General features: G+C 40.0%; 4 protein-coding genes and 1 pseudogene across 5 annotated transcripts; 3 read left to right on the plus strand and 2 right to left on the minus strand.

Moving 5' to 3' along the window:
• Positions 1 to 7,949: 7,949 nt before the first annotated feature.
• On the plus strand, positions 7,950 to 8,782 carry LOC116256887 (60S ribosomal protein L26-2-like). The gene is made up of 4 exons (XM_031633466.1): positions 7,950 to 7,965; positions 8,043 to 8,155; positions 8,498 to 8,648; positions 8,742 to 8,782. The coding sequence occupies exons 1-4, from the start codon at positions 7,950 to 7,952 to the stop codon at positions 8,780 to 8,782; spliced, it is 321 nt and encodes a 106-aa protein (XP_031489326.1).
• Positions 8,783 to 9,723: 941 nt separating this feature from the next.
• Positions 9,724 to 11,934, plus strand: LOC126410147 (photosystem II D2 protein-like; annotated as a pseudogene).
• Positions 11,935 to 29,786: 17,852 nt separating this feature from the next.
• Positions 29,787 to 97,905, minus strand: LOC116260166 (DNA topoisomerase 6 subunit B). Of its 2 annotated transcripts, XM_031638293.2 has the most exons (21): positions 97,644 to 97,905; positions 97,438 to 97,563; positions 97,156 to 97,251; positions 96,920 to 96,972; positions 96,640 to 96,737; positions 78,282 to 78,387; positions 77,941 to 78,078; positions 74,422 to 74,473; positions 66,488 to 66,552; positions 50,799 to 50,905; positions 50,565 to 50,667; positions 50,181 to 50,266; positions 49,905 to 50,101; positions 49,457 to 49,572; positions 45,831 to 45,916; positions 39,903 to 39,975; positions 37,970 to 38,061; positions 37,739 to 37,877; positions 31,408 to 31,502; positions 30,151 to 30,412; positions 29,787 to 30,059 (listed from the first exon to the last, which is right to left on the minus strand). In XM_031638293.2, exons 3-21 carry the CDS (start codon positions 97,241 to 97,243, stop codon positions 29,913 to 29,915), a joined length of 2,103 nt encoding a protein of 700 aa, XP_031494153.1. In that variant the 5' UTR covers positions 97,244 to 97,251; positions 97,438 to 97,563; positions 97,644 to 97,905; the 3' UTR covers positions 29,787 to 29,912. The 2 variants fall into 2 exon arrangements, with proteins under 2 accessions (XP_031494153.1, XP_031494160.1); XM_031638300.2 differs by lacking the exons at positions 78,282 to 78,387; positions 97,156 to 97,251; positions 97,438 to 97,563; positions 97,644 to 97,905 and having other exon boundaries at positions 96,920 to 96,944.
• A 6,781-nt stretch (positions 97,906 to 104,686) lies between these two features.
• On the plus strand, positions 104,687 to 108,293 carry LOC116256194 (FT-interacting protein 3-like). Its single transcript, XM_031632479.2, is given in 3 exon segments — positions 104,687 to 104,980; positions 105,660 to 107,809; positions 107,812 to 108,293. Coding segments are annotated over 2 exon segments (2,328 nt in total). The 5' UTR covers positions 104,687 to 104,980; positions 105,660 to 105,726; the 3' UTR covers positions 108,057 to 108,293.
• A 29,257-nt stretch (positions 108,294 to 137,550) lies between these two features.
• Positions 137,551 to 142,934, minus strand: LOC116263725 (adenylosuccinate synthetase, chloroplastic). The gene is made up of 4 exons (XM_031643473.2): positions 142,471 to 142,934; positions 139,105 to 139,797; positions 138,702 to 139,013; positions 137,551 to 137,919 (listed from the first exon to the last, which is right to left on the minus strand). Exons 1-4 carry the CDS (start codon positions 142,828 to 142,830, stop codon positions 137,749 to 137,751), a joined length of 1,536 nt encoding a protein of 511 aa, XP_031499333.1. The 5' UTR covers positions 142,831 to 142,934; the 3' UTR covers positions 137,551 to 137,748.
• Between the last annotated feature and the right edge of the window lie 1,245 nt (positions 142,935 to 144,179).

Raw genomic sequence — 144,179 nt, forward strand, 5'->3', positions numbered from 1 at the left:
GGTTCAGAACTTAGCGGTTGGACCGTAATTTCTTGCAGGTTCGGTGTGATCATCCTTACAAATTTCAGCTGGGCATATGGTACAAAGCCAACTGGGGCACCCTCGAAGGGGGTCGTTTCATTTGATCTGTGAGGAGAGGGAGAGAGAGAGAAGTAACGTCTCTTGCTGCTATTTCATCTACTTGATTCTTGTGCTGCTGTTGCTTCTGTTAAAATTTTCTCCGATTTATTTGATTTCTTTTTGCGTCTTGATTTCCTGTTTGTTTCTTTATTATAAGGTCTGAGAGATTATATTTTGGAACGTATTTTTTCGGCTCCTTTTCCTTGATGTGTTTCGTTTTTATCGTTATTGCTTTTGGTTAATCAGATTGTTCCATAACACACTCTTATGAATCTTAATCCTTAACATTTGTGACCAGCGGAGGTGATTCCAGTCCATGAACTGGAGCGTAAACCTTAAAATTTGTGTCCACCAATTTATGCATAGGTGGATCAATCGTGTAGTCGAACTTCAACAATAAACCATTAGAGATGCTCTAAGACCATGGACATTCATATAATTGAGCTACCCATTTACGGAAAAATGCCCATGCACGGGGAATGTTTTCTGTTGCTGTCCGATTATACAAGATTAACAATCCTATTAACATAGTTTTCCTAAGTGTGCATATTGTCATTGGCCCTGTTTGTTGGTTGCTATGATGTTGGACTTTCATTCTCATTGCTATTGTTATGGTTATCTGTCTTCCACATTTTGCGCCGTTAGTTGATGTGGTAGGTCTTGTTAAAATTTTCTGTTGATCTGTCTCTTGCATATGATGCCTTTTCTTCATCAAATTGGCCTAGTCTAGACCAGGTAATTACCAAATCATTTTTGGTTTCTCTGATTTTGTTCTATTGATTCATCCCCATGTATGATTGTTTGGACATATTCTTTCACTTGCTGGTGATCATGCCGTTGTGTGTCTAGTCTATTTTCACGTGGTACTCCCCATTTTTCTATGCAGTATGAACTAATCAAATCTCCATCTTCTTTAGATGGGAAATAAAAGGGAAAGAAGCACACACAGAGATTTTTAACATGGTTCGACTCAGGAATGAGTCTACATCCACGAACAAAATATTTCTCTCACACGCCTCAATCCTTTGTGTGAAAGGTTCCATTGACATTTAAAGGGATACAAGGGTCATCCGTTTCCTGATTTTTAGGATATTGATTGGCATAAATATCTTGACGATATTGTTGATTATACACTTGATTTTCTTTCCTAATCTTCGTATCAACAAAAGCGGCAACCCTTTTGCCGTGAGCCTTATATTCAATAGGCCCCCTCAAGCTGAATGGCCTAGGAAGGACGTTAAGCTTGACATGAATAGATTCAAATGGTGAGCAAGCAAGGGGCTTGGTCAATGTATCAGCAAGCTGGTCAGTAGCAGGGACATGATGAATGGTAAGACGACAATTTTGCACATGATCTCGGATGAAATTAATATCAACTTCAATATGCTTAGTTAGTTGGTGAAAAACTGGATTGGCAGTCAATTGGACAACACCTATATTATGACATAAGAGCCACGGAATGGTAGAGAGAGGGTGATGAAGTTCTTGTAAAAAATAAGATATGGAGAGAACTTCTGCCGCAGTGGAGGCCAACGCCCGGTATTTTGCCTCAGTACTTGAGCGGGCAACAGTATTTTGCTTCTTTGCAGACCACGAAACCAAGGAATCTCCAAGAAATATGACAAAGCTGGTAGTAGATCGTCGATCATCAGGATTCCCAACACAATCGACATCATAATATGCTGTAAGGGAAAGGCGCGAGGATGGCAGAACAAGAAACCCAAGATGAAGAGTGTGCTTAATGTAACACAGTATGCGTTTGACGGCAGCCCAATGAACAGTGGTAGGAGCTTTGGATAAACTGACAGACCTTGTTGAGGAGTAACCCTTGAGGAGTAAACTGGGCTTCAACTCCAAGAAAATAATGTAGATGCCCAAGATCTTTTATAGAGAATTCACACCCCATTTGACATATAAGTTGATGAATGGCGGCAGGGCAGCTTTCAGTGATCAATATGTCATCAACATAAATAAGAATAAAAATAGAATAAGAGCCCATAAATTTGAGAAATAGCGAAGTGTCAATCTTAGAGGCAGAGAACCCATTTGAAATGAGAAATGAACTAAGATGTTGAAACCAAGCTCGAGGGGCTTGCTTAAGACCATAAAGAGCTTTCTGAAACTTGCATACATAATGTAGATATTGAGTGTTAACAAGGTCTTGAGGTTGTAACATATAAACATCTTCAGAAAAAGTATCATGTAAGAAAGCATTGTTGACATCTAACAAACCACCCAATGGTGCGAAACAACAAGAGTAAGAACAATTCGAATCGTGGTGGGTTTAATCACTGGGCTAAAAGTTTCAAAATAATCAATGCTAGATTCCTGTGTATACCCTTTCGCCACAAGACGAGCTTTGTATCTGTCAATACTGCTATCAACTTTTTTCTTGATATGATAGACTCATTTATTGCCAACAATATTGTGAGAGGGATATGGAGGAACAAGAATCCAAGTTTTATTTTTCATCAAAGCATTATATTCCTCAAGCATGGCATTGTGCCATTGGGAGAGTTTAGAGGCTTGGCCAAAAGTTTTGGGTTCAACTTCTAAAGGCAACTCGGTAAGGTGAGTGATGTAACAGGGGTTGGGCTTAAGGGATCCAGTTTGTAAGAGAGTGATCATGGAGTGAGTTTTGGGGGCTGGAGGAGGGGATTCTGTAGGTAAAGATAGTGTGAGGGGAGATGGTGATGAAGGGGAAGGTGGTGTATGTGCGGTAATGATGGGTTCATGTGAAGGAATTGATGGTGGTGATGGTGAAGGTGATATGGGTGACCAGGCTGTAATGGGGAGAGGAATCTCAATTGGTAGAGAGAATGAAGAATATGGTGACTGAGATTTGGAGGCAGATATGGATTTATAGGGGAAAACATTTTCATCAAAGATAAAGTGTGACTCTTCTCCATTTGACATGCTTCACACAAAGAGTCAAATTTATTGAAACTAGAAGGAAGCCCATATTTATGAAGAACATCTTGCACGATTTTCATGGAAGGATGTCAAGTTGCTCATGGCATTTTTGTTGCGTAGTCCATTCACCAAGTAAAGCTATTGGTTCACGCCCAATAGCTCTCAAGTGCAGCTTGTAGAGCCCGCGCTCATTGTTTTCCTTGAGAAGAACCTACCATGTCTTGGCATCCTTAACATAACAAAATTGCGAGTGAAATTCAAGCAACACATCATTATCTTTTGTAAACTTGTGTACTGAAAGAAGATTTTTGGTGATAGATGGCACATGCAAAATATCTTTCATTATGAGCTTGGAATCAATATATGAGAAAACAGAGGTACCAATATGAGTAATGTTCAAACCTTGGTCATTTCTGATGCGAACTTGATCTCCTCCATTGTAGTTGGATTGGATTGTCAAGTTGTTGAAATCAGACGTGACATGGTGGGTGGCTCCAGAGTCAGGGTACCATCCTCCATGATCAAATGACTCATATACATCAATGGTATGTGCTTCAATAGATGGAGCGTCATCAATTTTCTGAATTTTATATGTTTTGCATTTCAGCGCACCATAACCAGATTGACGACATGCTTGACAAACCATGCGACAATTTGCTGCAATATGACCATTATTTTCACGTGCAAAACAAGATCCAGCATGAGTTTTGGAAGAACGATCTTGAGTTTTATTGCAACCTCTGTTATGCTTAAAACGATTTCCACCAAAAATTTGGTTTTTCATAGTAAAATTTGCTGATGGAGTTCCAATAGGGAGTATCAACTTCATCCAATTGCGCCTCATGAATAAGCAACATTGCAAGCAAATCTTCCAGATTAATAGGATCAACCCTAGTGTTCAACGCAGTTCTAAGAGACCCATACTTTCCTGATGGCAAGCCAGTCATAATGCAGGTGATCAAATCATCATTATTCACTGGTTTGGATGCCAGTGCTAATTGGTGAGCAATACTTTTTGCTCTACAGAAATATTCCGAAATAATTTCAATGCCTTTTTTTAAATTCTGAAGTTGGTTTCTCAATTGCTGGATTCTAGCTCTAGAACGAGCAGCATACATACGCTTGAGGGCATTCCATAATTCATGAGAAGAAGAAATTCTCACAACATGACTACGAACAAGATTAGTTAAAGATGAAAGAATCCAACTTAATAACAATTGATCTAATCTATACCATTCATCAGATTTTGGATTGCGATGCTTTAGACCATTGTTATCATCAATCATTCAGATGGACATGGTTGTTTACCATCCATGAATCCCATGAGATTATAACTCTTAAAGAGATGTGTAAACTGAGATTCCCAAATCAAATAGTTATCCGATGCAAGCTTAATGGAAAGCAGATATTGTAAATTTGTAGGCGCAGGAAGTACTGAAAAAATTTGACCTGTAGTTTGAGATGTGTCTGGTGTAGCAAACTCTGATGCATGATTGGCATTGTTTTCAGTCATTTTGAATGAAAAATCAGGACAACCACAAAATAATATCCTGGTCTCCTACAGAGAGAAAAGTCCCACTCGACTACTCTGTTCTTGCAGCCGTAAAGACCCACTCGACTACTCTGTTCTTACAACCGTAAAGACCTGTGACACTTATAAATTCTGTATCTCTTCATAGGATTGTCCAAAAAATCTGCAAATTTGTTCAAAAATACTAAACACTTTTCCGAATCCAACGGCACCTAGCTCGACCTATGAGTCGCCTCCAGTCAAAAATGCGCCCTAGAGAAAGTAATGCTTGGAAGACCACTTGTAAAATGTCGGCTTCTGCCGATCAGAACCAACTTGCCGGTGAAAGCTTTTATGGCTCTGATACCATAAAAGGGAAAGAAGCAAACACAGAGATTTTTAACGTGGTTTGACTCAGGAATGAGTCTACTTCCATGAACAAAATATTTCTCTCACACGCCTCAATCCTTTGTGTGAGGTTCCATTGACATTTAAAGGGATACAATGGTCATCCGTTTCCTAATTTTTAGGATCTTGATTGGCGTCAATATCTTGACGATATTGTCGATTATACACTTGATTTTCTTTCCTAATCTTCGTATCAACAAAACGACAACAATTTTTCCTCGAGCCTTATCTTCAATAGGAAATATGATAATATTGCTCTCCTTTCGGTATCTTGAAAATGAAAATTCTTTCTTCTCTTGATGATTGTGTATCACTTGTTTCAGTGTTTTGGGCTTTAAATTCTAGGTTGTAGGAAGTTTCTAGCACGATGAATATCTCTCAGGCACTGCAACCTCTTAAAAAATATTGTCCTGCATAGACAAATTAACTCAGTTTCAGGAAAGAACCTAATGCCGTCATTTTGGAAATGAGTCATAAATAAGTTTCTATAGACTGTCACATGCTGGGAGAATTACTTTGTCTTGTGTTTAGGATGGGTTGATTAATCACAGTGGGGTATAGCTGGGGAAGACTAAAAGTGAATTCTAGCATCTTCATGTGGAGTGAGAAACTCTGAAGGTGTGGGTTTATGGTGAGGAACTTAGAAACTCTGAAGGTGTGGGTTTATGGTGAGGAACTTCTGAGCAACTGTTTAGGGAAGCCTAGAAGATGCTGATTTGTAGTATTGGTTCCAAAAAGAATTGCAGGATGGCATAATCGTTTACAACATCAACTTTCCTTGTTGCGCAGTAAAAACTAGGTCTGATTTTGAGATGTGTAGTTTTAGATGCCAACTTAATGTTTATGAAAAAGGAGAGAATGATGGATTTCTTGAAGCATATGGGGAATTCAGTAGGTGCGGTATGGCAGTTACCTGCAGCGTTGGATTTAAATCTCTAAAAGTTCCACTTGCAAGAAGTATTGCATGTTAAGCATTGGTACATGAGAATGAGCCCAAACCCCTTTTTGAGGGGCATAAAATTTTTATGAGAAAACTCTATTATAGGCGATTAGGGCCTGTGGGTAGATGGTGACATGAGCCATCCACACATTATGATGCAGTTTCTTTGTCATTCATGTATGATATTCATAGTTATAAGTTATAACATGTCACATTTATTTAATACAATATTGTAAAAAACATATCGTAAGCCGTATCGGTTGGGCTTTAAGATACGTCATATCGTAAAATATTGTAACGTATCGTAACCATATCGTATTTTTTAAAAAACACTAATAATAAATCAGAAAAAATTGAAAAATTCATAAAAAAAATCAGTAAAAATAAAAAATAACAAGTTCTTCATAAAAACATGTCTTAGATAATGATAGACTTATTATTGCTATAAAGTTACGCGTTCCTCATTCATAGACATCAAAATTCATAACAATATCATTCTAAAACGAAATTTCATAACAATGAAATTTTGAAAATGTTCAATGCCAATACATATAAAATGAAAGCACTATTTACTCTCATTCATAATCTTCATCATCTTCATTTTCGTCCTCATCTCCATCTTCTTCTTCATCTTCATCTTCATGAATTTGAAGATCCTCACCAACATATTCAGCACCAGCAGGTTCTCCTTCATCAACCAATTCTTCTGTTGCTTCAGCTTCAAGGTTGAAGCATTGAAGATATTCATAATCAAATATTGTAGTTGGTTCTTCCTCAATCCATGACTCTAGATCTTCAAAGTTTTCCAAGTTGATAGGATCAAACTGCGATGTGTGCTTCCTTGCTGATGCTTTTTGTAATTGTTTATGTTAAATAAGAGAAAACTTGTTAATATATAATTCAATATATATATATATATATATATATATATATATAATCAAATGTAAATATTAAGCTATATTACCTTGTTTCAACCTCATATTATATCGAACAAAGACAATGTCATTCAACCTTTTATGTTCGAGCATATTCCTTTTCTTGGGGTGAATATGTTGAAAAACACTCCAATTCCTTTCGCATCCACTAGCACTGCATGTCTGGCTGAGGATTTTAATTGTAAAACGAGCTAGGTTTGGACAATCAATCCCAAACCTATTCCACCACAAATCTAAACAAAAATAAAACAAAGTTCATGTAAAAGTTAAAACAACATAAAAGAATCAAATATAACAAATGCAAAGTAAATTAAAAATTTCTATGTATTTATCTAGACGCATGGTTGTCTTGGCTCGAACGGCACCAGGTTCTCCCATGTCCCCAAAACAGTTATCATATAGATCCAACTCATTGTGCACAACATCTTGTTGTCTAGCATCTGTCACTAACACTGAAATACAATTTAACAAACCATGCGTGACTTTTCTTTCATTCTTAAATGTAGTAGAAAATCTAATTGCAGGATTTAGATAGTAAGGTACTACATGGAGAGGTTGATGAAGCTGTCTAGTCCACCTTTTATCTATAATCTTCTATATGGGCATATATAATTTTTTCTTTCCTTTCAAATGAGCATAGTAGGTTGGTGCTCATTCTATTTATTAAGGCTGTTGGTATTTTATCCTTTATGTACTATTCGTTTTGTGATTTGAATTCTTTTCTGTAGATATGTATCTTGCTAATTACGGTGAATCTCAAGGGGTTTGTGAAAATGAAGCCTATAAACTAACATATAATTGAATGACTGACTGATTATTACCCACACCACAAATAATAGGTCTCAGTATTTGATAAAGGGTACAGTGTGTTTCTTAAAAGGTGTTGGATACTAAATGCCTGCTTTCCGAGTATTGTATCCTCATGCTTGCTCTCTCCTTTTGCTCATCTTATATTTCACAAAGTGCCAACTGAACATTGTCATTATGTAGTATCAAATCCCTTTTTTCTTTTCCTTTTAGGTTCACTCATAAACATGACAAATATTTCCTTTTTTTCAGATTTATTCCATGAAGCTGTAAGAACTTCTCTCTACAGGGCCTTAGTAGTCGTTGATCAAGCAAGATGAAATATAACCCAAGTAAGTTTTTGGTGTTGTCTATGCTACTTGGACCATAAGCTTTTTAATGCTCATGCTTTCTTTGTTTGCTTATCCAGGAGTCACAAGCCCAAGGCGGAAATGCCGAAGGGCACACTTCACTGCACCTTCAAGTGTTAGACGCATTCTCATGAGTGCACCTTTGTCACCTGAGCTGCGTAACAAGTACAATGTACCCTCTCTCTCTCTTTCTCCCCCCATATATGCTTGTCTCTGTGTGTGTATGTATGTTCATAAATATCTCTTCCTCTGTTGTATATAAGTTAATGTTGTCTTCCGCAGAAAAAGTGATCATTCTTTTGTAGGATCTGTTTAAAAGACCTGGGTTTTGGAAGTCAACGTTTTAATCAGGCCCTTTAATTGTGACAGCTGTGGGGACTTTCTATTTTGGAAAAAGAAAGCACATGCTATTTGTCCCATGTTATGTCTGGATTAGTCAGTATGATAGCATCTCCATGATATTCTCTGATATTGTTGATGATATTTGATATTCATGATTTATTTTCTCTTTCAGGTGCGATCTGTGCCAGTCAGGAAAGATGTTGAGGTGCAGGTGGTCAGGGGGACATTCAAGGGAAGAGAGGGGAAAATTGTACAAGTTTACAGAAGGAAGTGGGTCATTCACATTGAACACATTACAAGGGAAAAAGTTAATGGCAAGTCCTGTACTCTTATTTTCATGTTATTTCATAATTTGTTTAGTCACACATCAAATTCTCATAGATTACTTTAATGATATGTAACATTTTGCTTTTAAGGTATGAGTGTTTCAATTGTTCATTCTGTTGGAAAAGGTTAATGGCATATCCGAGCCCTGCATTCATGCCTTTTTATATTGGCTATTTTTTTTCTCATTTCATTTGATTACTATACTAGTTTCTGATAGACACATCTACCATTGTATGTGTTCAGTCAGTGACCACGGTGGCACATGCTGTTAATGACCACAAACAAAAGTTGGCTACTGCCACCTCTGCTTCTTGTATGCAACTAAATTTGTCTGATTTACTTCATGAATGTCATTCATCTGGATCTCGATGTCCAACTTGCTGGCCCCAGTTGCAGAGGTTAACCCTTATTCCAAGTCATGGTGCCTTACCAGCCAGAGGCTTAATATAAAAATATATGAAATCTGCATATCAATATCTGCTTTTGACCACCTTATTTCTCGGACTTGCTTTACCCCAAAATTCTGGGTTGCTACTTGGAAATTGGAACTAAGTCAGAACGTGTGGGTCTCAGCCTCTCTGAAATGTGTCCATCATAACCTTTTGGAATTTGACAGTTTGAAAGTAAATTTTCTATTTTATTGATAGAGACATACGAGGTTCCTTTCCCCTTGGGGGAAGTCCATAATGTTTTGTTTTCCATTCATTTTCTTCTTGATGCAACCACAACCATGATCTGTGTTACTCTGGTCCAAGTAAGCTATGTCTTCCTGGTTCAATCTTGTTCCTTTCTATCCTTTGTTCTCTTCATTTGTTTTCTTATTAATGGAACCACAACAACGATCTTTGCTGAAAATTTTATTCTGTTCCAAATAAGGTAAGTCTTCCTGGTACAAACTTGTCTTTGTATCTGGCAGCTAGCAGATAATCCTCGCTATGACATTACCAGATAATACGTGATGACTTCTTTAGCCATCTTCTTTTTCGGTTCTCCAAGATTTTTACGTTCACATGATTTTCATTTGGACGCCCTTTTTCGTGGAAGCTGTAAAAAAGGTCTGTCTGAAAAGAGATGGTTGGGCTTGTCACCCTATGTTTTGAGTATTTTGCAGGAGCTACGACATCATTCCTTGCGGCAACCATTGGGATCTTATGTTTGAGCAAAGAAGCCGAAAGCTCCAAAACTAGAAGTGTTAGGTCGACCATCATCTGCCGAGAAGGTGGGATCATTGCTCGAATGGTGAGAACAAAGAAGGGGCCTGACTCGTCTTGACCGAGAACTTTTCATCTGCTGCGAGAGAACCAATTCAATAAAGCCCTATAGGATGGCCTTGCTTAAACCTATTTGAATACCAGAAAGAGGAAGAGCTTAAAGCTAAAAATCTTGAGCCTTCCCTGAGAAATTCCCTATGGCTGGTTATTATTCAACGAGCCCTTAGCTACCAATGCCGCCCCCTTGGCAAAGAAAGTTATAGGGAAGAAAATTTCGGGTGAGAGGTCACGGTGAAATTTTCTTTGTGGAAACATCCGCCTGTTTTACCTTGTGGCACGTTTACCTGGTGCTCGTACGTGGTTCGATCAGATTGGGTGGGAGTAGTTTTGTTAGTGTCAAAATCAGAATACTTAATATAAGAAAATTGCCTATAACTTGTTTTTTGTTTTTCGCATTACACTAATTTAATTTAATCATGTTTTTTTGTGGCCTCAAATGATTCGCATTATCCATCGGAGCTCTGGTTACCTTGTGGCACGTTTACCTGGTGCTCGAACATTAGGAGCACCTTTGCCTATAACTTCCACTCATTCCGTCACCATCCTAACTAGCTAGGTTTGAATATATCGCTCATCAAAGAGTGTTATTCTATAATGTCTGCCCAGCAATCGCCTTTTAACGTTAGTAAGCATTCAAACATCTATCCCACATTCATTTGCAAAGGTGCTCCTAATGGATTGAATACCATATCAACAGGTGTTGGGGTGGTGGGGTTGGGTTGGAGGGTGTAAGGGCCACCATGGCTCGTCTCTTCTCAAGAATCCATACATTCCTTATTAGTGTATCAACAGCTATCTCTCGAGCACAGTGTTTATGATCAACCTCAATGGGAAAATGGAGCACTTAACAATACACCTTCACAGGTCAAGAAATAAATAATTCATATGATCTGATCAAATAATATTATATTACTATGGTTCAAGAGGAAGCACCAGTGTCCACTCGAACACTACAATGGAAGTGTGTTGAATCAAGAGCAGACTTATTGTGGTTGTTTCCTTCCCACTTTGAAGGGTCAAGTCGATACAATCAGTATCACAATGCGAAGGGCTCCCTCTAGGAATATCTAGTACTTTCAAATTCATGATTATATTTCAGGCTGAACATAACATCCTTACACATCCAATTCCATATGTTAGGATGAAAATGGTTGATGTAGTTAAATAGGAGGATCAATATGACTATAGCCTTTTGGTAGATTTATCAAAGAAGAAGACCATTTCATTTTGGTAGGCTGGTCCAGTCCATTGCTCTTCCCTTATACTAATTTCACTTTAGGAGGGTGGTTCACAGGTTCAAGCTTTATAACTTCATGGTATACCTATGCATTGGCAAGTTCTATTTGGAAGGCTGAAATTTCCTAACCACTACAATTTCTACCCCTATTAATAGTTCAACCCATTCTTTATTGCTGCTATGGAGCTTGGAAGCACAAGGAGATTTTACTCTTTGGTGCCAAGTAGGCAGTCCTATGGACTATTGTTGCTCTCCAAGGCGCTTTCGAACTAATAGGCTTCATATTACATCAATTTCAACTAGCTTGATCTGTTCAGATGAGATCTTATAACGTAATCACATTCTCTGGTCCAATTGTGGTTTTTGTTTCCGTATTCCTGATTTATCAACTAGGTCAGCATGGCTTGTTCATTGCACCTAGTGTTGGTGTAGCAGCTTATTTGAGTCCAGCCATTTAATCCAATGGTTTCATGGACTTTGAACCCATCTCATATGATGGGCTGGAATATGAGTGATGCTCTGCTATGGGCTTGTCGTGGTGCTACTATAAAAAATACTTATTCTAGGATGGTGATAGCGCAAATACATTCCATGCCTTTAACCCAGCTGAAGCTGGAGAGACCTAGTTTATAGTCACAAATTTTTGGACTTGCTTTCTCCAATAAATGTTGGTTACATTTCTTTATGTTATTTGTACTAGTCACTTGTTTACAGATGAGTGCTCTTGAGGTAGTTGGTCCATCTTTGAACCTATGTGAAATTGAATCCATTTAGGTTGAATGGCACAGTGCTGATACCTAAAGTGGTGAACCATATACCTACAACATGCCAAGCAGCTAGGAAGAAGGGACGAGAGACCATAGAACTCCTTGGATCATCTAGTACAGATCATCCAATTCACAATTTTTTTTCCTTCAGAATTGAATCCATTTAGGTTGCATGATAACATATAAGTACCTTATACGCCAATCTAGTTGATCCACATTTTTCGGTTTGGGCAATAGTTGTACATATGCCTCACTTCTTTCTTGGCATAAACCCTAGGCAAGCTCTGCGAATTAGTGGATTTTAAATATTTTACTCACAATTTTTCATTCCAGATTATCTACACTACATGCTAACGCATTAAAACTCACGATAACAAGCCTATAACCTAACTGAATATGCCGTGGAAACAATGAGGGCTTTTTGTACTACGTTCATACTTTTCATGAAATTTAGAGTTGAATCATTACTATGGCGACACCAATTTACGCATACACAATTGATTTATATGCATGCTTGATTGAATTACATATCAACAGGAAACAAACGTATCACACAAGGCTAATCAAAGATTACAAGTAACATGCATATTATATCTGGCAATTCTAAACCAACACATAATTATGCATGCCTACAGAAACTAACATGTACATTCTGAACAATGAGACATGGTGCACCCCTGAAAGGTGTGTAGGATACAGAGGACCATTGTGCAGTTTATGGCCACTACAAAACGAGTACCAAGAATATAAATAACTTGGAGTAACCCAGCCATGACTCTAGCAAGAGGTGTCAATTTCAGCATAGCTGTTGCAGTAGCAAAGTCCCAAATTCTAGCACCATTGGACAGGGAACAGGTTCTCGTTAGTAGCCTGGGGGACAACTCCTTTATATCTACAGAACTCTAGACCTGTGCACCACCCATCGAACTCTTTTATAGCAAGCTTGGCTAGCATCTAGTCGGTTATCGGTTTCATCAATACATCTCATATTTTATGATAGAAGGGCATTACCCACGTCATGCATTCTTCACTATGCTCTTTCATTTCCTGTTATCTTCCATGCCATGTAAGGATGATTGGGGTCGCCACCTCAAGTTCTTTTTTCAATCAAAGTCATTTTCCCCTCTCATGTTCAAACAGTAAATCAATACACAAATAAAGGATGGCCAGACTGGGTGATGAGACTATGCTTGTCAGGTCGACTCAATAGAAGATTCAAACTAAATGACAATGCTGACCTTGACAAACTGAAGAGTCCCTATAGGATAACACTGAAAATGAAAATTCTAGATGATTTTTGACACAGGAAAACAATGATTCTTTTAAAAAAATCATCCAGTTTTTTAATGAAAATTTTGCACATAGTATTGTTGAAATGTGATGCAAACATGTAATGAAACAAAGCACACAAAAAGCTTCAAACAGAACTGCATAATGACCCTGCTCTATCATGCGAATGTTTGAAAATGGCTTGGTCACCTAAAATAGATATATGGGGATTTAAAATCAAGTTAAACCAATGCAGGATCCAGAAAGTTGGGATCCATTCTGTTGATACGAAGCCTGATTGTTCTTAACACTTTTATCAGGAGTAATCAAACTAATGACAAAACTAGACATTTAAGCCATCTAAGCACTAAATGTCACCTATATCCTATATATAATAAACAAACATGCTCTAGATTTTGGAGAAAGTTTCAACATAAAATCTGTGTCGATCTTAGAAGATTAGGGTTTGTGAATTACATGGAGTTCATAAAGAGTGATTGTTCAACCCTAGCTGATTGCAAATCCATATAAATGTGGATCTAACCTAGAATACATGCAACTAGGAATATCCATGATCACGACTTGGTCTCTAGGGGTTTGGGTTTTGGGCATGGTCCTATTCAGATTCAATTTGAACCAGAATTTGATATCAGATTTGTAGTCATGTGCATGTTCAAAGTCAAAGTGTGCATTTATAAGTGGTAATTTATAAAGGGTGAACTTACAAATACTAAAGTAGCTTTATTAATCTTTTCAGTGCTTTCTTAGATCAGAATACAAATTATTCTCACGATTCACATAGTAATTACAGATAGGCTGATGTTGGATGCTTCTTAGGTTCACCATTCATCTATTTGCTTATATTTTTTTAAATGTTTGGGTATGAGGAAGGAGAGAATAGACATGTAACGTTTTGGAGAACATTGTACACTATATGATTCCTTGATTTTTAATTTGGCTTAATTTTCAGTTTAGGTTGCTTATAAATTTGTTAAATGCCACTTATTTTAGCTTCGGATTCATTTTTCTTAACTTTTTTGGATCTATTTGTCAAGTTGTAGTTGAAGAAGGGAAGTCAATTTTTTTTAATGACTGCATTTTTCTGTTTATTGCATAATGTGCACTATATTTGAAATTGGAGTAAAAGTATATAGAGTGCATTAAAATTCTGGTTTTTAGGAACTGTTTACTTCCAAATGTGAAGAACAAAGACCAGCTTTTATTTCAAAAAAATCTATTTCAACAAATTTGTTCTTTTACCTAGCTTCTTAAGTCTGTTAAAGACATCAGAATTTTTTGCAAAAGGTAGGAAAAGAGTTTTAGGTTGGTTCATGAGTCTTTAGAAAGTTAATTTCATATTTGGAGCGTGTCTGCATATTTTCTAGACTTTTACGTGTGTAAAACTAGAGATATTGTTTTTTTCCTGGTCCTGGTTTCTATCTAGCAAAAACAGAATCTTGAAATTCATGTTTTCTGAATCAGATTTCCTTAATTTTAATTTTCTAGAAAGAAAAGATATTTCCAAACTTTTTGTACCGGATTTTTCCTCAACAGTGTTAGTTTGTTTATTTATCTTTGATTTTAGGGAGCCTTCTTCTCTGTCATTTCTCAAAGGCTCCTGAATCTGTTTGCCTACTGGTTCTGGGAATTTTAGGAACTTGCAAGTAAAATTGCAGGGCGAGGAATAGTAAAACTTTTTTTTTCCCTTTGCTTGTATTTTCTTGTGTGCATTGTCAAAGAAATAACCTTTAACCATATATTGTGAGCTGATCTTTGAAATTAGTCAGTTGCTTGACTAACAACAAAGGTTAGATAGGCGAGAAGTCACCTAACCCATTGAAAATTGTCAAATAGGAATAAAAGAACCTAAACCCACTTTTCTCTGGGTTCTCTTCTGAATCTAGGCCTTCCTTAGTTTATGAAATTTTAGAGAGGCAATTTTTCTCCATCACTTTCATATTTTCCAGTGACAAATCAAACGGGAGAGTCCAAAAAGGTTAAGCATGCGGAAGGGAATCTTTAGAGTGGAGGGAGAGTCATCAAGCTTCCATGGAATGACATTCTAGAGTTGAATAGTGATGAGTTAACTAACATATTAGTGTATTAGACTGGATTACCTTTGTATCCTATTTAGTTAGCTTTTGCATGGTATTTCTTATTTTTATATTTTTTTTTGGTAGAATAGGCCACATGGCTTCACTACGCTTCAAAGCGTTAGTACCAGCTATAGGACACATGAAACTTCTTTGAAGACTCTCATGTAGAGAATTTAATTGAAGATTATATGGAGAATTCTTGAGGACTTCACATGTCAGGTTGTGTCATTCCTTGCCCCTGATTCTTCCGGTTTTCATGCCTCTTGTAATATAAAGGCATAAGCATGGTGCTAAGGACAACAACGTTCTAAAACACAAGGAAGGGGGTGGTGTCCATCAATTTCTTGTGTCCATGTTCTAGTTTGTTTAAAAACTTACGAAATTAAGGTGTAAAAATTCAATTCTTTTGCATGGAATGTTTTTATGAAAGTCTTTCTAATTTAAGAATTTTTAAGCCCACTTGATTTTTTTTTTCAAAATTGCTTTGGAATAAGTGGCTGTTTATATGGATTTTAAAGTGTTTGATTCTCATTGGAAAATTACCTCTAGTGTTTTCCACGTAAAAAAATATATATATATAAAAGGGAAACATATGGTCAGGTAGTTGCAGACTAGTGTAGCTGTTCTGTTTTCCAAACTGGACATGAATGTTTGTCTAAGTTATGTTGTGTCTCGGCAAGAGGCTTTATTTGTGAAATCAGGGACAATCTAGTTGTTTCACCTGGACGAATAGGAGGAAGGAGGGGTAGTTGGTGCAATGCAAACTGGATTGGGCTTTCGCTAATAGGGGATGGGAGAGCAATGGGGATTTGTCTATGGTGACAACGTACATAGCCAGAGCCTCGTCTGATCACAGAGCTGCTTTGGTTGACATTCGAACTTTGAATACTCTGGTGTAGAAGAAATCTGAGTTCTGTTTCTGCAGAATATGGACTAAATCTCGGGAGGTAGAAGACTTGATTAAGGCGGAGGGGGCAGCCAGGGGTACAGGCGATCCTATGAAGTCCCTTCTCCATAAGCTCAAAAATGGTGGGAGGAAACTTAAGCACTGGAATTGGAATCACTTGGGGTTTCTGTCGGAGAAAATCAAGCAACTTCAAGCAAGTTTGGAGATCTTGCAGCAACGGATAGAGATGGGGGAAGAAGATGCACAGGTTGATGACCAATCCGTCAAACAGCAACTACAGCACTGCTATGACATGCATGAAGTTTTTTGGCGAGATATGGCCAAGGTAAGATGGCTAAGAGAGGGAGACAGGAATACTCAATTTTTCCAAACAGTGCCACATGCTAAAGATAAGAAAAGCCAGATAAAAGCCATGGTGATTGCAGGCAAGCGTCATGACCCCATAGATGATATCCTCAAGGCTGAGGCTGATTACCTTCACAATTTTCTATACAACGATGAAACAGAATGAGCGCTTTTTGAAGATATGGAAGAGGGGCTTAAGATGTCAGTTGTACAAAACTAAACAGCTCAAGGCGTCACTATTGGGGGGAATCAAGAAGGCAGGTTTTGGCATGGATAGTGGTAGTGCAGCTGGTCTGGATGGTTAACCTAATTATTTCTTTCAGAAATAGTGAGATGTGTTAGGCAATGATCTTTCCAAATCTGTGGTCAAAATCTTCAAAACAAGCAAAATGTCCAGGGAGGTCAACCAAACGAACATGGTATGTAGAATGAGGGACATCTTACTCAGAATCATTGATGCTAGTCAAGGAGCTTTTCTTCATGGACGGCATGGCATATCCATGAAAAAATTGTTTTTGAGCAGCATTTGATTAACTGGATCATTAACAACGAGAAGAAGATAGCGTGCCTCAAGTTGGATCTCTCCAAAGCCTACGAAAGGGTATCGTGGCCTTTTTTTGAGAGCATCCTTAGAGTTATGGGGTTTGATGAGTGTTCCAGAAAATTATTGAGTGTGTGCAGTCTTTCGGATTAACAGAATGGAGCGTGTTTATTTTGTTCCTAAGAGGGGTTTGAGACAAGGGGACCCTCTGTCCTCATACCTATTTCTTATTTTCATGGAGGTTTTGATAGACATTTTAAGTCCTTGGCCAACAATGAGGGGATTGGGGTGCCGAGAGGTCCTCTCAGATTCTCCTTTAAGGGGATCATTATATATGTTGACAATGTACTATCTTCTCTTATGTTGAACTGTGCTATATGGATAGGTTTCAGGAATTCCTAGACGAAGTGAGAAGAAGCTCAGGCCTACTAATCAATAGAGAGAAATCCAAGTTGTTTGGCATTAACATAACTAATGATAGGAGTCTCCTACTGGTAGGGCGTTTGGAATGCAAGAGAGATAGTTTGCCTTCTCCTTATTTAGGCCTTCCCCTCACCAATGGGAGGGTGTCAGACGGGTTGTCCTGCCCCTTTATTGAGCGGGCTGGAAAACTAACCTCCTTTCATATGGGGGTAGGTATGCCTAATCAAATATAACATGGTGTCGATCATTAATTACTGGATGCAAACGTATAAACTATCCCAGTCCACTATATCCAAAGAGAAACTTATGAGCAACTTTCTATGGCCGACTGACGACAATGAAAGGAGGAAGCGCCATTTGATTGCTTGGTCGTAGCTTTGTGCTCCGACTGAGGAGGGAGGTGTTGGTATGAAACAGCTTCACGAGTGGAATAAGGCCCTGGTTGCTAGTCAAACATGCCATTTGATGAATACTAATGACGGTGGATGGAAGTGGTTTCAGGGCAGGTACTTCAATAGAGGTAAAGGGCTTCAGTTAGGAGGGAGTATCTGGAAAGATGGGTGCTACTGGTGTAATATGGGATGAGGTTGGACTCTCATCTAAAACATAGTCAAACGGAAGGTAGAAGATGGCTGCAAAGTCCTTTTTTGAACTGACAATTTTCTTGGCACTCCCATAATCGACAGATATGGAGAACGAGTGTTGGAAGTTACGTTGTGTCTCAAAGCCTTCTAGGTTTGAGCAAGTAAGTTTGAGGAGTGTACCTTAAGGATCTAGGAATTGCATGTCTAATGCTCATTACACCCACCCAGTAGAAAGCCTAATACAAACACCATTGCCCATATGTGGCCCCACCTTGGCCTGCACCCGTTTCACCGCCACTTGGCCCGGACACTATCGACCACAACTAGCAAGTGTTGGCCAATGCCTTGATGAAGGCTATCTGATCTGGACCTTGGCAAGGGTCCAAATCCTTCTTGTACCTTGCTCTGTATCCATCTTCAGTGGTACACTTCCAGCGTCAACAGGAGGCTAGCTCTGCCACAAGCCACTTAGCACCCGTCTACATTAGGTTTGACCGGGACCAACACCCGTACATGTGGACCTATAGCCATGGAAATGCTTTAAAGAAACAACAGGTCGCTGCTTCTATGACCGAGACCTCCCTTGGCAACTGTCCCAAATTGAGGCTTCATCTTTCCCAGCAGATCATCTTAGGCAGACATTCATATCCCTAAGTTCCTATACTGATTGGAAATTTTGTAAAATGATCTTTTCAACGAGCTATTATATGTCTTGATCGGAGCTCAAACGATGGAGATATCATTAATTTACTATGGCTGACTGTGCACCAGCTAGAACTTGTCACTGCAGACAGAACTGGCTGAAATATGTGGTCTTTCATTTTCTGAGGGCCATAACTCCGTGCACTGGTGTCGAAACACTATGAAATTCGGGGAGCGTATATATGATATCAATATCTTCTCGAATCCCTAGAAACATAGCCGAGAAAACTTGTGGGGATCTCAATCCTTGATCCCATTGTCCACCTAATCGTTCACTACAAAGTTTTCATTTCCCATATTCTTTTCCTTTAAATTTGACAAATGTGAAGTCACCCATACTGTTGAAGTTTTTTCTTTTTTTCTCTTGAAAGCAACTTCCATCTCAATAGAGCTAGAAGACAAAACTTACTACTTGAATAGAATGAAATAAAACCTATACACATAAACACATGAAAATAATTCAAATGCATGAATTATAAACGTTTGAATGTAGATGCATACAACTAAACTGAAAATCAATTTAACTAAAACATCAGGCATGTTCCCCTGTGTTTGGGAGTCTGTACAATCCTTTGCTTTATTTTGCATTGTGCTTCCTTTGCTTATGTTGAGTCATTTGCTTATGCATGTTTACTTGTAAGGAAGTACTTTTCCACTGGTCTAAGTGTCAAGTATTGAGATTTCTTGTTTTGGGTGGTCGGTATGGGAATCATGTAAGAGGCCTCGGCCATCCTATATAAGTAAAGTCAAGATCATTCTCCTTGCTTATCTTTCTCGTGATGTACTAATTTTTCAAGCAAATACATTGCGAGATTTCTTTATTCACAAGCATTCTTTATACACCTGTTTTCTCAAACTACTTTTGCGCCCCGTTCAGCGGTTTGAAGGCTTGCGGCAATCAGGTTCTGGCCGCGCAGCACGGGCCGAAGTTGTCAGCCCGTGACAACTAATATCAGAGCCCAGGTTCGACTCAATCTGAAGAAGCAGTTGGATAGTCGGTGTAGAACTACACACCGATGATCGTTGATCGAAAGAGACCTCCGACGATCGTTGATCGAAGAGGAATAAGCCCTGGCGACTTAATACAATCTGCGAAATGCCAAGGGCAAGGGGGTAGCCCATTCTGACTAGATGGGTACATCACAGGGTCAGGAAGACCTGACCGAGATGGTGAACAAGCTGGCTATCGACATAACTACTCATGAAGAAGCGTTGGGTAATGCAGCTGAGTCCTTCGGGGAAATGAAGGACGAGATGAAGGTACTGTGGGAACAAGTGGCCGACCTAGTGGCCATGAATCGGGCACTGACTGACACAGTGACCGCGTTCCAGGCTGAAGTCAAGGAACTTCAAGTAAAGAACCGCACACTACAGCGGCAGATCTTTGTAGGTGGAGGTGACGATCGGCCAGCGATGGTCGACGTTCAGAGACCAGCTAAATACAACGGAATTCGGGATAGTCGAGTGATCGACAACTTTTTATTCCAAGTAGAGTATTACCTGGACTTGCAAGGCGTTATGGGGGATGACCTTCAAGTCAAGACTGCGGCTATGTTGCTAGAGGGCAATGCTGTGGCATGGTGGAGAAGGAAAATACTCGACATTCAGAAGGGGATTTGCACAATAGACACTTTCGATGATTTTCAGCGAGAGTTAAGAACTTACTTCATGCCCCCGAATGCGACACGCCATGCCTATCAGATGGTTGGTGAACTGAAACATATCGGATCCTTGCGAGATTACGTGAGGGCCTATCAAAGGCTGATGTTAGATGTGCCAGATATGCAAGAACAAGATAAATTGAACTGGTTTATTTTGGGACTTCAAGTCGTTGGCACAATCCGAAGTGGAAAGGAGTAATCCAGAGACCTTGAAGGATGCTTATGTGGTAGCAGAGCGTTTGGCTTATACTCAGCGCAAGAGCTACACTAACGCCTTCAAGTTGTTGAAGAAGCCTGACCATGGAGGAAAGAAAGAGGATCGAAGGGAACGGAAAGATGAACCATCAACTCAGCGCCAAGTCGAAAGAATAACTTTCTTTCGCAGAAACGACAACTCTCAGAATAGAGTGTTGAAATGTTGGTTTTGCGATGGTAATCACTTAGGGAGGCAATGTCCAAAGCATGTAAACAGGGACAATCAAGGAAGCTCTTCAAGGCAATATACTAATACGGCACAAGCTGAAAAAGGGGAAGGACCAAAGATGGGTGCACTTCAACTTCTGAACACCATAAAAAGGGAGGAAAAAGTGAAGGTGACAACGACACCTTCTAACGAGGTCATGTACTTGGAAATCCTGGTAAATGGAAGGTCTACCCTGGCTATGGTAGACACGGGAGCCACACATAACTTTGTCTCAGTCGAAGAGGCGAGGAGACTAGGCCTAACCCTTGAAAGGGGAGAGTTACGCATGAAGGCGGTGAACTCAGAGGCCAAACCCATCCACGGAGTGGCCCGTGATGCGGTTGTGAAGATTAAGAGTTGGTCAGGAAGGGCCAACTTCTCGGTGGTCTCGATGGATGATTTCTGGATGATCCTAGGCATAGAGCTCCTCAGTACAGCGAAAATGGTTCTAATGCCGTACCTACGCAGTATCAGTATCATGGATGAGAAGTCCCCTTGTATGGTTCCAATAACATCGATAAAGAGGGATAAGGGCAAAGCCGCAATGATATCTGCCCTTCAGTTGAAGAAAAGCCTCAAGCACGGCGAAGAGACATACTTGGTGGCAATCAGGGAAGTGACTAATGACTCCCCTGGTTTGCTCCTAGAGGCGCTTACACATGTCTTAGCGAAATTCGCAGGAACAATGCCTACGGAGCTCCCTAGACTGCTGCCACCTCGACGCGAGGTGGATCATGCCATCAAACTCCTTCCTGGTGCCAAACCCCCGGCAATGGCACCATATCGAATGGCCCCTGCAGAATTAAAAGAACTTCGGCGATAGTTGGACGAGATGCTAGCTGGAGGTATAATCAGACCCTCCAAAGCTCCTTTTGGTGCACCAGTGTTATTCCAAGCGAAGCATGACGGCTCCAAAAGGCTATGTGTGGATTATCGGGTGTTGAACAAGGTAACGGTGAAGAACAAGTACCCCTTACCTTTGATTGCAGATCTGTTTGATCAACTGTGCGAAGCTCAAGTGTTTTCCAAGTTAGACCTCAGATCAGGATATTGGCAAGTTCGGATTGTTGACGGCGACGAGCCAAAGACTACTTGCGTCACTAGCCACAGATGCGCGACGACATTGAAGCCTATGTGAAAACATGCTTGATCTGTCAGCAGGACAAGGGAACAAACCAGAAGCCTGCCGGTCTCTTGGAGCCTCTTCCTATTCCAGAACGTCCATGGGAATGCCTCTCCATGGACTTCATCGTCAGCTTGCCCAAAGTTGATGGCTTCAGCTCCATCATTGTGGTTGTGGATAGATTTTCAAAGTATGCCACCTTCATCCCAGCCTCTAAAGAATGTCCCGCGAAGAAGACAACAGAGTTGTTCGTGAAGCATATAGTTAAGCATTGGGGCATACCGAAAAGCATTGTCAGTGATCGAGATGCTCGCTTCACAGGAAAATTTTGGCGCGAAGTATTTCGTTTGTTGGGTTCGGATTTATTATTCTCAACAAGTTTCCACCCTCAAACGGACGGCCAGACTGAACGAATCAACGGATTGTTGGAACAATACATTCGACACTATGTCAGCGCGAATCAAAAGGATTGGGTGAAATTGTTGGATGTAGCTCAATTTTGCTACAATTTGCAGAAGAGCGAGTCTTTTGGACATAGTCCATTCGAAATAGCCACTGGACAACAACCGTTGATGCCGCATACACTTGCAGCCCAAGAAAAAGGAAGACCCACTTTTGCCTACCAGTTCGTTCGTGATTGGCAGAAACAGACGGGAATGACTAAGGCGTTCTTACACAAGGCCGCCAAAAAGATGAAAAAGTTTACAGATCGGAATCGAAGGTCAATGGAATTCCGAGTGGGTGATCAAGACCTCGTGAAACTCTATCCTGATCGCACGGGCATTTTTCGTGGTCGACACAGGTCATTGATCCGCAAGTATGAGAGACCCTTCACAGTCCTGAAGAGAATCAGAAAGCTAGCCTACAAGCTAGACTTGCCGCCAGACTTTAAGGTGCATTTAGTGTTCATGTTTGTAACCTGAAGCCCTTCTATGTCGATGAGGAAGACCCCGAGAGAAGCGTTCCAGAACGAGACCCGATCCTGCAGCGAGCCCCGTCGACCAAGCAAGCGGCGGACCGTCAAATGGAAGAGATTCTTCGGCACAAGACAAACTATTTTGGGGAGCCGAAGAAGTACCAAGTGAAGTGGATAGGCGAACACAACCCCACCTGGGAGTATGCATTCTGCATGAAGCAGCGCTACCCGCTGGAAGTCAAGGCCTATCATGAAACTGTTGGCATTGAGGACGACGCATGACTTGAAGGGGGGAGCCTGTTCCCCTGTGTCTGGGAGTTTGTACAGTCTTTTGCTTTGTTTTGCATTGTGCTTCCTTTACTTATTTTGAATCATTTGCTTATGCATGTTTACTTGTAAGGGAGTACCCTCCCACCGGTCTAAGTGTCAAGTATTGGGATTTCTTGTTTTGGGTGGTCGGCATGGGAATCCTGTAAGAGACTTCGGCCATCCTATATAAGTAAAGTCGAGATCATTCTCCTTGCTTATCTTTCTCGTGATGTACTAATTTTCCAAGCGAATACATTGTGAGATTTCTTTATTCACAAGCATTCTTTATACACTCGTTTTCTCAAACTACTTTTGCGCCCCGTTCAACGGTTTGAAGGCTTGCAGCAATCAGGTTCTTGCCGCGCTGCACGGGCCGAAGTTGTCAGCCCGTGACAAGGCCAATCTCTAGAGAAATATGCCAAAATGTTGATGCATATAGCTAACCAAGTTTCTAAAATAAATATCAATTGAACTAAAAACAAAGAAATATGCCAAAAATCAATTTAACTAAAAATCAATGAAAAAAGAGATTAGCATTGGCGGATTGGTGGTCCAGTGGTGGTTTTCAGGCCAATTTCTAAAGAGAGGACCTTAATGCCTAGTGGTAACCAGAGGTGGTGGAGGTCATGCTGCTTGTGCAAGCCCTGCTAGGGAGGGTGAGTCAGTGTGCGGCTGTGGGTGGTCACAAGCGAGTCGGGACTCAACGAGAGACAGGCAGGGACTAAGGGAGTTCAGCGAGAGGGGTGAGTCGCCGCCTAGAGGGACTAAGAAGGGAGTCCAACGTTTGGCAAAGAGGCAGTTGCAAGAGGCAAGGGCCGTTGGCATCTGGTAGAGAATCCGGCAGGACAGTCGGCATTTGGCAAGGAGGCAGCCCGAGGGGTGAGGGCGGCAACTGCAGAACAACAAGCAGGATAGGAGTAGGACGGTCAGCATCCAACATGGAGTCTAGTAGGCCACTAGGTGTCCAACAGGGAGATAGCGGCAAGGGGCAACAATGATGGTGATAGTAGACAGGCGATGCCACAACGGTAGGCGACAGCCATAGCACCACGGCAGCTTAAGCCTTTAAGGAATCAGGTAGAGGAATCAGGGGAGCGTGGCAGGCATCACAGTCGATCAGTGGCTATGGTAGGCATATTGAGGCAGCGGAGTCAATGGCGGTGGTGCTTCCATAATTCCTTTTTCTGAAAGCTGAAGAGAGAAACGTGTTGCCAATGGCAACGTGGTGCGGTCGGTCCTGCTGAGGATTGTCGGGAGGCGGCCCAAGCGTTATCGCTACCCACGGATCATGCTCAGCTAGGGGCAAGATGGATGAGACTCTGAGTTCTGCTGAGAGCTCTTCTTTCAGGCGCAGAGAAACGCAGATACTCAATGCAGTGATAGTGGGTAGAAATGGTGCAGAACGACCGTGGGAGAATGAGGGAAGGCAGGGGAGATGAAGGCGATGCGTATGGGATGAGTGTTGGAGGGATTTTCGGCAGTGTTGGGCCCGCAACCCAATGGAACAATAACCAAAATGGTTGCTATGCGTAACAGGCACAAGAGAGGAGAAGGTCAGTCGGGACAACGTTTATCCGTCGCCAGCGATCGCTTAGAACCACAGAGCGACTCACCTAGTGTCGCAGGGAGTCAGAGACACTCGAGCTCACCGGAGGTGCGCTGCAACGCCGGTGAACCGTGTGGCTATGCTTCCATCGTGTGAAGAAGGGGAAGAACCACATCCTCCTTCTCAAACGATGGATTTGAAAGTTGTTTGAAGGATAGGCAGAAGAAGAAGAAGAAGAAGATCATCGGCTATTTGATTCAATTCGCCGGCCTTTTGGTTGTCAGAAAACCACACCGAAGAAACTTCAGAGACTAGTATTACAAGTAGAATCAAAAGCAAAAGAGCTCATGTCTGTTTCCAACCTTTATCGTTAGACGGAGATGAAGGCGGGAGAGACGATCGTCGCTCGCTCGTGCGAGCGCAGGCGGGCGGCTGAACATAGATGGGTCGGTACACACGCAGATCGCCTACGTCTCACACGAAACCAGGGTCAGCGACCGACTCAATAAAAGCGGATTTCCCAAAATATCCGTGATCTGGCCCGAGTTACTAAAGTTCGGATCGGAATTTACAAAATCAGTGGGTTCAACCCACCTGTACAAATTCAGACCCGTGTCCAAACGCCCAATGCCAAGTCGTGTCCCACTGTAGTGTCCTTCTCCCTCAGCATGTTCCGTCATACCGAGTCCCATCATACCGAGGCACGTGTCCCGCCTTGCTCATCAGTCATCACTAGCCACATCCCATGCGCATCCCCTTCTCGCGTTTGCCTCTAGCCGATGTGTCCCACATAAGTGTCCTGTTTCTCACCTTGAGTCCAGCCCTTCACGTGTCGCCTAGGTTGTGTCTCTTCATCTCCAACGTCTCCTGTACTGCATAAGGACATTGCAACGCGCTCGAAAACCTGGCCAGGTCCTCCTTTGGCTGTGCGCAAGGTTTAGCAGCCCTTGGCATCCTCGATCTGGGGCAGGAGTTAACCTCCCTAGGCAAATTTCTGCACCCTTAGCAGTCACCACGGCATGGCCCGCACCTTCGGTGCTTGACATCTCACGAATAGCCTCCCTTAGTGCAGGAATGCTTTTGTAGCTGATGGCCCTTGGCTGCGCCTGGCTGAGGTGTACAGCCTCCCTTGCATGTGGAAGGGCTCTGGAAGTAATAGGATGCAACAGGAAAACGATTCTGTGCGGCGCAAGGATGATTGTCCAAAACTCAGCCTGTTTCAGCAGCAACCCAGTAGTGGTCTCCCTTATTTCCAAACACATTGTGCGACACATTAGGGGTGTCGCCCTCCAGGTTCCCATCGCCACGCAAGGGTCCCAGCAAGGGCTTGCACGATTGCATTACCATAAGGATCCCTTGCTTTCCTCAGCAAGCCACATCGTCAGATGTTTCCACCTTCTATCCCCCTCCTCCTTTGTTTCAACTAGTGCGGGTTTTCTTCCTTCTGCTGTCATTGCAGCAATGATTTGTCTACTCGTCTGCTCCAAGGTGCCCCCTAAAATGGTTTTCAGAAATTGGGGGTACTCTGAAAAATTGCTCAGAGGGGTTATGCTCTCGGTGTGAGCGACCCAGATAGGTCGGTGGATGTGGGAACGTGAGAGGAACTCCATCCTCATGGGCAGCTTCTCCTGCCGAGTTCGATCCTCTATTTTGGCCTCACCTATTCCCGCAGCTAAATTTCTCTTGCAGGCTACAATCTCCAGACATGCTGCGCCAAGGTTCCACTTACGGCTGAAGCTGTCTGAGGGAGACGCCAGGGCTTGGTCTATAGTAGCTAAGGAACACGCTACCGGGGGTAAGTTTTCAAGTGGCAACGAATCTGGACAAGCCTTTACTTGAAGCAGGCTCTTCGGTTGACTGACACTGATCAAGAAGGGTCAACTTAGGTTACTCCGCTTGAGAAAAGCGTCAAAAACACAATCAAACTCTCTCAAGTTTTGGACATCTCATATGAGGATGCATTTAGAATTTTGCTAACTAACTGTTACATGGATTTTGATGGGATAGATCTATTTTTTATCCAAAGCACCAAAATGTCCCCAACTTGCACAATATTTTACTTTGATGCAAATAAAATTTCGAACTTTGTGTTCTGAACATTCAAAGTAACGTAAAAATGGGGTTTAAACCATAAAAAGTACAGCAAACGCATGAATTATGATGTCAAATATTACCATTTTCTGCATCATCACAGCCCTAATCGACAGAGGAGCCCTCATTGAGCCAATCCATCCGAGAGATACTTATTCAGAACTTCTGGGAGATACAAGCATGAGACACACTGTATTGAGAAGTACTACAAGCATGTGACACTCCCACAGCCAATCCGTATCGAGGTTGGAGCTGTAAATGAGAAAGATTGGAAAGATGTTGAGCAAAAGAAATGAGGGACTGCTTCCAAGTCAGCCTATTGTTCACCGTATGGGTTCAACCCTAAATTGCCTAGCCTCTCTCTCTCTCTCTCTCTCTCTCTCTCTCTCTCTCTTCTTCTTCTTCTTCTTCTTCTTCTTTTTCTTCTTATTCTTCTTCTTCAACCAGCTGGCCAATTTTGTATAGAACATATGCAACAAAGATTCGTCAGCTAGGTCTCAAACTTGCAAGAAAAGATGCCTAGGAATCACCAATCATCTTTAGGTAGTGTTCAGTAGCTTCTATCTTATCATGTCCCTTTTTCAGCATTAACATAGTTCCTCCTTTAGCTTGTCATTTATATTTGGATAAGTATGTGTATGATGATTAATCTGCATTTTGGTTGGAATAGGTTACTCAGTTTGTTTTCGTTAGGACTTAGAGGCTTGAATCTAGAATTATCCCCTTTGGTCCATTTGTTTGCCTTCATTCTACTATATTCTCTTGTTCTCCTTGTGCTTAATTGATTCGTTGCTAAGCCTAGAATTATTACATTAGCTTTGGTTACTAGAATTTAATTGTTGGAGTCAATTTGTTTAAGTAGGAGTAGGTATAGTTGTATACAAATAAGTTTTGCAATCTATTATAACTTTTCTCAGAAGTCTCACATCATCATTTTATTTAACTTGGGGAGCGGTCAAAAGGTGGGGTTAATATTTTGCATTTCAGTTTTTCACCAGTGGCTGTTTATTTTCTAATGATTTTTTGGATGACCTATTCTATATATTTGACAACAATCTACTGGGCGACATTTTTATTTTGATTTTTCATTTTAATTGTTTTAGTTCATTAAAAGTGAAGGAAATTTTTTTGTTGTTATTATGCAGTATTGTCCTAGCTCTCTGGGTTAGTTCCAAGTATGATTTGACTTTTCTTAATTGTTTTAGATGTTCAGTTAGTTAGGACTTATTCATGTGTAGTCTACATTCTTTTCCCTATAAAACTTAATATAGAATTGCATACCTTATTTTATATACTGATCTTTGTAGTTTTTACTTGACTTTTGGTTATATATTTTATATTTTTGGTTTCTGTATTATGTTTTGAAAATGATGATCAAGGGTACATAATCAAGAGTAGATATTAGGGCCTTGTGAAATTTTGAAGATAATTGGTTTTCTGTTTTGCAGGTGCTGGAAATATTTGGACTTCAGATTTAATATTTGATTTATTTAGTACAGTGGAAGTTGATTTTTTCAGTTTAATTGCATCTGCAGGTGCGTAGGAATGGTAGATTAGGTTTAAATTTTCGTTTTGGACGTGGTTCTTTGTTTTTTCTATTTTAAATATTTTTAAAATTTGTTTAGAAATCAATTTTTCTATATCCATAAAAGAAATATAATTTAAAGTAGCTAAACTCTGCTCATATTTTAAGAAATGCTTTAATTTATTAATGTTTTCCAATGAAGCTAAAGGAAAGCAGGAAGATTTAGGAAATGAAAATACTCAAATAAAGATGAGTTGTCCACCTCTAATAAAGTCAACATTTAAAAAACACAATTGGATAATTGCCTAAACACTTTGTTATGAACGTATTGGCATTTGCATTAAGGAGACCATTTGCTGTAACTTTTTCGGACATGTATACGGCAGTGATTTTTTATATTGTTGCTTACTTGTATATTTGTTGCATTATTTGGTTAATATTGTTATCTCAATCTTGCATTTGTAAATGTTAATATTGTTTAGCAATGAAAGGTTCACCTTATTGTAGAATTTTTAAACATAGGATATAAGTCAGGATTAACCCCCGTCCGTTTGAGTTGTTTTGAATATAATTGTGTGACTGTGTACATAATTTACGTTTTTTTGGAATGTAGACATAGTTTGTTAATAGTTCGCACGTTGGCATGTCTGTATGTTTTTGTAAAACTCGTCAGTAGTTATAGTTGACCCTAGACGGCTAGACACATTGTTTGCATGGAAGATACTGAACACAAGTTTATTACTTATTTTATTGAAGTGGTTAGATGCAACTTTGTTGTTTTTGTTATATACTTCTCATTTTAGTTGTTTATTTTCAACATTTTTATTATTTTTATTGATTATTGTAAATTCCAGTACTTTGATAGTGAATTTATGCTTTGATACCTCAAGATATATGGCTTGTCTCATGATGGACTCAACACCTCACTTCAAAATGTGTTTAATGGAATTGTAAGAAAAATAATCCAGAATCATTAAAGTGCATGAACCGAAGAGAGTTTTAAAAACGTCAAAAGGGAGATGTCCTCGCTTATTCTCACATCACCAGAATCAAGTTAATCACTTATTTAGTTTAAAGAACAAAGACCGATTTGCAGCCACTACCATTTGACAACCAAAGCTCGACTGAAAGGCCCAAACCAACAAATATTCGGAAGGGCATGTGTCGTGGTTAACTGCTAACCTTCTGTGGTTTTACTTTTCCAATTTGTTAACGTCTTGCTTCTTTGTTCTTATATTCTGTTGAAAAACTTTTCCGAGCTAGAATGGAACGAGATTGGTGAGCCAATATCTGGTTGCAATTCTTGCAGCTCTTTGCTATAAAAGGAAAAAGGAAATAAGAGAGGAAGACAGCTGCGCTAAGTGTCTCAACAAATTCCCAGATTTCGCAGTTAAAACAGCTGTTCTTGAAGTTGCATCGTTCAGTTTAAACTCTTGATACATCTTTATAGCACCTTGAAACATGAACAAATGCAGTAGAAATTCTTAAATCAACAGCCTAAAAACAAACAATGGGCTATGCAGTGTGGTAAATGGTCCTACATGGTCCAGTGCTGGAAGGTACATGGATTCATGTGCCTCCTCACTAACTCCACTCTGTGCAGCATACTCCAACACCATTTCGTAGTCCACCTGAACCATGAATTAAATGATAAATAACTGCATGTAAACTCCATGATATTATATGTCGAACAAGGAGAGATCTAATTGTTTGTATTTTTACCTTCTCAACATGTTCACTTAACTTCTCTCTTAATGTAGCTTGTGAGATCTCCTTCATCAAAACTTTCTGGAGAATCTCCGCATCTTCATAGTCATAATGCTGCCGCTTTCCATCCATATTTTGTGATTGTTCCTCCTTGCCCCGTAGCCTTTTCCTATCCTGCTTTGCCTTTTCTGTTTGGTCAAGTTTCTGATCCTCAACTCTGTCAGTTGCCATTCTCTCGAGCACCTCATATATTGCCCTAGACACATCAGGGATATACCTGCAGTATGGCAAGATCTCAGTACTGCTGTTAAGAAAGTCAGAAATACTGACTTAACTAGCAGACGAGAAAAAAAAAATGCACACACAAGAACAGGAAAGAAGCTATTGTCTGTGTTTCTGAAAGCATATACACAACATCAAATTTACAGAATTTTTTATTTTAAATTATGTATGATACCCAGAATGACTGCCCATCTGGAAGAGATACACATGAAAATCACAAGCAAGTTGATGAGACATCATGAGTATCAAATTTGCAGGTGCATGCTCCCAGTTGCTAGGGGTCCAGGGACGTTGCACTAAAGAAATTGATAAAAAAAAGGTGGTTTTCCATGAGCCCAAAAAAGAAGAAATATCATGAATAGCAGTATAGCACTCAAAGACAATCACCATTACTGGACAAACTGAAGGCCCTGGCTGGACAGGTTTAGTCAGCAGGCAAGTTTTGATATACGATAAAAAATTTCAGATTGCATGGGCTGGTCAGTTTGGTAACTATTGCTAGGCAGCTAAGCAGGTGCATGCTCCCAGTTGCTAGGGGTCCAGGGACATTGCAATAAAGAAATTGATAAAAAAGGTGGTTTTCCATGAGTCCAAAAAAGAAGAAATATCATGAATAGCACTCAAAGACAATCACCATTACTGGACAGATTGAAGGCCCTCGTTGGACAGGTTTAGTCAGCAGACAAGTTTTGATACACGATAAAAAATTTCAGATTGCTTGGGCTGGACAGTTTGGTAACTATTGCTAGGCAGTTAGCAGCTTTAACTGTACGCTGGTAAGAGAAAGCACCAGGTTAGCTTTATAGTCATGATTATTCTTATCAAATATACAAGAACAGGCTTTGCCAACACCAGCTTTATTGTCTCAAAAAACAAAGAAGAAAAAAATGCACAACCTATGCAGATCCAGATAACCCATAATACATGCTCCAAACCACAATTTTACCACAACCATCAGGTTATTGAAACGAAAATGCCAACAACACTTGCCTGAACAAATTTCTCTTCCTTTCTTGCCGTTCACGAGCTTGGATTTTCTTCACTATTTTGGATTTCAGCTGAAGGCAACATTGCTTGATGGAGGCCTACAAATTATAAAGTAGTGCCCAAGTTACATTGTGCAAAGCATAGTCAGTTATTTCAACTCAGGTTGGCATTTGACTAAAAGCCACCATTCTACATGCAACCTGTTCACAACCGGATCGCTGGCAAAGCAGCTGCGGATCGCCTGACTCAGCAAGTCAGCTCAAATCGAATGGTATGGCCTTGGTTCTAGACTTAACTGACCAAAACCAGTCCACCGGTTTATCAATGGGTAATATCAGTTCTTTTGATCAGGTTGATAGAAACAGGGTAATGTTCACATTAAAAGGAAAGCTTTCATGGTTTAGAACTTTAGGAAATAAAGTTTGCTTCTCCCATCACCATTTGAATAGTGCAGCTTTTTGCGATTGTAGAGATACGAACAAGAAGAAGAGGAAGAGAAGCAATGATCACGATGTAACGTGGAAAACCCTCAACACGAGGGAGAAAAACCACGAATGAGGAGGAGTTGGTGCCCACTAGCAGCCAGACTCTCTCTCTCTTAAGATTATCATTAACACTTAAGGATTAGGGTTACATGACTTAAGTAGAGCCCAAAACGGGCTACAAGGCGGGTCGGGTATGGATCCGACCCGAAACCCACAATCTATCAACACTCCCCCTCAAGTTGGGCGTACATATCAAACATGCCCAACTTGGATACATTCCTCTCAAATGAAGTTGAAGGAAGAGCTTTCGTCAGAACATCAGCAGTTTGGTCTTCAGACTTCATGTAAGGTAAGATCAACTCTTTCGCATCAATCCTTTCCCGAATGAAGTGACGATCAATTTCAACATGTTTTGTTCTGTCGTGAAGTACAGGATTGTTGGCTAAGTTGATTGCAGACTTATTATCACAATACATCTTCATAGGTCCTTCAATCTCTATTCCAATGTCAGTCAACAATATCTTCAACCATAATAACTCTAACACTCCCATAGCAACTGCCCTATATTCTGCCTCTGCACTGGATCTAGAGCAAACATCCTGTCTCTTGCTCCTCCATACAACAAGGTTTCCTCCCAAGTAGACACAGTACCCTGTAGTGGATCGTCTGGTATCACCACAACCTGCCCAATCCGCATCAGAATAGCCCTCGATTTCCACAGTCTCTTGTTTCACATACAGGAGTCCCTTACCAGGATTTTTCTTCAGGTAGCATAGCACTCTGTCCACAGCCTTCAGATGTGCATCGGTTGGCGCATGCATGAATTGGCTCAAAACATTCACCGCAAAGGTGATATCAGGTCTCGTGAGGGTAAGATAAATTAGCTTCCCAACCAAATGTTGATATCTTCCCTTGTCTTCTTCACAGAGAGGCTCTCCATCTCTAAGACTCAACTTGTGCCCAGTGTCAAAAGGGGTAGGAGTAGGTCTACATCCCAATTTACCAGTTTCTTCCAGTAGGTCTAATGTATATTTCCTTTGGTTTAATACAAGACCAGTACTAGACCTAGCAACCTCCATACCAAGAAAATACCTTAGTTTTCCAAGATCTTTGAGGTCGAATTCTGTAGCCAGTAACCCTTTTAGCTTGATAATCTCCTCCTCATCATCTCCAGTAACAATCATGTCATCTACATAGACGAGCAGGAGAGTAACCTTGCTCTCCTTCTTCTTCACAAACAGAGTGTGATCTCCATTTCCTTGTTTGTATCCATGACGTATCATCACTCTTCTCAGTCGTTCAAACCACGCTCTGGGCGATTGCTTAAGGCCATACAATGCCTTTTTCAGCTTACAACACATTTCTGGTTCTTCATATCCTGGAAGCATATGCATATATACTTCTTCTTCGAGGTCACCATTGAGGAATGCATTCTTAACATCCAGTTGATACATCTTCCACTCCTTCATCACAGCTAGGGATATAACCACCCTCACAGTCTTCATTTTCGCAACAGGAGCAAAGGTTTCCAAGTAATCAATTCCATATTTCTGGCTAAACCCCTTGGCCACAAGTCGAGCTTTATATCTTTCAACACTCCCATCTGGTTTGTACTTGATGGTATACACCCATTTGGATCCAACTAGGTGAGCGGCTTCAGGAATCTTCACCACTTCCCATGTCAAGTTTCTTCTTAGGGCATCTATTTCTTCTTTCATTGCATCGGCCCACTTGGAGTCACTTTGAGCTTCAGCAACAGTCCTGGGAATCACAGCCAAAGAAAGAGTAGAAACAAAGCACTTGTAATCTTTCCCAAGTCTGGAATAAGAAACAAAATTACCAATGGGGTGTTGAGTACATGACCTGACACCCTTTCTCAGGGCAATGGGAAGATCGTCATTCTTCTTTTCAACCTCGTCATGGGTCTCCACGGTCTCCTCGGTAGGACTTGGTTCATCCAGGGAAGGAGTGGCATTGGGATTGGAAGTAGATCTAGCATCACAAGTCATCACCTCTGTCCGAGTACCTCGTCTAGAGTAGAACTGTCCAAACAACTGAGGGCCTTCCTTCTCAATGCTATTGTCACCCCTTTCCTCCTTCTCAGGCACATCAACAGTATTAAGTGATTCTGTTTTCTTGTAGTCCAAAAAATCTATAAACTGAAGTTCCTGTCTCTGAGAATACTCTTCCCTGCCCACAGACTGCTCCCCCTGAAGAGGATTCGCACCAAAGTAAGAGGCATGTTCCAAGAAGGTAACATCCCTCGTAACATAAGCTCGACCAGTAATAGGATCAATACATTTGTATCCTTTTTGCGTAGGGGAGTATCCAACAAAGACACCTTTGATAGACCTAGGATCAAGTTTCTTGACATTTGGACTGTGATCATGGATAAAACATACACAACCAAAAACACGAGGAGGAAGAGGAAATGGTGGATGACTGCCAGGAAGCAACGAGTGGGGAGTCCTACCATTCAAAACACGACTGGGCATGCGGTTAATAAGATAGGCACTAGTAAGAACTGCATCACCCCAATAGTGTTTAGGAAGATTTCTCTGAAACAAAAGAGCCCTGGTGACATTAAGAAGTTGACGATTTTTCCTTTCAGCTACCCCATTTTGAGGGGGGGTGTAACTACAGGATGTCTCGTGAACAATCCCCCGTTGTCTAAGAAACTCCTCAACAGGCCGACACATGTACTCACGGGCATTATCGGACCTGAAAGTTTTAACATTCGCACCATACTGGGTATGCACAAGAAGAATAAATGTCTCGATGATTCGAGGAACCTCGCTGCGGTCTTTTAACAAGTATATAAATGTAGCACGAGAGAAATCATCAATGAAAGTGATAAAATACTGGAAACCTTGACGGGTATGAATGCCCGAAGGTCCCCATACATCAGAGTGAATCAGAGAAAAAGCTTCATTAGCACAACTAGAAGAAATAGGGTACGAAGCCCTCACATGTTTGGCAAACTGACAAACATCACAAGAAATGGAAGACACATCAAAGGAGGAACACAAGTCTGGAAACAAATGTTTCAAAATCCCAAAAGGTAAATGCCCAAAACGTTCATGCCAGTACATAAAAGACTGAAGACAATCTTCTCTTCTCTTATCTGTCTTGCGGATCGCTGTCAACAGAGCAGTAGCCACACGTATGGGAAGACGATATAATCCATCAGAAGCTAAACCAATCCCAATCCTCTTCCCTGTCACCAAGTCCTGCAAAACACAACGATCGGCAGAGAATATAAGTTCACAATTCAATTCTTTAGTAAGTCTACTGACTGATAAGAGATTTAAAGGAAACTGGGGAACATGTAAAGCGCCCTGCACATGAAATTTGTCCAACAAGGACAGAGTGCCTTCGCCTGCCACACAGGTAGAGGAACCATCTGCAAGAGAAACACGTTCCCTTCCCGAGGACAACTTATACTCATGAAACAATTTTGGATTACCTGTCATGTGATGAGTAGCACCACTATCGACAATCCATTCCCCCACAGAAGAGTTACCTTGATTGCCAATAGCTGCAAGAGCATGATTAGCTGTAGTTCCCTCTGAGGTCTCAGTCTTGTTGACATCGAGCCTGCCCAAATAAGCCCTTAGTTCACGAAGCTGGTCAGTAGAAATGGAGACTTTTTCTCCACTAGAGGCTTGCACCTCAGACACGGGCGGTCTCCCAGTCAAAGATCTCCCTCTGTTCCCCTTCTTTTCTGGATGAAGATCCCAGCAATAATCCACAGTGTGACCTGTCTTCTTGCAGTGAGTGCACCTGCGAAGAGACCTAGATGGGCCGCCAGGACCACGACTCACGAGAGCAGATCTCTCGTTATAGGGCACAAGTTCCCTCTTCCCTTCTTTTGTAACAAGCCTTCTCTGTTCTTCCGCTTCAACACAGGAGTACACATCTTCAATACTGGACACCTCCCCTGAATTCAAAATCTGACTTCGAACACCTTCAAACTCATCATTTAAACCTGCTAAAAATAGGAACACCCTGTTTTCCCATTCATGAGCAACATAGAGCGCCTGATCATGGGGACAATGCCAAGGAATATCAGAATGATAGTCAAGCTCTTCCCACTTGGCTTTCAAAGCCCCATAGTACTCTGCAACAGACGAGGTCCCTTGTCGAATGCCATAGACTGTCTTCATTACTTGGTAAGTACGAATTGCGGTCTTCTTTTGGCCATACATTTGCTCGAGGACCACCCACATGTCTCTAGCAGTCTTCTTCCGAAGGATAAGGGGCTGAATATCGGCGGAAACGGAATTGACAATCCAAGTTTTCACTTGATTATCCTCAAGAAACCAAGTATGCCACACATCACTTGTTCTTGCTGGTTCGGGGTTGCTCCCATCAATATAGGCCATGCGACCACGGCCAGCAATCCCCATGGTCATAGCAGGCGACCACGAGAAATAATTATCCTTGGTGAGGCGAAGAGTGATGACCTGCATGGGAACATTCTCAGTTCTAAAAGCCCCTATTTCAGTGGGATTGGTGTTGACGGTTGACGAGGAAGAGGCTGCCATAATCACAGACCAGTAGGCAGCAAGGGCAGCAAGAAGCAATCACACGATACAACACCAAAAAACGGACAGAGAGCAGGAAACGGAACCAGGCAAAGCGGCGCGGCGCTGGGCGGGAACAGACCAGGCAGTCGGCGCCAGGCAGTCGGCGCGGCGCTGGGCGGAAACAGACCAGGCAGAGCGGCACGGCGCCGGAAAAGGACACGGCGTTGGGCGGAAAAAGACCGCCGCTGGACAGGTCGTCGTTTGGGCAGGCCGACGCTGGGCGGAAGCGGCTGAACGGGAACGCCGCTGGGCAGGGCGTCGCTGAGCGGAAGTAGCAGATTCCTGAGCGGCGCTAATCAGGGCGTCGCTGGGCCGGTTGTCGCTAGGTGGAGACGGCGGAATCCTGAGCGGCGCTGATCAGGGCGGCGCTGGGCGGAGACGGCGGCGGGACGACAGACGACGCTCGGGCACGAGCGTCGGGCACGGGCGAGACGATGAACAGTGTCGGGCGATTCTCCTCTAACACGGGCAAAAGACAACCAGAAACGCCGGAACTTCACGGCTCTGATACCATGTAGAGATACGAACAAGAAGAAGAGGAAGAGAAGCAATGATCACGATGTAACGTGGAAAACCCTCAACACGAGGGAGAAAAACCACGAATGAGGAGGAGTTGGTGCCCACTAGCAGCCAGACTCTCTCTCTCTTAAGATTATCATTAACACTTAAGGATTAGGGTTACATGACTTAAGTAGAGCCCAAAACGGGCTACAAGGCGGGTCGGGTATGGATCCGACCCGAAACCCACAATCTATCAACAGCGATCACCATCTGTCACCATGATTACAGGCAGCAGTTACCCAGATCTCTCTCTCTCTCTCTCTCTCTCTATCTCTCTCTCGCTGTCATTGCCATCGCCAAAACTACTACTCATTCGGAAATAGAAAAGGTTATTGCAAATCCAGTCTCTTACACTTTGACCGTAGGAAAGCACAGATGGTCTCAGGCATACCTCCGGCATGATTCCATTTGTGCCATTATGCTTATCATATCATGCTCTTTTTTTTTTATTAACCAATGGATAAGAATAAACTGTTAGTCTACCATAATGTACAGTTACTTGATTGCAGTCACATTAGAATAGTTCAACTTGTTCAAGAACTTGTAGAAGAACACTAAAAAAACCTGTGATCTGACCTAAACAACTCATCAACCTACAAATCAAAGGTCAGCTAGACCAAGTGTGACAAACAATTTCCAAACCATGTGACAATGACAGTAACTCTTAAGTCTTAACTTATGAGAAGAAAGAGTACTCACCTTGACAGCTGACGCTATTTCATCAATATCGTCTCCAATATATTCCTTTCCAGTTCCCTTGAACGGGATTTTGGTGCTCACAATGCTGACAAATACACCAATTTTATCTTGTGCCTGATTAATCTTGTAAGTGTTCCAACTGTGCAATGAAAATATTTCTTTAGAATAACAGTATAAAGCAAATAACTGACTTATTTTTTAAAGCAGTCCTTGTGATATCAGATAACAGACTTGATCCTCTTTATAGCAGTCCTTGTAACAACATCAGCTCCTTGTTCAAATAGAAGAGGAATGCGGTTTGCAAAGCGGAATATGTTCAAACCCTGAGGAAAAAGTAAGGGAGAAAGAGAGGGGATGGGGGCGCTTAAGATAAAACTGCAATGCAATGGAAACCAAGGACAAATTGAAACAGATAAATAAATTTGTCTAATCACAAAGACAAGTGGCAACAGTGTCTCTGTTCATCCAATCAGAAATCATAAAGCCTGTCATCAGATTCAAGAAGTTTTCAACTACAAACAATGCTTGACAAAAATATATGTGAAATCACTCTCTCCCTCTCTATCTTTCTTGTCCACCTAAAACGATATATTTTCCCTTCCATTTCTCGTCCCAGTCCAGCCATGGACAAGCCCAAAATTCATATGGGTATAGGTCTACAGAGGTACAGACCAAATAAAAAAACACAGGTACAGGGATACGGCTGTACATGTACATAAACTATATATATATATATATATATATATATATATATATATATATATATATATATATATATAGTAAGAAAAATTGCATTCATTAAGATTAAAATGCTATCATTCACCATTGCAATCATGATTCATCAATCCAAGTTTGACATCATCCAAATTGGATACCTTGATCTAACATTTAACAAGTAACAAAATATGAAGATACAATGGATTGAAGATGAAAAACCAGAAGAAAATGCAATGGGAAAGGATGACATGCCACCCACTTGTCACTGTAACCACCACTGGAAATACTGTAGACTGCCAGAAAAAGTCATTGACTCTCCGTATGGTGGAGAGGTCCACTGCCACACAGGGACAGAGCAGCAGCCTTCGTCTAAACGAAGGTTGTTGTTTACTGTGTACAAACAGTAAACATGGTAAAACCAGAAAAGAAAAAAACTGAACCCAAAATTTTTGGACTGAAATGGACTCCACCAAAGCTGACCAAGTCCAGATTTGGTCAGCTATGGGCTTGAATGCATTGAACACACCGTACACGGCTCAAACCGTGTTCGGACAGTGCCCAACCACGTACAGGAACTCGTGTGGACATCGGTTTGTCATCTAAACTGGTGTACCCATGTTTCATAGCCTGTGATTAATACTTATTTGATTTAATAAATAAAACCCCAATTAGAGGCAAAAAAAAAAAAAAACAGCTGGACAAACAAGGACAAGGCATTTTCGAGCACATTTTAAACCACTAATAGTTACTGGGGCAGACCCCAGAAATTTTGGAAAAAAAAAATATTACCTATTATAATTTTCAAAAATCTTAATTTTTGCCCTGCAAAAATTTTAGAAAAAATAGTTGGCGCCCATAAAAAATTTTTGGAAAGCCTTTAAAGATTTTGAAAAAGATCCCTCTCTTCAGCCACCACCCAAAAAAAAAACTTGGGTCCACCCTGAATGGTTAGAAACGGTTTAGGATGAGTGAGCAACTGCCTTTAGTTTCTGGTCCATCCATGGTTAGGTGAGCAAAATATTTAAGGCCACAAATGTTGTGCAAGTCGGAAAAAGAATCAAGAGAGAGCACAGACAGAAATAAACAAAGAAAACAGTACAAAAGGCAACCCTAAGTAGGATTCTATTTTCTGCCTGTATAGATTTTCTAAAAACACCTCTTTCAGCCAAAGACAGTGACATCATATACTTTTTTTTTTTTTTTTGAGAAACCATAAACTGGTTTAGCAATGCATCCCTTGGATTAACCAAATCACCAGTCAGAAGCTTTTCGGTATGCTCCAGGTAACCACATTAAGGGACAATAAAGAAGTTACATTATAATATAATATCACACATATATATAACAGAATATGATATAGGATAAAACAATCATCTAAAATGGACAAAGGAAAACAGAATAAACAAGTTCTTAAGATAAAAAAAGAAGATGAATAGAAGAGTTTAACCTGCTTTACATCTTTTCCACCCAAACTGATTCCCGCTTCAACAATAAATGGATGGCCTTCAAACACCTGCGGGCTGCATTAATAGATGCTTAAGAACACTGTTCCATGTAAAAACTTCAAACTACTAATAATCTCATGACCCTTTCAAGATTGGAACCATGGCACACAGAGTAACATTATGCAGTCAGTCAAATCTGTTACAGAAATTTCCATTTTCAAGTGTAACTTTTCCCTGTAACTCTAAAAAGGGACCACCTTTCATGCTTTTTTCAAGTGAAGTAAACTTAACCTGAGGAACATAAAAGGTTACCTGCAATTTTTTTCAATATTACCCTCGATCACCAAATTATATTCCCATCGTTTAGTTAAACTTTTGCTGTTTCTCAGGTTAAAGGAACTTTATTTCAGGCCCTTATTTGACAGTTTTTGTGAAAGGTAGCCCTTTCTAAGAAAATTCTAAAAGGTAGTTCCATGTTTGGAAGGATAGGCCCAAAGTAGACCTAAAAAACAAGAAACTTCCCAAGTTTTTGTTACTTAAACTAAATCCAAGAAAACCAATATAAATGCTAGTTTTGGCAATCTTCTGTGGCCTCAGATACTACACAATTATTTTTCCGAATCATGATGTTGGTTTTCCATAGGCATTGTCTGGAACCACAACATTTTTTACAGTTTAATGTTCAACGGTTGTTTATGAACTCAAGATTGTTTGGTTCAAACTTCAAAGGAATCAAATTTTTATCATCTATGTTGGATCAGCCTGACCATCAGTTTGAGGCTGCTTATTGATGTTAAGCAAGATCTGTCAGAAAAGGGAAAGGAAAAAACATAACTTATTGTGTGTGTGTGTTGCATAATCTAGTGATTGTTACATATAAATTAAGTTAAATTTTTCTTTCTTGTTTTTGTCTCACCTACTAATCAGCTGAACATGAGCCAGCCATATCGAGTTTTCTAAGAATGAATTCAAAATGGCTACCTTAGCTTATCTGACTTATTTTCTTGGTATTAAAGTTGTCCACGGTAAAAGAAGATACTTGCTTTCACAGATCAAATTCGCTAGTAACATTATATTATAGTCACAAATAACATTTCAGAGTTTTAAACGACGAGCTTTTTCTCGGGTATAATACGGCGAACTTGAAAAAAATGAAAAAATACAGTAAATTTTAAAAAATTTAAAAAAACTAAAAATGACTGGAAAATAAAACAAGTGAGAAACTAATAACACAAACATCAAAAGATAAGTAGATTTGCAACAAATAAAAAATAGAAAATGAAAAAAAAAACTGTTTGGCATTTAAAAAATGAAAAAAATGAAATAAGAAAAAAAAACACGTTAAAAACGCGTTTTTTCTTAACGTTTTCTAAAAAAAATGTTTTTCTTTTAGTTTTAAACGGCAATTTAATTTATTGCGTTTTTTTCACCTTTTTTTCAAAAAAAACGTGTTTTTTGTGATTATTAGCAGGCCTGGAATTTTTATGACAAAGTCGTTGATACATGATGATGTAAAAAAATTTACCTGCCAACTTAATTTCAGTGCATTCATCCATCATTTAGAGATTAAATCTCATGATTATGTTGCTTTATGTATTAAGTTCTTATGTTCCAGATTCGATGTAGAACAAGGCTATTGTTGAAACTTGAAAGAAATATGTTAGTAGGTTGGAGTAGTTCTTTGAAATTTCTAATAAGTCGTCAGTCCTCGTTTATTATTACTTTTAGATATGTTGGACTAGTTTGTAATTTCTGACTATTCTTTCTCTAGGACAGATTATGGTTAATGGAAAAGTTATCATTTGTTGGTTTCTCCTCAACATTGTCTACAATTAAACCAAACAAGATATTGTGTTTTTGTGCGCTTTGGAGCAAGACATCAAGACAAATCGATCCAGATCCAAATTCAATAACCTAAATGGACCAGATCATGAATCTAAATCACAGATTTGATCCCAAATTCGTGATCCAGATGATGAGAAGTTGAAGGAATTTTCAAAAGCTGCTACTTTATTGGGTGGTGTATTGTTTTTGCTACTTTAAAGCCTTCTTGACAGTATTTGCAATTTCAAGTAAAACAGTGGATCATTATCGAAAATACTTACTTTGCTACAAACATGAGTAGGAGTCCTAGGGAGATCGTCAATGATTTCTTGCCCCAAGGACCTCCTTTTTCATTCTCCAAGGTCCAAACTCCAACGTGTGAGGGTGCTCCTAATGGATTGTTCTTCCCTCCGTTTGGCAAGAGGGTGCACTTGGCTGAGTGACTGTTCCACCTTCCCCCCCTCTCCATCACTATTTTCTTGTATTTTTCAAGATTTGTGTTTCGTTACTTTTTGCAAGAATACGTCAAATAATGGGAAGGAGATATGGGGTTCTCATGCCCTTTTCCACAACAACCCCCCCCCCCCCCCCCCAACCAAAGGTTGATTCAAGTTTCTGTGCCAACAGCCATCTTCATCTTCTCATAATCTTCCCATTTACGAAGGCAAGTTGAGCACTTTCAAGGGCAGCAATGCAAAGAGCGCTCATGTGGAGTAACTCTTCTTGGAAGCATCAACCCTATGTCACACGGACGCGGCTAAAGAGGCCGCTTCCGACACGGGACTCGGCAAAAAATAAAAAATAAAAATTTAATGTTTTTTTTTTTCATTTTATCAACTTTTTGTGATGCATCCAATTATTTCCATGAACAATCCTTTCAAATATTCAGTACTTTTGTAATAAAACATATTTTCTCACAAGATTGTAAGAGTGAACTATTAATTTAATGTTTTTTTTAATCTTATCATTTTTTAGAATATTTAATGTAGTTATGTCCACGTATCCGAAAATTTTAAAAATTACCGTATCCGCACCCGTATCGCATCCGCACCCGTGTGACATAGCATCAACCATAAGTCTTGTGTCAAACCTTTCTACATTCATTGGAGCATCAGATTGATACGAGCTCTTTTCCATCCTCTTCTTCTAGGGTCCATGTCATATTATTGTATTTCTTCACATTTGCATTTACTTCAATCTGATTTTTATGGCTGGAAATCAAGTATTTTGGACGATCTTGTGTAGAGATGAAGACCGAAGACTTGTGTCTAACCATTCTCCTATCTCGCAATTTTAGGATATATTTTTACAAATGAGAAGAGCTTTTGTTCTTTCAATAATATGTTGATGTCTTCTTTGAGTAACTCTATTTCATTGAGGAACTTCTAGAGTATGTAAATTTCCATTTCATTAAAAAAATCTTTAAAATCATTAAAGAGATATTCTCCTCGGGAATCACTTCAAACACACTTTTGATATTGGTATCAAATGGGGTATTAATCATGTTATCAAAAGTTTTAAACTGATAGAGAATTTTGTATTTACTTTTGAGAAGGCAAATCCAAACCTATCTCAAGTAATCATCAACAAAAATGACATAATATGAGAAACCACCTTTGGACATAATGGGAGTGGATCCCCAAACATCCGAGTGCACTAATTCAAGCAGGATTTTTGTAACAAAAGTTCTATTAACAAAAGGTAAAGCCTTCATTTTGGTTTCTATACAATCATCACAAGCAACTTTTCTTTACATTTTTCGCAAACTTGAATGCCATCTTTTATTCAAACATTGTATATCAGCCTTTTTCAGGACATTACATGAAGGTTTAAAAAGAACACAAGGTCATATGAAATGATGCTCCTTAATCAAGTATCTAAAAGACTAAAAGAACTTATTTGAAGAGGTTGACTGTTTGACACAATGGTTGCTCCCAAATTGGAGCGACTCCTCCTTTAAGTAGCAATTGGAGAGCATCCTTGAGTTTCGGTTGTAGTGCACTAACAAACTTGTCGATGTCAAAAAGAAATGTCTTATTCATGCATAACACTGGCCATCCCTCCCCTTTGTTAAATCTATTTAACTTGGCATGTTTAGGCTTTATATGCCCCTCTTCATGCCAATGAAAATAAACAACTAGGCTTTATATGCCCCTCTACATGCCAATGAAAATAAACAACTTCCTTGTTTCCTTCTTCATTAGACTAATTGAAATGATGAGGTCCACATGATTTTTATATGAGAGCCAGGCTTGAGGAGGCAAGAACACTTTCATTCGTTTATTTGGAAATTTTGATCTATTTTCTTCTATTTGTAACTCTGCAATGGCTTCAGTCATTGAAGGAACCATGTACCTAGAAGTAATAAAGTTTTGACTCCCTCAAACTCCGCTTTAAACCCATAATGAATTCACATAATGTCCCTTCTTGGATTCGCTTTTCCCTTAAGACAATGTTTCTAGCATCCACCTAACCAGGGTCAGACATAGCTAAGTTGGTCAACTTCAGCAAATATTTCTGGATAGTTCTATCTCCTTGTTGAAGATTAGAAATCTTGACTTGAATATGCACATATATGCAATATCTTTTCATAGTGTGATATCTCTTTAAAAAATCATAACCCTCGTTTGCATAATTGTGCTTAGCAATTTGACCCATTGCTGTGGTGTCAACACAAGTAAGGATCCAAGTAAAATGTTCTTGTGGCGACCAACTTTCTGATCATCCCATTTCTTCTCATACTTGGCTACAGCTTTTTCTCAGTTCTTTCTAGTTCATGTGCTTTTCCATACTAGTTGAGATTCTTCCTTTGAACCATCAACAAGTTCCCACACCCTTTACTTCTACTGAAATGTCCCATCATTTTAAACCATAGCACATAGCTGTAGAGACTCTAAAGAGTTTAGGAAGAGGAATTGAGAAAATTTTATCGTCCATGATAAAGACCTTCACATGACCACGAAACCAGTCCTTCAGATGAATACGTCCAAAATTAGGGCAGAAAGAGAAGCCTTATAGAAAAATACGAAATTGCCATCAGCTCAGCCACAGAAATTATATCAAACTGTTGGTGAACCAGCAGCCATCAAGCTATGCAGTGATCTTTTATATCAGTTCAAACACCAACACACATGCTGATTTGCTAAAGAATTGCAGCACCAACAGCTTCAAAAACATCATCTTACCCTCTTACTAATTTTGCCAAACAGTTGATGAGCATTTCTATTACAATCACAAAAAGAACCTTCCAAGATGTGAACAACTTGACGAAATACTAGCTATCAGATTAAGAGCCAAACCAAGGCTCTAATACCATGTAAACAGAGCTCAAACATAGTTTTGGGTAAATCCAAGATTTTCCAAGTCTAAGTTAGTTATCCATAGCTTCTCTCTGCTCACTAGCTCAGTGTTTCCTGAGACTTAGTTTTGGGCCAGGTTATTACAATGGTACCATACTAGTTTGCCCGACAAATTAGTTGTATCACTTCATGTGTGTAACAGAACTTGAGAATAAATTTATATTGAAGATTCTCCGAAATTTTCAAGGTTTCATATATCTTTCTAATACTATCAGTTCTCTTGGTTCGTAAGCACAGTGCTGCATAGTTCTGGGTCAAGTTATTGCAATGGTATCATAACCAAGTTCAACACTAGACCTAAAATGTCATGTATGTAGATGTGTGTACCTTAAGGATGATAAATTTTAACAACCCATATGTGTAATAAGACTTGGAAAAATCCTATATGAAAGATTTTTAAAAACCTTCAAGGGTTTATATACATGTTTATCATGCTAGCACTTGTCCTTACCCGATTCTTGTAGATTAGTATTTAGTAGCATGTTGGGTTATACTTCCTACCATCTAGTATGAAGTAAAAAAAAAAATATAGATCTAACAACTACGTAACTAATTGATTTTCGTAGATAAGCACAATATACTGTTTTTTAGCAAAAGGGAAAAAGTTTTCAATTATACTCCAAAAGGACAGGTAATAACCAAACAATACTAATACTAGGATTTCAAATACGGAGTCAGAACAGGTACAATAGCCAGAAATAAGTTAAACAAAAAGTTCAAAAATGGTTATGCTTGCCAAAATATAACCTGTTTGCATAGGTCGCAACCATGTCTGGATGCAATTCCTTTATAATCCCCAAGCGAAGGTTGTACTCTCCTGCAGGGCTAAGACACTGACAAAAGTTGTTAACAAAGATTGCCAAGCACTGCAGCAAAAGTAATGGAAGAGAGACGAAGAAAGAGAAATATTAACAATTGCAATAACAAGGTGCCAACACTTCTTAAACAACCGGTGAAATCCTCATATTCTTGCCACCAAATATCCAACGGTACCAGAAGTTACTTTTCCAGAAAATTATTGGAATACTAAAAAAAAGACAAAACAAAACAAATACGACAAAAGTATTATTTCATAGCTCACTCCTGTTGAACAGTTCATCTTCAAACCAGTGTTATTAAAATTGGTTTCTTAATTGCACCGGCAAGGCTGCCAACTCAGTGAATCAACTGATTCACTGATTCAGGTGAATCAGCCAAAAATATTTAAAAGGTCTCTTAAAAAAATAATGAAAAAAATGTTTAAAAAGAAGAATGGCCAGGCTGTGTGATGTCCTCAACAAAGCTTGCCCCAAAGACAAGTTCCCATTACCTTTACATAGACATGGATATGCTAATTCCGTTCTCGCTCATGGATAGACGAGGGCCTTGCGCATACAAAGCACTCGAGGAAGAAATAATCCAACCAAACATCCATGAAATCCCTGTGCATGGCTCATGGAGGACAAGGAAGGATGCGTATAAAAAAATTAAAGAGTAAGGAACTCTAATCACTGCACTGAATATGCACAATAATTAGTCTGTTGCAGTTCATTATGGTTGGAACATGTACCAACTCGATGTTAAAAATGCATTTCTGTATGGGGATTTAACTGAAGTGGTTTATATGCAGCAACCACCCGGCTTTGAGAAACAGGGGGAGTGTACCAACCGGCTTTGAGAAACAGGGGGAGTGTACCAAGGTATGTTTGTTAAAGAAGGCTATATATTGTTTGAAACAGAGTCCTAGAACATGGTTTCAGAAGTTGTGTGACGTTGTGTTTAAGTTTGAGTTTCAGAGATCGCCTTTAGATCATTCATTGTTCATAAAAAGGACTTCAAGAGGTATAGTTGTTATGGTGATATATGTGGATGATATTATTTTGACTGGTGACAATGAACAAGAAATACAACACACAAAGAAGTATTTACAACAGCATTTTGTTACTATAGATCTTGGCTCTCTACGTTACTTCTTGGGGATAGAAGCGGCAAGAAGTAAAGAAGGTCTAGTCATTTCTCAAAGAAAATATGTTCTTGATTTGCTACATGAAACAGGTATGACTGGAACTAAACCAGCTTCTATTCCTATGAATTCTCGCACTCATTTATATGATGACAAATCTGAACCTGTTGATAGCAAATCATATTGGTCTCTCATTGGAAAGCTACTATATGTAACAATTACTAGACCTGATATATCCTTTGTTGTGGGAAAACTAAGCCAATTTATGGGTAAGCCAAGGAAAGCCCATTGGGATGCAGCTATGTTATTATTGAAATTTCTAAAAGGCTCCCCTGGAAAGGGTCTATTATTTAGAAGAAGCACCTCACTTCAGATAGAAGCTTATTCTGATGCAGATTATGCAGGCTCAATTGATGACAAAAAATCCACTACGGGATTTTGTATCTTTGTTGGTGGCAACTTAGTTTCTTGGAGAAGTAAAAAGCAAGCTGTTGTAACTCGATCGAGTGCAGAGTCAGAATATCGAGCCATGGCCCAAACAGCCACTGAAATCACATGGGTGAGAGGCATGCTAGAAGGTCTTGGAACTCAAGTAGAATTGCCTATAAAAATGCAATGTGATAATAAAGCGGCTACTTACATAGCAAATAATCCGGTCTTCCACGAATGGACCAAGCATATTGAAGTTGATTGTCATTACATTAGAGACTTGGTCCAAGCAGGGATTATCTCTACTGAGTATGTTGCTTCCGAAGACCAACCTGTAGATATATTTACCAAAGCTCTTCCAATATCCAATTTCATGAAGTGTTGTAGCAAGCTGAGCATGAAAGACATCTATGCTCCAGCTTGAGGGGGAGTGTTGAGGAAACGTGCTTCTTTGGTATTTAAAGTGTTATGTATTTTGGTATTTATTATTAGGTAGCTTTCTGAATTTTTAAAATTTGGTAGCACTCTTTATGTAAAGGGTTAAACATAACCCTAATCCTTATTTAGTCTAATGGAAAAGGAGTAGCCGACAGATTGATGACTGCTACCTATTCTCTCCTCCTTCCTCACGTTGTTCTCTTCTCCCTCCTCTCTACCTCTCTACGCAATACTACACATGACATTAGAGATCCGAATTTTTAGATATATTAAAAATACTCATTCTAAAGGGCTATTCTTCATCTTTATTGTTAGATCTCACAAGTTATACCAATGCAGATGAAGGAAAACCTAACAAAAAATGTTCTACATCATAATTCTGTGTTTTACCAGGTGACTCAATGGTAAGAAACAACTAAAAGTACCTTTCTCATCCACAAGAATAATATGAAGTTATGGAATCACCAAAGATGGATTGCTTGGGCGAAGATTATGTTTGAAGATACGAAGCACATCTAAAGCCTCCAACAAAATTGCGTTGTGAAAACAAAAATGCCATATGCATTACAAGTGATGACACCTTCTATGAGCAAGCAAAACTCATAGAGATGAATTTTTTGAAGAAAACAATTGAAATGCCCTATGCCATCTCAGAGTGTTCATTAGTCAAGTTTTTCACCAAACCTTCCACACACACACACACACATTATTAGGTCAGGGACAAAAAGCCAAACTACTTGAATTCATGTCAAAAATATCTTAAAGAAAATATAAAACAAGAACATCTTTTTTAATATTAATTTAATACAAAATATGGTTTGATTGAAGTTGTCTACAAGAAAAAACATTTAATTTTCTACTATCAAAATTTTGATGCCATAAGAACCATTAATTTTTTTATGAATAAGAGAACACATTTAAAGTCAAAGATTAAGTTCATAATGTTTCCTGTCAAATTAACTCTAGAGTGGTCAGAGATATAACCATTCCCCTGCTGCACTGTTTTTGCTATTTATGTTCTATTGTTCTTATTTTATTTATTTGAACATTTTGTCAATTGATAAACCAGCGCTTTAGGCTCAGCAGTTGGCTTATCCACTAGCTAAGTTGCTGGCAAGCCATTCCTCCCTTTCTAATCCCTTTTTCCCTTTTCTTGTATATACAGGAGGTATGCTCCTCTTGTAATATATAACTTTTTCTGCTCTTTATGACTTTTTTAAGATATATAATTTTGTTACATTGATATTTATGTGTTTTGTGTGCACCTTGTGTTTTTTGTGAATGCCTTAATTGTTTGATCCTGAAGTTATCACAAGATCATTTGGAGATCTCTTCAACCATTTGGAGTTTGGCTCCAATTTTAGTCCTTTGAGTTTGACATTGATATTTTTCATTTTTGTGTTTTGTCCCATATTGCACCTGCAGCCATATCAATACAGGTGTACCATCCAAATAGGAGCTTCCATGGGACATCAGGAAATAAGAAAGATAGCTTCAAGCAACAACCAAAGGTTTCTATAGAAAAAAGAGAAATAACAGGCACAGTTGCTGATTCGATACTTACATCACCACTTGGATCATCAAATTTAGCCTGACGAAACAGCTGACGCATACGTACAATTTGCTGAGATGTCAAAGATTTCACGGACATCTTGGGACTGAAATCTGGACCCATTTCCCCTACAAAGGATTGATAGAACATACTGCTTGTTAAACACATGAGGATGCCGGAGATGCATGTGGATAAGGAAAACTAACACAAGCAGAAACTAGCACCAGGGTTTCATAAAATATTCTCTGAAAATACAAGAAAGGGTCTATCATAAACATAAACAATGCTATCCCTAAACTGAGCCAGTGTAAGGTTCATTCTTCAAACATCAGATGAGACAACATAGAATATTTAGGATATATTTGATCATCATTATATGTGGTAAAGAGTCAAATTTCTATTATAACCATCAATAGATATGACCAGAAAGGAAACCATTTACAAAAGAAAGAAGTTACACCTATTAACCGATCAGCATGAGACTTGCTAATATTTACAAATTCATGCTGAAGAAACTGCAGAAGATTCTGCTTTGAAGTTTCTGCAATCAGCCGTTTGATGAGCAACAAATCTACAGCAGAAGGGTGGTGCTTTGTTTCACTAGGAACTGGAGGCATCACATCAGTTCTTCTTGCAAAACGTACTGTGATATTTTTACTGCAACAAGCATATAAATTAAATTTTCAGGAAATAAATCATTTGAATGTTTGTTAATATGGTGCCCAGATTAACTTACTCTGCTATGTCTGAGATAAATCTGAAGAGAAACTGAGCATAAGGGGTAATGACAGCCATCTGACGCATATAGTGTAGTATCTTTGACTGTAAAAACTCATTCGATGTTAATTTTAAGAAATTTTAAGCTAATCATGACATAAAAATTTATGAGTTACAAACTAAAAGAACTTGATTGCAATTCCTAGATGCTTCAAGAATTTTTAGAAAAATTGACATCTAAGCAGAATTTATTGATCCAGAATCTAGGTCTTATGAAGAGCATAAATTAAAGTTTACTAATGCAGAGCAATGAAACTAGGCTATGTAACACTAAAAGAACCATAAGATGCAAATTGTAACATGGAAAAGATTGCTCAGATTAAATAGAAATGGTTTAAATTACACGATAAGTTGTCCAGTTCCCTTCAATGATAACTTGAATTTCTGCCCCATGCCATTTTTCCCTGTTATCCAGCTTTTCATGTGCATGAACATGAGGAACATTCCTGAAGAAATTAGTAAAAGCATGGTCTTTCAACTTCTAGTTTGCAGGTAATAATGAAAAAGCCAAAATATTGAAAGCATTCAAGCCAGAAGAGAGTGAAAACATAAAGTAGCTGAAAAGGTTGATACACACCGATGAATATCTATATCCAGCCTGCAAAAAGAAACATAATTTTGACCCTTCAATGATGAGCGAATCTCAATTGGAAGCCCCGTACTCATTTTGGACCAAATTAATGCCTGCATAAGTAACCATATTACCCAACCATTTCAAGCCGCAGCTTGCAGTTTTCAAGCACATGGAAATTTTAGATATCTAAACCATGTATAGGAGAAATTGGAAAAGATAATAATGTAGCAAACTGGGACCCTGAATAGCTATTAGATACTCATGTGACCACAGAGGTATGTCTGCAAGAACAGAGAAACACATACACACAGACATAGACAAATATAAACATGTAATGGAACCAAATTGCAAATAACTTATCTGGGTGAGAACAAAATTCATTAGGAAACTAAAAAAGCTTAAATGTGTGAAATTGCAAAGAAGCATTTTACCAGTTTGGCTCTTTGACATCATGATAAACTGTCAACAAATAATTGCAAAGAAAATATTTTTCACCAACATCTACTCAACCGAAGCCCATAAACCAAAATGTTTATCAAGGAGCTTCAAAGGTCAGTTACTTGAGGACACCAACATGGAAGCATGAGAAGTACTCTAAAGAATTTAAAATCAACGTGGAAGAAGATCTTTCCTTAGATGTTAAGGGACCAGTCGAATGGCAAGTTTTCAGTGATCTCCACTGCTTCATTTGGAGTGACTGTCAATATGATGTTTGAGCTTTCAGAGTGTCGATGCCTTTTAGGGCTTCAGAAACCCTTGAGATGTCTTGGACCCATGTCCATGTTTTAAGAAGCATTTAACTTCTAGTGTTCATTTTCAAAAATGTGTCAAAAATAGACAAACGTCCCATTTTGTACTCAGAGCCCAACCCATTCAAAATCTGTCGAACAAGTTCACCATCACTGACAGCGGACCCAACATTTGCAAGTTGGTCTCTAACGGTCTTCATATTATTTAGATACTATATGATAAACATAAAATCCTTCCTCAACATCTGAAATTCTCTTTTGAAGAAGAGAATCCTGGCCTATGAAATCTATGAATATGTTTACGGTAATTTCTCCCAAAGTTCTACAGAAGAGCAGCCATCAGGAATGTCTATAAGTACCATCTACCACAAGGTGGGTGTGAACGCCGTGACGTAGGAAACCATTGATTGGTCCTTCTTCCAAGCAAGATACTCTAGATTCTTGGCCTATAGCCACTTGGAGCCCCTTCTTCTCTAGCAATTCAAGCTGGGCTAGATGCACCAAAAGTCACCCTTTGTCATCAAAGAACAAACTCTAATGGAGCCAGTGTGCTTCTGTCTAGGCGCTGAGGAGACCCTAACTCTCTATAAAAGGAATAATCTATTTTTTCCATGTCAAGAAATTCATCCTATTCAGTTTTTCATATATAAGTAAACTGAGAAAATTGGAGATTCCAAAATGAAGTGTTGGAAAATCCATTTCAGAATGCAAGAGGAACTAGAATATGACAAGGAAAAGAAAAGAAACCAAAGAACCTTGAATGCAAATAAATATGAATTCAAACAATACTCAAGCAGAGATGAAGAATTGCTCAATTAGTTAATACTCTAGGCAGTCAATAAAAAGACAGCAACAATAGGTTAATCTTCCCCTTCCTTTCTTTTGCCCTTTCTTTTGGAAGAGTCGATATGATGACAAACTTGGCTGAGATTAAGTTGAAGCAGTCAATCAGGCCAAACTCCAGATATTATGCTATAGAACACTAGATTTGATTTGATTTTCTTGAAAAAATTAATCAATTACTAATGACTTTCATCAGTAGACAGACAAAAAAAAAGTACAAATGCTTTTTCAGGTCATAACCACGAGGTATTCTAGCCTAAACAACCAAGGTTTTATAGAGTTTGCAAACTGTGCCAAACTTATAATTTCCTTCGAGCTCGACTGAAATCAGATTTGCACGTAAGGAAAGAAGAAGCAAGATGAGTGGTGACAGACAAAGCCAATGGCAGAAGATGAGGAAAGAAGGTGGAATGATGGAAATAAAGGACGCCTTTCAGATTTCCATTTTTTGGCAGATTGGAGATTTCAGGAATACAATAAGGACGTTCAGATTTCACTTTTCAGAGAGCAGAATAATAATCAAGGCTTCAGATTTCAGACTTCTGAAATTTTTAGGGTTTCACAACTGACATCTTTCAAGATTGGAAAGATTTACTCAATGAAATAAGAAGCAGAGAAAAACAGCACGATAGGCAGAAATAAGAAAATCAGAAAGAAGGAAGAGATATTAATAAAACTGGAGAAGAGAGAAAGGATACCAGAAAATCCGGACTTGCAGCAGACAAGAGGTCTCCAAGGTCATTCCTTCGAGCAAGTTGTCCCAGATCTAACACCTCTTTAATACCATGTTAGAAATTCAAATCGAAATTCATCCATGTCAAAAAGAGAAGATGACAAAGATGATGGAGGATTCTTTGAACAGTATGATGGTAGCCTCAATCAGTTTAGCCTGTTTAGGTGTGTCCTAATCTTTATTATGTCCTTAACTTGTACATGACATAAGACTAAATAGATAAGCAACAAAATAACAAGTCTGCACCTTGTTACATGCACAATAAATGTAATGATCCGACCCTATCCAACACACTCGGGCTCCTGGTTTGGCAGATCCCAGCCTGCCCCCTAACAGCTTCAGTTCAAACCCCAAAAAGGCTAAGAAAGCCAACCCTTTTATAACTCATATGTCCCTAGATTTCTCATAACCTTGGACATGGAACAAAACTTTTCAATGGGGTGTTACAATAATACAACATAAGTAAATCCAGTCCAATGCACAGACATGACCCAACCTTTTTCTCTTTACAAATAACATCTTTTCAGCTATGTCACCTGAGTGCGGGGTGCCAGTGCGGGTGCGGCTGCGGGTGCCGGCGCGGCACATCTCATAAAATTTAGGTGCGGCGGTGCGGGAAGAGTATTTTATATTAATTTATTATTATTATTATTGTTAGAATATGTTGTTGTGGGAACCGGGTCCATATCTGGACCCGGTTCTATGGGGTGCGGGTACCGAGGCGGGCTCGGTACCCTAGGCGGCTTCTCCTCTCTCCCTCTATATATTGTCACTTATGTGTAAGTGTTGAATTAAGTGGAATAACATTTTCTCTCTCCTAGGGTTGCGGTTGTGCACCTAGGTTAGGCTTCTCCGTGGTTTTTCACCTCTCCTTGAGGTTTTCTACGTATATTGTGTGTTCCTTCTCTTTCTCTCCATCTTGGTGTGTGTTTCTACATGGTATCAGAGCCAACGCGTGAGAGATCGTTGGTGTGATAGTTGTGTTTCTGCCGTTTTTTTGCCGCTGCTGTTTCTGCCGGTTTTTTTTTCTCTGCCTCTGCTGCGCCGCCGCCGTACAGCGCTGCCAGCTGCGCCGCCATCGTCCGGCGTGGGTGTTCTCTGCTGCGTTGCCGCTGTCCATCACTGCCGTCGCCCACTTCAGCGCCGCCGCCGTCCCGCGTCACCGCTGCCCATCGCCGTCGCCGTCCATCGTTTTCCCGCAGCCCAGGAACGTCGCCGCCTGCCTTCCGTAGCCGCTGCCTCATTCCCGTCGCCTCTGCCTAGTTCTCGCCGTTGTGCCTCTTGTTGCTGTGTGCGTGTTTGTGATGGCAGACGCGATGGGGACTCAAAAAGATGCCGTTCTTGACGCGGGCAGCGCTTCCAAGACTGAGAACGTGCCGATCCAGGTCACCTCCATCCGTCTGACCAAGGACAATTACCTATCTTGGTCTGCCGCTCTCGAGATTGGGATTACTAGCCGTGGGCGTCTCTCTTACATCACTGGCGACAAACCTGCGCCCATCAAATCTGATCCTCATTGGGCAACGTGGGCGTTGGAGGACAGCCAAGTGAAGGTATGGATTATCAGCTCCGTGTCCTCCGATATCCAGCCCCTCATTCTGCGGAAGCCGACCTCTTTTGATATGTGGACTGTGCTTGCGAAGATGTATGGTCGCAAGAAGAGACATCTGCGCACCTATCAGATTAAACGCAGTATTTACTCCCTGACACAGGGTGATTTGTCTGTTGTTGCCTTCTATGCTGCCCTGAAGACCAAATGGGAGGAGCTAGATTATCATGTGACTGATGAGTGGAAGTGCGGTTCAGATCATTCCCTCTACTGGGAAAAAGGAATGGATGGACCGTACGTTTTTGTTTCTGGGAGGCCTGCGGGATGAATTTGAGTCTATTCGTAGCCAGATTCTTAATGGTGATGAGATTCCGGGGATAGAGGAAGTATATGCCCGAGTTGAGTCTAAAGAACAACGTCGCCAGGTGATGCATCTTGACACCGGTCATGGCCCTTCTGCCTTTGTCAGCCGTGCCTCTGGGACTGGGCAGCGTCCTGCCCGGCATTGCACTCATTGCAACAAGTTGGGGCATTCGGTGGATTTCTGTTGGGATCTTCATCCCGAGAAGAGATTGGTCAGAGGTCGTCCTCCCTCTGGCAAGCGTAGCCCTTCTGTGTCTGATTCCAGTCAGAGCAATTCTTCTAGTGGTGCAAAGTCCAAGCTATCCCCTGCTCAACTCAAGGAGCTACAGGCGTACATCAACCGCCTATCTACTACCCCTGAGGAGTCCTCCACGTCTGAAGGGGCTCAGCTAGCCCAAGCCCTCGTTGCCTCGACTGATCAAGGTAACCCTTCTCTTGGTGATTGGATTGTTGATAGTGGAGCCACTCACCACATGACAGGGGACTCTAAACTCTTTCAAGAATACCAACTTTCCTCTGGCAAGCAACGCGTGTCTATGGCAGATGGGTCTTCTATCTCTGTGGCTGGGAAAGGGAGCTTGTCCCTGTTGAACAAATACCGTCTCCACAATGCCCTGCATGTTCCAAATATTCCTGTGAACTTACTCTCTGTCAGCAGTATTACTAAAGAATTAAACTGTAATCTGATTTTCTCTGCTGATCACTGTTCCCTGCAGGACTTGGTGACGGGGAAGAAGATTGGGATTGGTTGGGTTACTGATGGGCTCTACAGATTGCCGGTGCAAGTTGCTTCAGCATTGATTTCTGCCACGAGTGGTCACTTGTCTGGTGTGAATGATAGATCTACTGTTCTGCGATGGCACGAGCGTCTTGGACATCTCCCATTTCAGTTAATAAAGAAGTTGTTTCCTCATTTGTTTGCTTCTGTCTCCATTGACTCCTTCGCTTGTGAAGTGTGTCAATTGGCTAAACATGTCAGGGCTTCGTACCCTATCTCATTGAATAAAACCACTCATCTGTTTGCCTTAGTTCATTCCGATGTTTGTGGTCCTTCTGGAGTACCCACGTGTGGTGGTTGTCACTATTTTTTGACGCTTATTGATGATTACTCTAGATGTACGTTCGTGTACTTGTTGCGAGAACGTAGTCAGGTTCCAGCAGTTGTGAAAAACTTTGTTGCCTTTGTTGAGACTCAATTCCATACAACTGTTCAAGCTTTCCGTACGGATAATGCTAGGGAATATGTCTCTCAATCCCTTGATGATTTCTTGAAAGGCAAGGGTATTGTTCATGAAACCTCTTGTAGTTATACCCCTCCTCAAAATGGTATAGCTGAACGTAAAAATCGTCATCTTTTGAATGTTACCCGGGCCATTATGTTCCAACGCCATGTCCCGAAGCGGTATTGGGGTGATGCACTTCTCACTAGTGCACACCTCATTAACCGCATGCCTACTAGGGTGTTGGATGGTCAGTCTCCTTATTCTACCCTGTGGCCCACTCAGAATCCGTGGCCTCTTACTCCTCGTGTCTTTGGGTGCAGTTGTTTTGTGCATAATCATAGCCCTACTCTCAAAAAACTTGATCCCCGGTCTATTAAAGGAGTTTTCTTGGGGTACTCTTCCACTCAGAAGGGGTACAAATGTGTGGATCCCACTACTTCCAAAGTGTATGTTTCGAGGGATGTCACATTTCATGAACATGAGTCGTATTTTCCGGTGAATCCTCTTCAGGGGGAGTGTCTTGGGAACAAAGGGGAAGAGTATTCCTCTAATCAGCTGATTCAGTTTATGGAGTTTTTGGACTACAAGGTTAGTCCCAGTGTGATTGACACGGTCACTGTCAGTAATGAGAAGGGCAGTTATATGGAAGGGGTCACGGTGGATGCTCAGCCCACTGTTGCCAGGGATCACTTGTTTGGCCAGGTTTATGTCAGAAAGGAGAAAGCTACAGTGGAAGATGTTGGTGATGAGGATAGAACCAATCCTAATCCTGTGATCTCCCTGGATGACCCAAGTCCATCGAATGAAGAGCTCCCCATTGCTTTGCGCAAAGGCACCAGGTCATGTACTTCTCACCCTATTCAGAGATTTGTTTCTTATGCTAAGCTCAGTACAAATTACAAATGTTTTATCACAACCTTATCCAAAGTTGTTATTCCCAGGTCGGTGGATGATGCTAAGGATGATCCCAAGTGGTTACATGCTATGACGGAGGAGATGGGTGCGTTAGCTAAGAACAAAACATGGGAAGTGGTTGATATCCCTAAAGGGACACACTTAGTTGGCTCTAAGTGGGTGTACAACGTGAAGTATAAACCTGATGGCACTGTAGATCGATATAAAGCTCGTCTGGTTGCAAAGGGGTTCAGCCAGAAGTATGGGATTGACTACTTTGAGACCTTTGCCCCTGTTGCAAAGTTGAAGACCGTGAGGGTTATTCTTGCTCTTGCTGTGCACAGGAAGTGGCGCATGGACCAGCTTGATGTTAAAAATGCATTCTTGAACGGCCATCTGGAGGAAGAAGTCTATATGAGCATGCCTCCCGGGTATGTTCAAGAGGGAAAATGTTGTCACCTCAAGAAAGCTTTGTATGGCTTGAAGCAGTCGCCTAGAGCTTGGTTTGAGAGACTAAGGATCGTTATGAAGTCTACTGGGTACAAGCAAGGAAATGGAGATCATACCCTATTCATAAAGCAGAGAGATGGTCTGGTGAGTCTTCTCCTTGTCTACGTTGATGATATGATTGTCACTGGCAGTGATGAAGAAGAAAACAGAAAGATGAAGGAGAGATTAGCTAAAGAATTCGACCTCAAGGATCTGGGTAAGCTGAGATACTTTCTGGGGATAGAGATTGCTCGATCAGAGACAGGGCTGGTTATGAATCAAAGGAAGTACACTCTTGACTTACTAAAGGAGACAGGTAAACTTGGTTGTAGGCCCTATCTTACTCCTATGGAGTCGGGGACTAAGATAAGTATCAAGACGGGCACTATTCTGGATGAGGAAGGAAAAGGGCGATATCATAGGCTAGTCGGCAAGCTTATCTATCTTACTCTAACTCGCCCTGATATCACGTATGCGGTAAATGTGCTAAGTCAATTTATGCATGCTCCCACGGATTGTCACTGGAAGAGTGCAGAAAGAGTGTTGGGATATCTAAAGAATGACCCAGGAAAAGGACTGTTGTATACTCGACAAGACAAACTTACTATTGAGGGCTACTCAGATGCAGATTGGGCAGGTTGCACTGACACAAGGAGGTCCACTACAGGGTATTGTATCTTTCTTGGAGGTAACCTAGTTGTTTGGAGCAGCAAGAGACAAGAAGTGTGTTCGAGGTCTAGTGCTGAGGCTGAGTACAGGGCTGTTGCAATGGGAGTTATAGAGATGCTGTGGCTGAAGATCCTTTTGACTGATATTGGTGTGGAACTGGAAGATAAAATGAAGATGTACTGTGACAACAAGTCTGCGATTAATCTTGCCAATAATCCAGTTCTACATGACAGGACCAAACATGTGGAGATTGACCGTCACTTTATCCGGGAACGCATTGACTCAAAGGAGCTGATTCTGCCATATATGAAGTCTGAAGATCAAGTTGCAAACGTCCTAACTAAAGGGCTTTGTACTTCTTCATTCGAAAAGAATGTTAGCAAGCTTGGCATGTTTGACATGTATGCCAAGCTTGAGGGGGAGTGTTAGAATATGTTGTTGTGGGAACCGGATCCATATCTGGACCCGGTTCTATGGGGCGCGGGTACCGAGGCGGGCTCGGTACCCTAGGCGGCTTCTCCTCTCTCCCTCTATATATTGTCACTTATGTGTAAGTGTTGAATTAAGTGGAATAACATTTTCTCTCTCCTAGGGTTGCGGTTGTGCACCTAGGTTAGAGCTTCTCCGTGGTTTTTCACCTCTCCTTGAGGTTTTCCACGTATATTGTGTGTTCCTTCTCTTTCTCTCCATCTTGGTGTGTGTTTCTACAATTATTATTATTATTATCTTCTTTTATGGTTTTACCTTCAAAGTTCAAAATAAAAAATTTCAAACAAATTTAAAATTAGATAGTCTGCATAACACTTTCAGTCATAAATGGACAAATGTACATGCACTTGAATAACACAAGTACACCTTAATTTACACAACCTGATTCATATACAAAAATCAAAATTAATTCAGTTAGTCTCCACCCAGTAGTTTTGAAAGTTTGAAGACCAAGAAAAAAAACATTCCAATAAAATCAAGCTGATGTTAAGTAGCTAAAATCAGTTTCATTATTAGGGAAAACTAAAAAAACATACAAGTTCGCCATTTATTTTATATTGTATAACAAATGACAACTAAAAGTAGTTTAATTCAGTAACAGGACATCGACAAAATTGTCTAACATATATTGCAAAGCACATCTAGGAGGAGCGAGGAAGACGCATGCGAGAGACAAGGGGAGAGGTCGACGCGGGTGGTTGATTTTGTTAAAAATTTAAAAAAAACCCAAAAAATTGGACGAAAATAGACTGACTCGCATTTGACCACACCCGACTCGGGTCAAACGCGAGTCGGGTGCGAGTCGGAAAAGGACAATTTTAGCCGGGTGCGGTCAGCTGCACCCGACTCTTGTTTGACTGTTTTGGGTGCGCACCATAGGCGCACCCGCACAGCGTCGACGCGGGTGCAAGGCCGAACAAGGCGCACCCTGGTGACTTAGCTTTTCAGGTACCTCTCAAGGAAAGTGCCCTTGCTTCTTGATTCTAGTGCTTCATTTCATTGATCCCCAATATATCTCTTTTCACAAAATATGAACAAATTCAAATGGCATCTAATGTTTTTGTTGACGGATCTTGGTGTATGGGTCCGAGTCTGGACCCGATCCAATATGTCCTAGTTAGGGCATACTTATATCATTGTAAACCCTAATCAAAAAAGGTTAATGAAGTTTTAAGAGAGAGAGAGTGTGTCTGGCGGCTAGTGGGCACTGACCTCCTCACCCATGGTTTTTTCTCCTTCTTGTTGAGGGTTTTCCACGTTACATCAGTTGTTCTTCTCGTTTTTACTATTTCAACATGGTATCAAAGCCAACCAGTTTCTGAGATCACTGTTCAGATTTGACGAATAACCCTCGACTCTGTTTGGTGAGAGTTTTTCTGTCCCCATGGAGTTCTGGTGGACCCCGACGAAACTTACTGTGCCCGACGGCGCATCTTCCGCGAGCTTTGCCCGAGATTGCTGCTCGCTGTCTCTGCCGGCATCAACACTTGGTGGAGTCTACGGTGGTGTCTCCTTCGCCCGACGTTGTCGCCTCTGCTAGTTCCTTCGCCGTTGACCAGCGACCACCATCGCCCGCCACTCCATGCTCCATTGCTGTCGCCCGAGGCTCTCTTGCTGTTTGCCTTCGTCTGGAGGTACTCATCTGTCACGGAGGTTTCTGTTACTGTTCGACTCTGTTCACCGCCCGACGCACCCGACGCTCTGTCCGATATCAACGCCCAAGCCCAGCATCGCCCGACAGGTCCTCTCTGCACCGTGAAGCTCCGGCATCACCCTCTGCATCGTCTGGCAACCTGGTTCTGCCTTGTTCTTTGTTGTCGTGTATCCGTTGCATCGCCCGCTGCCTTCATCACCCGCTGCCTTCATCGCCAGATCGCCTGCTGCTTTCATCGCCAGACCATGGCGACGCTTGCAGTAGCTCTTTGCCGCTGCCTTCTCTGTCTATCTGCCCGGTGCTCCTGCCACTCACCTGCTGCTGCTCTGGTGTCGCCTGGGTCCAGCCTGCCGTCGGTACTTCTTGCTGCCGCCGGTGCCCGTGCTGCTGTCGTGCCCTTTGTTGACGTCAGTGCTATTTTTTTTTTTTTGTTGTTTTGTTGCTGCAGCCTGGTTGTGATCATGGCAGTGTCTTCCTCTTCAACCGTCAACACTGACCAATCTGAAATTGGGGTTTATAGAACTGAGAATGTTCCCGTTCAAGTCACTACTATTCGCCTTACCAAGGAGAACTATCTCCCATGGTCGGCTGCTATGACTATGGGGATTGCAGGCCGCGGTCGGATTGCCTATATCAATGGGAGGAAACCTGAACCGACAGAGACAAGTGGTGTGTGGGACACTTGGTTTCTTGAGGATAATCAAGTAAAAACTTAGATTGTCAACTCTGTTTCCGCTGATATCCAACCCCTTATTCTTTGAAAGAAGACTGCTAGAGATATGTGGGTGATTTTGGAGCAAATGTATGGCCAGAAGAAAACAGCTATCCAAACTTACCAACTGATGAAGACTGTCTATGGAATTCGGCAAGGGAACTTATCTGTTGCAGATTATTATGGGGCTTTGAAAGCCAAGTGGGAGGATCTTGACAATTATTCTGACATTAATTGGCATTGTCCTCAAGATCAGGCACTTTATGTTGCTAAAGAGTGGGAAAATAGGGTATTCCTCTTTTTAGCTGGTTTAAATGATGAGTTTGAAGGTGTTAGAAGCTAGATTCTGAATTTAGAAGAAGTGTCCAGTATTGAAGCTGTGTATTCTTGTGTTGAAGCTGAAGAACAGAGGAGGCTGGTTACTTCTGGGGGAAAGAGAGATCTCATGTCATATAATGAGAGATCTGATCTTGTTAGTCGGGGTCCTGGAGGCACTACTAGATCTCTTCGTAGATGTACTCATTGCAAGAAGAATGGTCATACTGTGAATTTTTGTTGGGATTTTCATCCAGAGAAAAAGGGTAACAAAGGAAAGTTGTCTAATGGGAATCCACTGTGCCTGAGGAGACAAAATCTAGTGGAGGAAAGGTCTCCATTTCTGCTGAACAGCTTAGGGAACTCAGGGCCTATTTGGGTCGGATCGATGTCAATCAGGTTGAGGCATCAGATGAGATACAGGCTAATCATGCTCTTGCCATTGTAGGGGATAAAGGTAACTCTTGTGTAGGGGAATGGATTGTGGACAGTGGTGCTACTCACCACATGACGGGTAACCCTAAATTGTTTCATGAGTATAAGTTGTCTTCTGGAAGGGAACGAGTATCTCTTGCAGATGGTTCCTCTACCTCTGTGGCCGGAGAAGGAAGTTTGTCCTTGTTGGACAAATTTCATGTGCGAGGAGCATTACATGTCCCTCAGTTTCCCTTAAATCTCTTGTCAGTTAGTAAACTTACTAAAGAGTTGAATTGTGAACTCGTCTTTTCTGCAACTCGTTGTATTTTGCAGGACTTGGCGACAGGGAAGAGGATTGGGATTGGTTTGGCGTCTGATGGCTTATATCGTCTTCCCATACGCGTGGCCACGGCTCTTATGACAGCGATCAGCAAGACAGAAAAGCGAAGAGAAGATTGTCTTCAGTCCTTCTTGTATTGGCATGAACGCCTTGGGCATTTACCTTTTGGGATTTTGAAACAGTTGTTTCCCGATTTGTGTTCCACTCTGAATTTGTCGTTGATTTCTTGTGATGCATGTCAGTTTGCTAAACATGTGAGGGCTTTGTACCCTATTTCTACTAGTTGTGTAATGAAGCTTTTTCCTTGGTTCACTCGAATGTGTGGGAGCCTTCGGGAATTCATACCCGTCAAGATTTTCAATATTTTATAACTTTTATTGATGACTTCTCTCGGACCACCTTTGTGTACTTGTTAAAGGATCGCAGTGAGGTACCTCATATCATAGAGACTTTCATTCTACTTGTGCAAACTCAATATGGTGGAACTGTTAAAACCTTTTGATCGGATAATGCCCGTGAGTATATGTGTCAGTCAATTGAGGAGTTCCTTCGAAAAAGGGGGATTGTTCACGAGACGTCCTGTAGTTATACTCCCCCACAAAATGGGGTGGTTGAGAGGAAGAATCGCCAGCTCCTTAATGTCACCAGAGCCCTTTTGTTTCAGAGGAATCTTCTCAAGCACTATTGGGGTGATGCAGTTCTTACTAGTGCGTATCTCATCAACCGCATGCCCAGTCGTGTGCTGAATGGACGGACTCCCCATTCTTTACTTCCGGGAAGTCGGATGTAGTCAACCTTTTCTCCTCCCCCCTCGTGTTTTTGGCTGTGTGTGTTTTATTCATGATCACAATCCCAATGTTAAGAAACTTGATCCCCGGTCTATTAAGGGTGTGTTTGTTGGGTATTCTTCTACTCAAAAAGGATATTAGTGTTTTGATCCTACCACTGGTCGAGTTTATGTTACAAGGGATGTTACCTTCTTGGAACATGCCTCTTACTTTTGTGAGAATCCTCTTCAGGGGGAGAAGTCTGTGGTTAGGGAAGAGTATTCTCAGAGTCAGGAGATTCAATTTACAGATTTTTTGGACAATAAGAAAGGAGAACCTCTCACAACTCTTGATGTGCCTGAGAAGGAGGAAGGGTGTGACACTGGAACTGAGAAGGAAGGTCATCGTTTGTTTGGACAGGTCTACTCTAGACGAGGTGCTCGGACAGAGGAGGTGACTTGTGGTGCGAGATCTACTTCCAATCCCAATGTCATTCCTTCCCTGGATGAACCAAGTCCTACCTTGAAGACTCAAGATGGGGTTGAAAAGGAAAATGAAGATCTTCCCATTGCCTTGAGAAAGGGTGTCAAGTCATGTACTCAACACCCGATTGGTAATTTTGTATCTTATTCCAGACTTAGCAAGGATTACAAGTGTTTTGTATCCTCTCTTTCTTTGGCTGTGATTCCCAGGACCGTTGCTGAAGCTCAAAGTGATTCCAAGTGGGCTGATGCTATGAAAGAAGAAATGGAAGTCTTGAGAAGAAACATGACATGAGAAGTTGTGGAGATTCCTGAGGCGGCTCACTTGGTTGGATCCAAGTGGGTGTATACCATTAAGTACAAACCCGATGGAAGTGTTCAAAGATACAAAGCTCGTTTTGTGGCCAAGGGGTTTAGTAAAAAATATGGGATTGATTATTTAGAGACTTTTGCTTCAGTTGCGAAAATGAAGACAGTTAGAGTTGTTATGTCCCTAGCTGTGATGAAGGAGTGGAGGATGTACCAACTCGATGTTAAGAATGCTTTTCTCAATGGTGATCTCGAAGAAGAAGTGTATATGTGTATGCCCCCAGGATATGAAGAACCAGAGAAATGTTGTAAGCTGAAAAAGGCTTTATATGGCCTCAAGCAGTCGCCTAGAGCATGGTTCGAACGACTCAAACGAGTGATGCAACATCATGGGTACAATCAAAGGAATGGAGACCACACTCCATTTGTGAAGAAAAGAAAGGGCAGAGTCACTCTTTTACTTGTATATGTGGATGACATGATTGTCACGGGTGATGATGAGCAGGAGATCTTCAAGTTAAAAGTGTTACTGGCTGCTGAATTTGATCTCAAGGATCTTGGCAAACTGAAGTATTTTCTTGGTATTGAGATTGCTAGATCCAGTACTGGCCTTGTGCTAAACCAAAGGAAATATACATTAGATCTGTTGGAGGAGACTGGTAAACTGGGATGTAGACCCGCTTCTACCCCACTTGATACTGGACACAAGCTAAGCCTTAGAGATGGAGAGCTGCTCTGTGAAGAAGCTAAGGGAAGATATCAACGTCTGGTCAGAAAGTTGATTTATCTTACCCTTACAAGACCAGATATCACGTTTGCGGTGAATGTACTGAGTCAATTCATGCATGCACCTACTGATACACACCTGAAGGCTGTGGACAGAATATTTGAAGAGAAATCCTGGCAAGGGACTCTTGTATGGGAAACAAGAGACTGTAGAGATTGAGAGGTACTCCGATGCAGACTGAGCAGGTTGTGTTGATACTAGACGGTCTACCACAGGGTATTGTGTCTACTTAGGAGGAAATCTTGTTGTCTGGAGGAGCAAGAGGCAGGATGTGTGTTCTCGATCTAGTGCAGAGGCAGAGTATAGAGCTATTGCTATGGGAGTGTCAGAGTTACTATGGCTGAAAATATTGTTGACTGATATCGGAATAGAGGTTGAAGGACCAATGAAGATGTACTGTGACAACAAATCTGCAATCAACTTAGCCAACAACCTTGTTCTACAAGACAGAACAAAGCATGTTGAGATTGATCGTCACTTTATTCGTGAAAGGATTGATGCTAAAGAGTTAAACTTACCTTACATGAAGGCTGAAGACCAAACCGCTGATGTTCTGACGAAAGCTCTATCTTCAACGTCATTCGAGAGAAACGTATCCAAGTTGGCCATGTTTGATATGTATGCCCAACTTGAGGGGGAGTGTTGACGGATCTTGGTGTATGGGTCCGGGTCTGGACCCGATCCAGTATGTCCTAGTTAGGGCATACTTATATCATTGTAAACCCTAATCAAAAAGGTTAATGAAGTTTTAAGAGAGAGAGTGTCTGACGGCTAGTGGGCACCGACCTCCTCACCCATGGTTTTTTCTCCCTCTTGTTGAGGGTTTTCCACGTTACATCAGTTGTTCTTCTCGTTTTTACTATTTCAACAGTTTTGACACCTTGATGGAACCTCTTTGGAAGTCAAGGGTATTGGTGATTACAAATAAGCTACGTACCAGAACTATAGCACCCCAAAAATTTAGTCTGTATTGAAGATTGTGAGGGATCTCTAAGGGTTTATAAAGAGGGTTATTACATAAATGGTTGTTATAGTTCCTAGCCTTTTGGGGGTTGGAGCCGAAACTGTTAGGAGGCGAGTTGGAATCCACCAAACCAGGGGTCCGAGCCCAAGAGCGGGTCTGGTTGTTACAAGAACTTTGTTAAAATAGCAAAATGTAAATAGTAAGTATATTTTGATCTTATACATATGCATGTCTATATACATCAATCGATATATATTGGATTAGTGTGAATGTTTTCTGAGGCTCTCTTCATATTGATCATCAGTTACTGCAATAAAGATTGTTAGATTTTTGAAGAATCAAATCGGTGCAAATCAGACTGGTCACCAACTGTTCGACATTTCTTCAATCAATCTTCATTCTTCTCCCTGAAAGACTGTTCGACATTTCTTCAATCAATTTTCATTCTTCTCCCTGAAAGAACCAGACTGCTGCAAGTTTGCGGGGGATGTGCTGGTCATTCAAGTAGATTTTCAGGGAAGTTTTTGGATTGCTGCCTTGTGATATGTATCACAAAATTTTCTATATTTCTTGCAAGTTTTCACGATAGCTGAACAACATGATGGATCCTTTACTATCAGGGTCAAAACTTAATGGCGCTAATTGTATTGTCTGAACTAGTATTCTCCAAGCTCAAATTAAAGAGAAAGTGTTATGGGGCTATCTTGGTGGCACCATACCCAAACATGAAACAAAACTCACTAAACTAGAAAAAGGAGAATTCAGGATTCTTGAAGGTATTGAAAGAGAAAATGCATTGGACAAATACAACAAAAAAATGTGAGGAATGAGAAATGAAAACTTTAAGATTCTTTATTGGGTTTATGTGAAGGAACAGTTGCAGAGAACATAATGGCAATAAAATGAAAAAGGGGAACAATAAACAGACCAAAAATAAAGATTACCATCTTTGCACCAAGTCCAAATTTTCCTCTAGTTTGTCTTAGGCCATATTTTGTCCCAGATAGAACTGTGAGAGGAAAAAATTGTTGATGCAACATTTAAGTACCAACGAACAATAATAATAATAATAACAACAAGAACAAAAAATATAGTATTAGTTGAGAGGAAAAAATTGTTGATGAAAATGTTAAAGAACATATTGTGATGAAATCCTACTAAGTTGGAAAGAAACTGGGTATAATGTCATGGGAAATGAATGGATACACTGTCAAAAACATTAATAAATTCTTTTGTATATTGTCGTAAAAAAATATTATATTTTTTAAATCTAGATTTGTTAGATACTCCAAAAATTATAGATGTTTTGTTTCATAATTTTAATGATGTTATGCAGGACCAGAGACAGTTACAGCAAATATAGAGCTGCAGATAAGAATGTTGACTTCAGAGAATTCACCATTCCTTTCAATTCCATGTGCTACTCATGGCTTTCATCTCATGCTTGGAAATCTTGCAAAGATGAATGAGATACAATCAAGTGTTGAACAATGTCAAGAAATTACAAAATACATTTATAATCATACTTATTTGTTGAGCTTAACGGAAAAGTATACACATCGAGGTGAACTGATCTGGCCCACACAAGGTAGATCTACTGCAAATGATTGGACAATACAGAGTATAGTGAAACAACAAAATGGTTTGAGGCAGATGTTTTTTGATGATGATTGAGTTGTATATCGACATGCTCGAAAGACAAAGTCAAGGGAAGCTGTAGATATTGTGTTCAACAGACATTTTGGGAATCCTGTGCCAAAGTATTGAAAATTAACAGACCTTTGTTAATGTTTTAAGATTAATCGATAGTGATAGACTTGTCATAAGGTAGTTCTATAAAGCTACGAATGAAGCAAAAGAGGCTATTAGAGAAAACCTCAAGGAAAAGAAGAAGTTCTATTATGGAATACTATAGATGAAAGGTCTGTCTAGGCAACTTCATCTGCCCTTCATGCCACAACAGATTAGCTATATACTCGTTGAGATATCTGCAACATTTAAAACGGAAAGAGAAGTAAACAAGGGCTTATTAGACTGCTTCGAGACATTAATTACCGAGCCTAACATACACGATGTCATTCATCGTAAGATGGAAATATATGATAACTGTCAATGTGACATTAAAAAGAAGTGCATCCATTCAAATACACTGACCCAAGGCGGATTCCAATGGCACCCCAATTTCATTTTGAGTCAGGCCAAGACCAGGACTCACATGCTATGGACCACAACTCGGGCTCCCACCTTGACCCCCCATTCCCCACAGGGCTCAATTCAAAGTCCCACCTATCCATATAAGGATCTGACAAATAGTTTAGGAGACCTGAGGTTCAGCCTTTCGAGCTATCAGTACTTGCATCATCCCCAATTATTGTCATGGGCCCTACCAAACCCCACCTACCCATAACTTGAACACTCTCCCCAAACCTCAGACTACACCCTATCAGGTACCCCCAGCAATACTACAGCACCGCTTGGGCTCCCTAGATTGGTCCCGCTCTTACAGCAGGACTGACAAGGGCAGCCTCAAGGCTACCAGTTGCAGCATGAACAGGCTCATCAGGAACACCTGCATGTGAGGACAAAGGGTCAGCCACCCCCACAACATGTTGTCTGTGATGACGATGTGTTAGAGATCACAAACTCTAGAGATAAGGCTTTCTGGAACGAGCACCCTTCAGGAATAGTGGCTCATGACAGACAACAGGAGCACAGATAGGAGAGTCCCTCCACATACGACCTCAAGCTGGAGTTGTCTAAGTTCACAGGCAAATTTGATGCAAAATCATTCTTTGACTGGACCTATGCAATGAGGTTCACGCTTGATTACCATGACATACTAGAACACCAACAGATTCCTTTAGCCTCCACCAGATTACAGGGTCTCCCGCAGATGTAGTGGGTACAGGAATAGCACATGATTTCTACATGTGCCGAGCTGAGTTGATGCAGATGAAGTTTGTCCCTTCAAACTTAAACGAAAGGGTGTGCCAAGAGTACCATGAGCTTCTTCAAGGGTTGAGGACTGCGATGGAGTACATTGCGGAATTTCACCACCTGTCACTATGTGTTCAGGTTGCAGAGACTGAGTGTCAGCAGGTCACTAGGTATTTTGCATGTCTTCGCTCCTCTATTAAGGATGCCTTCAATTGCTTTATAGTAGAGACAGTAGATAAGGCCAGTAGCCATGCCATGAAAGTAAAAGAGTCCTAAAGCATAAACATGAGTATCGCATGTTGAAGTCTTGGTTTCAGTCATCCTAAGCCGAGTACTTCAACCTGGGGAACAAGTTCCTCAAAGTTGGAAGTCTCTAGTTCAAAAACCAAGTCTAAACCTATGTCTGCTAATAGTGGAAAGGGCTAGCATTCAATATTCGGTCCAAGTCTAGCACTGTTGATACTTTTGTCCATTGTTTTAAGTGTCAAGAGCTAGGTCATGTGCAAGCAAAATGTCCTAATGTAGTCAAGAGAACTGTCATTGCAAAACCTGGAGACAGTTGTTAAGTCTGATCATGAGGTTGTCAAGAGTGAGTCGGACTGACGCCCACATGAACAAAGAGGTTGTCATGTATAATGTAGATGATATATACAATCTCTTATCCATATTTCATATCTTAACAACGCCGAAGAGCCTGTCACACCATAAGTGGTTGCAAAATAGCCTTTTTTAGGATAAAGTGTCATTGTGAAGGGCATGCTTGAAGTATCATAATAGATAGTGGATCGTGTAAGAATATGGTTTCTCATATATTGTTGATAAGTTGAACTTAAAGAATGAGAACCTACCTCATCCTTACAAAGTATTATGGTTTAAGAGAAGCAATACAGCCACTATCGCCCATAGATGCTTAGTGAAAATTTCCATGGGACAATACTACAACGAAGTGGTTAGGTGTGACATAGCTCCTATGACTGCTAGTCATATTTTGTTGGCATTTGTGGCAGTATGACCGTAAGGCTATTAACGATAGCCCTAAGTCACCTGGGTGCGCCATTTTTGGCCTTGCACCCGCGTCGACACGATGCAGGTGCTGGTGCGGGTGAAGGTGTGCTCCCGATGCGCAACCAAAATGGTGAAACAAGAATCGGGTGCGGCTGACCGAACCCGACTAAAATCGTCCTTTTCTAACTCGCAACCAACTCGCGTTTGACCCGAATCGGGTGGGGTCAAATCTGAGTCAGTTTATTTTCATCCAATTTTTAGGGTTTTTTTTTTAATTTTAACAAAGATAGCCCGCTTCGACCTCACCCCTTGTCTCTCGCCCACGTCTTCCTCGCCCCTTCTCTCTCGCTTGTGTCAACCTCGCCCCTTTACCGCTGCTTCGTCTCTTCCACCGGCAGCTTCATCTCCATCCGGCGACCGGCGACCAGCGTCCCGGGCATCATCTCCGTCCGGCAGGTTTCCTTCTTTCCCTGTTTCATCTTTCCCTATTTCCTCTTCTTTGTCCCTCTTCCTCCCTTCTTCTTTGTCCCTCTTCGTCACTCTTCCCTGTGATTCTTGCTCTGCACTTGCAGCTTCACAAAATAAATTGTTTTTATTACTGATATTATAATTTTCTACTGAATTTTTTTCCTGCATTGCAATTTATTGTAGAATATCTATTTCATTGCTAGATGTGAACTTGCATTTCACGTTTGAAATCTGAAGACCATGGGCTTCTTTTGCCGTAACCTAGGTTTGAGTGTGAGATTTAGTGTCTTCAGCTGATTCATTTTTGTGTGGCTCAACAGACATTCTTCATATTTTTTTTTTCATGTCACTGTATATCCTCTGCCGTGGATTGCTGCTTTTGTTTTATATTCTGATTTTTGTGAAATCTGGATAGCTGCAGTTACGCAGTATATAGTCTCTGCTGGTTTATTTGAACTTTGCTGGTTTCTTTATATTCTGATTCTTCGTCCCTATTGCTGGTTTCTGAGTTGCAACTTGCGAATTTGAAATATGATGTAGCAGCATGACCATCCTAGATATGTTTCGCAATATATGCTAGAAAATTTTCTCGACGTCCTGTTACTGAATTTTAGACTGCTGTTACAGCTTTTAGCTATCATTTGCTATGCAATCTAAAATAAATGGTGAACTTGTATGTTATTTTAGTTTTCCCTAATAATGAAACTGATTCAGCTACTTAACATCAGTTTGATTTTATTGGAATGCTTATTTTCTTGGTCTTCAAACTTTCAAAACTACTGGGTGCAAATTAACTGAGTTAATTCTGATTATTGTATATGAATCAGGTTGTGTAATGTGTACTTGTGTAATTGTGTTATTCAAGTGCATGTGCATTTGTCCATTTATGACTGAAAGTGAACTATGCAGACTATCTATTCTTAAATTTGTTATATTTGAAATTTTTTATTTTGAACTTTAAAGGTAAAACCATAAAAATGGCAAACAGAACGAAAGGAAAATAAGTTGTTTCAGATTCTCCTCCAATAGGTTCTTCATGTACTGTGAATGTGGATAAAAGTGATGTTTCAAAGTCTTCTACACTATCTGGTGAAGCATTTGCATATGAAGAACAGCCACTATGGAAAGAAATGAAAGCGGTCACTAATGATGTAGGCAGTGGCGGTGGAAATGTGCATTTTGTATGCAAATACTATCAAGGTACATTTGTAGGATCTTACACAAGAATTAAGGCACATTTGTTAAAGTTGTCAGGTCATAGAATTCGAGGATGTAAAAGCATTTCTACGGGAAAAGCTCGAGAGTTCAAGAGGTTGCAAGATCGTGCTGATGCAATCCACAGCAAGAAGAAAACAAGTATTATTGTGACAAATCCTAAGAGTTCTGATAGAAAAAGAAAGACTATAAAGACATGTTTTGATTATTGCTGAAGAGCAGAAATAGATAAAGTGATTGCTAAGTTTTTCTATTCTAGCTACATTCCTTTCAATGTAGCTAGAAATCCATATTGGAAGAAGGCTTGTACTATGCTTGCAAATAGCAAATGATCAAGATATAGACCTCCTGGTTCAGAGAGGTTGTGCACATCACTTCTTCATAATGAAAAAAACGAGGTTGAGCAAAGTTTAGAAAGAAAAAAGTCTAAATGGACCACGACTGAGGTATCAATTGTTTCTGATGGGTGAACAAATATTCAAAGACGTCCACTAATTATTTTCATTGCCATTGCACGTGATGAACCAATATTTTGGAAGTGATGAACCAATATTTTTGAAGGCAGTTGATGCATCTGGAGAATATAAAGATGCTAGATATTTGAAGCAATTATTTGTAGAAGCCATCAAGGAGGTTAGTCTTGATAAAGTGGTGCAGTTCATTACAGACAATGTTGTTGTATGCAAAAGTGTTGGACTTAGTTTGAGGTATGGTTTTCCACATATTTTTTGGACTCCATGTGTTGCACATACTTTGAATTTAGCACTGAATGACATATGCAATCCTCCAAGACAAGATACAGATCCTAAGGGACATGAGCTATTGTCATGAATTCAAGAGATTGAAAAATATGCAAGAAATATTAGAAATTTCATCGTTAATTACCAACATGCATTGTCTCTTTTTAGTAGTTATTCTGATTTGAGATTGTTAAAGGTTGTAGAGACACGATTTGCTTCAATAATTGTCATGTTGAAAAGAATTCAAAGAGTGTGAGATGCACTTATTCAAATGGTGTTTAGTAGAGAGTGGAGCTTTTATCAGGTTGAAGATGAGGCTAAAGCTCACAGTATTAAAAACCTTATTGTTGAAGACAAATGGTGGGATAAAATTGCATATTTTTTGGATTTTACAGAGCTACTTTGGTGCATGTTGAGAGCTGTTGATAAGGATGAGCGTATGCTTCATAAAGTTTACGAAATGTGGGACAATATGATCGAACAAATTCAGTGTATAGTTTTTAAGAAAGAAAAAAAAGACATTGTACTTGATAATTCAGAGTTCTTTGATCGCATACATAGAATATTAGTTGAAAGATGAGATAAGAGCAATACTCCCTTGCATTGCATGGCTCATTCTTTAAATCCCAAATATTACACTAAAAAATGGATTGAAGGAGCTCCTGGACGTGTTACTCCAAATCTAGATAATGAATTAAACGCTCAAAGAATGTCATGTATGGACAGACTTTTTATAGATTCTTATACCAGAACACAAGCTATTTGTGAATGTAACAAAGTTTTCTTTAGGAGATTTTAGTTTAGAAGGCGCAGCAGAAGCAAGAGAAGATGATGACTTGAGTCCTTTCGATTGGTGGGCATCCTATGGATCAGAAATGCCCGTGCTTCATAAACTTGCTTTGAGGTTACTATCACAACATGTTGCATCATCGTGTTGTGAAAGAAATTGGAGCATATATGATCATATACACAACATTAAAAGGAACAAGCTCACTAGCCAACGTACAGAAGTCTTGGTTTATGTGCATTCTAATTTGCGTATTCTTTCAAGGAAAGAAAAGGAATACAGGTATTTCTTTATTAGGTTGTTTTGCTTTGCTCAATTTCTTATGTTGTATTAGATTTTTAAAATTTTTGTGGTACATATTTTTTATTGTTTAACTTTCGTCTTTAATAAAATGCAGTTGTGGATCATCTCAATATTGGGATGTAAATCCAGATGAATTTGATTTCGATGGAGAACGCAATTTATATACTACTAACATGGATTTTTCTGATCCTGTTATTCCTTCCGAGGCGTTTGATGATGATGATATCATTGAAAGCATTGAAAAAAATCAAGATAAGTGGAACGCAACTCTAATTGATGATGTAATATGTATTGATGTATGCACTATGAAGTACGACTATATGAACTTTGAATCTATGATCTGTGAACTCAAAAGTCAAAACAAGAGTATATTTCTTGTTGAATGTTGAACTGATGATTGATAATGATATCATGATTAGCAAATTGCAATTTTGATCTTGTTATTTAATAATTTTGTGGTTTATAGACAATTTTTGTCATATATATCATATACATATTATTATTATTATTATAAATTAATAATAATAATAATAATAATAAAATACCCAGTCACTTAGGTTCCTTCTTTCCCTCCTTATCTCTTCAGAAAAATGAAAGGAGAGAAGGAGAACAAAGGAGAGAAACCTCCTTCCTCCTATCACATTCATATCAAAAATGCTAAAGATGGAACAGAATGGGCGGACTCAGGAACTTGTACCCTTTTGCCCTCTCTCTCGGACTTTGCATCAGAAGGATCAGCTGAAAGGCCCTCTTGCATCTCGTTTACAAAACATATCTTCTCCTTACAAAAATAAACTGTATGTTTCTAATAACCAAAAATTGTTTTTGAAGAGAGGACCATATCCTTGCCATGTTTGTATCTGGATCCGTGCTGAACCTGTTCAGTAGGGAGACGGGCTAAGAACCCACATTCCTATTAAACAGGTAGTCCATACTCCATATATCAGAATTTCCAATCGTTATCAAACTATAATTTCTTTCCAGGAATTAGGTCTGGCCCTCCATCAATTGATTTACTAATAAATATCCCCTGAGAAACACATGAAGGATTGGTGATAAGTTCTATATTTCATTTCAGATGTAACTGATGCAAAGAGGAAAGATTTTCTCGCTAAATTAGGGAGAGATATGCTGACATATCAAAATCCTGAGCAAAAGTTTCAGCAGAAGCTAGTTTTGAACCTGCTAGTTAATTAGCATAATGTTAATTGAGGTTGCTATAGGTGAAGCAGGTAATCCAATTAGCATATGCTATTACACAGAATCAAGGAACTTAGATTGAACATTTGGTCATACTGCAGATTAAGTATAGATTATAAATCAGGTCCATAATTCACTACATTGCACACCAACACATGCTTTCACAGTGGCTTTGTGGTACGGGTTTTAAGGTAACTTCTGCTACATTTCTATTGCAACAAACCTCGTCCAAACATATTAGGAATGTCCTGATGAGGCATGCCTTTTCCATTGTCCTGCAAAAAAAATTTGAGGCAATAAGAACCAGAAATTTCTCCTTTTCCTTCAGGGAAATGTGACTGTCCAAAAGGAAACAATTTAAATAATTCAAGTAAATACCAATAGCAAACTTGCAACAGTTTTCTTAGATAAACTTCAAAACGTTTCAGCAAGATATAAACAAATAAGAAGCATTAAACGAAATGCAACAGGAAAGAGTTTGACATCTACGGACGGTATAATAGTGTAAAACATTAGATAGCAAATCATACAAACAATCACAAGCATGCGAAAAATGACAGAGATAAATGAGGAAGCATCTACTCCAGGTATGATGATTATACAGCCATCTCTGACTACTATTGACAAGGAATTATAATTGTTGCAACTGCTTCGATGCTCAATATCTTCAGTCAGTTCAATTAATCCTTCTCACAATTAAACAGTCTACATTTAATTAAATAGGTGATACTCATAGAAATATATAAGGCTATAATTTCCACTGGCTTCAAGTTGCAAAAGTTAAAGAGCAAGCATGGTAAATCACACTCATCAAATTTTTAGAGGCAGTACAGAAATCGTAAGCATGACCAGCTTCAAGACATACTGCTTGAGAACTCCATCCGTTGAGATACTGAAAAAGGTTAATTCTACATATGCTTTATTTGTTAAAATACAGTTATGTTTTTCTATGTATGATATATGCCAAATCAAACTGTCAGATTCAACAAGTCTTATCAGATTCATCCAGAAGTTCTCTCGCATTGCCACACCCAATGATGAAATTGTTTTGCAATATTTGCAAGTGGGATCCAAAGAGGGAAGAATGCTCTCAAAAATTGAAGAGGTCAACCTCAGATCCAGTGTTGGCACTTTCCAACAGGTATGGAGTGATTTAAAGATTTGAAGTATAAATCAATGCCTCTAGGTTGGCCTACCCTAGGTGTGGTATGCACATAGCGTGTTCAAGTTCAAGTAATTATTTGTGCTTCGTGTCAGTCGAAAGGGCATGAAAGAAACCTTGCCATGCATTAGATAGAGCTTGCAGCAGTGATGTTTGCCTTGATGAGTTGGAGATGTCACCTATACTAAAGGCTTCACATTTTTCACTTACCATAAGAGCCTCAACTATTTCTACTCACGAAAATGAGCTTAATATGAGAGAATATTGTTGGACTGAAGTTCCTCTCAAGGATTATAATCTTGTCTCATCTAAGCAAAGCAAATTTATAGCACATGCACAGACAGTCAGCGATCAGGGTAGCTAGCTTAAGCAACGATCATTGCAAATTGGTCGACAGCTTCATGCAATGCCACCTATTCGTAGAGAAGACAAGGGAGATTACTTGTGCCAAATTGTCATTACAACAGAGATCATACATATGATAGGCCAAATGCAAAATGAGTTCCTGAATTTTATTAGATGCTGGAGCCCAAAAGGAGGCGTAGGTCGCTTATAGAGCTCTAAGATGGCAAAAAATCATGAAGTCCATGAGTGGGTGTCTAATGATGTAGAGTCGAGGAACAAGTTATTTAGGAAGCCCATAGAACAAAGTATGCAATGCATCCAAGTACAATTAAAATGATTAAAAATTTACTAAGGTTGAACACAAAAAGCCAAGTGGAACCTTGCAAGTATTAAAGATTATGCAGTACTGAAAGTAGGAATGACATGACAATGAATTTTAGTCATGTGTTTGCCTATGACTCATTGGAAATATGACGATATACACTTGACCGTAGATGAAATTACAATGTAAGTGCATTTCTAGCCTATTTGGATAGACCAATCAAACAAGACTTTGGTTGATTTGTATATTTGACATTGTTAGATTGCATGGCTTACCATTATTGACCCTTGTAAAATTTTTCTCAGAAACTGCTACACACACACACACACACATATATATATATAGTTACAGAACTAAGCAGGACTAGACGATTTCCCTCCCAAAAAAGCCTAGTTGGCACCTAGGGTGTCCTATTTGACAAAAAGATATAGGGAAAAAGATAAAGAAGGAAGTAGAAAAAAAATTGGAAATATGGAGAAAATGAGGTTTTTTCGAAATTCCTCCTCCTCAAACAACATACTAGAAGATATATAGAACAAAAAACTAGACTTTCTACATTAAAATTTCAAAAATATTTTTTTTTTCATTTGTCGCACCTTGGTGCCTCAGCGTAGGCATTTAGGCAGCCACCCATGCCTAGACAAGCACCTATATTTTATGGTGTGCAAAAACTTGCTTTCTGAGAAAGTGTTTACACATACAGATATAACATAGTTTACATCCCACAAAGAAAGAGTTGCATATTCATACGTGTGTGTGTGAGAGTGTGTGTGTGAGAGAGAGAGAGAGAGAGAGATCATAGCCCCAATGCTTCTCAAAATTGCTCTCTGGCTGAATCCCCACCCATATAACACTTTGATGGCCAAAAAGAGAAATTCATTGAACATAAACTGCAAAGAAGTACCATGAGGCTGGTTACAAGCAACCACATGCACACACTCATGCATGCGTACCCATGCACTTAACAACCCCCCCCCCCCATACACCCATCTAAAAAAAAAAAAAAAAAAAAGCCCTCAACACAAACACATATACATCCGAGCACATAACTAAGAACAGCTGCCCAGATATGTACTAAAATGTCATGTTGTTGAAAACAAGATATCTCTCAGTCGATAAGTGAGGCACTCTGATTAAAGTCCCTCATTAACATTTCACAATCTCCATTCAGTATGAAATAATTTCAAGAGCATTGAACATAGGAAGCACAATTGACTACTTGATGCTGAAGAAAAATGTAATGAGCAAAGATAACTAAATTTTGATGTAGAAGGTGATCAGTGGAAGATCCATTAGGTTAATAAAATTTGTGATGGTTTCTTCCATATTATCATGAAAGTGTTAGATAATTACATCCTAGAATCAAATGGATTCCTCCAACAAATTCTTCCAGATATGTACCCGTTAGGCTCTGGTCAAAGGCATTCTAGAATTCCATATTGTCATACTAGATTCACAGTAGATTTAGCTTCCTGAGCTCACTAGCGAGAATTTGCATATGCATTTTCTGGAAGGTATTGCAATTAAATTGATTGGTGAAATAAAAAGGTTATTGTATGGCAAATCATTAATTGACCTCACAAAGGAAATCAAGGCTTATGGATTTAGACCAAACAATTTATGTGTGGATTTTCATCAACAGTTTCTTTAGACAGTCTTCAGACTCTTCACAAAAGGGACTTTCCTTTTGGTTGCTAGAGTGTCATCCTGTGCATATGCAAAACACAAATCTCTATGATACACCCATAGTATGTTATATTCCCTGGGTAGCAAAAAGCTCTCTTTAGTTGATAGTTTGCGCCATAAAATATCAAGAAAAAAAGACTAAGGAGAATGACAGAAATTTAAGGCTTCAGGGTTCCTTTCTATTTTTAATTAAAAAGCTAGAAGGTTTAGAATCAAGAAATATATACCTTGCAAGTAACCCTGAAGAATGAAGCTTCGCCCCTTCCTTTAGTTATCTTTAAAGCTGATGCCTCTTTCATCTTCTTCCCAAGGGCAATATTTTTTGCTTGAACTTCTTGCTCATGAGCTTCTTTAGCAAGGCGTTTCTACAATAAGATAGATGTAAATAATGCTGACTAAAACTAAGCAGCATCAACATGCAAGCAAATTAAGTCTACACCTAAACTTGATGCACCCAAATGCTGTGCAGGTTATACCCTACTCTAATTGAACAAATGGCATTCTCATATTCATCGAATCAAATCACATGATATTATGAGAAACCTGCATCAAGTATCTCGAGGGATACCTCTCGAGCCTTAGCAGATTCAAAATCATCATACAGCTCCTCATCAACACGTTCATGATCAACAAGCCCTATCATACTATTAAATTTCCTTTTGCTGATCTCTTCACTGCACACCCAACACAAGTAGTAACATGAGTTCTGATTTTTGAGCTTTAAAACGATTATATTATAGGGAAAAAAAGATATAATCAACGCCCACCAAGATCTATTGAAGAACTAGAAAGTATGAAATAAGAACAAGATAAGCAAGTCCCTACAAGAAGGGTAAATAATACACACAATGAGCATATTTTTTTCAACGTACAGGTTGCAGTGATACCATGGAAATAATACTATTCTCTTTTATGAACAGAAGCATCATCTGACTGTAAATCAGAGTGTAAACAGAGCAAGAAAAACAGACTTGCAATCTTCAAACAGTCTCAGTCTTCACAGTGAATCACATCAAAGAGAATCCTACGGTTGTTGAACGACTGAATATATTGCTGAAAATGGATAATAACAAACTTGGCACACAGGCCATGCATACAGAGGACCACACCTCCCATTAATGTTTATATGAGAAAGAAAATAAAGAAAGCAACAACTAGCTGTTGGACTAGTTCAAAAGGCTAGAATATAGCCGTTCGAACTAGCCAACGTCTACTTTGGCTAAAACAAGGAAAATAACATAAAAGATCTATGTTGTCAAGGCACCCAGGCAGGCGGGCCTAGGTGAGGCTAGGCGAAAAAAGCAACCAATTTTTTTTAATTTTTTTTTTAGTTATGTTAATATGTCAAGTTATTTTGATTAACTTTTATTAATATTTGAAATGTGGAGAGTGGTAATATAACAAGCATAATCAACTTAAACAATGAAAAAGTAATTGTCGACTTCATTGAATATGCAAAATCAATAACTAAATGTAATCTAATACAATAAACAAAACAAAAAACTAAATCTAATCTCTAGAAGAAGGAATGTAAATCTGCAAGAAGGCTTTAATCCATCTGTACTTAAAGAAAGACATAATATAATAAAAAAGACTTAACAGTGCATAATAGTGTACATATAAGTACACAACAGTAACAATACATATAACTATATAAGTACATAACCATACTAACGTACACACATAACAGGTATCACAATACTACACATTATATAACAGGCTACCTGTATATACATAAAATAGGTTGATGCAATACTATATAACAGGTATAAAGGACTGTATATAACAGTATATACATGTAACACGTATTACAATACATAATAACAGGAATAACAAATTGTATTACAATACAATTAACATAAGAGTATATACACATAAGTTTATAACAGGTATAACAAATTAACAATACATATAACTATATGATATAAGTATGTAACATAACCATACTAATGTATACGTATAACCATAGCCATTTTTCTCAAATACTTATCGGCAAGGTTGTTTTTTTGGGGAAAATCTCGGAACTGTTTAAAAAAATAAAAACTCAAATGTTAGGTAAAAATACAAGAAATGAAAAACTAATAAGTATTGCATTTAGGAGGTTATGTCAAATACCTAAAACAAGAGGAAATAAAATAATGAAACAAAAGTTGAAAAAAATAGAAAATGAAATTAAAAAATTCGATGAAAAGATCGCGATAAAATGGCATCCAAATCGTGATAAATTCATTTTTAATTTTTTTTCAATATATCGGGATATTTTCCCATTTTTATCATTTTTTTTATTTTTCTCGTTATATCACAATATTTTTGAAAATATCGCGATATTTGTGTCTATGCATATAACAAGCATGAGGTATCACAATACTATATAACAGACTAAGTGACTAACAGTTCATACATATAACAGCAAAATCAACATAACAATACATAAAAATACGTAATCAATACAAAATAAAGTACTCAACAATAAATACTTAATTAAGAAACTTTAATTGAAAGGGAAGGCAACTTTTCACTTTCCCATGGACATTACGTGTTGGCACGTAGGCCAACCTAGGCGCCAACACATATTCTGTCGCCTAAGTAGTGGACTTAGGCGGCTGTGGACTCACACTTAGTCCATGCCTAGGCAAGGCCTTAACAATATAGTAAAAGATACAAGATAACAGAAATTTACAAAAGATAAAAAGATACTACAAAGTTGTTAAACAACAAGATTTTTGGATCCTCCATTTGGATCCAAGATCCAGCACGTTGAACAATGTCTCACGTTATTCAATGCCCTTGTAACATGTGAAGTCTCTTAGGATTCTACGTTCTTGTAACTGTGTTGAGGTATTCAATGTTCTTGTAATATGTGAAGTCTCTTAGGATTCTACGTTCATGTAAACTGTGTTGAGGTATTCAATGTCCTTGTAATATGTGAAGTTTCCTAGGATTCTACGATGAAGAGTCTCTTAGGATTCTGCAATTGTAACTGTTCTCTCTTATAAATATGGGCCATGTAGACCATCCTGGTCACGGCTTCTTCTTCTCAACTTTTTCTTGTTTCATTCTTTCTCTCTACCTTCCTGCGTGAATACAGATTTCTAGTTGCAGATATTGGTGCCAGATTTCTATCATGGTATCAGAGCAGGGTTACGTTATCTCTATCTAACGGAATGCCCAAACAGGTCTGATCTCGACATATCTTGTTATATCGTGTCTTCCTTCCCTTTCATCTTCTACTTATATACCCTTCTTTTCTGTCGTCATCGAAAACCTTCCGCATTCTGGTATGTCCTCAAATTTTCTTCATCTTATTACCGAAAAACTCAACCATGAGAATTATCTAACCTGGAAAAGACAGATCATGCCTTTTATAAAAAGTCAAGGCCTCTTTGGACATCTCGATGGTTCAACAAAGGCTCCACCAATACCTATTCTGCAGGAGATAAAGAATGAGGCAGGAGAGGTCATTGCTGTTCAAGAAAACAGCAACCCTGAACATGTTGTGTGGATGAGACATGACCAATGTCTGGTTGCATATATTTTGTCTACTTTATCTCAACAAGTGTTACTTTTTGTTTCTGATGACTGTACTGCGGAAGAATTATGGGAAACTCTTACATATACTTTTTCCCAAATATCAAAAGCTCGGATTATGTACTTAAAGAAAGAATTTCAGAATTTGAACAAAGGTTCAACCTCTATCATGGATTATTTAGGAAGTATTAAGGTTGTCGCAAACCAACTCGCTGCCTCAGGGAATAACAATTTCTGATAAGGAGAAGGTGCAGCAAACTTTAAGTGGACTTGGGCATGATTATCATGCCCTTATTACAACTCATGAAGTCCTTCCTGTTCTGCCCTCCTTCAACGAATTACAAGGTAAACTCCTCCAACACGAAATGAATATGAAGAGTCATTGAAAGAACTGATCAAAGGAACTCCCAAAATGTGTTGGCCATGAATGTAAAATTTGGTCAGAACCATGGGAACTCTGATCATGGTGGTTGGGGCATTCTACCAACACCAAATAACCAAGGTATGCCTCATTTGAATACTCCAAGAAGAATACCAATTTGTTTTCAATGTGACAAGAAAGGGCACTTGAAGGCACAATGCTGGTTTAATCCTCAAAATAAAAACAAAAGGGTAAGACATGATTACAAACAAGGAGGACAAAATTCTAAAACCACCGCCGAAGATATCCAGCAGCTATTGATGGCCGCATTCTCCAAGATGACTATAAAGCAAAATGAGCAGGGAGAATGGTTCTTGGATTCAGGTGCAGCCACCCATGTGAAAGGGCATGCAGGTAAATTGACTAACTTATCCCCTCATTATGGTAGAAATTGCATTATAACAAGTGATGGAAAATCTCATCCCATTACACATATTGGAAATGCAAATATTCCTTTGTCATCTTCCTCTCTATCATTGTCCAATGTTGTTTTTGCTCCCAATATCAAAAAGAATATCATATCCATTTCTAAGCTCATTGATGATACTGTTGACGGATCTTGGTGTATGGGTCCGGGTCTGAACCCGATCCATTGTGTCCTGGTTTGGGCATACTTATACCATTGTAAACCCTAATCTTGCAAGTTAATGAAGTTTCTAAGAGAGAGAGAATTTGGCGGCTAGTGGGCACCAGACCTCCTCACCTGTGGTTTTTTCCCTCTAGTTGAGGGTTTTCCACGTTACATTTGTGTTCGATCTTCGGTTCTTGTGTGTCTATTATTTCTACATAATATCAGAGCCAACGAGATTGGAAAATTTTTTTTACGGTTGTGAAGTTCCAACCCTAAACCCGTGTCTGCCGCTGCCTTCTGCTCCTACGTCGCTGCCCTCTGCCGCCCGTGCCCTAGTTGTGTCGTCGTTCTACTCCAGCGCCGCTGATCGCTCCAATGTCGCCCGACCAGACTCCAGCGTCATCCGACCAGATCCCAGCGTCTCTGCATCATCTACTGCCCGACGTGATCGCTGCCTCTCTGTTGTTGCCCTCTGCGTCGCCCGACCTGATCCTTGCTATCAGTGACTCTCAGGTGTGCTGTCCTCAGGGGTTGCCGCTGCTGTGTACCTCTGTTGGTCAGTCGTTTGTAGTTGGTGATCATGGCCGACTCGTCTTCCTCCTCCACAGTCAATACCGATCAGCCTGATGTTGGGACCGTGAGAACTGATAATGTACCGGTTCAAGTTACCACCATTCGGCTTACCAAGGAGAATTATCTACGATGGTCCGCTGCAGTTACTATGGGGATCGCTAGTCGCAGACGAATTGCCTATGTGAATGGGAGAAAGGTCGAACATGCTATGGATAGTATGGCTTGGGATACATGGTTTCTTGAGGACAACCAGGTAAAAACTTGGATTGTTAATTCGGTGTCTTCGGTTATTCAACCCCTCGTTCTTCGTAAGAAGACTGCGAGGGATATGTGGATTATTTTGGAACAGATGTATGGTCAAAAGAAAAGAAAAGTTCGTGTGTATCAACTAATGAAGGACGTGTATGCTCTGTGACAAGGGGATCTCTCGGTCGCAGATTTCTACGCAGCATTAAAATCTAAGTGGGAGGATCTAGACTACCATTCTGATGTTACATGGAGTTGTCCTCAAGACCAGATGCAGTATATGGCCAAGGAGTGGGAGAATAGGGTATTCCTTTTCTTAGCTGGACTGAACGATGAATTCGAGAATATAAGGAGTCAGATTCTTAACTCTGACGAATCATTTAGTATTGAAGATGTTTATTCCCGTGTTGAAGCTGAAGAGCAAAGGAGGCTAGTCATAAGTGGGAGAAAGGGGGATCCCATGTCTCACAATGAACGGTCCGCCTTTGTTAGCTGTGCCTCTGTGGGAACTACCTGTTCTTCCCGTAAATGTACACACTGCAAAAAAACTTGGTCATACTATGGACTTTTGTTGGGACCTACATCCAGAGAAGAAGAATAGTAGGGGGAGGTATTCTGGTGGGAAGAAGCCTGTTTCGAATGCAACGAATCCTAGTGATGGTAAAGTTTCTATTTCTGCAGAACAGATTCGTGAGATGCGAGCATATTTGAGCCAGATTGATGTTGGTCAGGCAGACACGTCAGATGAGATGAAGGTCAATCAGGCACTGGCTGTTTCAGGGGAACAAGGTACTTATTGCATGGGAGAGTGGATTGTCGATAGCGGTGCCACTCATCACAGGCAACCCCAAACTCTTTCATGACTATAAGCTATCCTCGGGAAAGGAACGTGTGTCCCTTGCCGATGGCTCCTTTACCTCTGTGGCAGGGAAAGGGAGTCTTTCTTTGTTGAACAATTTTTTATTGCATGGTACCCTGCATGTTCCCCATCTTCCCTTAAATCTTTTATCTGTTAGCAAGATTACCAAGGAACTGAACTGTGAACTTATATTTTCTGAAAACCGTTGTGTTTTGCAGGACTTGGTGACAGGGAAGAAGAATGGGATTGGTTTGGTGTCTGATGGTTTATATCAGCTTCTTATTCGTGTTGCCACAGCCCTTATGTCAGCAGTCAGCAGGACAAAGAAGAAGAAGGAAGAGTGTCGTCAGTTATTTTTGTACTGGCATAAACGCCTTGGTCATCTCCCTTTTGGGATTTTGAAACAATTGTTTCCTGAATTATGTTCCTGTTTAAACAATCCAATGTTATCTTGTGATGTGTGTCAGTTTGCGAAGCCTGTTAGAGCTTCGTATCCAATTTCAAATAGTCGTGCTAATAAAGCTTTCTCCTTGATTCATTCTGATGTGTGGGGGCCTTCAAGCATTCATTCTCGTGGTGGTTTTCAGTACTTTATGACTTTCATAGATGACTATTCAAGGTGTACTTTTGTTTATCTGTTGAAAGACCGTAGCGAAGTACCTCATATTATAGAAACCTTCATCCTCCTAGTGGAAAACCAGTATGGTGAGTCTGTCAAGACATTCCGGTCTGATAATGCTCGTGAGTATATGTGTCTCACTGTCGAGGAATTCTTTCGAAAGAGAGGGATTGTTCATGAGACATCATGTAGTTATACACCCCCTCAAAATGGAGTTGCTGAGAGAAGAAACCGTCAGTTACTAAATGTCACCAAAGCTTTATTGTTCCAAAGGAATCTTCCAAAATATTATTGGGGAGACGCGGTCATTACTAGTGTTTATTTGATTAATCGCATGCCTAGTCGAGTGCTAAATGGTCGTACACCCTACTCCATGCTTCCAAGGAGTAGCCAACCTTTTCACCTCCCTCATCTGGTCTTTGGATGTGTGTGTTTCATTCATAATCACAGCCCAAATGTGAAAAAACTTGACCCCAAATCAATTAAGGGAATATTTCTTAGGTATTCTCCTACTCAAAAGGGGTATAAATGTCTAGAACCCACCACTGGTCGAGTTCACATTACCAAGGATGTCACATTTTTAGAACATGTCCCTTATTTTGGTGAGAATTCTCTTCAGGGGGAGAAGTCAATGTTTAAGGAAGAGTATTCTCCAAGTCAGTAAATTAAGTTTACAGATTTTCTGGATTACAGGCGCAAAGAGAATCCATCTGTCTAGGTGCTTGGAAAAGAAGAAGATGGGACGTCTATTGAGATACATGAACAGGGAAAGGAGGGAGAGTGTCCTATGGAGACAAAAAAAGAATGCAATCGTCTGTTTGGGCAGGTGTATTCCAGGAGAAGAGTTTGTACTGACAAGGTGATTGATGGTGAGAAGTCCACTCTGAATCCCAATCCTACTTCTTCCTTGGATGACCCAAGTCATGCTGAGAAGCAACCTGTTAAGAGAGAAAGTCAGATAGAAAATGAAAAAGATGATCTTCTCATTGCCTTGAGAAAGGGTGTCAAGTAATGTACCCAACACCCTATTGGTAATTTTGTATCTTACTCTAGATTGAGCACTGACTACAAATGTTTTGTATCCTCCTTGTCTGTGGCTGTGATTCCCACGAATATTACAGAGGCTCAGAGTGCCCCAAGTGGACTCATGCTATGCAAGAAGAGATTAAGGCCTTAGACAGAAATCAAACATGGGAGGTGGTAGAGATTCCTGAAGCAGCTCATTTGGTTGGGTCAAAGTGGGTTTACACCATTAAGTACAAACTAGATGGGAACATTGAGAGGTAGAAAGCACGTCTGGTGGCCAAGGGATTCAGTCAGAAATATGAGTTCGACTACTTAGAGACGTTTGCCCCAGTTGCGAAGATGAAGGCTGTTAGAGTTATTATTTCTTTGGCGGTGCTGAAGGGTTGGGAGATGTGCCAACTCGATGTTAAAAATGTCTTTCTCAACGGAGATCTCGAAGAAGAAGTATATATGTGTATGCCCCCGGGTTTTGAGAGACCTGGAAAATGCTGTAAACTGAAGAAGGCTTTGTATGGGTCAAACAGTCTCCCCGGGCATGGTTTGGACGTCTCAGACTTGTTATGAAGAAACATGGCTACAAACAAGGAAATGGAGATCATACCCTGTTTGTAAAGAGGATAGAGGGTAAAGTTACTCCACTGTTGGTTTATGTTGATGATATGATTGTTACAGATGATGATGAAGAAGAGATAGCAAGAGGGTTTACTATCGGCTGAATTTGATCTCAAGGACCTTGGCAAGCTGAAGTATTTCCTTGGTATTGAAATTGCCAGATCAGGTACAACTCTTGTGCTTAATCAAAGGAAGTATACCTTGAATTTACTGAAGGAGACAGGAAAACTGGGATGCAGACCAGCTTCTACTCCTCTGGATGCTAGGCACAAACTCGGTAGCAAGGATGGAGAACTTTTGTGTGAAGAAGCTAAAGGGAGATATCAACGTCTAGTTGGTAGATTGATATACCTCACTCTGACTAGACCGGATATCACCTTTGCTGTAAATGTGATGAGCCAGTTTATGCATGCACCTACAGATGTGCACTTAAAGACTGTAGATAGAATCCTGTGTTACTTGAAGAAGAATCCTGACAAGGGACTTCTATATGTGAAACAAAGGTCTATAGAAATTGAAGGGTATTTTGATGCAGACTGGGCAGGCTGTATTGACACCAGAAGATCTACTTCAAGGTACTGCGTTTAATTGGGAGAAAATCTAGTTGTTTGGAGAAGCAATAGACAAGATGTCTGTTCCCGCTCAAGTGCAGAGGCTGAATATAGGGCAGTTGCTATTGGAGTATCAGAGTTGTTGTGGCTAAAGATCTTGCTGACTGATATTGGGATAGAGATTGAAGGGCCTATGAGGATGTATTGTGATAACAAGTCTGCGATTAACTTGGTTAACAATCCAGTGCTTCATGATCGAACAAAGCATGTTGAGATTGACTGTCACTTCATCAGAGAAAGAATTGATGTCAGGGAGTCAACATTACCATACATGAAGTCTGAAGACCAAACTGCTGATATTGTAACTAAAGCTTTACATGTAACTCCATTTGAGAGAAATGTATCCAAGTTGGGCATGTTTGATATGTATGCCCAACTTGAGGGGGAGTGTTGACGGATCTTGGTGTATGGGTCTGGGTCTGGACCCGATCCATTGTGTCCTGGTTTGGGCATACTTATACCATTGTAAACCCTAATCTTGCAAGTTAATGAAGTTTCTAAGAGAGAGAGAGTCTGGCAGCTAGTGGGCACCAGACCTCCTCACCCGTGGTTTTTTTCCTCTAGTTGAGGGTTTTCCACGTTACATCTTCGGTTCTTGTGCATCTATTATTTCTACAGATACAAACTCTTACGCTGAATTCACACCTTCTTTTGTCTATGTCAAGGACCTCCAAACAAAGAAAATGTTCGCTAAAGGGGAGCGTCAAGGGAATATTTATGTCCTCAAGGAATGTCTACCCAAAGATTCGTCCACTTTTGGTATAGGATTGAAGACATTTTCTCTTTCTCATAATGCGTCACCAGTTCCAAGTCCTTGCCATTTCTAATCAAAAGTAAGAGGCTCTAACCAATTTTTGGAATCTGATCTGTGGCATAATTGGTTGGGAGACTGTGGTCGACATTTTATTGAAAAACTTGTCACAGATGGTCTCATTCCAAGATCAAGCTTACCTCTTACTTCAAATGTAAAAAAATGTTCAAGTTGTGAACTTTGTAAGAGTCTTGTTTTACCCTTCCATAATATAAATCAAAGGGCTTCCAAACCCTTTGAAATTATTTTTTCTGATGTTTGGGGGCCAGCCCTTATTGATTTCATGTCTCGTTCACGATAGTATGTCTCATTCATTGACTCTTACTCACGATTCACTTGGATTTACTTCATGAAACACAAATCAGAAATACTCCACACATTTCGAAACTTCTATGCCATGATTCAAACCAAATTTTCACACAATGTGATGGTGAGGGAGAATATCCCTCACTTGATTTTATTGAATTTCTACGTGAAAAAGGGATAACTAGACAAATCTCCTACCCTTACACACTACGACAAAATGGTGTAGTTGAGTGCAAACACCGACATATAGTTGAAAGCGCCACGAGCATGATGCATGATACTAATGTGCCTATTTCCTTATGGATTGAAGCCTTCCATACAGCTGTATACATAATAAATTGTTTGCCTATGACACTCTTGATGTCTAAATCGCCATATTTCACACTCTTAGGCAAACAACCTTATTATAAGAAATTGAAGGTTTTTGGCGGTGTATGCTATGTTCATGTTGATGCTGCCTTGAGGAACAAGTTTCAAGACAAAGCTATTCAGGTGTAGATTCGTTGGATTTGGATAGCTGATGAAAATAAAGGTTTTCGATGCTATGATCCAACAACTAAACGTATCAAGACTTCAAGAAATGTTACTTTTGATGAGCATAATTTTTATGATACTAATAAAATGCCTATGACCATTGAATCTTATGATCCTTGGACCAGTACACAGTTATTCAATGCAGATCCTATTTGAGAAAATGATGTGCCTCAGAGTGAAGATCGAGAGAGATCAATACAGTCGTCTAATGTGCCCCAAAGTGAAAATCAAGAGGGTCCAATACAGTCATCAAGTGATCACGAAAGTAATAATGAAGAACAGAGCAACAATTCACATCGGTATTCAGGTCTTATCTACAATCGACGACTAAGGGACAAAAATGGTCACAGTGAAGAAGACAACATGCCCCACCTTAGAAGATCCCAACGCATTCGCCATCCTATTCAGAGGTGGGTTAGCTATGATTCTTTATCACTTGATTTTCAATTATTCATGGCAAAAGTTGGCATGGAGGAAAAACCTACTTCATTTGATCAAGCATCAAAATCACATCATTGGAGAAAGGCTATGAGAGAAGAAATGGATGCCTTGCGTGAATGTGGAACATGGGAGATCATTCCAAGGCCACATGGAAAGAACATAGTGGGCTCCAAGTGGGTATACAAAATCAAATACAAACCTGACGGCAGCATAGAAAGACACAAAGCAAGGTTGGTAGCAAAAGGATTTACTCAACAATTAGGGCATGATTATGACGAGACATTCAGTCCCGTAATCAAAATGGGAACATTCGCGTGATTATATCTCTTGTTGTTAAATATGGGTGGAAGCTAAATCAATTAGACGTTAAAAATGCATTCATTCATGGTGACTTGAAGGAAGAAGTTTTCATGGAGCAACCTCTTGGTTTTGTTAAAAAAGACTCTAGCGAATGGGTTTACAAACTGAAAAAATTCCTGTATGGACTTAAGCAAGCGTCATGGTTTGATAGTTTTTCAAACAAAATAAAGGAATACGGATTTCGAACATTTGGAAGTTGTACTTCATGAACCATTAAAGTTAAGCTGATGACGGGGAAACATATGAAGACCCCACCAAATATCGCAGCATCGTTGGTGCTTTGCAATATTTAACATTTACCAGACCTGATATTACCTATGCGGTAAATCAAGTGTCTCAATTTATGCATGCACCGAGGGACACACATATGAATGCAGTTAAAAGGATACTAAGGTATCTCAAGGGAACTGTTGGAGATGGATTAGTGTATTGTAAAAGTGTAAAAGTGAAAATGAAGTTGTTGGTCATGAATTAATCACATATACTGACGCTGATTGGGCTGCAGATCCAGACGAAAGAAGATCTATCTCTGGTTTTTGCATCTTTATATAGGGGTGCAAAGCGAGTTCGAGCTGCTTCATTAGTTAAACGAGTCGAGCTCGAGTTCACGAGTCAACTCGTTTAACTAATCGAGTTGAGTTCGAGTTCACTCAACTGGACTCGTTAAAGCTCGACTCGGCTCGATTAAAATACCGGTTTTGAAAAGACCGGTTCAGAAGCTACTCACTTCTTCTCAGGCGAGAAAAAAGTTTAGGGTTTCCTTTTTTTCGTTCTCCCTCTCTCGGTCTCTCCGACTTCTCCTTCTCTTCTCTGCCTGTGCTCTGCGCTCCTGTCGCCCTACGTGTGCTCTCTGCCTCTCCGCTTCTCCAGTGACATCCAACTCAAAGGCCGCGCATCCTACTCCGGCGGTGTCCCATTTCTCTGGCGTCAACCTGCTTCTGCGACGTCCTTCTCCTCCTTCGACCAGCTTCTCCGTTGTGGTTGTTCCAGGTTTGGCTCTGTCGTCCATCTCTCCCTCTCTCTCTCTGTCTCCGTCTCTCTCTCTTTCTTGGTTGCTCTATCTATGTCTAAACCCACGTTTGATGGGGGATTTTGGTTTCTCTAGTGTCCTGTAGCTGTTCCGGAGACATGTCGCCGTTCTGGTGACCTGCTGCTTTGATCAACGTTGAGCGTCTTTCAGGTACCTTCCTTCATGCCCCTACCTCTCTCTCTCTTTCTCACATACGCAAGTGCATATTACGCTGGTTTTTCTTTTACTATGCTCTTACTGTCTTTTTTTCTTCTTCTGTTTGTGCTTCTCTCTGTTTCTTTACATTTGTTTCCTATTTAATTTCCCTAACAGATGCCCTTTTCCCTCTATTATGTTCATTTCCCCCTTTTTATTTATTTCTGTAATATGCGCTAGTATCTGGTACTCTCTCTCTCACAGAGTCACAGTGGCTTGCCTTAGCCATTTTATCTTTCGTCTTTGTTAGAAGCAGCAGTACAAAAAATATTCCTGTCGTTTCAATTCTTTTTTGTCTTGTGTCTCTTGCTGGTAAAGATGTGAACTATGCATTCTACTTGTTCAATTGCCTTGGTTTTGTATCTTGTCAACCTAAGATAATGCTATTAAACATAATATTATGATTCTCTTGATTGGATTTTTTGGTGCTTGATACCAGATTAATTTTGGTAGTGCACATACCATCAAAAAGATGTACAGGTTTCGGTAACTAAAAAAACTGATTATATAGCACCTGAGCGAGGATCCCATTTAACTACCTTCTCACTTTTCTTTCTCCATTTGCTTGCCCACATTTTTTCTCAATCATGTCATGCATGGTTGGCCATAAGGTTCACTATGGATCATGTTTATCTTGCTTCTTGTTGCCATGATCTTCCTTCATCTTTCTGTATATGAAATTGACCATATGATATTGTATGACAAAATGTTGTTCTTCAACAATGAAGCTCTGGCATTAGAATTTGGAACCCTGCCAAGAACCAAGTCAGTGCTAATTAGTACTCACTAATCGGAGTTTCATGTTCTTCACTCAGGAAGATTTTAGACTCTTGCTAGAAAGATTACAATAACTGGTTGCTTAAATTATAATCACGACAAGTTTTGAGAAGTTCATGTTTTTGTTATTTTTCTGCAACTGCCATCAGAAGACATGGTTCTCATGCTGTTATCAAAATGAAGGTAGTATTAATCCCATGTCTATTTTTCACAATCATTGTAAAAGTTCTCACTTTCATTGGTTTTGTATGTATTTCTTTTGATTTCTTTTTTCTATGTTAGAAGAATTTTATTTTTGTTCCATGACATAGAATTTAATATTCATTTATTGTTTTCTGTTGCTCCGTAGCTCATCTCTTTGTTTTCTAACCCATTCAGATTTTGCTGAGAAAATATATTGTCAAGAAGCTTGCACCAATGAGCACTACACCTTAAAAGGGTCAAACTTAACATGTTGGAGTTCCTTATGCTTCTATTGTCATGATCTTATGTCATACTTGGAAATATGCTGTTATCCATGAAAATCATATATGTATGGGCATTTGTTGTCTTTTCAAATTTAAACCCTGGTGAGATGAACTTACTTTCTCAAATCTGATGCCCATATTCAGGTGGGACTGGGTTGTCTTTTGCTATTTGGGTAGGCTTTTTTTCTTAGCTGTTTGTTGGCTAATATATCTGATATGTTGCAGCTGCCTTCTCGTATTGCTCTAACTGGTGACATTGTATCAATTGGCGATGATAAGGTATTCCTCCAGTCTTGTTCTAGGATTATCCGCTACTCAAAAATTGTTCAATCTATACCTGTGTCTGATGCTGACAATAGGTCCAGCTTATGAGGGATTCTCTTCAGGAGGCTATACGTTTGGAGCAGAAAGTCCTTAACCAATGCAACTATGCGGTGTTTGGCATTTTCAGTTCTTCTAGAATTAAATGTAAAACAAGAAGTAGCAATCTTCAGGAAATTTTAGATGGAAGTGATAATTACACAATCTGCATATTCAATTTGAGGTATGGTTGTGACCAATGTACTTGTAGGTGGTGCGTATAAGCATAGTTTTGAGCTTAAGCACAGTTTTGAGCTCCATTGAATTTTCAATGGTTGATTATTTTTATTTGACCAACCACACATGGTATGAAAATAATTAAGTTAACTTTTTTCCATAGTTTTAGTATGGGAGATTCTGCAATACGCTTACTGTATGTTGTACTTGAAATTTTCAGTATTTCAGGCTTGCCTTTTGATTGTGTTGTCAGTTGAAGCTTGAGGAGTGTCTGCTTCTTAACCCTCTTGAAGTGAAAATTATAGAATCAATAGCAAACTACGTATTCGAGCCTTAATCGAGCTCGAGCTCGAGCTCAACAAGTATGGATGACTGTAAACGAGTTTATCGAGCTTAATCAAGTCGAGCTCGAGCTCGACAACCACTATCAAGTCGAGTTCGAGCCAGCATAGTCAAGCTATATTCGAGCTCGAGCTCGAGCCGAGTCGAGCTCGTGGTCTTAGTTAGTCGAGCCGAGTTCGAGCTGACCGAGCTCGGGCTCGACTCAGCTCGTGTTCAGCCCTATTTTTATAGGCAAAAATTTGGTATCTTGGAGTAGTAGAAAACAAAGAGCAGTTGCAAGATCATGTATAGAAGCTGAATACAGATGTATGGCTGCAGGGACGGAAGAAGTGACTTGGATTCGACACTTGCTAGAAGATATAGAAGAAAAAAATTAAAAGGTCAGTACTAATGTGTGACAACCAAAGCGCCATCAACATTGTTTTCAATCATATACAACATGGCCGAACAAAACACATTGAGATTGACCAGCATTTTATCAGGCAGAAGGTGGAGAATAAAGAGATAGAACCAGTCTTCGTTGGAACCAATGAACAAGCTGCTGACATATTTACTAAAGGATTGACAAAGTATCGGTTTTGGTTTTTGAAGAGCAAGCTGTTCATGATTCAAAACCATGCACAGCTTGAGAGAAGGTGTTAAACAACAAGATTTTCGGATCCTCCATTTTGATCCAAAATCCAGCACGTTGAACGATGTCTCACGTTATTCAATGCCCTTGTAACATGTGAAGTCTCTTAGGATTCTACATTCTTGTAAACTATGTTGAGGTATTCAATGTCCTTGTAATATGTGAAGTCTCTTAGGATTCTACGTTCTTGTAAATTGTGTTGAGGTATTCAATGTCCTTGTAATATGTGAAGTTTCCTAGGATTCTACGATGAAGAGTCTCTTACGATTTTGCAATTGTAACTGTTCTCTCTTATAAATATGGGCCATGTAGACCATCCTGGTAACGGCTTCTTCTTCTCAGCTGCTTCTTGTTGCATTCTTTCTCACTACCTTCCTGCATGAATACAGATTTCTAGCTGCAGATATTGGTGCCAGATTTCTATCAAAAGTCACCTATGTACCTGATATATATATACATACATACATATATATATATATATACATACATATATATATATATCATAAATATTAAACTCAAACATATATGCTGACAGGAATAAAATATGCCTAGACATAACAAATGGAATGACATATATACATATATATAGAGACCTATATATAGTCTAACACTGGCATGTTGATGTTGCTCTCTCATACTAAAATCACATGCAATTAGGTGCATTCTGCATCTAAACACAATTTCCAAGGAGAAAAAAGAAGTAAAGAACTATAATTTACCACCGTGAGTAATTGTCGGGTGTAATCTAGTAATTTCCAGGTGTAATCCCCATTACATATATATATATATATATATATATATATATATATATATATATATATATATATATATCGTATAGTCACAAACATCATTTTCGAATTTTAAATGACGACGTTTTTTTCAAGTATAATATGGTGAGCTTGAAAAAGCGGGAAAACAAGTTTTTTTTTAATTTAAAAAAAAATAAAAATTAGAGAAAAATAAAATAAATGATAAACTAATAAGACAACATAAAAAACTAAGTAGATAAGCAACAATGAAAAAAAGGAAAAAACGTGTTTTTCGCGTTTTTTTGTTTTGACATTATTTCAAAAAAAGCATCTTACTGTTTTTTAGATTTGGCTTATTTTTCGCGTTTTTAACACATTGATTAAAAAAAATGTGTTTTTTATGACTGTGATATATATATATATATATATATATAACGAAAACAAGTGCACAAAAAATAATGTAAATAATATGATGTTTTGAGACACAGCACCAAAACAAAAAAAAAAAAAAAAAAAAAAACACACCTTTGAGCTTTTTAAGAGAAAAGGTTAACTGTTTTCAATTTTTATCAATGTTATTGTAAGAAAAATAGTACAAAACTCAATTTTTCATATTTGTTTTTACTATTTTCTGTATTTTCACTTTTTCGATTCCCAAAGTTTACATAGGAAAAAAACCTTCAAATTAAAACTCCAAACTTCCAAAGAAATGTCATAAAAACTCAAGGATGATATCAATAATAATGACATATACATTGTGTTTGTGTTTGTTTTTGTGTGTGTGTGTGTGACTGCCTCTGTGTGCATGTGTGTGTGTGTGTGTGTGTGTGGGGGGGGGGGGGGGGGGGGGGGGGGGGTAACGCACCTAGGTAGTCATATTCACACCACCCAAAAAATGAAATGTTGTCACGTAGACGAGGCACTCAATTCATAAGCATTTTTTAGCATGTTGTAGTGCATGGTCTCTTCGAAGTCACAGCCAAAGTTGCACAAGTTTATATTTGTCAGCCCTGCCTCACTAACTTGCTTCACTAAGATTAAAGATGTAGAATAGCTTTGAGAATACAACTACATGTATCTGTGTGGGGGCATTTGATTGCATAGGATTCCACTATAGAAGTGGAATATAAATTGAAAATTTTTGAAAAACTGCATGATCCATCAAATGCTGGGAAAAAATGAATGATGACATTTTAGACGAAGAACTAGGATTCTTTTCCCATAATGAATGTCACACACTAAGGAGTGGGACTTCTTTTCCAGGTAAAAAACGCAGAGATCTTGACCTAGAGAGTCACCTCGCTCAGCAGCTCGGCAACACAAACAAACTCACCTGGAACTCCTCAGTGAATGTAGATGCGTTTGGCAACCACCTCACCCTCTTTGGCAAGCACCAACTCGACCCTTTCATCAACCTCCACCACTCCATGTGGATGGTTGATATCTTAACCACCCTGATGTCAAAGATATCTGGCCGAGGCCGGTCAGATATCTGCAAAAGGTTGCAAAAGCTCTTGGTGACACAGAGGATGATCCTCTTGCCCTTCTTCTTCAAATGGATGTTCGTCATAATGGTGTTACCCATCCAAGTCCAACGAATCCTCTTGGTGGGGATCTTCACCGACTGTAGGGTTGGCTCCTAGAAAACTCAAGTATACAATGGATGCCCCCTACAAGGGCATTCTCGTAGTTCATTGGGTCGATGGAGAGGAGCTTCATCACTGTCATATCCGCCTTGTAGGGAACTTCGACGTAGATGTCTGTGAAGGTTCCTTCCCTATCTATGCATAACCTAAACTTCCCATACTTTGCAACCTCCATCTCTTCAATTCCAAACTTCAACTCTTAATGTTCACTCGATCAATTGTCAAGCAAACAACATACTTTGCTATTTAGCAAATGATCAATGCCCAAACAAACAACTTCTTGTCCACACTTTCTCAACCTTTCAAAGCCCATTGCAACAAGCAGGGACTCTTCCTTCTCTAATAAAGCCTTTTCAACAGTTCTACTTCTACCATCAAATGATGCACAAGAGAGGAAGAGGGAGCACATAAATGGCAGAAAATTAAATGGGCTTTTTTTTTTCTTTTTTTTTTCTTCCCTTTTTCCCCAAAGGTTGGAAGTAGAAGGTGCAAATAGAAGTTGTCAATATCCAAGTTCAAGTTTATGAATCACTCAAGTTATAACCATCCAATTTCTTGCATGTCAAAGATTCTTAATGCATTGTACAAGCTTGCAAAACTCAAAGAGACATAGGAGCATGCTAGGCAATGTTCTTTCTTTTTTCCACCATTCGACTGTCTTATGATCGAACACCAGAATAAGGTCTGTGGTGTTATTATTCCAAACATTCAAACAAGGGGTGAATTTGGAAAGAGAAAAAAAAATATTCATCCACCTTAATCCAAGAAAACAATCATAGAATTCAATTCCCATATTAATTTTTGGAGTCATCAAACACTACCTATGTTTCCCTTTTTTACTAACGTCCCAAGTTGGATCCCAATCAGTTTTCTTTGGAACTCAAAAGTCAGGAAATTCATGTGATTCTCCTACATGTTCTTCAATTTAATTTACCAATCAGCAATTATACGCATACAAGTACACACCACTTAACGTGTAAATAACAATCCAGTTTCCCATATACAAATAAAAGTGACAGATGAAACAAACTTACATGGTTATTTCAATATCTGGCAGCTCAGAAATAGACTCTGCTGAATCAAGTGCATTTTCGACCAGCTCACGTACCGTTGTATACAGAGACTTCCCTGGCTGCAATTGATCATTCAACAACCTGAATAAAACTCATTTCTCCATCTTGCATCAAAAGGTGTTGGCATTCGTCCATAACTTATCCAGAAAAAGGACAGAACTTTACTCTAAGATGAACCAGAATACAACATTCCCAACTTAATCCTCATTTCTAAGTAACTTTGTTGATCCAAGGAGCTTACGTTATCGAAACCTGCGATGTTTTTGTTCTCCGCAAAGAACTCCGCCGGTGACTCTAAACCAAAAACATCGAAAGCAAGAAATTAAGTTGGAACAACCAAAAGCCCGGAAGTTATTTCTACGGGTAATAAAGAACTAATGCAGCATAGGGGTAAAACTGCAGAAGAGTACCAGACAACTGGGGAAAAGCAAGACAAAAGCAAAAACAGGGAAATGGAGAGGACGGAAAGGTACATACTCTGCTTGAGAGTGGTTTCTTTGAGCCTGCCTTGCTTGGAGCCTTTTCGCTCCATCGGACTCACGCTGTGGCTTTCATCTAAGTCCATTAGAGCTCCTAGACAAAACGCAGTCCAACTGTGAGAGCGCTGTCAATGTTCAAACCAACCAAGGAGTATAATATTTGGGTGTGGACATGGATGGATATCTTTCTTAATTTCCGCATGAACGCAATGACCTTCATCAACTCAACCCGGAAATAAGGAGCTAAAAGCAGCCACGACAAAGGAAAGAGGACCCGCACCTGGAGATGACCTAGCTCGAGAGTCTCCCAGCAGGCTCCTTTCTTCGTCCCCTCCTTCTCTTCTTCTTCTTCTTCTTCTTCTTCTTCTTCTTCTTCTGTTATTTCTACTTTTCTTCCTCTCCTTACCTAGACGTCGGATTTCGGAGATGCTTTAGAGGGGGCGGCAACTTTTGAAAAAGCGACTCCAAAACACCCGTAAAACTTACACCCAAAATTGAAATTGGCGAGGGTAAAAAGTTTTCTCCTGCCCGTTAGTATCTCGACTCTGCTGAACTGTGCAGCCCGCACTTGACTTTGCTTCCACCCACCAAGTGCTGCTCCTCTGACGCGTTTCCGCTGGTGGTGTTCTGCTCGCTGCCTGGTTCTTCTCGCTGCCTAGTCCCTCTCACTGGGATCACACGGGTCAGCCACTTCTCCTCTTCTTCCTTCTCGAGGAGAGATTATATTAGAAGATCCTCCATCCGTCTCTTCTTCCTGTTTTAGTGTTTTTTTTTCTTCCTTTTTTAACATGGGAAGAGTATCGTTGCATCTTGTGGTTGTCTCTCTATTCTTCCCATTCTTCATCGGAACAATGTCTCTACTCACATGTTGTGAATGCTGATCATGGGGTTGTCAATTTGTGAATGCTGATCATGGGGTTGTCAATCTATGAATGCTCATCAATGGTTGTTCTAATTTTTTATCTTATTAATATGTGACAGGTTTATTTTTCCTGCAACAGGGTTAAGCAAATGCTGATCACAAGGTTTTGTAATGCATGTATTGTTATCTGAGATCATGATTGACCCAAAGGCAGATAATAGATTGTATATTCTATATGCATATTTGGATTGAAAAATTGGTTTTGAATGAAGGGGGTGGCCTCTTCTAAGTCCCTCTAGGTTCAATGGGCTTGGACTAGGGTCAGTCAGGTTGAGCTGGGCTTCAATCAGGTCCACTGAGTCGGGCTGGAGATGGGTTTTAGTAAGCTTGAGTCTGCTGAGCTAGGTTCAAGCCTAGATGGACCTAGATTCAATTGACATTGGAACAAGGTTTGTCTATGTTTGGCCAGTCTATGCCGACTTGGGTTTGATTGGGTGAGTCTGGGCTAAGTAAATTGGGCTTAATAGACCTGACCAGGTTTGCTTTAACTGAATCAAGTTAGATCAGGGTCAGGCTTTAGGGTTTGGCAACTAAGCTAATTCAACGCAACCTGATGTGGACCCACCGAATTCACCAACATGCCCCACAAGCCATTCCAAACTATGAAAATGTAGTGATATGGAGATTAAACCACATTCCAAACTATCATTGGACATGGCATTAAACTTATAAAAATGTTAAAATATAGAGATTAAACCGCATTTCAAACTGTCATTGGTCATTCATATATATATATATATATATATATATATATATATATATATATATAGGTTGAGAGTGAGTAGATCTAATTGTGATTAACCTATTCCCAACTTGATCGAGCTAAGTATGCATGATTGAGCCAAATTGAGTTTAGATATTAAAAATAGAGTGTGGCACACTAGTGATCTCCAAACATATGGAAACTAAATTAAACTGAATCTAGGGCAAATGAACTAGAGCTTAGCTAGAATTTAAGTGGTTATGGGTGTGATGAATCTTCCTTACGCTCAATATGAGTTAATTGCTTTTGGTCGAAAACGGGAGTGAGAGTGACCTAGTGCCTAGGTCGTAACTCTATGGAACTAACATTTGGAAGTTGTACTTCATGAACCATTAAAGTTAAGCTGAACGCAGTATGTAGAACTTCTTGCATGATAAGTTTAAGAAGTATATAAAAAATTGAGCTGAAAATTGTTATTTATAGGGAAGTGGATGATGGATCCCACAAGGCTAAATGAAGTTGAATCGAGCAAAAATGAGCTTACTTGAGCATATGTTAACCAAAAACGATACCCCTATGATTTAAATAGTCTAAAATAGACATGATTGTAGTTGCTATAGTCTTGGTTGATCAACTCTTAGGATTTCCATATGGTTCAGGGTTAAATGGCAAAGTTGACATAGTGTCGACTGGTAAACTAAGGTGTTTTTAAATTTTAGGTTAATGAAGCTCTAATTAGAGTGAAATGAGATAGTTTGACATTGTTCCTATGTGATGACACCAACACACATATACACTTGTTAAATGGTGTATAGTGGAGCTGTAATACAAAGTGAATTTTTTTGCACCTACATAATGGCATAGGGCTTAACATGTCCTATGAAATTAGTAAATAAGATACCAACATAATTTTCACAACTTGGCTACCTCCCACATTGGGTGTAGGCTTCTAACTTATGCTCTAGTGTCAAAAAGACTAGAAATCAAGACAATCAATCACTTAACAACCCCTTAGGGAACATAAGTTTTTCACGTGTGGGAACCCAAGGCCAAATGTTAAATTGACTCTAATACCAAATGTTACAACCCAAAAATGACTCAATCCCACACTGGGCTCAAGTACTGTCCGATGGATTCCAACCCACCCACTATTAGTTTTAGTTTTAGACCCAATAAAGTTAGGAACCGAACAACTAATCACTTAAAAGCCTCATTTATAAATTCTCAAAGTTCCTCACAATCATAGATACAAGACTAAGTTTTTCAATGAAGTATTACAATTTACCCTCTTTTAAGGCACACATGTCAACGTGTGTGGGACCTCAAGTCTGAATGTTGAATTGACTTTGATATCAAATGTCACAACCCACCTCACTCCTAGATTGGACTTGGTCTCCTACTCCGGCATATCCCAACTTGGCCCCTAGCAACTTCTACTTTAGACCCAAAAAAGTTAGAAATTATGACAAATAATCACTTAACATCCTCTTTTATAAGTTATTCAAGATTCTTCACAATCTTAGATATAAGACTTATCTTTTCAATGGTAAGCTACAACAATTAGTGCATGGCACTCCCTATCCTCAACAAATAAGTTGTTGTAGACTAAGAAGCATCACATGTCTATGAGTGCATAACAATGTGGTGCATTTTACAAAAACAACATCTTATCATAGAGTTAAAATGTTTTGCATTACTGCATATACTTATGTATATACATAATGATTACACCCGGAGCCTAAAATTATAGGCTCCAAGAAATGGTGTCAACCTCTATTTCTTTCATAATTTGTTTCGCAACTCTTGGACTTGCTGCATGATCAATGTGCAAATTTTCCTACCTGGTGAGGACATGGAAAGCAAATAATAGCAAATCGTCAAACAAACTATGAGTATCGCCTAAATTTTGAAGGCTTGTCGTTCATGTAATCCAAGATTATCATGACATATAACCAAATTATGAGCATGTGAGAATAAACTTTAGGAATACATGTTATTGAGGCATTGATGATTAGGTAGTTCTAAGGCAATATCATAGAAAACAAGCACATATGTTTTGGAATAATAAGTGGATGCTTGACCATTAAATCTACAAGTCTTGCTATGGTAAGGATGTATGCTGTCAGTATACAATGTATGTTCTAAAACAACAACAAACAATATAAAGCACAGGACAGTTAGAGTGAACAAATGCATACAACCACACACATTCCTGAGCCACGAGAGGTAATACACCCATGAGGGTATATAGGACCGACTGTTGTGCAGCATAGGAAGGCACCAGGATGAAAGTGGTATGGGGCAACTCTGGCCATAAGTCCATAACAATGTGGCTGAAATGCCAGGCAATTTTTTTATGCTTGTCACAATCAACTAACTAATGATTGAACTAAGCCATATTCATTTCTTACAATTCTAGAAGTCAGGGCCTTTTTGTTAACTGGACAGCGTCTAATGCATTTTTGCATTGAAGGCACTTTTAAAAATATATTTTTATTGTAAGAATAGTTGTAACATGTACCAATAATAGAATAACCAAACTCAAGTATAGTAGTGAATATGGGTTGATCCACTAAGGAACATGGTTTAATAATTTGATTTGATGATAATTGCTTGTACATAATTGCTGATGTATGAAAACTGAATGATGAATTGATGATGTGTTCTTGGTATGATGTTTATGGAATATGAGAATGATATGATATGGTTCCATGGGATGCATGACATATATGTTGTTTACATACAAAATTTTACATCATACAAGATCGTTAGTTGGGAAAACTTGTAATCGCTTCCATTAGATTACATGAGAATCCATGAAAAATGGGACTCGGCCCATCCGTCAATGTGTGACCATTCCTTGCACTCTTACAAGGGTAATCTAATCAATTACTAGACCTCATGATTTAATGTCCAATGATTGAGTATCATCCATTTCATAAATGCACCACAGCAAACATGCGCTGGATTAGGAAAAGTTCCGGTTTTCAAATCTATTTGGATCTTTAGAATTTAGGGCTTATGAACTGGGAACACTCAAAGAGAGACATAGTTCATGAGCATTGTTCACCATAGACCCATGCAGAAATGAGCCTAGGTCATCATGATCAACACAACTAGGCTATACACGATTAGGATGTGGTCAATAAGGGTTTAGGGACTTAGGTTGTGGCCCTAGAGATCCAAATTTTAATCAAGTTTATTTCATTGGAGATTCATATTGAGGTTCATGATGATCTAGCTAGAAATCCAACAACTTATATTAGTGATCTAGTTAGTGATCCAAAGTTAAAAGTTTGAGTTCAAATCAAGGGATAGTTCTAAAGGCTCCAATGATCTAGCTCACATCAGTGGTTTAAAAAGTTCCAGTAATCCCATCTCTATTCAAAATGAGATCCAATTTCAAATATATGAAAAAATGATCCAGGTCAAAATAAAAATCAGGACCTACTGTCATCTAGGGTTTATGAGATCCATATCTTGAGACTTGAGATCCCAAGTTTTTGGAGATCTATTACACTTTGTAATCCAAACTTGAAATTCAAACATTGTGTTCTAGATTTCATATTGAAATTCGAAATATAGTATTCATATCCAATGTCATCATGCAAAGGCTGAGTATAAACAAGGTGCTCATATGCTAGGGCTGCTGTCTCAAGGCATGACACTAGTCCTGCTTGACTTAGCTTCTCTGCAAGTCGTACTGAGTATGTGACATATGTCATAGTGTTGACTTAAAACTTAGTGCAACGCATGTATAGTATTAAAGACTTGCTTTGAAAGAAACTATATGATTTTATCATATGTGCATGCAAGTCTTTAATACATCTATGTATGTAGAGCTAGCTTAAAAATGATTTAATTGAAATTCTCAGAGATATCGCACTCTCTCTTAGACAACCCAAATCCTTTGACCATGGTTGTACCTAAAAACAATTTGAGCCTGAATCCACCAAGTCGTGGGCACCGGTGCATGCAGCTGGGAGCCAACTGGTTGTTTAATGGTGTTGGCTAAGTTGTCCAAATTCAATTAGGAATGGCCCAGGGGCCAACCCAAGCTAAGAGTGCACCTCGCCCATATAGTCTTCAGTGCAATGATGGAACGAAGCTTGAGTTTTCCACAGTCAATGACTTAACCCACATGCAAATTCACAAGTTTAAGCAAATGAGCAATGTTACAAAGTGATCGGCTTAACACTGCTCTGCCCATGTGGCGGCCACATGGGCTGAACCCACTTCTCATTGCATTCATGAGTTATTTGTCATTAGATGTTTAATATATAGTTAGAAATAAATGGATGGAGGGAATAACCCGGCCCCTATTATGCAAGCCTAAAATATGATATTCATGTACATCGTTTGATTAATAGTGATGCTACAGTGAGAATTACTTGTATTCTCATTCTCAGATTTGATGATGCGATACTTTGTTGCCCTGTCTTTTTTTAAGGAGCTCTTGTTGTTAGGCCTGAGCACCGGGCCAGGCCAGGCAGTCGTTGGGTACCTGGCCCCGAGTACGCTCGCCAACTTGGTTGGCCAGGTATCGTCGGGCCTGGCCCGGCCCGGCCCGGCCGACACAATAATAGGCCAGTTTCCAGTACCAAACCCGGTTCGTCGGGTGCCTAGTCGGCTCAACGATTTTGATTCTTTTGAACTTTCCAGTGAAAGATTGAAGAACTGTGCCGTTGCCGTTGCCGCTGCCCGCCACCCGTCGGCCTCTACAACCATCACCGAACCTGCTGGCTGCTGGTGCTGCCTGTTCCTCTCCATTCCTCATTTTGTGCCGCTTGAGTTTTAACAGTTTGACTTTGGAAGGCTGAAGCTGCTACCGTCACCGTCGCCCCTGACTTTTGAGTCCCTTCCACTTCCACTTGCTGTTTCAGTCGCTGTTGCTAACACCTGCTCTGCTCCTCTCCTCTCACCTAATTGAAAAAATATATATTAAAAAAATTTAATTACGTAATGTATTTTTATGTTCGAGTTTAGTTTGGTCTTACTCGAATAAATTTGTTAGACTGTTACATGGCGCCCAGGCCCGACCCAGCTTGTTTAACTATTTGTAAACGGGCCGAGCTGAGTACTTATCAGCAAAAACTTTTCTGGCCTGGCATGGCCGGACCGGCCAACGCCCAGACCCACTTGCTGCGTATTTATAGTCTACATTTTGGTTTTGAGGGTTTTATTATATGTGTGAGTATATACTATTTTGCTATGCATATAAGTCAGTTTATTTTATACTATGGAATGGTTCATTAGAAGAATTTACAATGCCCAATCTACACGCTCACTTAATTAGAGTAGAGCACATTATTTGCTTATGACAAGTCAAACCATGCGCCAATATGCAAATAGTTATTGTATTACATTGTAAGGTAGATCGTGCCATACGCTAATTACTTATAAACAAAATTTATCATACATGTATGTATGTATACCTCCACTGCACTTGTGGTTTGGATGGTATTTGCTTATAATAGCGTCATCACATCAAACTCCTAAACTCTGGCCACGCTTCCAATCGTCTACCAGGTGAATGTAGAGTAGAATTTGTTTATCTTGTGTCTAGAATAAACAAACATTTTGATTGTCAATTTCCTTTTGAGTGGCAAGAGAAATGTTCACACTTGATCTAAAACAGTGATTCATGGTCCAATGTTCCTTGAAATGTCACATGTTATTGTGATGTGAAGTTTTGAATCTAAGTTTTCAATGCCATGAGTGGAGAAGAAGAGAGAGAGACTCAAAAACATGAGTTCGATACGCCCTATTTTCGTTTTCCCAAATACCGAACCGGGTCGTACCTGCTGATACTATATCGAAACCGCATCTAAACATGAACCGGGTCCCCTCTGGAATCATCATTGTCTCTTTAAAAAGGCCTGCAAGGGAAAGTAGCGAGGGAAGAGACTGTGAGACTGTACGGTTTTTCTCTCGCTTTCTCTCTCGCTTCCTCTGGTTTGAAAGTACGGACTCTGAGCGTCTTTAATGGCTTAGGGTTTTGTTCAAAGAGGAGCTGTTTTTCCTTTTTTCCTTTTTTTTCTTGTGCTCCTCTTTTTGAGAGTTGCAAGTTCTCGGAAAATCTAGTCACTCGGCCATTCGGAGCAGGTTCGGGATCGCGATCTACGGCTGGGAACCCGGAATGGACGGAAGATGAACGGATAAGGTTTTGAGATTCGAGCGTCGCTCGCCTGGGGCTTCGTATCCTTTTTGGATATTCGGGATCGTTGGTTAAAAAAAAAAAGGATTTGAAATAGTGGGTGAAATTCCTGAAACGTCGGCATTTTGAATTTTTTTTCGCCTTCTTCCCTTTCCCTTGGCCTTTGATCTTAGGGTTTGTCGTCATGATTTTGAATTTGGCCGCAGCCTTTTCTTCTTTTCCTTGTCTGTAACTCCACAATCGAAAAGCAGAAGCGAAGGGAAGGATTGTAAAATCGCTCCATAAATTTGGGCCGTCGTAGTCTAACCAGTCCCCAGATTAGGCTCTCCGCTGCGGGAGATTGCTGGCTTTGAACAGGTTCTCCTCAAAAACGCATTTTGGGGCACATTTCCCTTTTTCCCCCTCTTTTTCTTGAGAGCGATCGGTTAAATATGTTCCCTCAGATGTTATTCCTGCAATGCAGCTTCATCCATCATAGAAAAATGCCGACTTTTCCGTGACCCCTGAAGCCTAAGGGCTCTTTTTCCTGCTGCCTGTTTTACTTCCATTCCTCCACTCTTTTGGAAAGTAAATCTCTTCAGCGTAGGCTTCTAGTTTGCACATTTCCGTGGAATGCGGTCTCTCAGAAAGACAGATTTTCTCTTCGCCGGGCAGAACTAGGTCTTCTCGTTTGCTTTCTTCTGAACCTAGTTTGTCTGTTACCTTGACACTTTCATAAAGCGTAAACCAGGATTGCTTCGTTGTCTTCTACTTCTTGGGTGCCTGGTGTTGTTCTCTGTAAGGCGAAATGCAGCGCCCTATTCCCATGGAGGACTTCGCTCTCAAGGAGACGTCACCACACCTTGGCGGCGGGGGTGTCGGCGGTGACAAACTCACGAGCACCTATGACCTAGTGGAGCAGATGCAGTACCTTTACGTCCGCGTCGTCAAGGCGAAGGATCTTCCTGCCAAGGACGTCACCGGGAGCTTGGACCCCTATGTCGAAGTGAAGCTTGGCAATTACAAGGGGACGACCCGCCATTTTGAGAAGAAGACTAACCCTGAGTGGAACCAAGTCTTCGCCTTCTCCAAGGATCGGGTGCAATCCAACCTGCTCGAATGTGTCGTCAAGGATAAGGATCTGGTGAAGGATGATTTCGTGGGCAGAGTGGTCTTCGACCTCAACGAGGTCCCCAAGCGTGTTCCGCCCGACAGCCCTTTGGCCCCTCAGTGGTACAGGCTCGAGGATCGCAAGGGCGAGAAGTCAAAGGGTGAGCTCATGCTGGCTGTGTGGATGGGTACCCAGGCAGATGAGGCATTTCCAGAAGCGTGGCACTCTGATGCGGCCGCTGTTCCCGGCGACGGCCTAGCAAACATCCGATCGAAGGTATACCTCTCACCTAAGCTTTGGTATGTTAGAGTCAATGTAATCGAAGCTCAGGACTTACAGATTAGCGACAAGGGTAGGTATCCGGAAGTTTATGTTAAGGCAATGATAGGCAACCAGCTTTTGAGGACTAGAGTGTCTCCAAGTAGGAATGCTAATCCTCTCTGGAATGAAGATCTGATGTTTGTTGCGGCGGAGCCCTTTGAGGAACACTTGGTACTGAGTGTGGAGGACAGGGTGGCGCCTGGAAAGGATGAGGTATTGGGGAAGACTGTCATCCCCTTGCAGAGTGTAGACAGGAGATTGGACTCTAAGGCTGTGAACACCAAGTGGTACAATCTTGAGAAGCATGTGGTTGTGGAGAACGGTGGCGAGCAGAAGAAGAAGGAGGTCAAGTTTGCTAGCAGGATTCACCTGAGGATCTGCTTGGATGGTGGGTACCATGTTTTGGATGAGTCTACACACTATAGCAGTGATCTGAGACCGACTGCCAAACAATTGTGGAAGCCTGCGATTGGGGTCCTGGAATTGGGTATCTTGAATGCACAGGGTTTGCTGCCGATGAAGACAAAGGATGGGAGGGGGACAACAGATGCTTACTGTGTTGCCAAGTATGGGCAGAAGTGGGTTAGGACCAGGACAATCATCGACAGTTTTACACCAAGATGGAACGAGCAGTATACTTGGGAGGTGTTTGATCCTTGCACTGTGATTACTGTGGGAGTTTTTGATAATTGTCATCTTCTAGGGGAGAAAGCTTCTGGAAACAAAGATTCAAGGATTGGGAAGGTGAGGATACGCCTCTCGACCTTGGAGACAGATCGTGTTTACACGCATAATTATCCTCTGCTTGTCCTGCATTCTTCTGGGGTGAAGAAGATGGGCGAAGTTCATCTGGCGGTTCGCTTTACATGTTCTTCATTGCTCAATATGTTACACATCTACTCGCAGCCTCTGCTGCCAAAGATGCATTACCTTCATCCCCTTTCCGTTACTCAGCTAGATACTCTTAGGCACCAAGCTACTCAGATTGTATCCATGAGGCTGAGCAGAGCTGAACCACCTTTAAGGAAAGAGGTGGTGGAGTATATGTTGGATGTCGATTCTCATATGTGGAGCATGAGGAGGAGCAGGGCTAATTTCTTGAGGATAATGAATGTCCTGAGTGGATTGATAGCAGTAAGCAAATGGTTTGATCAGATATGCAATTGGAAGAACCCGTTGACAACCATTCTGGTTCACGTGTTATTCCTGATCCTGGTTCTGTATCCTGAGTTGATTCTGCCGACGATATTTCTCTACATGTTCCTGATTGGTATATGGCACTTCAGGTGGCGGCCGAGGCAACCGCCTCATATGGATGCTCGATTGTCTCATGCAGAAGCTGTTCACCCTGATGAACTGGATGAGGAATTTGACACCTTCCCAACCTCTCGTCCAAATGATATAGTGAGGCTAAGGTATGATCGCCTGAGGAGTGTCGCAGGGAGGATCCAGACTGTGGTCGGGACTTGGCGACCCAAGGTGAGAGGCTGCAGTCCCTGTTGAGCTGGAGGGATCCACGGGCAACTGCCCTGTTTGTGACTTTCTGCTTCATTGCCGCTATTGTTCTTTATGTTACCCCGTTCAGGGTGATGGCCATCATCGTTGGATTTTACCTGTTGAGGCATCCCAGGTTCAGGCACAAGCTCCCTTCCGTCCCTCTCAACTTCTTCAGGAGGTTGCCTGCGAAGACCGATTGCATGATATGAAAAAGCCATCCATGGTGTAGAAGGCAATCGTTTAACGTCCATGTGTCCTCTACATGTCGTTATGGGATATGCTTGGCTCACCAGTGTGCTTGCCGATGGTTGCAGCATCCTTGCAAACTTCCTGTTTTCTCGATGGCAAATGGTTTCTTAGTATGTGATGTATAATTTTGAATTGGTACGTTTCGTTGTCTAAGTTCGTGTTAAACATTTGAAATTTCTAATTCCTCCGTTTGCTTCCGGAATGGTCTTCTTCTTGTTCCTTTTTTTTCGTAATAGGTTGCTTGTGACACCTAGGGAGGGTCTTTCTTTATATGCATGTGTATATACATACTTGAGGGGACGATATTCTCTATTTTATGTATGTGTAACACTCGGGGTTAGCATTGAATGATGCGAGAGAAAGATAGTTGTGAGCGCATGTGAAGATTTTGTATATTGTGTGTACGGGTGCTTGTTTGTGTATGGATGATGAAACATTTTAATGGGCCCTACAACTGCGATCTTGAAAGAAAGTCTGTGTGAGCAAGCGGATAAATTGCTTAGATGCTGTCGATGCACCAAAACACAAGGTTCTTGCATTTGTGGTCTTTCTATCGAGAACTGTGGTGGATTTGTGGAGATTCTTTGTGTTAGGTTTCAGGTCGAACTTTGTATTTTCGATGTTGCACATTCTCCATGCCAAAGTCACCTCAGAGATTGGACTTTTATTTACTTAATTTTTTTTTTCATGACTGTGTTGACTGGCTTTATTCTTGGTCATTGGATTTCCTAAGATGGTCAACCCTGTGTTTGCATTGGCGGCATCTAGAAACTTGTGTTTTGGGATGACTATCTGGTTAGTTGGATTTTCCCAGATGAATTATGCAATGTTGGCGTCTTGTTGGTTTATTTGAAAGTCTGCAGCATTCATATCCTTTGTACATTTCGGAGGCGTTTGACAAAAAAACATTGTATGTTTGAAACACATCTTGTTTGACCACTATGTTCTTATTAGGAACCATTAAATGGCTATGAATGATTGAATGTTATGCTTAAATCTAACCCAATCTAGTAACGGATCTAATCACATTATGCTGTTTGAACTTTGAAACAAGAGAAAAATGTTCATGAAACATGTATTTTAGGAATATATGTTCCAAGCACATGATATTCTTACTAAAAGTTATCTGAAGTCCTCCAATGAAGGCTTTAGGGGAGGCCCATGTAACTGGTGAATTGATCGACCATCTGTATTCACCATCTCCACTACTTCCACAGCTAGGTTGCAGTGATTTGAGATTATGATCTGCAATAATCAAACACAACCATATAGAACTTACCACTTCTTTTCAAATGATTTCTCCATTCTATGGGCCCACTTACCAAACGAATAGTCTGCTGCCCTACAATCCTATGGTTTAGTATGAACCACATAAACTCCTAAGACTGTGCTATGAGAAAATAGCCAATCCCCTTTAGCACCAACCCCCCACTTCTTTCGAGGACCACCGACTTCTGCTTATCCTTCGCTCCTCATTGATTGAACCATCGACACTGGGATGACCTTGCTATGAGAATGTCGGCGTTCATGCAAGAGATAATTCTAAAGCCTCAAAAAAATCGGCTAATTTTTTTTGTTTGCACTCGGATCCGGATAGGTGTTTATGGAATCGTTACATCCAGTGGATTTATTAAATGAGAGGGTGACCATTTTGTTCCGGCGAATACATAAATAATGTTTTTTTTTTTTTTTTTTTTTTAAAGGGTGTAGCACTGGCCAGATAGTCAAAACCCTGCCATCAGTTGGATTATTGCAGTTGTTATTTTTTTAGATTGCAAACAGTGATAACACTATTGTCAAGTTGATGTGGATAACTGTATGACCACTTAAATCCAAAAGCAGCTCTAAACCTTGGAAAAATGAGCGACTTTGCAATACTATATGTTCCCATGCCAGATTCAATGTCTTATGTCTCTATTCAGTGTCTTATGTCTCTATTCAGTGTCTTATGTCTCTTTGAAAAAATAATCATTTTAAAAAAGGGCCAAAATATTGAGAGAGAGAAACTTTAGTGGGGATAAGTGGGTGGGGGACAATGACCTTTGCTTTAAGCAAAGAGTATGAAATTCATAATGTTTTTCTCTGTTTTTCTACAGGATAGTATTATTAAAGCATTATTTTGACTATAATATTATTAATATATTATTTTTACTTTCTTAAATGGTGTTGTTATTGTCTGATGTGTTTATGCTTCGTACGTGAAAATTTAGGTTGATGACACATTAAAATAAAATGATCGTGCGGAAGCTACCTTTTTAAAAAGTTAGTTGTTTATTCAGTTTTTTAAAAACCTGTTTGTCAGTTGGACTGATAGGACCAAAGCAAAGCACCTTTTTTTTCTTTTCGTAAATGAATTAGAGATGCATTTGACAGGCATTTCAGATCCATGAATTTAAGGTTGGACCCTTCTCTTATCGGACATTAAATTCATAGCTTTAACATGTAACATGAACAGAGACGTTCATTTTGACCTTCAGTTTGTTTAAACTGGAGTTCTTGAAAAACACATCTTTTAACACAGTTTCAGATCTAAGATCCAAAGCAATCACATCCAACCTAAAGGGTTTCAGGTTAAATTAAGAACGCATTTTTTAAGTGATCCAAACTCACAACCAATTTCAATTCAGATCCAACCTAAAGGATTTCAGGTTAGATTAGGAACACATTTTTTAAGCGACCTAAACTCAGAACCAATTTCAGTTCAAATCCAATTCGATAACTCATAAGGTTTCCGATTAGATTCAGAAAAGTATTTTGATAACATTTGCTTAAACTACTCAGTTTTGGATGGAACAACACTGCAACTTTCCTTGAAAATGTGGAACGTCGCTCTGGGAAAAAAATGGGACTCCATTTTCAGATTAGGTTTTAGTTTGCGGGCAGGGTGTCGCATGCTTGTGTTGTATAGGCAGGGATCCGAGGAAAAAGAAAAAGTCTGATGGTGAGTGGTGATGCTGATTTCTTTTTGTTAGGAAGAAAAGCGAATGAGTTTGTTTTTTCCAACTTTTTATAGTCCACGCTTCCCGCCCTCCCCTTTCTTTCTTTTGCTTAGAAATTTCCAAATACCTTTGCCTCCATTTTTGTTGTTCCAAATAAGCAGCAGTATTCTCCTTCCAGGCTCGTCTCCTCCAGCTTCCAAGCAGCAGCAGGGTACCCCTCTACTCTCTCCTTTTCTCTCTCTCCAAAACTTTCTTCGCCCGAGCGAGGGTTTTCATGGCACCTGAAACCCTCGCTCGGGCAAGAGTAAAACGCTCGGGGGAGATGGTTTCACACTCGCAGCGTCGCCGGAGCGAGAAACCCTCGCTCCGGCGAGGGCTAGGTTTTCGGAAACCCTGGCCCAAGCGAGGGTTTTGTTTTCAGAAACCCTCGCCCAAGCTAGAGTTTCTGAAAACCCTAGTTCGGGCGAGGGTTCTGAAAACCACCCTCGCTCGGTTTCACAATGTTTTTTTTAGAGAGAGAGAGAGAGTAGATGGGGCAGATTTCCGGCGACTACCATGCTCTTCCTCTGTTTCTACCAGACGTCTAAAGTCGGACTCCGGTGGCCGCCGTCGAGGTTGTCGAGCTTACGGAGTCGAGCTTGAATGTTGTTGCCGAGCTGGAATCGAGTTCGAGCCAAGCTCGACTCGACTCGGCGCGCGTGTTCACCTCTAAATTGGGTACATTGTTTTCACCAGGTGAGGAGATTTCTTTTAACTGGGACTTGCAAGAGGCGTTTCCTTTCTTGGGGAACGGTTGAAAACCAGCAGCAACTTGCCGAGACCCTGAGGCATCGACAGCAAAGGAACAAAGAATTTGGGGGTGGGTGAAAGTTTCGGATCTGTGTCGGACGGTGGGTCTCCCCTCCTTCCTCACCTCACGTGATACCATCCACCTATTTAGCGGCACCTAACACCCAAGGCGTTTCCTGTATAACGCACGACAGAAACCATTAAATTATATATGTAAACAAGATAGTAAAATTCGAACTGGTTATAGTTAAGGAGAGTCATTTACGCAAACTAGGAAGTCATGCATCTCCCAAAAACATAAGTTACATCCAACTTTTCTTTCTTTCTCTCTCTACTGAAAACTCTCTAGTCTTGTTGCATTCTCTTTTTTTTGTTTCTTGAGTAAAAAGTGAAAGAGATTATAAAAATAAGACTTACTCTGGTTTGACGACAAAGAAGCTTTGTTGAAAATAAGTTGTGACTTCATAGAGAGCTACGAGATTCTACCGGATTCAGTCTTTGTCGAAAATATGTCTTCCTACAGAAATATAGGGGTAGTTTGACAATGAGACCAGTAATTCATATTTCTACCTCAAAAAAGTTCTTTCTGAACATCAATATGAGGAAAGTTCTATCTGAACAAATTTTGAAACCAGATTCTCTGAGAAATAGATTTTTGAAAAACGCTTGTTTTCGAGACCAAATTTAATGAAAGTTGTGCCACTGGATGGATCGAATGTTGGTTCGATGAAAACAGTGGAAAAAGATGGAGTTAGAAAATGGGTCCTTTTATTAGTGGATTTCCTGATGGGGACGTATACCTAATAGTCTAATACTTGTAGGTGTGGACGGTAACAAATTTAGAAAATTGAACTGCCACGACACAATAGTGGTGTACAAAAAATTTATGCACCGGGCGATATAATGACCAGAATAGGTCCAATAGAAGGACAGAAAAATTAATGAAAAAAATAAAAGCAAAAAAAAAAGAAAACATTTTTTTTTCAAAATTTCCAAAGTACCCCAAGCTTTCTCTCTTCTTTTGGGGTGCGGTGCATATCTCAGTCCACACATCTCGTTCTCACACCACAGCGCACTTAAAAGAGAAGAGCATACACCTGAATAGTGGTGGATTCAAGTGGAGCTGGGAGTAAGCCTGGGCATCGGGCTGGCCCGACACTCAAAACCTGACTCAGGTTCGATCCGACACCTAAAACTTGAGCCTCAGTTTCACTTGATTAAATTAAAAAAAAAATATTTTTAATATAAAATAATATATAAATATAATTAATTATAATAAAATATTATAATTATATGTAAAAATCAATAAAATATATATTAAAAAAAATCTTATCGAGCTGAACCGAGTTTAGTCTGACCCACTAAGGTCCACCAGATAATTTATTGGGCCAGCCCGGTGTTTTTTTTCGAGTCCGAGGGCCTGAGTCAAGCCGAATACTCGGTATGTGACCAAAAATCATTTGGCCCCTTCACGATGCATTTTTCTTACACCTTACAATGTAGTCCGAGAAAGTGATCAAATGTTATTGTTCATTCACTTGCTGGTAGCTTGAAGGATTTCAACCACGAATATTGCTTTCCAATTGGCTGTTCTTGCATTAGTTGCTCCTTCACCAATCTTAATGTAGTCCGAGAAAGGGATCAAATGTTATTGTTCATTCACTTGCTGGTAGCTTGAAAGATTTCAACCACGACTATTGCTTTTCAATTGGCTGTTCTTGCATTAGTTGCTCCTTCACCAATCTTACTGATTAGACGCTTGTCAAAATTTTATTGCTCCCTCTCTCCAAGAAAGAAACCTTGGCTCCGCTCCAAGACAGGAAGAAACCACTGGGGCACAGAAGGCCGACACATAAAGGGGATCTCGTGGTTAAGGAGATTCACCGACTTTGTGTAGCATCAAATGGACAAGAATCAAACAAGCCACTTTTGTTCATGGTTCTCGAAGTGGCCCTCCGTTTATGGGATCAGGAAGACGCAGGGTGTAAAGAATTTTTTGCTAAAGTATGAAATAAATGCCATGCTTCTTCCTCAGCCTTCAATATAATAGACGCACCACAAGAAGAATATTCTATCGGTTGCCAATGTTTTCTCAGATAATCTGTCATAAAAACACTATAAAGTTGCACTTCCTGAGCACTTCTTCATTTGGTCTTGTTGGATCTTCGACAGCGAAACAGCACCTGTGGTTGGATCTGAGTCTGCACAGCAGGTTTACCATAGATGGCAGAGGCAACAACAACAGTTAAAAGAAGAAGAAGAAAAGTAGAGTCAGAATAATTTCTAGGTTTGCTTTTGGGAGGTGCAGACTAGGATAATCTAACGAGTGATTCACTGGGCTTTTATAGTCCATCTCTCAGGGTTTTCCAATGCCCAGTAACAGTTAGAGCCAGAGAGATTTATGGAAAGATAAACGGTAACAAATAAACTTTTGATTTTATTTTAATGAAAGTTCTTTATTTGGAAATCAGTTTTCTAATTTAATCTTGCAACTGCAAAGATTAAGCCTATGAAATTGCTGGCATTTAGATTCTGCAAAGGTGGTGCTAAATTGGTTGATCGTGCCTATGGGAAAATGATATTTCTTAGAACTCCCTCTTTAGCTGATCTGATCCGATGTGTCAATTTTCAACGAATCCAATTAAGGTTTCGAGTCTTTAGCGAAAATGAGAATAACGTTAGCCTCAAGGCATCATCTTCAACATTGACGTAGATCCGGATTGTTGCAGACACAACCAATAAGCAATCAGGGCGTTGCAAGAACGTAGCATGTTGATGGCACTTACCTTGATTGCATGCTGGTTGGCTCCAATATCTGGTTTTGAGAGCCTCAGTGCTATTCCTTCCACCGGTAATGGTGGAGAAGTGAAGGGCCAGTCATCAATTCCCTTCTGCGCTACTTTCACGCGGTGTTTAGTTGACATATGTCTCACTCGACTTCCCAAAGTTGAAGATATTTGTGACGATGTGTGTTCTCTAGAGTTTCTGTTCGCGTCGGCACTGCATTTTGCATATTTTTCATGTATATGTATAATCTTCTTGCATCATATAGAATTGGCTGCATCTGCAAATTTGTGTATACTGCCTATGGATTGCTTGCCTGAGCCATGCACCATGCACAAGTATTTAGTTTCGTTGGATGCAATTTTAAAGTTCTCATTTGGACACACGACTCACATCCTGATGCAGGGGAGATCTTGGGGAGTGGACGCCGCCATCATAATGGAAACAATGATTTATTTTCTAGGGCTTTGTTAGTTACTTTTTATTTGACAACCATTTTGGCTTATGAAATGACTAATTGTGTCACTGCTTGATATGCCTGTAGGCAAGTCGTACTATGCACTAAATATGTTAGCAATTATTACTCAGCACTGTAGGACAGATCGAGGTACATGTCAATTATGTTGGGGAAAAATTTTGCACACTCTCACTCACAACTTGAACAACACAACAAATATAAATTTCACATCCATGACTGACAGTTCACATTAAACCCCTATAGAGAAAGGCCAAAGCTGCTATTGCCACTTGGAATATGTGTAGCTCCATCCCTCGAGAAAAGTTGAGTCGTCCTCACACCAACACATTTTCCCTAATCTGTGAAGAAAATTTGCTGCCATTGAGCTTAAGATCATATATTGTTGATTTTTTTTTTGGGCAGCCGATTGGATAGTATGGATTATTGTAAATATGCTATAAATCCGTCATAGACATCCTACGAGTTGATATTCTCATATCGTATGTCTTCCAGTATGGGCCAAGTTCTTGGACCTGTTAGACGGGCTAGAATATCTTGCAAATCATGTTCATCTAAAGGGCTGTTTGGTAGCAAGGGCACTCTGTGTGAATGCTCTTGAATTTGTTTCAAAGATTGAGAATGAAACATTAATTCTAGCATTTTATGAAAATGTTTTGATAGATTCATGAGACACACTCACGGAGAGTCATTGCTATTGCTGCCAAACGATTCCTAAATTGATGAAAAATTAATTTTCTCAGCCATTTAATAGCATGCTCATCTCTCCTTATAAAAACTAAAATGTACAAGTCCGAGGGTTCATCTTCCTATTAGGGCATACATCAAATTGGCATCCACGCTTGTAACTCCACGCCACTTCCACCGAGTAGTTAGAGGACATATGAAAACAATTGGAACACTGAGGACAGTGCCAGTCAGATACCAAAGGATGTTTCTTAATAACCTTGACATTGGAGAGACCACAGCTGATGTAGTCAGAGGAAAAAAGACTTACATTTTGAGGGGCTGAGAGCAATAGATATAAGGATAACCAATATGTGCAAGGATAGAAAAAGAGATGAGAAAGTGATTGGCCCTATAAGATAGGATGGACACAGTATTGAATGAAGACTGAATGTTGAGAAGATCAAGGCAACAAGAGATGATGAATATCAAGGTAGAGACAAAATCGAGACATTGACATAAAATCAAGGAGAATGAGGTTTGAGTAAAAAGACAACTTTGGGTCAAAAAAGTGGATGGAATACAGAGGATTCAAACACTAACCAAATTCAACATTGGTTGCATAGATAATCATGAGCATCTAACGCTCCCTAAAGGTCAACTCTATCATGCATTATTTTGAAAGGAGGTTTAGGACTCTAACTGGACTCTAGGGTTTTTTTTAGCCTTGTCTATGCAATCTATGATATGCCTTTCTACTCAAATTGAGGCTTGAAGAACATGGCATAGGCTCCTCCAGGAAAAACTATAGGCGGGCTCATTATTCTATTTGATCTACCTAGATTATGCCCTATGATTCTAGTAAGGCCATCAACTATATATGACTCCATGGATAAGCCTAGCAAAATGAAGTCAATATATACATTTACCAACAAACAGTTGACTGTAATGCAATGGGGTTTAAGACGGAGGTTAAAATAATAAAAGGAGACATGGTTTTTGTACAAATCTTACCTCTATGAGAACTAAAAGTGACCTAAATCTAAGTCAACATCGACGAGCCTCTTTAATTTGTCCAAAATACAAAAGCAAATAAATCAGCAGCCAAAACATACCAAACTTAATGAAATCCCAATATAGTTCAAACTTAAGGCTATAAGGTTGTGTGGCTGCCATATCTATTTATGGGACCTCCTCCTTTTTTTTTTTTTTGCAATTGCCCCTCTTTTGGAAGATAATATGGGAAACTCGCACCCATTTCAAAAAATTTGCTGGAAAACTTAGTAGATGGGACTCACCTGATGCTTTTAAGAGGGGTAACCAAACTAAAGATTGATTCTTATGTCTTCCTTGCTTCAAAATCTCTAAATATTGTTCCATAACATAGGTTTAAAAATAGATTATGCATGGCATGGATCATACGGAAGGGTGCATAATTTTCAAATAGTGTGTGCAAGTGAAGGTATGATTAATCCTTATCATGACTTGGAAGAACTAAAGGAAGGCCTCTTAAAATCATCATGGACATAGGTCAAGTTTTTATTTTTTCGAAAATAAATTTTAGGAGAAAAAGTCTTGGCTCATTTTAAGGAGGAAGAGTGATTTGAAATTTACTGGAACACATATATGATCGTAATATTTTTTTTTTACGAAAGATGGGCAAGAAATTTAAACAACGAAGAATGTATTAAATAATTGTTTCAAAATCAAGATTTTGAGAAATTATTTACACAAGCATCCCTGGTTAATCTGGAAGTTATTTAAATACTGGGAGTTATCTTGGCAAATAATAGATTATACGACTTGGAGTGGAGAAAATAATTAAAAATGGAAGATACAAAGCATGGAGGTTTAAAAAGAACCCGGACCTTCAGACATAGATCCTAGAATTGGATCCCTCACCGTTAAGCCCAGTGGCGGAGCCAGGATTTCTTTTAAGGGCAGGCCAATAGTCCGACCTCTAGATCTGAGTAGGGCCAAACTGAACCCGAATTCAAACAATACACAGCACAATTAAAAATTTTCAAATTTTTCAATATAATTTTTTTTTCAATTGCCTGGGTTCCGGCCATGGCCTAGCTGGGCCCTTCCCTCCCTCCGCCCTTGGTTAAGCCTCAAAATGAAAGGCAGTGGCGGGTAACATCTCCTTCGGCAGCAACCGGACAAGGCATAAATGCATGAGATGGTGGCAACGAAGAGAGGCGGGGAGAAGAAGAGGAGGAGGAAGGAAGAAGAAGATCAAGAGGACGAAGTGTGCTTTGAGGGAGGAATCAAAAGAGCAAGAACATCACTTTTATGCTTTAAGAGGGAATAACCAAGAAAAATATGAAAATTGATATATAAAAAGCCGGTTTATGCTTAAGAGGGAATAACCAAGAAAAATATGAAAATTGATATATAAAAAGCCGGTAGAGATAGACTTCAACAAGGTTGAAGGGTAGCTTGTGGAGCCTTGCCAATTAAGCAATGGTGACAACCATTTATTGCTATCAGTTTTTCTTTATTGTTGTTGGCATGTTAGAGACGTTTGTGCAGGATTTCATATGATCCCTTCTCTTTTGCTCGATTGGTTAAGAACGCCTGTTTGCTGTCGACATTAATGCCATATAGCCCTTCCCTTTATTGATGCACCCACCTTTTCTTTTTTTTTTTTCCTCTTGTTTTTTTCCTTTTGTTCTTCTCCTACCTTTTCTCTCTCTCCCCTCCCTCATTTTCCCTTTCATTTCATTCTTTTTCCCGTTCCATCTCTCTCTCTCTCTCTTTTAGGGTGCGTTAACGTGGTAAATTTATCATGGTAAATTTTTCTGAAAAAAAAAACAGGATGAAATTTAACCCTCTTCCGATTTGAGGTCATGTTTGATGCATAGAAAGAATTTAACCAGATAAATTTAACCCTGTTTGATGCAGAAGGAAAAATTTAACTTGGTAAATTTAACCATGTTTGATGCACATGGTAGAAAATTTATGGGACTTTTTTCAGATCTGTAACAAGTTGATTGAAAAATGGTCTTCCAAAAGAAAAAAATGTCTACACCTATGCCCTATGGCTGAAAACAATAAACCATCCACCATGTCACTTGAGATGAGGCAAAGCTCTGTTGTATGACAACATTAAGGCCCTTCAAGAAGAACCCAACGCATTCAAGCCAACGATGAAAAATAACTTCTGCAGTCGAACTTGATTCACAAACAACAACATTCCATTCACATCATAAATAACAATTGCTAATATTCATTCATGTCATAAAGACCCATTACTAATGATTAAGTAGAAAATACAACTGAAAAAATATGTTACGGCAACAGAGAAAGGGAGAAAAGGAGGGCATTAGAGAGCAAGAGAGAAAGGGAGAAAAGGAGGGCATTAGAGAGCAAGAGAGAAAGGGAGAAAGAGAGGAAGGGAGATGCCATACAACCTGCGAGCGACAAGCCGTTTGCTGTGTGACAGTGAAGAGGCCACTGATTAGGGAGAAGATGAGGGCATGAGAGAGCACGAGAGACAGGGGGAAAGATCACCAGAGAAAGGTGAAGATCACCGGCAGAGATGCAGAGCGGCGACCGTCAGTGCGAAGACGGTGGGAGTGGCCAAAGACAGTGAGCGAGGAGGAGCTGCGGGCCGAGGGAGGAAATGAGGGGGAAAGTGGAGCGGGGGGGGGGAGGAATCCATCGAGCGGGTCTCGAGCCCCGGGGGAGGGGGGGGGGATCCATCGAGCGGGTGAAATTCCACCCGCTCATGTTACGCGTTAAATGGGATGAATTGCACCCCGTTTGACGCAAGTTTAGGTCGGGTGGGTGAAATTTCACCTGACCGTACGGTTTTTTTCAAAAAATCAGAATTCACCCCCTTAAGGAAGGAGGGGAGTCATTTTCAAAGGATTAGAAGTCTACATGAAGTTTTAATGGTCTACATTTTAAACTTTTTACTGAAGGTTATAAGTCTGGTAATCATTTTTAAAGGACGATTAAGATTATTGATTACCCCCTCCACCCTTTAAGGAGGACGGCTAGACCTCCCATCTATGTATTATTTTATTTAATAAAACTTTGAATTATGTATGAGATTCAAATAACTTTGATAAAAAAATTAAAATACAGAAAAAATAAATTTACTTATATATATAATATATCCCAAATGTTTTTGAAACTTACCTATATATCTAGGTGCATACTGGCAGCCATGTCACATAAGCTTACAGTTGCCGCTTGCATCATTGGTCTTGGGAAAAATTCAAAAATAGTAACCTTTATCTAACCTAAGGCAAGTAGATCCAGCCTTCTCCTGGTAAGGGAGTCAGCATCAAGTTGGCTTTCTCCACCTTTGTCCATGTAGCCACTAATTGCAACATATCATGACTAAGCATCACTGCTTCCAACTGGCTTTTCCACAGTTGGTAGTTATCTCAGTAAAGTTTTATTGAAACAAGACTAGCTGTGGTATTCCATTGAGTATTGGACCGTGAGGAGACCATAACAGTAGTTTACGAAATTGTGGAAGGATGGACAATCTTTTAAAAAAATATATCATTTGAAAGAAAGCTTTGGTACAATTAAAGAGAGCCAAATAATGACATTGAGGCTTCGTTTGGCAAAAAAAAGAAAAACAGTATAAAATTGTTCCATTAATATGTATGTAAGATTAGGGAAGATTCTTAGAACATCTTAAAAGTTTTTATTTTTTTTTTTGAAATCTTCCTTTATGAATCATTTTGTAACTGTTTTACTTGCCAAACGGGCCCTGAAAGAAGGATGGTAGGTTGAGAAAATCAGTCATGGACTGTCATACGTATACCAAAAAAAATAAAGAGGAAACAAAAGTACAAAATATGATGAGTTGCACAATCTCGTGACAGACTCTAATATATAGCGGATGGTACACAACAGACAACTATGGTAGGTAATAGTCTGCTTAGCTAGCTAGCTAGCTTCCTTTGTCGTTATACTTGTGACTGCTACAGATCACCTTGACCCTTGTCCTTTACAAACCAGACTATGAAATTCTTCAGACACTGCCCATGGTAGGGGAACACGCATAGACCATGACACGCAAAAATAATTTCCTCTCCTGCACACGTAGCTCGATAAAGGGAGACATCTCGGTTGAGAATCAACACGAAAACACTTGCATCAAAGAACGAAATTCATATTCCCAAAGAGTCAGTTTACCTCGAAATAACGAGCAAATGGATTCAATAAATATTCTACATCCAATGCCCTTACATTTTGAAAATCGGCAGGACTTAGTTTGAAATTTCGACTCGGATGTGATTTTAAAAATCGAATTCGATTCAGATTGTGAAATCATATTTTAGATTCAGATTCAGACATAACTTTTCTTTAATAAGAATATGTGAATATCTGAAAAAACAGAATATGTGAATATGTAAATATGTGTGCGTGCGTGTGTGTTACACCCTCAGCCATTCAGTGGAGGCCGTACTCTCTTTCAAGGGTCTGAGGCAGTTCACAATGCAGGTAGAGAATATTTTAGTGAGCTTTTTAGGGATGATAATAATGCTGATGCTTCATTTGAGAACGTTAGTTTCGGCCCAGCTGTGACTAAAGCTAAAAAAGACATTTTAAGAGGGCATGTCAGCGAACAGGAGATTTGGGAAGCGATTAGAGCCATGAAGGATAATAAGGCCCCAGGACCAGATGGATATACGGTGGAATTCTTTTAGACTTATTGGGATATAGTCAAGCATGAGGTCTGTGCTGCAGCTATGGACTCTTTTAAAGCAGGAAAATTTGTAAGGAAAATTAATCGCACCCACTTGGTTCTCGTTCCAAAAAAGCAAAATGCAGTAAGTATTACTGAGTTCCGTCCAATAGCCCAATGCAATGTGATTTACAAGACGATCTCGAAAATCATGGTGAACAGGATGAAAGGAGTTGTGGTTAGAATTGTAAATGCAGACCAGGGTGCATTTATCCCAGGTCGGGTGATTCAAGACCAACTTTTACTTGTCCATGAGCTTATGCATAGTCTGGAGAGGTCCCATGGTCCCTCGGTAGGTTTAAAACTAGATGTCACTAAAAGCGCATGATAAAGTTAGATGGCCGTTCCTTGAGACAGCATTACGGAAGTTGGGAGTTTGTGAGGAATGGATAAAGAAGATAAGGATTTGTGTATCGTTGGTGAGCTTTGCTTTACTGCTGAATAGAAGAGAAGAGAGATTCTTTGATGAGTCATGGGGTTTGAGACAGGGGGATCCGATGTCTCCTCTGCTTTATATCATGATTGTATAACTTTTTTCCAAGAAACTGAGATGGGAAAGAGACCACAAGCAGATTATTTTGCCAAGATTTATTGAAAACAAACTGTTAAATCCTTGACCATTTTTTGCAGATGATATGGTTGTCTTTTGTAAGGCGGAGTGGACGTCTATTCTAAGAGTTAAAGATGTATTAAATGAGTCCGGAGAGAAAGTAGGTTTGTGGATCAATCATAGGAAGTCAGCTGTTATTGCGTTTAATGTTGAACCCAACTTGCATGATGCAATTATCAATATGCTGAGATGGTTGAAAGCTACCCTTCCACTGACATACTTAGGCTTGCCTCTGTTTGTGGGGAAGTTAAATGTTAATCTATGTCAGGCTTTGTTCAGCAGGGTGGAAAATCGGTTAGCATCATGAAAAAGCAAATTATTGTCTGTGGCTGGAAGGGTGTGTTTGGTTATTCATGTAATCAACCAAAGCATTGGATACTGGTCCATGGCATTTCAGCTGCCGAAGGAGGTGGTTAACAAACTGGCATGAGAAAGCTGCCTGTTTTTTTTGGATGGATGGTGATAGTGGAAGAAAGTTACATTTACTGAACAGGCAGACAATGTGCTATCCTAAGGAGGAGGTGGGGCAGGTCTTGTAAACTTGTGGTTTTCTAATAAAGCAAATATGGCTTTTTTGGCAGTCAAGGCTACGGTATCAAACTCTCTTTGTGCAGAATTTGTGAGAAAGAAGTATATGAGGGAGAATAGTTTGTGGTCCTGTAAAACTAATTCGAATTGGTCTTGGAGCTGGAAAGGGATAGAATGGGGTTGGGAGGAGATTGGGTTCATGGTGCGATGGGAAGAATGGCTCTACTGCTAAATTCTGGACAGAGCATTGGGATTGGGGTGTGTTGAAGTATTTACTCGACAATAATGATATTCAACTGGGGAGAAACTTGCTAGGGTGTACTGTTCATCAGATGAGTAGGAATCATGGTGAATTTCTTCAAAATTTAAGATCGCCTTGGATTAAACAGATAATATCCTCATTGGAGTAGAGGCAAGGAAAAGCTAACGTTTGGAAGTGAAGACTTGCCGAAATTTAAAAGAAGTCAAATTTATGGGAAAATCAGACCTAGTAGCAGGGAACAACATCAGTTCCAAATGATTTGAAAAAATATCGCGATTCCTAGGGCTAAATGGACTCTCTTGTTGGCAGTCAAGAATAGATTGGCTTCTCAAGATCGACTGCAACAAATGGAGATTTCACTTGCAAATAGATGTACTGTGTGCAAAGTAAAGACATAATCCAATAGGCATTTAGTTTCAAGATGTCTTGTAGCGATGTCTGTCTGGAGATTCTTTGAGCATAAATTTGCTAAGCATATATATCTCAAAGAAACAATGAGCGACACTTGGAACTGGTGACTGAGCCAAAAGTTCAAGATCAGGTAGCTGACGTAGTGTTGGTTGACAGCTTTTCCCATGACCATCTGGGGTATATGGAAAAATCGGAATGAGATGTTTCATGATACTAAAACCAGGAGGGAAGGACTACAGTATAAACTCTCAGAAGATTTGGAAAATTGATACTGTATTGCTCCTTGGAGTGAAAGATAATAGAGAGGAGCTAGAGGTATCTGGTTGGGGTTTAGGATTCGTCCAGGTCCTTGGCCTGCCTTCATGAAGGAAGGGTGGTGCTTCTCATCTATTAGTAGTGAATGGAGAGGAAAGCAAAAACTAGTGGAGTTATAAGGAAGCATGATTGGCAATGTTTGTTTGTAGGGATTAGCTGGATGCCCACTTGGCACGGATGGAGTGTAGAGGAGGTGCTGCAATGGCTACTATTGAAATTCCCACTTCTGACTGGTATGAACAGGGTTGGCCACTAGGCCTTGTGAATGGAGGCAGGCAGCACGCCTTTGGACTGGGAAGGGAAGGGGCTCTGGTTGCTTAAGCAACAGAGTATTACGGCTGTGGGTGAGTGAGCTGTGCCCTGACTCAAGGACTGTAAAACCGCTTAACAAGGACATCATGTATAATTCTGGGGTTATGAAGGACAACATGCCTGGCGACTAGTGCCATTCTTTTGGCTCTTGGTAGGTGGTTAGTTTTTTCTTTTGTTTGTTGATTTGTTGTATTTTTTAATTGTTTCTCAATAAAGTTGGGGAGCAACCTCCCAGCAAGTTTGCATCAAAACTACCTGATCCCTGGACACGGTCGCCTCCACCAAAGCTTACTAGAAATGCACAAGTACTGCTATAACCTGCAAGGCATGAATGCCCTACAAAGAATGACCACTGCTAAAAGCAAATCACCCTATAACCATCTTTTCCATTTAGTAGAATTAGATCACACTCTGATAGCAACATCTCTGTCAATGGCGTTAAGCCATCACATCAGCAAGAATCGATGATTCCAAGAGCCTTCTACTGACCTGGCCCCTCCCAACAGCAAAACATCTCTGTACCACAACCCCATCCACCCAAAGCATCATCGCACAGGCCTTAGACTTAACAGAAGTTTTGGAGGTAATCTCAACAATCCACCCATTCCAGTCATTAATTAACCAGAAGGGGGAGACAATTCCATACTTCGGCCAAAGAACAACATGTTTGGCCTCTGCAGACCACTTCTGCTTCAAAAAGACTTCAACACAACCATGCCAACCTGGTACTCAACACCCCTAAAAGATACCATTCCAGAATCATGAACAGTCAGATTGCGAAGGTGCCAAATACACCAAACCGCAATGTTAAAGCAAAGGACCACCAAAGGCACAACCCTTTGCAGTCGAACGCCTATGGTTCCACCACACCATCTCCGAACAAAAATCCCCAAGTGGGATCTGGTGCACTCCAAACCAGGATACAATTAATCTCCAAATCCGCACAACCACCAGGCACGTAACAAGAGATGGTTCTGATCCTTGTTAGCTTTTGCAGAGTTGGCATTGAGAGGGACAATGAAAAACCAAACCTTTGCAGCCTACCATCAGTGAGCAGTCGATTAAAGCTTCTAACATAGGCAAATCAATTGAATTATGCCTCACTCATTCTAACTCCCTTAATGATAGAAATCTGGCACCAATATGTGTAACTAAAAATCTGTATTCCTGCAGGAAGATAGAAAGAGAGAATGAGACAGGGAGAGGGTGAGGAGAAGAGGCCATGACCAGGATGGTCTACATGGCCCATATTTATAATCCTCAAACAATTACAATTGTTGAATCCTAAGAGATTTTAACCGCAGAATCCTAGGAGACTTCTCACATATCACAAGGACATAGAACAGTGCAACACAGTTTACAAGAACTCAGAATACAAGGACATAGAATGACATGAGACATTGTTCAACGTGCTGGATTTTGGATCCAAAGGTAAGATCTGAAAATGTTTGACACCCTCCCTCAAGCTGTGCATGGATTTGAACCATGAATAGCTTGCACTTCAAAAACCAGAACCGATACTTTGTCAGTCCTTTAGTAAATATGTCAACAGCTTGTTCATTAGTTCCAATGAAGACTGATTCTATCTCTTTATTCTCTACCTTCTGCTTGATTAAAGGATGGTTAATCTCAATGTGTTTTGTTCGGCCATGTTGTAGATGATTAAAAGCAACGTTGATGGCGCTTTGGTTGTCACACATTAGTACTGAGCTTTTATTTTTTTTTCTTATATCTTCTAGCAAGTGTCGAATCCAAGTCCCTTCTACCGTCCTTGCAGCCATACATTGTATTCAACCTCTATACTTGATTTTGCAATTGCTCTCTGTATAGATCTTCTTTTGTCTGGATCACCAGCCAAATCAGCGTCAGTATACGTGATTAATTCATGACCAACAACTTCATTCTCACTTCTACAATACACTAACCCATCTCCAACAGTTCCCTTGAGATACCTTAGTATCTTTTTAACTGCATTCATATGTGTGTCTCGAGATACATGCATAAATTGAGACACTTGATTTACTGCATAGGTAATATCAGGTCTGGTAAATGTTAAATATTACAAAACACCAATAATACTGCGATATTTGGTGGGGTTTTCATATGTTTCCCATCATTTAAACTCATCATTTGGTTCAGAATACTAGGTATTTCAGCAGGCTTACAATCTATCATGCATGTTCTATCCAATAGGTCAAGAGTATATTTCTGTTGTGTCAAGGTAAGACGATCTCCTTGCCTATCAATTTCAACCCCAAGGAAATATCGTAAGCTTCCAAGATCTTTCATCTTAAAGTTTCTCATTAATAGGCCCTTTAGCTCATTAAAATGTTTCTCTGAGCTCCCTGTAATGATGATGTCATCAACATATACAAGGAGGAGGGTAGTAACATTTTCTTTCTTGAAATAAAAAGGGAATGGTCGAGAGGACTGTTTCAAAATCCGTATTCCTTAATTTTGTTTGAAAAACTGCCAAACCATGACTGTGATGCTTGCTTAAGTCCATACAGAGATTCTTTTCAGTTTGCAAACCCATTCACTAGTCTTTTTCTATAAAACCAGGAGGTTACTCCATGAAAATTTCTTCCTTCAAGTCACCATGAAAGAAAGCATTTTTAACGTCTAATTGATTTAGCTTCCATCCATATTTAACAACAAGGAATATAATCGCGCGAATGGTTCCCATTTTGATTACGGGACTGAACGCCTCATCATAATCATGCCCAAACTATTGTGTAAATCCTTTTGCTACCAACCTTACTTTGCATCTTTCTATGCTAACGTCAGGTTTGTATTTGATTTTGTATACCCACTTGGAGCCCACTATGTTCTTTCCACAATCTCCCATGTTCCACATTCATGCAAGACATCCATTTCTTCTCTCATAGCCATTCTTCAATGATGTGATTTTGGTGTTTGATCAAATGAAATAGGTTCTTCCTTCTTGCTCACTTTTGTCATGAATAACTGAAAATGAAGTGATAAAGAATCATAGCTAACCCACCTGCAAATAGGATGGCGAATGCATTGGGATCTTATAAGATGGGGCATGTTGTCTTCTTGACTATGAACATTTTTGTTCCTTAGTCGTCGATTATTGTAAATAATACCCGACTACAAATGTGAATTGTTGTTTTGCTCTCCATTATTACTTCTGTGATCACTTGATGATTATATTGGACCCTCTTGATTTTCACTCTAAGGCACATCATGTGACTGTATTGATCTCTCTCGATCTTCACCCTGAGGCACATCATTTTGTGAAATAGGATCTACATTGAATAACTGTGTATTGGTCTAGGGATCATAAGATTCAATGGTCATAGGCATTTCATTAGTATTATCAAAATTATGCTAATCAAAAGTAACAATGCTTGACGTCTTTGATAAGTTTAGTTGTTGGATCATAGCAACGAAATCCTTTGTATTCATCAGCATATCAAATGAATCTACAGTGAATATTTTGTCTTGAAACTTGTTCCTTAAGGCAACATCAACGTGAACATAGTATACACACCCAGAAACCTTCAATTTCTTATAATCAGGTTGTTTGCCTAAGAGTGTGAAATATGGAGATTTAGACATCAAGAGTGTCATAGGCAAATAATTTATTATGTATACAGCTGTATGGAAGGCTTTAGTCCATAAGAAAATGGGCACATTAGTATCATGCATCATGCTCATAGCGCTTTCAACTATGTGTCGATGTTTGCGCTCAACTACACCACTTTGTTGTGGTGTGTAAAGGCAGGAGATTTGTCTGGTTATCCATTTTTCATCTAGAAATTCAATAAATCAAGTGAGGAATATTCTCCTCCACTATCACATTGAAAATGCACCACATTGTATGAAAATTTGGTTTGAATCATAGCATAGAATTTCCGAAATATGTGGAATACTTCTGATTTGTGTTTCATAAAGTAAATTCAAATGAAACGTGAGTAAGAGTCAATGAAAAAGACATAATATCGTGAACCATACATAGAATCAATAGGGCTGGCCCCCAAACATGATAAAAATAGTTTCAAAAGGTTTGGAAGCTCTTTGATTTATATTATGGAAAGGTAAAACATGACTTACAAAGTTCACAGTTTGAACATTTTTGACACTTGAAGTAAGAGGTAAACTTGATCTTAGAATAAGACTATCTGTGGCAAGTTTTTCAATAAAATGTCAACCACAATGTCCCAGCTGATTATGCCAGAGATTAGATTCCAAAATTGGTTAGAACCCCTTACTTTTGATTGGAAATGGCAAGGACTTGGAACTGACGATGCATCATGGGAAAGAGAAAATGTCTTCAATCCTATATCAAAGGTGGACGAATCTTTGAGTAGACATTCGTTGTGGACATACGTATTCCCTTGACACTCCCCTTTAGCGAAGATTTTCTTCGTTTGGAGGTCCTTGACATAGACAAAAGGTGTGAATTCAACAAAAGAGTTTGTATCATCAATGAGTTTAGAAATGGATATGATATTTTTTCTGATATTGCAAGCAAGAACAACATTAAACAATGATAGAAAGGAAGATGACAATGGAATATGTGCATTTCCAATATGTGTAATGGAACAAAATTTTCCATCACCTATTATAACGCAATTTCTACCCTAGTGAGGGGATAAGTTAGTCAACTTACTTGCATTTCTTGTCACACGGGTAGCTGCACTTGAATCCAAGAACCATTCTCATTGCTCATTTTGTTTTATAGTTATCTTGGAGAGTGCGGCCATCAATAGATGCTGCATATCTTCCGTGGTAGAGGTTGAACCTTTGCTCATATTCTGAAATTCTTTCTTTAAGTACATAATCCGTGCTTCTGATATTTGAGAAAATGTATCAACAAGAGTTACACATAATAATTCCATAGTACAACCATCAGAAACTGAAAGTAGCACTTGTTGAGATAAAGTAGACAAAATATATGCAACCAGACTTTGGTCGCGTCTCATCCCAACAACATGTTCAGGGTTGCTATTTTCTTGAACAACAATGTCCTCTCCTACCTCATTTTTTATTTCTTGCATAATAGACTTTGGTGGTGCCTTTGTTGAACCATCGAGATGCCCAAAGAGGCCTTAACTCCTTATAGAAGGCATGATCTGCCTTTTCCAGTTTAGATAATTTTCATGGTGAGGAAGAAAATTTGACATACCAGAATGTGAAAGGTTTTTCATGAGAGCAGAAAAGAAGGCTATACAAGTAGAAAATAAGAGGAGAAAAAGAGAACAGATAAGAGGAGAAAAAGAGAACATGATATAACAAGAGGTGCCCCTTGGTAAACAAGAAGAAGGTTTGTATAGAAGGACAAGAATTACGCAAGACAAAAGTGAATAGTCAAGATAGAGACAAGATGAGAAAAGAGTTCTAACCATATCAGACTTGTTTGGGCATTCCGTTAGGTAGAAATAGCGAAACGTTGCTCTGATACCAAGATAGAAATCTGGCACCAATATGTATAACTAAAAATCTCAGGAAGAGAGAGAAAATGAGACAAGGAGAGGCTGAGGAGAAGAGGCCGTGATCAGGATGGTCTACATGACCCACATTTATAATACTCAAACAGTTACAATTGCTAAATCTTAAGAGACTCTTCAATCGCAGAATCCTAAGAGACTTCTCACATATCACAAGAACATAGAATACTGCAACACAGTTTACAAGAACGTAGGACATAAAATGACGTGAGACATTGTTCAATGTGCTGGATTTTGGATCCAGATGGAACATCTGAAAATCTTATTGTTCAACACTTAATTCTTCTCAGAGACCAAATTTGTTTCCTTGATTGCATTTTCTGATGAGAATCACGCCAAACTAAAACATCATCACCTTGAGAAAGCACAATCGAACATGTTAAGGAAACCTCTTGAAGACCTCGCCGTCTCATACCCCCTCCTTGAAACGATTCATAGCATCCTTAATTAAAACATCTAACTGAATCGCTGGATCACCATAGTTATCAATAGAAAGCAAATTAACCAGCGCTTCTTCCCTCCAAGGGTCTAACCAAAACTTGACTTTCTCACCATTACTAACCCGCCAGACCACCTCCCCACGAATTTTCCTCCATGCCCATAGTAAATCCTTCCACAAAGGCGAGCCTTTACTCTCATACTCTTTATTCCAAAAGCCTTTGTTGCTTAAATACTGTTTGTCTACAAATCGATGCCCATCCTCTAGCATCTTGCAGCTCAAGAATGCCAAGTTAGCAATATTGACTTCAGCAATTTTTCAGATGCCTATTCATCAATAGGCAGAGACAAAAGTTCCCATGAAATTAAATGCATTCTTTTGCCCAAATCTGTATCTCCCCATAAGAATTTTCATAAGAATTTTCATATTAGTTCTTCATCTTCTTCATGTCTCCAAGACCACACTTCAAATTTAAAACCCAATAACCAGGGATAACAGCCATAACTGTCTTAATAAGACATATACGACCAACATAAGATAACATACACCCCTTCCAAGAGCACAGTCTTCTATGCGACTTCAAAAGAATAGGGTCCCAATCTGAAACCTGCAAACGATTAGGAGAAAGTGGTACGCCGAGGTACCTGGTGGGAAAAGAACCTTGCTTCCAACCAATGATACTCTCAATCATTTCCATCACTCTTGGTGAACCTACAAATAGAAAAAACACTATCTTCTCATTATTAATTAACATCCCACCTGCTATTTCCATTTCAGCAAACACCCTCATGATTCATTGAATCGATTCCTAGTGGTTTTAGAGGAAATCAATACGTCATTAGCATATAATACTAAAGATATACTGTTGATACCCCAGCCCAAATTAGGAACTTCCACCTGTTTAGAGACGATAGCAACTTGTAACCTTCTTGAAAAATGCCCATAACAATAAAAAATAGGTATGGCAACAATGGACCGCCTTGACGCAGTCCACGCCAATCAAAAAAATTGACCATCTACCATTTAATGAAAAGCGTAAGATGCATTCCTAACACAAACCATTATGCTGATGGAAACCAAAATAAAGAAGAGCTTGTTCAAGGAAGTTCCAATTAATTCTCTCATAAGCTTTCAAAGATCTACCTTTGCACATAAAGCTGCAGATCTGCCTCTGGCCAAAGAATGGACCACTTCATGCGTTGGCAAATAAGTATGCTGAATGCTCATGCCCTCAAGGAATGCACCTTGATGATTTGAAATCAGCCTTCCTAAAATAGGGTTCATTCTAGACACCATAATTCTGCAAATGAACTGAAGCACACTATTTTCCAGCCTATAGTCTGAAATATTCCGAACCTCATTCATCCTGGGAATTAGCACTAAATGTCTCCTACCCAATCTCATCACAAATATGCAATTCTTAAAACAGTTTTGAATACACCAATGATGTCCCAAAGGTTTTGGAAAAAGCAATTACAGAATCCATTAGGCCTTGGAGAAATTTCGGACTTAGCACTCATAAATGCCATCCACACCTCCTCCTCACTCCTCAGTCACCGATTTTAGTAACATGTCATTCTCCTCAGTCAACAAAACCCTACTATCCCACCAAATATTATTTGGCAAGTACCGTGAAGACTAGTCAGTAGTAAAAAGGGGCCTGAAATAGTTAAAACAAGCATTTTGGATATATTCAACCTCAAAGAACGATCATTCATCTGTGGAAATATCAAAAATTTGTTTTTTCTGAAATCTGCCCTTAGCAAACTCATAGAAGAACACTATGTTTGCATCCCTGCCTTGAGCCATTGCACCTAGATCGTTACTTCCACATCAGTTCCTCCTCTTCCAATGCTTGGAGAAGATCTTGACGAATCTGCAAATCTGTATCAGACCATTTTGTTGAACCTACGTCTCATCTACATTGATGATTCGCAAGGTCTTTTTGCAGTTTTTTCACACAAGCATCCACACAACCCACACCTAGAGTGCTCCATCCTGCATCTTTTTAACTAAACCTTTAACTCTACAGTCTTCTTCCTAACCACAACCCGGCAACTCAACCATTTCTAGCTCATCATCCACACGATCACATGCCATATTCCCTCCATCTAAGACCCCCACTGTGTCCCCGTTCCAATTTATAGAAGGGCCTAGATCGTCTCCATCACAAGCCAACTAAACCTCCGTCAATTCAGTCCTCTCACCCTCCGCCTTGCATTGGTCCATAGGACCGATCTCATTGAGAGCCCTCTCACCATATTCCCGAGCATCTTCCTCTAAAATAGCAAAAGAATCGTCCTGCATGACCCCCACACCTTTCTCCATCCCATCCCAACGCGGCTTCCGTTTACTTGACATTCTACCAACCATTGTCAACTACCTCCTTCGTCGTCGACTCAGAATCCCATCTAGGGCAAGTCTCTACCCCATACGACATTGCACCACACAGGGTACAAAACTTGATCTTGGACTCGTATTCACCAAATTGCTCAATAGTTTGCCCATCATCAACCACACAAACAGTGTTCCCCTGCGTCTAGAGTCTGTACAGTCCTTTGCTTTTGCTGTATTTGCTTTGCTTACGTTGAGTTTTGGTGTAAGCTTGTATGTTCACCTGTGTTGGAGCACTCTCCCAAAACGGCCCCAAGTGTAATATTGAGATTCTTTGTTTTGGATGGTCGGCATGAGAATTCTGTAAGCGGCTTCGGCCATCCTATGTAAGTAAAGTTAAAAGCTTACTTGCTTCCCTCGTGATGTACTCATCTTGTTAAAGTGAATATATTGCAAGTTTTCTTTCCACACTCTTGTGTACTTTGTGTCTTTTGTTTTCAAAAAGGCGTTCAAGTGATCTGCGCCCACATGAACGAGGCGAAGACTTGCAGCTTACTGGCGAGAGTTTGCCGCGCCGCGCGGTCCGAAGGAGTCGGTCCGTGACAGCTGGTATCAGAGCCCAGATTCTACTCAAACTGGGGAAGCGATTGGAGAGTCGGTGTAGAGCATCGCGCCGACTTGCTGCTGTTGAGGAAAATGCTATGGCATCCCAATACAATCTGCGAGGTGCCAAAGGCAAGGAGCTGGCCCGTCCAGAGGAGACGAGCCCAGCCCATGACCAGGGAAACCTGGAAGAGATGGTGAATAGGTTGGTCGCAAATGTGGCCACCCATGAGGAAGCCCTCGGCTTTGCTGCCGAGACCTTTGAGGGATTCAAGGAGGAGATGAAGTTGATGCATGAACAAATGGTCGAGTCAGTGGCCATGAACCGATCACTCTCTGACTTAGTGAAGGCCCTGCAGGACGAAGTTGCTGAACTTCGAGCTTCAAACCAGAGACTGCTACGTACTGATTCTGCCAGTAGTAGTCAAGAGAGGACCAGTAGGATCGACGTTCAACGTTCGGCAAAGTACAGTGGTAGCCGGGATGCGAGGGCGATCGACAACTTTCTGTTCCAAGTCAACTACTACCTGGACCTGCAGAACGTAGTAGAGAAGGACTTGAAGATCAAGACCGCAACAATGTTGTTAGAGGAAGATGCTGTGGCTTGGTGGAGGTGGAAGATGTTGGACATTGAGAAGGGGGACTGCAGGACCTTCGACGACTTCCGCAAGCAATTGAAGGGATATTTCATGCCTGTGAATGCTGAAAGGCACGCCTATAGGTTGGTTGCAAACCTTAAACAGACTGGTGCCTTAAGAGATTATATCCGAGCTTATCAAAAGGTCATGTTGGACGTGCCTATGATGACAGAAAAAGACAAACTTCACTGGTTCATCATAGGGCTCCAATCTTGAGCCCAAGCCGATGTGGAGAGATCAAATCCTGAAACCTTAGAGCAGGCATATGTGGCAGCCGAGCGCTTGGCCGACACCCAACGCAGAAGCTACACAGATACCTTCAAGTCTACGAAGGAGTTTGACCACAACGGTAAGAGGGAGGAACGACGAGACAACAAAAATGAATCGTCGTCCCAGAAGCCCACCGAGAGAAAACCCTTCTTTCGCAAGGACAACAATGGGCCACCAAGAGAAGTGACTTGTTGGGTCTGCGGAGGAAGGCACTATACGCGTGTCTGCTCAAAACATGTGAGACCTACTGAACAGGCCAATGCCGTGAGGGCTACCGAAGGCGGGACTGAAGAAGGGGAAGGATCGAGGATTGGTGTACTTCAGCTTCTCAACTCACTGAAACGTGAAGAGCAAGCCAAGGTCACAACGATACCTTCCAGGGAACTCATGTACGTTGAGATTTTGGTGAACGGAAAGCCTACGATGGCTATGATAGATACGGGTGCCACACACAATTTCGTCTCAGTTGTGGAGGCGAAGAGACTAGGCCTCACCCTTGAGAAGGGAGAGTTTCACATGAAGGCAGTCAACTCAGAGGCAAAACCCATCCATGGAGTGACCCGGGATGTGGTTGTGAAGATTGAGAGTTGGTCAAAGAAAGCCAACTTCTCTGTGGTCCTGATGGACGATTAACAGATGATTCTTGGCATGGAGCTCCTTAGTGCAGCAAAGATGGTCCCGATGCTGGACTTGCGTAGTGTCAGCATTATAGATGAGAAGTCTCCCTGCATGGTGCCAGTGGTAACACTGAAAAAAGACAAGGGCAAGGTCGCGATGATATCTGCGCTTCAATTGAACAAAGGCCCGAAGCATGGCGACGGGATGAACTTGGTGGCAACCAGGGAAGTGTCTAAAAACCCTCCTGGTTTGGTCCCAGAGGCGCTTGCGCCTGTCTTAGAGGAATTCGTCGGGACAACGCCTGCGAAGCTCCCTAGATGGCGGCCACCTCGGCATAAAGTGGGCCATGGCCCTACAAAATTGAAGAAACTTGCAGGTCGAAGACGAGGGTCGATGGAATTTCGAGCGAGTGACCAAGTCCTCGTAAAGCTTTACGCAGACCGGGCGGGCCTCTTTCGTGGGTGACGTTGAGCACATATCAGAAAGTATGAAGGGCCATTTACTGTGGTCAAGAGGATGGGGAAGCTAGCGTACAAGTTGGATCTCCCGCTAGACTTCAAGGCGCATCCTGTGTTCCACGTCCGCAACCTTCAGCCCTTCTATGCCGACACTGAAGACCCGGAGAGAAGCCAGCCGTGGCGAGAACCAATCTTGCAACGAGCTCTTTCGATCGGGAGGACCATCGACCGACAATTGGACCAGATCCTTTGGCACAAAAATCAACTACCGTGGCGAACTGAAGCGATACTTGGTCAGGTGGGTAGACGAAGACCAGCCAACAATGGAGTATGACTTCCATTTGAAGCGAAGTCATCCAGAAGATGTCAGGTTCTACCATGAAGCTGCTAACGCCGAGGACGGTGCTTGTTTTGAATGGGGGAGCCTGTTCCCCTGCGTCTAGAGTTTGTACAGTCTTTTGTTTTTGCTGTATTTGTTTTGCTTACGTTGAGTCTTGGTGTAAGCTTGTATGTTCACCTGTGTCGGAGCACCCTCCTAAAACGGCCCCAAGTGTAATATTGAGATTCATTGTTTTGGATGGTCGGCATGAGAATTCTGTAAGCGGCTTCGGCCTCCTATGTAAGTAAAGTTAAAAGCTTACTTGCTTCCCTCGTGATGTACTCATCTTGTTAAAGTGAATATATTGCGAGTTTTCTTTCTACACTCTTGTGTACTTTGTTTTTGAAAAGGCGTTCAAGTGATCTGCGCCCACTTGAACGAGGCGAAGGCTTGCGGCTTACTGGCGAGATTGCCACGCCGCGCGGTCCGAAGGAGTCGGCCCGTGACAAACAGATCCTACTGGAGAAAATTTTAAAGGAGCAGAAATCTAAATTCTAGCATAGCCATACCTGGCACGCACCCTTGTGAACGAGTATGCTTCCAGAAAAAAATCCATTGACCTGTTTTGTAATCCCAACAAACACCTTGAAATTCCACATGTGAATCGGCAACTCTGGTAACCTGATCCATAGTGGAACGTGGGCAGCTTCCTCAATCTTGAATAGCATGCATGGTTCCCATTTACTGGAAACCAAAAGTTTACCCAAACCTTCTATTTCCCTGGTCGAAGAATAGTCTCCAAATCAATCCGCGATGACACCCTGATCAGGAATGTCCCCTTCTCCAAAATTATAAACCTGATTGACTTCATAAATCCCTATGGTTGCCACAATTCATTGAAAATATCTGCAAACTCGATCTACACACTTGGTAATCCTGCAATTGTTGACCATTGAAAGGACCGCAACATCAGTGCATGAGCCAGGGATCGTCTGTCATTAACCTCATAAATCTTCCAAATCAGGAAGCTCCAAATCTTCCTCCTATCCCTTGTTGTCAGTTTCACCTGCGCTTTCCACAATAGCTGCCCAACAACGGTGTCTTGGTGGAAACCATTAATCCCTCTCTTTACAACATCGCTTCTCTCCCCTTTCTTATGATCCGATGCCAAAAAACCACGAAGTTCGCTAGGGTTTGGCGATGCCCTAGAGGGATGCCCAATGCCTCACAAGGGTTTCGACAAGGGATGTCAGAGCCCTTTCCAGTGCCTTTCCACATCGCTCCAGTCACCGTTCAATGTTAACTGTATATTCAACGTTACAATCATACTCCTAAAATTTCTTAAAATTGATTGTACATCTCCTTCACACACACATACACACATTTAAACTAAAAAAAAAAGCAAGTTTTGAAATATACTGATTGCATATGTATAAATTTCAAACAAAGCTTTGTCTTTTTTTCCAAATAATTTTCTTTGTTGATCACAATGAGTTGCTCCATTACATTTAAGTGTTTTTCAACTACGTAGGTTTTCTACAATGGCGAAGCAAACTCCAACTTACAAAGCTAAATAACATGCTACGGAGTTGGATTTTAGAGTAGGATTAGCAAAAAAAATTGTTTTCTAAACAGAGAAACAAGTTGACCCAGCAGCAAGCATTATTAGGCAGCACCCTTCAAATAGAGAAGGCCTGGAAACAGCTCCTCAGCTTGTTGAGAAACAGACAGAGGCTGCCGCTCCAACCCCCTTTTCTTGTTGGGTGTCTTCCCAACCAATCCTTTTTTTCTGAATTAGGAATTTGCTCCACACGAAGAAACTCAAGAGAGGGGCTGCAATAGACCCCGCACCCTGCTGTCAAAAGGGAGAGAGGGAGACTACTGAATGTAAATATGTCACTGACTGTATTTTCATTCATTTCCCTCACAAACTTCCCTTTTCTGGGCGGATTGACAATACACATCATTTTCCTTTTCTTTGTCTCTCTCCTTTCATTTATTTCTTATCCAAACTCAGCTTTTGTCTAATCTTTTCTTTCCACTCCTATATAACTTGACACCCCAAACACAGGTTTGTCCATTCTTTCCCTTCATTTTCCCTCTCTTTTCCTCCATCCAAACATAGGATTAAGAGATTAAACCATGAGGTTTGATCGGTGGTCCCCCAACATTCTAAGGCTAAATTACATTCAGGTCAATAGATTAGAATCTATAACATACAACATCAAATCTAAAGACTAAAGAGCCCGTGCTCCAGCTTAAACTAGCAAGATGTCACCTTTCTCCACCGTCATCACTCCCGCACCAAGTCTCACATTACCAACATTATGACACTGGGTCATAAGAAACCAATAGTTTCATTAAGACAATTCTTCAATACAATCTCTACACAGCAGACATAATTTAATACCCACCATAACTGTTTGAAAGAATCAACTTCAAGAGTTGACCACAGGAAACACGTGAACAAGCAAAATGATAGAGAAGATCATTAGCCAATAGAATAATATTAGACTTGCTCAGAACCTGGTTGAAAGTAGTATGGCTACAAAAGAACCATAGCAATTTACCTCCTGCTATGGAGTTGCAAGGCAATTTAAGCAGTTAAGACTTGAAGAGTTACAAAACCATGAAATGGCAATTGCTTGCGGAAATTATTTCAGTAACATACTTTGAGCACCAAAATAAATTATTTGTATATAAGTGCATCACGACCCGGTCCAACACCAATATAATGAATAGGCACCCCGACAAGCTCCTCTATCCGTGTTACATAATGCTGAGCAGCAGGAGGAAATTCCTCAAAGCTTCTTGCAGAAGATATATCAGTCTGCCATCCAGGTAAGGTTTCATACTCAACCTGAGCAGGATGCACATGAAATGAGTCAATAAGCTAAGGTACCATTAGGATACATTTCCTTGCAACATCTGAAATAGAAAAATAAAAAAAATAAAAAAGAAAAAAGTGGAGGTGAAAAATGCACATGATTCAGTCACAGTAGCTAATTGTCACGTTTGCATAGAAAAGTACAAAAGCCTGTAAATTTGGAGGTCAGTATTTCAACATTCAAAAGCTAGAACATTATGAATCCAAGAATACTGATCGTTTCCAAATTGGAGTGTAAAATACCACCATGTTGCCCCACGTCAATGCCATTACATACCATTTCATCAATGGTTCAAATATAAATACTTTATGCATAGAAAAATTTTGTTATGCTCATGGGTCTGTGCTAAGCAAACCCCTCATAATTGTCTTTCTTAGATATAACTGTAAACTTGAAACCATGCAACAAACAAGCATAAAACTGCATATAGCAGTTGGATGTCAATAAATATAAACCAACATGAACCTACGTAGTGAGAAAAAGAAAAATTGTCCCCATCATCATATTCAACATTCTGACAAGTCAAGAACCAACTAACAGAAAACAGCATGTTCAGCCTAATTGCAGAGTCACATAAGAAGCAGTGAAATAAATGGAATAACTTCTGACAACCAAATACAAAGAAAAGTTCCCACTCTGGTACATAGAAAATCATCATTTCATCAAATGAAAGACAAGAAAACTAACTCATGTAAAATTGAAGGCTGTGGAGCCAGTCTTGTTACAGGTAATCTTGATGATGTAAATGACATACCTGCAACTGTTCAAGTGTGTTGAGGTCTGCAGGGAAAGAATCAAGCACCTTGCCACCAATTTTCCTGTAGGAGACTCCAAGCTTAACCTCAGAAAGTTCAGACAAGACATCTAGTTTGGTGAGGTTCAAAGATGAAAATCCATTGATTTGACAACAATATTTCAGTGCAACAATATCAAGCCAGCCACAGCGCCGTGGACGACCAGTAGTTGTGCCATATTCCATCCCAGCGGATCTAAGAACATCACCAGTATTGCCTAAAAGCTCAGTTGGAAAAGGGCCTGAACCAACTCTTGTAGTATAGGCCTTTACCTGAATTAGAAGACCAATTATTGAGACAACCAACATCTGACCAATGAAGATAATTGAAGAGAACAGAGAGTAAAACAGTAAATGCACTTACTACTCCGATAAGATCACCCAAACGCCTTGGGGCAATTCCCAGCCCTGTGCAAATTCCGCCTGCTGATGGGCTAGAAGAAGTCACAAAAGGATAAGTTCCAAAATCGATATCCAACATGGTTGCTTGGCCACCTTCAACTAGTATCTTCTTGTTCTGTGCGATTGATTCGTTCATTACATGAACAGTATCAGCAATAAAAGGACTTAACCGCAAAGCAAATTTCTTGTAGCGTTCAACCTCATCCTTAAGCACATCTGATGTATACTTGAATCCTTTAAATCGTGATGCAGCATCTGACAGAAGAATATGAAGTTTCTCCTCAAAAAGGTCCATATGCATCAAATCACATACTCTTATGCCATGGCGAATAGCCTTGCTTGAATAACATGGCCCAATCCCCCTCCTTGTTGTCCCGATGAAAGATTTGGCAAGCTCCTCTTCTCTAAGGCCATCAACAACTTGATGAAAGTCAAACAACAAATGTGCCCTATCAGACACCAATATTCTTTCCTTGCAGGAAACTCCACTGGACTCTAACTCGTCAATTTCTTTGAAAAGACCTGGAAGATGAACAACAACTCCATTTCCAATTACACAAATTGTATCTTTATTAAGTATTCCTGAAGGAACAAGATGGAGGGCAAACTTTTTTCCTTCATCATTATAGATTGTATGGCCCGCGTTTGCTCCTCCCTAACATCAAGAGAGGCAAAAGTTTTACCCATGACATGATTTTCTGTGAGCAGGAAGAAAACATAGAATCTATCACTCAAAATTACTTCACCCTTGCAAAATCCAGTATGGCAGCAATATGACATGAAAAATTATATATGTATCAAGAAGTGAAAACTGAACACATGGAAAACTAAACATGTGAAATACCACAAATGACAAAATCCACCCTGTAGAACTCTATGCTTGCAGTAAAACATGACATGCAGAAGGACGCTGGTACTATATTCCCACAAGCAGTGTTTTAAAACTCGTGGAGTCAATGACATCCAGAAGCACAATGATACTACATCCTGCAACTCAAAAGGTCAACACTAACCGAGAAGCAGGAAGTTCACAATCAAATAGCCAGAAGGAAAGAAGGTACATTGCAACATAAACTACAATGAGATCCCAAGGAATTGCTGCAGGCCATGGCTGTCAGATGGACAGTAATGGTTCCAATTGCATGAGTACCATTCCTTGCATGAGCAAATCTGGCTGTACTTCATGGGCGTCAAGGAGGACTAGTAGAATTTCACCACAGCTCCCATGAGAATCCAGGACTGGGTTTCTCAATTCAACTAGTGGCCATAAAAAGGAAATAAGCTATAATTCATAGTCATGCTATTTGGAAAACCAGCCTTTTAAAACTTGCTGAGTTGACTCGGCCCCTTATCAAGACAACCCAGTAAAGAGACTCGTTTTTACCTGCAACTCAGCATGACTTGGTTTGACACGGCCAAACTCGGTTTGGCACAATGAAACTCTATCTGATTCAACAAAAAGAACTTGGTCAGAAACTCAGCATTGGGCTCTTTATTTTGGACTTTTAGTTTTACATAACATATACATAAGTGTTGAATAACTAATCAGTAGTTGTATATGTTGAATACATTGAGTTTAACATTGTTTTTTTGTTGAGTTGTTTTTTTGATAATATTGATACTTACTACTTATTTATGTTGAAGTATGGAACAATAAAGTAGCATCAGTGGCTTAGTTATTCAGTTTCTTGTCATCACATGAGGAAATAAAACTTAGTTATTATTACTTGATATTTGGTTGACTTAATTCTGAGTTATACATGTAATCAAGTCATTCTATAAACTTCTTATATTTAAATGGCAAGTTATATTTTGTTTTTTCCCTTTGAAAACAATAGTTAACAAAACTGGCTCAAGTCACCAAGTTGACCAGCCGAGTCACGAATCGAGAATGGACAAGTCAAGTCCTGAGTCATAAGGTTTTAAAACATTGTGAATAACAAAATAATGATCTGATGAATTCTTTTACAAGTCAAAAAGGAAAAATTTAAGAAGTGCTTTATCTAAATACCATGCATAAGCTTCTAAGGACATTAAGACAAGACCCATAATAATAAAAGTTGCCTTTTCCTTTAAACCTACAGAATAAAAATAAATAGCTGAAGACATATTTGTACAACACAATTTCTCTGATTGTGAGGCTATAGATCATGAACATTTTGCAAAGCAAAGGGATGACAACTCTCAGCAACTATATTGGTTTATATACACTAATTGTTGCATATTTTTCCAAATATTCAGCTCATGTAACCTTTGTAAGGTGAAACAATGACAAAACCGCAGCAGCCAAATTGGTTTAAAGGGACCAAACGGTCCAAACCTATAATGCATCTCAAGTGAAGACAATTTTCAAAACTTTGACACCAAAAATCAAGAACCAGAAAAATAATAGAAGTTGGAGATAGAATGCATAAACCTAATTATGTCCAATAGTTGGGGATATCATCATGAAGTTATGCACACAACGTTGGAGCTAATGAACCAAGCTTGCTGTAGAAAAATTAATAAAACTGAAATAAGCATCTTATGCACTTAATACCAACATCTACAGTGAAATTTTCATTAGTGAGCTGGCTCCCAGCACAAAAAAACAAACCGCCAATTCTTAACTATTAATCCAGTTTTCTCGAATAGGATTTAGTTCAATCTCAGCAAGAATAAGCTTCGTTCAAATAAAAAAAATACTATTGTAAATGGCCACCAAATAGCAACAGGAGACCTGGTCTCTGCTCTTCTCAAGCTAAGACCGAGTGAATTGGCAGAAGATTGCAATCTTGGTATTTCTATAATTCTATCTTCAAAAATTTGAAAGACGAGTACATGTTCATGAACACATCCTTTCCTGAAATCATATTCCACCATCGCAGCAGCACAGCCACAGTAGGAATACTCCATGTTTTCCCCAGCCAACCTCAAAAACGCCCACAGAAGAATAAGCGATAACATTTCACAATTCCTGAATTATCTCGGCCAATCCCACAAAGTCGAACCACATAAGGTCGCAAATTAAATGGCCATCACCTTCTCATATAAAACAGAGGATCAAACAGCTTCTTATTTATCACATCGTTCGTACCATTTCAAACCATAAGAGGTAGAGAATCAACAAGATTTAAGCTCAAAAATTACTAGGCATTGGCAATCGGGGAATCAAATCCTAAACATGAAGCACGTAACAACTTCCTGCCACCAAAACATCAATCTTTGAAAAGAAATACACAACAAAAAAGGAAAACTCTAGCTGTTATCGAAGGTGACCAACAATACACGCCTTAACGATGAAAACGAGAGGAAATACAGTAATTAGCAGTGCGGAGGCAGGCTTTACTTGGCAACGGGCGACGATGTCGAAGCTTCTGGCGAGGATGTCGACGAGCTTGCCCTTGCCCTCGTCTCCCCACTGGCAGCCGAGTACAGCGGCGACCTGGCTCAGCGACCCCACGCGGTCCACCCCCGCCACTGCGCCGTCCGTCAGCGCTGACGGCGACGAGGACGACGGAGCTATCGCGCTGGCTGAGCATTCCAGACGCTTCCAGGACCTTCTGCTAGGAGGATTCCATCCAAGAGTCGGTCCATTCGCAAACCCTCCGGTGCTTAGCGTGGGGATGGGTGAGGAAGAAAAGAGACGATTAGGGTTGGCACTAGGGTTAGGGTTCAGAAAGGAGGAAGGAGATGGAGCAAGCGCCATGGTAGCAGCCACTCAGAAACAACAGAGAGAGGGAGAAAGAGAAGAGGACGTCACGTCGGCTACATATCAAAGAGAACGGGGCGCATCTGGGAATTATTTAGACGTATTTTTGAACATTTGAAGATTCCCCTCGTCACCCATCAAGCATCCTCTTCTTCCCACATGCAAATCTTACAGTGTTGTCACAATCAAAGTCACATCAATTTCTTTCACCCGGTTGAAAATGAACTTTGGAAACTGCAGTTATTACGACTAGATTTTGAGATGAGGTGGTTTGGTATTACTGGAGAAACTGAGTTCCAAGTGGATACATTTTCCAAATTAAGTCATCAATTCAATTCCAATCAATAAGGTTGTGGGAAATTGAATAGGTAGCAGTGGATCTTACTTAGGATCAACACAGCAATCGATGAACTGAGCCTCAGCCCACCTGCTGCTGCAGCTGGAAGTCCTCCCACTGGAAGATGTAGAAATAAACACACTGAGATGTTGTTGTGGATTTTAATGAACTGAACAAAATGCATCAGTAGTAGAACTATGATAAAGTTAAGTGTAAAATGAGTAGACATTTTGGGTTAAATGTCGATAAGTGTAAAATCCTCCAAGGCATGATCGTACAAGAGCGGCGCTTTTGTTGTCAATCGCTCTTAACCCTAAAAAATCCACTCTTGCACTTTAGGTGCGTTTAAATCCTTCAGATGAAAAAGTAACAAAGGCCAGGTTGAGCCAGAAAATTCTCGATAAAGGGCACACTGATTATAAAAACCTTTAATTTTTAAAGAGCCCCCATCATATAAATAAAGTAAATTTTCGTGGAATATAATATGAGAATATAATTTTGACATTGTACTTAGACTTGGCAACGGGCCGGGTACCGCGGTCGGGTTGGGGCTGGGCCCAGGCTTGATGTGTGGCCCGGGTCGGCTCGGCTCAACAAGTTTATAAATTAAAAAATAATTTTTTAAATTTTTTAAAATTTAATAATATATATTTTATTAGTAAAAATATATTTTATATTACTAAAAATTTATTTTATAATTAAAAAATATTTTTTATTATCAAACGGACCGGGCCGGGTTTCGAGCTTGACGGGCCGGCCCGACCCGTTGCCCAGGTCTAATTGTGCCCATGGCTACCTTTGGCCCCTGGTCGAGGAGGAGATGAGGAGAATAGACATATAACGCTTTGAACATAGTTGATCGGGTTTAGTGGGTGCGCCCTTGTAGTTGTTGATTAGTTTGCATTTATGCACTTGTACATACACGACTTTCAATCCATTTCTCTCATAGGCACCATACAACCAGCATGAAGGAATACATGATAAGGTTTTTGTATATGTGATAGAAGTA

This window comes from Nymphaea colorata, chromosome 1, assembly GCF_008831285.2.
Source record: "Nymphaea colorata isolate Beijing-Zhang1983 chromosome 1, ASM883128v2, whole genome shotgun sequence".
Taxonomy (NCBI): Eukaryota; Viridiplantae; Streptophyta; class Magnoliopsida; order Nymphaeales; family Nymphaeaceae; genus Nymphaea; species Nymphaea colorata.

Excerpts from the sequence above, each read along its gene's own strand:
- LOC116256887 (XM_031633466.1), top strand. Across the intron at positions 8,156-8,497 it reads AGCTGCGTAACAAGTACAAT|GTGCGATCTGTGCCAGTCAG; the intron begins GTACCCTCTCTC and ends TTTCTCTTTCAG. Across the intron at positions 8,649-8,741 it reads AAAAGTTAATGGCAAGTCCT|GTATGAGTGTTTCAATTGTT; the intron begins GTACTCTTATTT and ends TTTGCTTTTAAG.
- LOC116260166 (XM_031638293.2), bottom strand. The coding sequence starts at position 97,243 with ATGGACTTAGATGAAAGCCACAGCGTGAGTCCGATGGAGCGAAAAGGC. Across the intron at positions 96,738-96,919 it reads ACATCGCAGGTTTCGATAAC|CCAGGGAAGTCTCTGTATAC; the intron begins GTAAGCTCCTTG and ends GATCAATTGCAG. Across the intron at positions 50,102-50,180 it reads TTTATCTCAGACATAGCAGA|TAAAAATATCACAGTACGTT; the intron begins GTAAGTTAATCT and ends TGCTTGTTGCAG.
- LOC116263725 (XM_031643473.2), bottom strand. The coding sequence starts at position 142,830 with ATGGCGCTTGCTCCATCTCCTTCCTCCTTTCTGAACCCTAACCCTAGT. Across the intron at positions 139,014-139,104 it reads TGGGTGATCTTATCGGAGTA|GTAAAGGCCTATACTACAAG; the intron begins GTAAGTGCATTT and ends CTTCTAATTCAG. Across the intron at positions 137,920-138,701 it reads ACACACTTGAACAGTTGCAG|GTTGAGTATGAAACCTTACC; the intron begins GTATGTCATTTA and ends CATCCTGCTCAG.